We start from the raw sequence: 144,179 nt of genomic DNA, 5'->3' as shown, positions 1-144,179 counted from the left end.
AACAATTTGTCTTATGCCTTCAGGCTGCTATAACAAAATGCACTAAAATGAGTAGCTTTTAAACAGCAGAAATTTCTTTCTCACAGTTCTAGAACTTGCAAATCCAAGATTAGGGTTGCCAAGTCAGGGTGTATCGTCACGACCTTCTGGTTGGGGACCTCTTTTGATTGCAAACTACTGACTTCTCCCTGTGTCCTCACATGGTGGAAGGGTCAAATAAGCTTCCTCAGGCCTCAGTATAAGGGCACTAACCCATTTATGAGTGCCCTGTTCTCTGGACCTAATTACCTCCCAAAGGCACCAACTCCAACAAGTTTTCATCTTGGTGATTAGGATTTTAACATATAAATTTTGGAGAGAAATACAAGTGGGAAACACAATTCCACTTTTAAGATAGGTAGTTTTCAATTCTTTGTTTTCTACACATTTAAAGCGGGCATCAAGTCTATTGTCAGCTAACGGATCATTAAAAATAGATATAGATAAAATAAATGGTGTGATTTTTTGCTTACAACTCACAAGTTATTCAAGGAAATGAATGGCATTCTACATGTCCTTATTTATATGAATAAAATTACTAAGTTTTAATGTCTATAGAAACAGAAAAAAGAAGTAGAACTAAAGTTTATAATAAATGCTGTCTCAGCAACACATGAAATGTATTCAAGTATATATGTATTAATTGTAAGCAAGGCAATTAACCTTAGCTCATTAAGGCATTGCTTTTAAAAGTTTTTAAAATGATTAATAGCTATTTATCTAACTTTGAAGAACAATTACACTATCTTAATAAATCACTTAATTATAAAGGTCACGCCATCAAGAAGAAAGTTTCTAGTGGTTTGACTCACATGTCACTAGAACAAATAATAAAATTGACTTTGTTCAGAGAATTATGATTATTTGAATAATTTGAAGCATTTAATAGAAACTTGTGGTATGTGATTTTAAGAAAAGTATAATAAAAATAGAATTTTGGGAAACAATAAACTAGGTACATTAAAATTGCTCTAAAATTTTTGAGTTGTTTGAATCAGAATCCAATTAAAACTCACAAAAGCCATGTCTTATATTTGAATGATATACCTCATGTTTCATTTAATCTATAACAATATTCTTCTTTTTGTTTTCGGTAGAGTTCCTCATATCCTCCCTATGGTTGAATGCATCCTGTTTCAATTTTATGAATAATATATTTACCTGTACAATTGCCCACTTTATCTGAATATCCAGAAAGTATCTCAAAATTAATATGGCTAATAAAGAATTTATGATGTACTGGAACCCCAGTACTGTTTCTACCATTAACTGTTCTATCTCTGTTAATGGTACAATCCACATTTTTGTACAAGGAAAAAACTTTAGAATTATCATGAATGCTCATTGTCTTTATCCCCACTGTTTCAAACCTAGAAGATCTGTCATTTGTACCTCGAAAACATACCCCATCCTGTTCTCCACCTCTCCACTGGCAAAACTCAAATTTAACCAACAACTGTTTATGGCCTACGCTTGTTTATATCAACCTTCTTGTGCCATTATTTATTTCCGATAATATATATTATCCACAAAATACAGAGTTTTCTTATAGAAATTAAAATAAGATGATGTGTTTCCTATATTTAATACCTTCTGCTAGATTCTCATTTTCTTTAGAATTAATACCATCTTTAATGATTTCCCTTCTACTATCCTCTCTAAAAACATCTATCCACTCCACCATTTGACATTTTCTAACACATCCATTTCGTTTTCTCGTCTTTATTGTAAAGGTTGATCATAGATATACTCAGTTACATGAATGCCTGTCACTCTCAAACCACGAAATCATCCTCATGAGAGCTGAAGCCTTGACTCTCTTGTTAAAAATTGTACTTTAAGTTTCTTTAAAAGTAGTTAGCAGAAAATGAGAATTTGGTTAACAGCCTTTCTGAGATATGTCATATAATATAAAATTCACCTTTTTAAAGTGTACAACTTAGTTGATTATTGCATATTCAGAGTGAGGAACCGTTCCCATTATCTAAGTTTAGAATATTTTCATCACAACAAAAAGAAACCTGATACAAATTATCATCACTTTCCACTAATTTACCTTCTGTTTCTATGAATTTGTCCATTTCATGCACATGCAATAACCCAATATGTACCCCCTTTCATAATTTCAATGTTCATCCATATAATAGCATGTATCAACACTTCATTTTTTAATTGGTAAATAATAGTCCAGAATATAAATATACAACATTATGTTTATCCATTCACCAGCTGATGAAGTGACATTTCCAATTTTATGTTATTATGAATAATGCTGCTATGGAAGACTGTATACAAAATTTTCATAGACTGGTTTTAGTTCTCTTAGGCATATAAGTAGGAGTAAAATTGCTGAATCATACAACGACTAACATTTTGAGGAATTGCTGAATTGTTTGTGAAAGTGCCTGTGCCATTTTTACATTCTCAGCAGCAATGCAGGAGAGTTACAATTTCTCCACACCCTTACCATCCTTGCTAGACTAGTTTTTCTTTGTTTGATTGTTTGTTTTTTGTTGTTTGGTTGTTTTTATTTTTTCTTATTTATTTATTTTTTTGAGACAGAGTCTCACTCTATTGCCAAGGCTCAAGTGCAGTGGTGCTATCTCGGTTCACTGCAACCCTTGCACCCCTGCCTCATGAGTTCAAGCGATTCTCCTGCCTCAGCCTCCAGAGTAGGTGGGATTACAAATACTCACAACCATGCCCAGCTAATTTTTGTATTTTTAGTAGAGACAGCGTTTCACCATGTTTGCCAGACTGGTCTTTAACTCCTAGCTCAAGTTATCCGCCTATCTTGACCTCCCAAAGTGCTGGAATTACAGGCATGAGCCACAATGCATGGCCTTTGCCAGACTAATTTTTGTCCGTCTCTTTGATTACAGTCACTTTGATGGTTACTAAATAATATCTTATGGTGGTTTGGTTTGTATATTACTAATAACTAATGATGTTGAGCATTTTGTGTGTGCATATTGGCCATTACTATTTCTTCTTTGAAAAAAATAACAATTTAAATCATTTTTTAATTGAGCTGAAAGTATTATTAACATTTTTGAGTTTAAAGAGTTCTCTATATTTTGGACACCAGATCATTAGATAGATTATTTGCAAATATGTTTTTCATTCCGATCCTGTCTTTTCAAGTGATTATCTTTGAAGCACAAAAGTTTTTAATTTTTGTGAAATGTAATATGTGTACTATATATTTTTCTTTTGTCACTTGTGCTTTTAGTGCCACATCTAAAATCCCATTGCCTCATTCAAGGTCTAAACATTTACTTTTATGTTTTCTTCTAAAAGTTTTATAGCTTTAGCTCCTGCATTTATGTTTATGTTGCATTTTAAATTCATTTTTGTATATGGTATGAGAGAGGGGCCCAACTTCATCTTTTGCATTTGGAGATCCAATTATTTTAGCACATTTAGTTGAAAAAAAACTATTTTATTATCATTAAATTATTTTAGCACCATTATAAAAATTAATTAATCATAAAGGTAAGGAATTTATCTCTAGGCTTTCAATGATATTCTATTGATCTATAAGATCAACAGATTTGACATGTTTGATGACATTCTGTTGTGTTTATCTTTAAAACAATACCACCCAGTCTTGATTACTTTACTTTGTAGTAACTTTTAAAACTGGGATATGTGAGTTTTTAATTGTTTTTATTATGAATGTTTTGAGTATTTTGGATCTAGCACAGTGTCATATAAATTTTTAAATTGTTATGGTTATTTTTTAAAATAAAGCCAGCTAAAATTTTGATAGAGATCTTGTTCAGCCTGTAGATAAATTCTTGCAGCCATCTTATCAATGTTAAGTCTTCCAGTTCACAAACATGACATGTATTTCCAATTATTTACTTATTTTTTATATAAAAACATAAACATCTTTAAACAATATTCTTTAAGTGTTGTATTGCCCTTGTTAAGTGAACTCCTAATGATTTTATTCTTTATGATATTTTAAATGGAAATGCCTTCTTAATTTAATTTCCAAATTATTCCTTGCTGGTGTATAGAAATACATTTTATTTCTGTAATATGTTGTGTTTGTATCCTGCAAATTCTGAAATGATTTATTAATTATGTTGGTTATTCTTATTAAGATTCTACAGGAAAGTTGATATAATCTGAACAGAAGTAGTTTTACTTCTTCCAACCCAATCTAAATGTTTCTATTTATTTTTCTGGCCTAATTGTCCTGCCTATAATATCTAACAAAATGTTGATTTAAAAGGATGAGAGATGACATTCTCGGCCTCTTCCCATTCTGAGGAGGAAAGTGTTCAGTCTTTTGCCATAGGTTGTTAGCTGTACATTTTTCATAGGTGCTCTATTATAGGTTGAAGAATTCCCTTTCTATTTTTATTTGATTGAGTGTTTGGATAATTAAAGATTGTTGCATTTTGTCAAACGATATTTCTTCATCAATAAAATGATCACATTGTTTTGTCCTTTATGCTATTAATGTGATGTTTTACATTGATTTGTTTAAATTAAGTCAAACATGCATTAATAATACAAATCCCACTTGGTTATGGTGTATAATCCGTTTAAGAACAATTCAGTTTTCTAGGATTTTTCTAATGATTTACACTTACATTCATAAGGGACATTGATCTTTACTTGGCTTATCCTCTTTTTCAAATCTTGATCTTCCACATAATGCACACTGATATGGAAAATTCACTGGAATGTATTAATAATAAAGTTTATTTGGCAGGAAAAAAATGAGAAAATTTGAAGATAGTTTATGTGAGAACGTCCAGTCTGAGAGACAAAAATAAAAAATAATGATAAAAAGTGAACAGAGACTCAGAGACATGTTGTGTATTACCAAATATAGCAGGGGGACCTAAGTTATCAGAGTCCCAGGAGGAGCTGAAAGAAAGATGAAGAAAAAATTTCTGAAGAATAGCCAACACCTTCCCAAATTCGATGAAGAATATTGCACTCCACATCCAAGCAAGGGCTTCTTGAAAAGCCTCACACCAGCTCCTCCTCTTCCAGTGGCTAAGACATCCAGTGGCCTGGGACTAGATTGCTGAATTTCACAGTGATTGTGGATGCTTACTTTGGTTTAAAAAATGACTACAGAGCTGAAAAGAGGAGATGTTGGTAGGGGAAGTTAAAACACCATAAAACACTATTGTCACTGAAATTTATCCATTTTTATTGAGTAAATGTTCCTTGGATTGTCTCAAATCCTTCAGATTCAATGCTACTTCTATCAAACTGCCAGCATTGTTTTTCACAGAAACAGAAAAAAACTACTCTAAAATTCATATGGAGCTATAAAAGACCCCAAATGGCCACAGCAAATCTAAGCAAAAAGAACAAAGCTAGAGTCATCACACTAACTGAATTCACACAGTACTATAAGGTTATAGTATGTAAAACAGCATGGTACTAGTACAAAACAGACACAGAGACCAATTGAACAGAACTGAGAATCCAGAAGTGAGGCCGCATATCTAGGGCCATTTGATATTTGACAAATTTGACAAAAACAAACAATGGGGAAAGGACTGCACACTTAATTAATGGTACTGGAATGGCGGGATAGCCATATGCAGAAGGATAATACTGTACTCTTACCTTTCAATATATACCAAAGTTAACTCAAGATGGAATAAAGATTTAAATGTAAGACCTTAAACTATAAGAATCCTAGAAGAAAACCTAGGAAGCACCATTCTGGACATTGGTCTTGAGAAAGAATTTATGACTAAGTCTGCAAAAGCAACTGTAACACAACCAAAAATTGACAAGTAGGACCTAATTATGCTAAAGAGCTTCTACCCAGCAAAATAAACTATCAACAGAGTAAACAGACAACCTACAAATGGGATAAAATATTCACAAACCATGCATCCAGCAAGATCTAATATCCAGAATCTATAAGGAACTTAAACAATTGAAAATACAAAAAAAAAATAACCCAATTAAAAAATGAGCAAAGGACATGAACAGATGCTTCTCAAAAGAAGACATACAAGAGGCCAACAAACATATGACAAAAAGTCCCACATCACTAATCATCAGAGAAATGCAAATAAAAACCACAATGAGACAACATCTCATAGTCAGTATGGCCATCATTAAAAAGTCAAAAAAGAAAAAAATTCAACAGATGATTGTGAGGTTTGCAGGAAAAAAAAGGGAATGATTATACACTGTTGGTGGGAATGAACATTGGTACAACTGCTATGGAAAGCAGTTTGGAGAATTATGAAAGAGCTCAAAACAGAAGTACCATTTGACTTAATAATCTCATTGCTGGGTATACATCCAAAAGAAAACAAATCATTCCACCAAAAAAAAAAAATACAGCCACATGTACATCACAGCAGTATTCACAATAGCAAAGACATGGAATCAACCCAAGGTACCCATCAATGATAGACTAAATAAAGAAAATGTGGTACATATCCACAATGGAATACTATGCAGCAATAAAAAAGTACAAAATGATTTCCTTTGCAGAAGCATGGACACAGCTGGAGGCCATTACCATAAATGAATTAACACAGAAACAGAAAACCAAATACACATTTTCACTTATAAGTGGGAGCTAAACATCGGGTACTCATGGATATAAAGATGGCAACAATAGACACGCAACTACTAGAAGAGTGACTGAGGGAAGGGGACAAGGGTTGAAAAAGTATTGGGTACCATGTTCAGTACCTGCGTGAACATCACACAATATGCCCAGGAAATGAAACTGCACATGTATCCCCAAAATCTAAAATAAAAATCTGGAAAAGAGTTCTGAAAACGTTGACATTGACTTTTTTTTTTTTTGCCAGTGTTATTACTTTTGTGAAAGAGCAGGTTTTCAGATGTTATTATCCTACCCTTCTAAAGATGTTTCCCCTTACAATGATTACATTTTGTTCTTGTTTGTAAGGGTATGACTATTGGCCAGACACAGTGGCTCATGCCAGTACTCCCAGCACTTTGGGAGGCTGAGGCAGGATGACTGCTTGAGCCCAGGAGTTTGAGACTAGCTTGGGCAATATGGTAAGACCTTATCTCTCCTAAAAGTAAAAATTAAAAGAAAAAAAAAAAAAAGCTGGGCTTGGTGGTGTGTTCCTATAGTCTCAGCTACTCAGGGAGCTGACATGAGAGGATTCCTTGAGCTTAGGAGTTCGAGGCTGCGGTGAGCCAAGATTGCGCCACTGCACTCCAGCCGGGGTGGCTGAGTGAGACCCTACTTCAAAAAATAGAAATAAAAAGGCATAAATATTATTTGGTAGCAATATTTCACCTACATTAGTGAAAGACATTTAAGAAGTTTGTGTAGTTATTGCAGAAATATTAAAAATTTAATTAGAATAGTAATACCTTAAGTAAAAAATATTATCTCAAAAGTAAAATGATATTGCAATACACTTGTTTGCCTCCATACACACAGTGGCATACACATACTCCAATACATGTATTTATCTTTTGGAGACAAATTTACTCCACGTAATTTTTCCCTATTACAAAGTCAACTTATTTTTAAATCAAGTTGTTTTTCCAGAAAGTGATATGTGTTTTATTTCCAGGAAGTAAGAAAATAAATTTAAAATGGTTTAAAATCAGTGTAATTTCTTTTATATATTTTATTCAACTCTATATTTATTTGTTTTTTCTCATATTTCTTCCTCCAGTTTTCTACTTAGGTTTACAGAATGCTAACAGTTAATTCTACTCATATTGTTTTGAAAAACATGTATCTTCAACTAGATTTCTTGTAAGTGGGGCTGGACAATAAAAATTAGCTCCATGACTAGCACAAATGACACACCAGTATATTAAGAAAGATTTCAAATCTACGGCAATATTTAAAATGCATCTAATTAAGTTTCTTATTTTCCATCTCTAGTTTCTATCAGCTGTGTGCTTCAGTCCCTTACCCTAGGGAATGAACATAATATAGATGCAGGTTGATTGGTAGATATACATGAAATGTCTTATTTTTGTGGTGTCTAGAGTTTTTTAAATTAGATATATAGAAAAACTATCAATAGAAAGTGAAGAAAATAAAGATGCTTTGACCAAGAGGAGAAAGTTTGCAATAGTCTTTTTGATGCAAGCGATAGTACATTAGGGCTCTCCAGAGGAAAAAATATGTATATATAAACATACACACATGTATGTATATTTAGAAAGAGAAATTTTTTGTAAGGAACTGGCTCACGTGATTATGGAGGCTGACAAGGCCCAATATGTGCAGAATAAGTCAGCAGGCTGAAGACCCAGGAAAGTTGATGTTGATGGTATAGTTCCAGTCAGAAGGTAGGCAGGCTCAAGATCCCAGAAGAGCCAATGTTTCTATATTTCTGTTCCAAACTGGAGGCAGGAACAAAGCCTATGTCCCAGTTTGAAGGCCGTGAAGCAGAAGGAATTCTTACTCCAGGGAGACTCAGCCTTTTTGTTCTAGGCAGGCCTTCGATGGATTGGAAGAGGCCCACCTACATTAGGGAAAGCAACCTGCTTTACTCTGTCCACTAATTTAAATGTTAATCTCATACAAAAATGCCTTTGCAGAAACATCCAAAATAATGTTGGACCAAGCATCTATGTACCCTGTGACTCAGTCAAGATGAAATGGAAAATTAATCATCACAGATAGAAATTGTTTACTAAAATGTAGCAAGTTTTCTAGGCACTATAGTCCTATTTAATGGCAGCAGTCACAAATTTAAAGTGAGAATAATTGTCTTTCATCCAGCCACCCTCAACATTTATAGTTCAGACCGAAGGCAGAGATTGTGATTCAACCGAGTTGGGTTTTTCCTAGATAATATAATGGGAAGACTGGTATGTTTTTTTTTCTGTAAAAAGCCACATAGTAAATACTTTATGCCTATGGCCCATATTGTGTATGTGACAACTACTCACCTCTGCCATTGCTGCATGCAGCAACATAGGAAATAACTAAGCAAATGAGGAGTGTGGTTGTGCTCCAATAAAGCTTTATTTATAAAAACATGTGATTAGCTGATTTGGGTCCATAGGCTGTATTGCCAAAACTATGACATAATGGATGAGAAGAAAGGCTGTTGAATGGGTGCTTCCAAAGCTATGTTTGCCCTGGAAAATTTTGGAAACATCAATTTCAATACAATGCATGAATAAATTGTTGTATCTTTGATAATTGAATGTATTTTAACATAAAACTAGTTTATATTCAGTAATATTAAAGTGAAAGAATATTTCTGACAGAAAAGAACAACAATATAGACTTTCTCTATTAAGAGAGAATATTTTCCTCCCTGAGACTGATTGAAAATTTTTCAATGCTTATATGTGTACCAGGCAGAGTCCCCCAGAGAAGAGTAGGCTATATATACATATATGCATCTAAACACACATACAGTATCTATGTGCATGGCTTGGCTTTGCTTTTCCTTTCCATATTTCTTTCTTTCTTTCTTCTTTTTTTTTTTTTTTTTTTTTTTTTTTTTTTAAGACAAGGTCTGACTCTGTCACCCAGGCTGGAGTCTAGTGGTGACATCACCTATCACCGCATCTTTGACCTCCCCAGGCTCAGCTGATTGTCTCACCTCAGCCTCCTGAGTAGCTGGGACTAGAGGCACACACCACCACACCCAGCTCACTTTTGTGTATTTTTTGTAGAGACAGGGGTTTGCCATGTTGCTCAGGCTGGTCTGAAAAGCTCAAGCGACCTCGGCCTCCCAAAAGTGCTGGGATGACAGGCATAAGCCACTGTACCCAGCCTGCAGTTTCTACCTTCAGAAACAAAGCATCTACTTTTCCATCTAACTTTAAAACAAAGCTTCTAATACATATGAAACTGAATTGTAATATATTCCTAAACTATATATTAATACATCAACATTGTATTCAAGCGTTAACAAGAAGGTAAAGTTATTTGTATATAGAGACATCATCACAGTAATTGCTTTAAATAATTTTTGCTAAGAGTGAAAATGCAATTTCCTCTCGCCAATAATCCCAAACGATTCTCTGTAATATAATAAACATTGACTTTGTTTCTTTATTTAAAATTATAATTTTGCATAGCTTCAATAATAAGAATTAAAATCCTACAGCCTTGATTACTCTTTCTGATTTCTAGACAATCTGACTACTTCAAGAACATGAAGACAAATGATGTAGGAACAAAGCAAAATAATCAAGACAACTAATTTAAAATAGCAGGAGGTTGGAAAAATATTTGCTGAATCCAACCACATTTAATCTTTTGTAAAGACAAGCTGACAATTTCGATTTATACAGAAGTCTAAGACATAAAATAAGATTTACCTTTGGATGCTACATAATGATATTTACCACATAAATAAGATATATAGATGGTTATAAGAAGGAGAAGAAAAAAGAGGAGGGGGAGAAAGGTGAAGAGGCAGAGAAGGAAGGGGAAGAGAAAGAGAAGAAGAAAAGGAGGACAAGAGGAAAAGTGGAACGGGAGGGGACAAAAAAGAAAGGAGAAGGAGAGAGTGAAAAGCAGAGAAGGGAAAGAGCAATGTGAAAGAGGAGAAGCTACAACAGCAGCAGCAAGCAAAATGCAGCAGTAGTAATAGAAGAAGGAGAAACAGCAGAGGAGAGTGAGGATAAACAGGAAAATGAAGGGAGAGGAGGAAGATAAGAACGAGGAAAAAAAGCTGGAGCATTGTGAGTAACAGATTTGTAAATTTTCTCTATTATCTTACATGTAAATTAGATTCAGGAATAAAAGTCACTAACACTGCGTTTTCATAATCATATCAAAAATAGTGATAATTAGTTTTATGATAGATATAAATGTTAGATCTCTTTTACAAAGTAAAAAATGAGAACTTTGTGAAAAAAGCAACATAATTTTATAAATATCTAATCAATAAAATGGTTTATTCATCCATTTTTCAAAATTACATTGTATAGATTGTCAAATACAAGAAATCAATTACTTGCAAACAATAGTATACATATTTGTATGTATATCTGTATATAGATATCACATGGTTTGCAAATGTTTGTGTATATATTTACACACAAATTTAAAATATATGTATATTTAAATAAAATATCCATTTAAAAATAAAATATATGGATATAAAATATCTATATATCTATCATATATATGATCTATATTTTGTATCAGAGTTCTTCGAAATGAAGTGATTTCTTTAGTGCAACATTAACTTTCAATAATTTGAGGGATCTACAAAAATCTTTCTTACTTTGATTTTTAAATAATAGATATCTGAGTTGAAGGTAGTAAAAATAATATAAATCTGTCTTTTTCTTGGGAGAATTATTACAGTTTATAGTTCAGTATCCATGTTTGAATTAAGTTATTTGAGGAGCGTTTAATAAATAAACTCAACACATTAGCTAGAATGAGATAGGGAAGACACAAAGGAAAGTGCAGCCCTACTTGGCTAGTCACAACAAGATGGTCCCACCAACCTCAGGACTGAAGAGAGAGGGGCCCAGAAAAGAGACAGGTACAAAATATCCCAGGCGCCTTTAGAGACCAGCACATATTTTTTTTGCAACCGACATTCTGGTACATTGACTTTACTTTTGTAATTTCCAGTGTGAAATGAATACCAAAGTTTTTCTTTCTTGTTATATAGTATGTATTTTAAATTTAGCATACACATGCATACCTGCAAACTCCATATATATATGCACACACACACACACACACACACACACACACAAAACTCCTAAAGAATAGCAATGCTTCTCATAGAAATTAAAGCCTACATTCTTATTGCAAAAGAATACTAGTTTATAACAAATATAAAATATTTACTACTAACTGACTACTACTTTTACCTAAATAGAAAATAACATAATCAAGCTTGTGTACACATAACAAGGAAGTCATTATGTTTTTCTTTTTGATTAAAAGTGTCTGTCCAGTTTTTTTCATCTCTTGCCTTTCTAAAGGACCTTTTCTTTAGTGTATCTCAAAATGGCTTTTTCTGGTATATAGGAAAATAACTCTTAGAGAAACACAGGCCATTTGAATACTACATCTTAGATAATACAGTACTGAGCCAAAATTTGCATCCAAAGTCTAAGGGAGGGATGAGGTGGCATGCAGGTTGGTCTGCGTGTCACATGTTCCCCTTAGAGAATGTTTGCTCTTTTTATAGAGCTATGCTGTGGCTCCTGGAACCATCTATCTCCTAGGCTTCTTCTGGAAATGCTCACCCCACACACTAAACAATCTAGTTTTGAAGCTAACAACATCCTTGTATTTAGCAGGCTTAACTGTGCATTCTGAAATTATGATAGCACTTTATAAACACACCACACAGAACTACATGTGTAGAGCATACACACAAATAAACACATCAATGTACTCTTAGACCAACTATGTTCTCCCACAGAATGATAATTCATTTTCTAGAAGTGTGATTTCTGATTCCTCAATCACATTTTTATTTTTTAATTTTCATTTAATTTTAATTGACAAATAACAATTGTATATATTCATGTGGTACAATGAGATGTTTCAATATATGTGTATATTGTGTAATGATCAAATCAGACTGAGTGATCCATCACCTCAAATATTCATGATTCCTTTGTGTCGAGAACATTTAAAATATACATTTTAGCAATTTTGAAATATACATTATTATTAGTAATAGTCATTGTGTTGTATAATAGAACATCAGAATTTATTTTTATTACCAAAAGGAAACTTTGTACCTATTGACCAACATCACTCATTTCTGCATCTATCCCCTTCCCCAGCTCTTGGTAACCACCATCCTACTGAACACTTTCATAAGCTTGACTCTTTTCCATTCTACATGTAAGTGAGGTCGTATGTTATTTGTTTCTCTGTTCCTGATTTATTTCACTTAATATAATGTCCTCTAAGTTCATCCATGTTGTTACAAATGACATAATTTTCCTTATTTAAAGGGTAAATAGTATTTCATTGTGCATACATACCACAGTGTTAAAATCCATTCATTCATTCGTGAACACTTAGGCTGTTCCCATATCATGACTCTTGTGAATAATGCAGCAAAGAACATGGAGTGCAGCATCTCTTCGACACGTTGATTTCAATTTATTTGGGTGTATACCCAGAAGTGGGATTGCTGAATCATTTGATAATTCTAATTTTAGTGTTTTGAGGAACCTTCACACTGTTTCAAAATGGCTGTACTAATTTACAATACTGTTAACAGTGTATAAAAGTTCTCTTTTATCTATATCCTCAGCAATACTTAACTTTTATTTTTTGAAGACAGCCAATTTAGCAGGTTTGAGGTGATATTGCATTGTGATTTTAATTTACATGTCTCTGATGATTAGAGATGTTGAGCATTTTTAATATATCTGTTGGCCATTTATATGTCTTCTTTTGAGAAATGTCTATTCCCGTCTTTTGCCCATTTTTAAATAGGGTTACTTGCTTTCTTAATTAAGCAGTTTGATTTTCTTGGTTTCTTTCTGGATATTAGTCCCTTATCAGATATATATATTGCAAATATTTATCCTTTAATTTGTGTAATCCACAAATTCTTTTTATGTTTTTGTTTCCTTTGCTTTGAAGAAGCTTTTATGTTTGCTAAAACATAAAAACTTTTATATTGTTTAATATAAAAGTCAAATTAAGGCTTATGTAAAAGTATCAGAGCAAATTACAACTAATGTTAACTGAGTTTTTAATTCAGTAATGATAGTCTGTAATTTATATTCATAATGTTATCACAAGAAGTAATAATAATATTTTTTTTAATATATAAACATAATTTTAAAAAAATCTTAAATATTACCTCTATACGGGCTAAATTAAGTGTGTCCTACATTAAAAGAAAAAAATGTTTAAAGAGCAGTTGTCATTGAACACAATAGTGAATTTGGTAGTATTAGATATACAGAATACAATAAAAGTTGAAACAAGTTTTAATTTAAACTTAAAATAAGCTAAGATTTAGTTCTGCAAATTATGTCATTATAACATAATTTTGTTATTTTAAAACTTGTAGTCCTTTCAATTAAAAAATACCCTGTTAATAATCCAGATGTTTCACTTTAATTATACCAAGCAACTAAATATTTTGAAACATCTGTTTGGCTTTCCAATTTACAACACTCAATTTTGACTTTTAAATTTAAACATAGAATTTTCTAATGAGAAATATGGGGGATAAGCATGCATATTCATAAGCTTATAAGCTCATAGTTTCATGTATAAAGTCTCCTTAAAATCCTAACCCCCAAATAAATTAATAAGTGCCTGCAGTAGGCCTTTTAAAACTACATGTAATAACAGATTTTTTTCTCAGTCTAATATCCATCTGTATATATGTAGGTTGCATATATACCCACACGTATATACTTATATACCTGTATATATAGATTATTTATACATACCTACCTATATACACATAGGTGTATATATGTATGTATATATCTATGTATGTGTGTATATATGCATGTATGTATATATGTAGGTATGTATTTATATTATATTTATATTTAGATACATTCCTACATATATACATAGATTATATATAAATACATACCTACATATATACACACACATACATACCTGTATAGAAGATTAGAGAAAAAATGGCTGTCTACAGGACAAAGAAAACCAAAAGAACGGTGTCCTACAGTTAGTAACAATGAAATCTATCTCATATGTTTAAAAAATCCATTTTGCTTTGGGATGCTGAGGCGGGCGGATCACGAGGTCAGGAGATCCAGACCATCCTGGCTAACACGGTGAAACCCCGTCTCTACTAAAAATACAAAAAATTAGCCGGGTGTGATGGCGGGCGCCTGTAGCCCCAGCTACTCTGGAGGCTGAGGCAGGAGAATGCCGTGAACCTGGGAGGCGGAGCTTGCAGCGAGCGGAGATTGCGCCACTGCACTCCAACCTGGGCGACAGAGCAAAAGATCTAGAACTAGAAATTCCATTTGACCCAGCCATCCCATTACTGGGTATATACCCAAAGGACTATAAATCATGCTGCTATAAAGACACATGCACACGTATGTTTATTGCAGCATTATTCACAATAGCAAAGACTTGGAACCAACCCAAATGTCCAACAATGATAGACTGGATTAAGAAAATGTGGCACATATACACCATGGAATACTATGCAGCCATAAAAAATGATGAGTTCATGTCCTTTGTAGGGACATGGATGAAATTGGAAATCATCATTCTCAGTAAACTGTCACAAGAACAAAATACCAAACACTGCATATTCTCATTCATAGGTGGGAATTGAACAATGAGAACACATGAACACAGGAAGGGGAACATCACACTTCGGGGACTGTTGTGGGGTGGGGGGAGGGGGGAGGGATAGCATTGGGAGATATACCTAATGCTAGATGACCAGTTGGTGGGTGCAGTGCACCAGCATGGCACATGTATACATATGTAACTTACCTGCACGTTGTGCACATGTACCATAGAGCCTAAAGTATAATAATAATAATAATAATAATAATAATAATAAAAAGAAAAAAAAAACTCCGTCTCAAAAAAAAAAGAAAAAATCCATTTTGCTTTAAATGTCATTCTCAGATTGTTTCCAACATACCTGAAACCACCTGTTAATAAAGTTTAAATGTTAAAAGTTTAAAGTCTGACAAAAATTTGTATCGTTTTCTAGCACAGAGATACACGCTCAGGTCCCTAAAGAATGGACGTTGCTTTAGCTATGAGCAAATCAGGATGCAAGTTGTTAACCTGCAAAAAATTCCTAGTCATACTGAATGCTTCCTTTCCATGTTTTTTTTTTTTTTTTTTTTTGAGGGGGATAAAGCTGTTGTAATTATAAAATGATAACATTTCTTTACTTGTAAAACTTTGATTTTTTTCTAAATAAGTTAAATGAAATATTCTTATATTTCATTTACAACATAGCCTACATTGATAATAACACCATTATTTTAGTAATATAGAGAATTACCAATAATCACCTAAAATATGCAGCATTCATTTTGGAAATAAAAAAAGACCCTAATCGTTTTACAAATACATGAATTTTTAACTATGTAACTATGTTACACTTTCATGACATTGACAAATGTGTATTTTCAGCAAATTATAATTACTTGCAATATATGTATCCCTATCTGAAAAAAATCTGACTAATATTTTAAATTGAAATATTATCTAAATGAATACACAACTTTTAATTTTTTGTAAAAGAATAATTAATTAATTTATAGCCCTATTCAAAATAGAATTATGATACAACCGTGCTTTTTAGAAGTTTTCTGACATTTCAATGTTCTTTAAATAAACATGATTTCATTTTGTTTCTGTGTGAAATAATCTATCAGAAACTCAGTTGCTAATAAAATTACATATATGTATATATAATCACTATGCTCACATATGTAAACTGTATCTGGCAATCAAGAAATTTGTCAAATATACTCAAATATAGAACACAACTGTTAAAATATGCAATAACTAAGTCCCATTTCTTTGTTCATCAAACACCTAAAAGCAAATTTTTTTATTTTATTGTAATTTTAATTTTAAGAATTTTTATCTACTTTCTAAGCATTGCCTTTTATTAACAAGAACATTTTGAAAGGAGAACATCAAGTGATATAATAGTAAGATTTAACAGCTGCAAGTCTGACAGAAGAAACTAAGGGTTAAGAAAATTAAAAAAAAAAGAAAAATCTATATATTCCATTTTAGTGACAACACATTAAAAATGGACTTCATGGGAAAACTACAGAGTATATAATGAAGAGTTTATCAGCATTCTTCTGATAACTCATAGTTATCAATATTGTTCTCAGTCTAGCCAGTTTCAACCAATATTTTTGCATGTTTTTAGCATTTCTCATTTACTAGTAAAGATTAAAGGTTATGCTATGTTTTAATATATATATGATTGACTATAACTCTACTGACTAATTCAAGAATTTTGTGTCCGAATTAGGCAGATAAGAAGAAATACCAATGTGATTCCAAATCTTAAAGAAAAATAAATAAATATAGACCTAGACCTTATACCTTTCACAAAAACTAACACAAACATGATCATAGGCTTACATGTAACATGAAAACCTACAAAACTCCTAGAAGATAATATAGGAGAGAACCTAAATGACCTGTATATGATGATAACTTTTTAGATACAACGCCAAAAGCACAATATACAAAATAAATAATTGATGAGCCAGACTTCATTAAAATTAGATCCTTCTACTCTGCAAAAGACAATGTGAAGAGAATGGGAAGAGAAAGCACAGACTGGGAGAAAACATTTGCAAAACATACGTTGAATAAAGGACTATTATCCAAATATACAAAGAACCCTTAAAACTTAATAATAAAATAAAGACCCATTTAAAAATTGGACCAGGCCGGCACAAGCGTGTAATCCCAGAACTTTGGGAGGCCAAGGCGGATGAAATGCCCGAGCTACAGAGTTCGAGACCACCCTGGGCAACATGGTGAAACCCTGTCTCTACTAAAACACAAATAATTAGTTGGGTATGGTGGTGGGCACCTGTAATCCCAGCTACCTGGGAGGTCGAGGCAGGAGAATCCATTCAACCCAGAAGACGGAGGTTGCAGTGAGCTGAGATCATGCCACTGCACTCCAGCCTAGATGACAGAGGGAGACTCTGTCTCCATAAAATGAATTAAATAAATAAATAAATAAATAAATAAATAAATACAAACTGGGCCAAAGTCCTTAAGAGATAAACCACTGAAGAAAGTATACTGATGGTAAATAAACATAGAAAAATCGTTCCACATCATATGTCTTCAGGGAAATGAAAATTAAGAGAACAGTGAGAAGCTACTATGCAACTATTGGAATGGGCAGTAACCAGAACACTGACAACACCAAATGTTGAAGAGGGTGTAGAGTACCAGGAACTCTCATTCATCACTGGCTGGTGGCAGTGCATAATGGTACAGCCATTTTGGAAAACAATTAGCAGTTTCTTATAAAACCAAGCATACTCTTACCAATCGTGCTCCCGTATATTTACCCAAAAAATCGAACACTCATGTCCACACAAAAACCTGTGTACAGATACTCGTAGCAGCTGTATTCATAATTGCGAAAACTTGGAAACAACCAAGATGGCCTTTAGCAGGTGAATGGATAAGTAAACTATGGCACATCTAATCAAAGGAATATTATTCAGGACTTAAAAAAAAAGCTATCAAGACACAGAAAAGACATGGAATAAGCTTAAGTACATACTTCTAAGAGAAAAAAAGGCAACCTGAAAAGGCTACGTACTGTATAATTCCAACTATACAATATTTTGGAAAAGACCAAAGTACAAGACTATAAAAAGATCAGTGTTTGCTATGATTTGGGAGGGCATTAGGAGGGATGGACAGCCAGAGAATGGTGGACTTTTAGAGACATGAAAATACTTTTTATGACATTATACATGAATACATATTGTTATACATTTGTCCAAACCTATAGATTGTGTAATACCTAGAGTGAACTTTAAAATAAGCTATGGGTTTTGAGTGGTCATGATTTGACAATGTACATCCATCATTGTACAATGCAACATGTGTACCTCTCTGGCAGGAGATGTTGATTATGGGGGGACCTTGTGATCCTGTGAGTTAATACTTAATAAACTCAATATGTATATGTGTATATATATTTATATATGTATATATGTATACATATGTGTATATATGTGTATATATATACACATACACACATGCACACACACACATATATCTATTCCATTAGATCTGTTCTTCTAGAGGACCCTAATACACCTACCTCTTTTAACATTCTGTAGGGCCATAGTTTAACTTGTAAATCTCTGGCTGGTGAAGATGCAAATAATCTGTCCATGGAAACAGATAACCTCTAAGGTTTATCCTCTTGTAAAGCATTGAGACATATCCACTTTTGTATCTAACCTAAGAATATTAGCCTAAAACTTTTTGTAAAATGGCTGTCTGTATTTACATACTTGTTTCTTTTTGAAATATATTTATACAATTTCTCAAGAACTTCTTAAGTTGATCATAACATCTTATTTTGCCCTCATTAACAGAGTTAAATAAAATATCTGATGCATGCTTATTTTATATTTGAATAATAATTATATTAACCTTTTGAAAATTATAAGCTGATAAAAGAGGAGTCTTTACAATAGAATGATTAATATTCTTTCAGATATATACCCAGTAATAAGATCACTGGGCCAAATGATATCTCTGCCTTTAGGACTTTGAGGAATCGCCACACTCTTCCACAATTGTTGAACTAATTTAAACTCCCACCAACAGTTTATAAGCATTCCTTTTTCTCCACAACCTCACCAGCATCTGTTATTCTTGGGCTTTTTAAAAATAGCCATTTTGACTGGTGTGAGATGGTATCTCATTGTGGTTTTGATTTTTATTTCTTTAATGGTCAGTGATGTTGAGCTTTTCTTCATATGCTTGTTGGCCACACATATGTCTTCTTTGAAAAGCATCTGTTCATGTCCTTTGCCCACTTTTTAATAAGGTTGTTTAAAACAATTCTAATTTTTAACTTGTGATTGTAATAATGCATACTAAACAAGAGCCATCAGCCTTGTAGGAGAAGCCTACCTTCAATGAGAAATTCCTTTTCAATGTGATAACAGCTTTGAATAAGAAATGCACCACCGAGGCCGGGGGCAGTGGCTCACGCCTGTAATCCCAGTACTTTGAGAGGCTGAGGTGGGTGGATCACCTGAGGTCAGGAGTTTGAGATCAGCCTGGCCAAAATGGTGAAATCCCATCTCTACTAAAAATACAAAAATTAGCTGGGCGTGGTGGCGGGCGCCTGTAATCTCAGCTGCTTGGGAGGCTGAGGCAGGAGAATTGCTTGAACCTAGGAGGCAGAGGCTGCAGTGAGCCGAGATCGTGCCACTATACTTCAGCCTGTACTACAAAAGCAAGGATTCATCTAAAAAAAAAAAAAAAAAAAAGAAAAGAAAAGAAGAAAAGAAAAAGAAAGCACCACTAAGAAGGAGTTGTCCTTCAAAGAGCCTTTGGCCTACAGAAGAGTCCTACCAGCAAGGCCTAGCATTTTGGGAGGCCGAGGCAGGCGGATCATGAGGTCAGGAGATTGAGACCATCCTGGCTAACACGGTGAAACCCCGTCTCTACTAAAAATACAAAAAATTAGCCAGGCGTGGTGGCGGGCGCATGTAGTCTCAGCTACTCAGGAAGCTGGGGCAGCAGAATGGTGTGAACCCGGGGGGCAGAGCCCGCAGTGAGCCAAGATAGTGCCACCACACTCCAGCCTGGGCAACCTGGGCAACAGAGTGAGACTCCATCTCAAAGAAAAAAAAAAAAAAGAAGAGTCCTACCTGCAAGGGAGACACCTTTCTCAAAACATTCTTGATCCCCCAAGTTGGGATCAACCATATGTGTCTAGCACTGCCCCTGAATCAAGAACAGGCAAGTACAGCACTGCCACTATGTCCAGCATGGGAAAGTCCAGTACCACCAGCACGTTCAGTACATGTGAATGTGCTTCCAATAAACCTTACTCACTAAAGGTCAAGAGAATATTGAAGGAGATGACTCCACTGGAAGACATTGACAAGGACCATGGTGATCCATTTTTCAACTCAATATATACCAAGGGAAATCTTCAGTTACATGAATTAGAGAGAGGAAAAGTTTATACTTACAAAACACATAAACAGGCAGACTGACATCAACAGTGTCATGAGGGTCATTCTTGTGGACTGGTTGGGGAAGATGCAAATTTCTTTTGAGATGAACCAGGAGACATTGTCCTTGGCAGTGAAGCCAGTGTATCACTACTTCATGGAGGTAGTGTGCAAGAAGGATAGGTTACAACTCCTTGGTCCCACTGCCTTTTTGATGGCAGCAAAATTTGAAGAACCCTGCCTGTCTTGTGTGGATGACCTCCTGTACCTCTGTGATGGTATTTATCAGTGACATGAGATGCTTGCCATGGAAATCAGCATCCTGCAAATCCTCAAATTTGACATCAACTTTTCCATTGCCTACCATTTTTTGCTCAGATATGCTAGGTGTATCCATGCCAACATGAAGACATTGACCTTATCCCGCTTTATATGTGACACAGCTATGCAGGAATATACTGCATCCAGAGAGAGCTTCCAAGCTAGCTGCTGGCTCCTTCCTCCAGGCCCACTACATGAAGAAGCTCAGACACTGAGCTCCCACCCTTATATATTACAGTACCTCCAAGACCTCCTAGCTTCACCACTTGGTCAGGCACCTAAACAGCCTACTGACTTTTCATTCCTATGATAGGTTCAAGACTGTGTATTCCATGTATTCTCACCAGGTCTTCTTTGAGGTCGCCAAAATCCCCCCTTGGACATGTTGAAACTGGAGGAGATTTTGAACTGCTGATTATGAGGCTGAGGGGTTGGCACTCTAGCAACAGCCACAGGGCTAGGCAGGCTTATTAACAGGCTGTGTTTATTCTGTGCTTGAGTTTGTCTTTTGATCACTTTTCTTCATTTTTTTCTCTTTGTTTTTCTTTTCCCAAACTCACAATGTTGTGAATATTTAAGATTTTATGAAAGAAAAAAATTATTGTCATATTTGAATAGATATTTTTAAAAATTAATGATTGTTGTTTAAAAAAATATTGATATTGCTGGGCAATATAAACTAGTTTAACTATTCACTTTTATTTGTAAAATTACCATATTCTATATCAAAAATATTTTCATCTTAAATTTAAGTTACATATTCACTTAAAAATATGCAGTTTGGAACAAATTCACATGATTGTTTATTTATTACATGTATACATATGTAACTAACCTGCACGTTGTGCACATGTACCATAAAACTTAAAGTATAATAAAAAATAAATAAAAATTAAAATTAAAAAAAAGAAAAATAATGGACATTCAATATTATTTTGCCCAAGTTAAGAATATCAAGATGATATTGTGAGTTTTCCAGGATCATAGTTATTAAAATCTTAAGTAGTGTCATACTTAAATTGTTTGAATAATTTGATCTTAGGAAATTAAAATCACAAAGAAGTTTAAAACATATAATATACGTTTAAATAATATATATATATAACATTTGATTTATATGTATCATATATATATAAATTTATTTGACTTATCCAAGATAAAGGTACTGCATACTTGAAAAGTAACAGACTTTATTTGGAAATATGAATTCTAGAATAGTCACCATTAAAGGATATTTACTAAGGCATTGATAAATATGTAACAAATATATTCCTAATTCTAGGTGTTATTTAGCATGAGAATATTTGCTCTCTCTGCCCTGGGTTCCCTGCATCTAAACAGCCCTCAGGTGCAGTGAACATGTTCAGTGACTGTTGTGGAAATAACGAAGTTTGTGTTAATATCTAGTTGTCTCATAGAGATAATTAAGCATGAATTTTACATTTTCTTTTGGCACACCATATTTGGTTCATGCTTATAAAAGAAATGCCATCAGTAAATATACTTATAAAAATAAGTCCACTTATTCTATAGGAAGATAAAATTATTTAAAGTGAAATAATGTTTCTTGTGTACAAGTCTATTGTTAACTACACACTTTCAATATACTTTTATTTTTTAAATAGTTTTAAACATACTTTAAAAATCTTTACAAATGCATTTTACAACATAAAATGTATTTACTTTCTTTTTTAAATTGAAGAGTAAAGTCTTTTCTACAAAACAAGAACACAAGTGTCACTGAGTAACAAAGTAATGGAGAGTGATAAGTCAAACTTATTTCATATATTAAACTAAAAAAGATATATAAATACTAGCATTAACTTCAAAGATACTTATTGACATTTAAATATATTGTTATATAAATGATTCTGAATCTCTTCAGATATTAAAAAAGTTTTCAAGAAATATAATGGTGACATAATTAATTCAATAATGATATGTAGAAATATGTGTAGAATATAATGGGGCACAAATTAAAGTTGGAACCATTTTATATTGAAGTTAGAAATTTTTTAAATAAACATTAGTGGTTAGTTATTTGGTGTCTTAAGATATTAATATATTCACTCAAATATATAAATTACTTTTATTTTCACATATGATGTACATACTTGCTTTTGTCCTTTTTGCAGAAAACACATGCTAAACAATGGATTAATAGGTGCAGACTGACACAGAAATATTTCCAGGAACAGTACACAATAGAAAGTGTACTCATTCAGTGTTTAGGTAAACTAATCAATAAGGCAAGAAAACATTCCATCACTGTTTATCAAAACATTGAGTCAGAGACATAGAGAATTTAAGAGGAACAAATAGAGATGACTCATCAGTAATGAGAAACTGAAAGTTTTGATAAAATGTATTTTTCTCCAGATAAAAATAAACAGAAAACAATATCAACAATATTGGGCAAACAAAATGACAAAAAAAAAAAATCATCACAGAGCTGCAGGCATTTGGAAATGAATTATTATGAGAGGCAATATATTTTAAGGAAATCATTAGACATTTGTCCATAGTGGTTAAAATCATGGATTCTACTCATAGGGTCTAGTTTGAATTGACTGTAATTTTGCAGCGTAACCTTAGATAATTTACTAAATCTCTTTGTCCTATCTATGAAATATGGCATGTCATACCTTATAGGGCTGATGTGCAGATAAGATGCAGCCTTGCTCAGCATAATGGCTGGTAAATAATACTTTCTAAATAAACATTAGACATTATTTTTAGTGTTATCAAGAGAGTAGATGATTTATCTATAAAACAGGAGCTAAGAATCAAAGGAGACAAATAGCTAAGCTATTTTTTAAAAGATCCAGTGTAGAGGGAAATGAGTGAGATAAAAAACGACTTAAAATAAACTGTAAATGCAATAGCAAGGTTTAAATAGCTTTTAGCGTACTGAAGAGTAGAGTTGACACTAGAGATAATTGTATTTGTGATGTTTATCCAATACAGGAAAAAAAAAGGAGGGAGATAAAAATAATGAGAAATGCAAGCACTGTGTCTAGTAATGGAGAAGGGAAAATTAAGAGTGCTTAATGTGTCTAGGTCATACCTCACAGTGTTTATCTGTGCAATTCCAGTATATTTTTCTCCCCTTCAGCTCTCTGATAATGGCAATTTTTCCCTTTTCAAATGAACATCAAGGTAGAAAGTGGTTCAGGAATCTGAAGGCTCAAGTTCCCAGACTCCAGAGGAAGCTTTGCTGTCCTAGAGATGAAATGAGCTTCCATAAATATGACTCTGTGTGTGTGTGTGTGTGTGTGTGTGTGCATGTGTGTGTTGCTTTTTTTGTTGTTCCAAACAGCTTTAACACCCATGATACCAAAGAGTGAAGAATGCTTTGGGAGTACTGGATGTGTCTATTACCATTAATGTGACTGTTTCTGCTTCCATTTTTTTCCCTCTACTCATTTGAAAGATCTATCCATAGTAGAGTTACTGAAATTCTTGGTATCTCAGTTTCCAACACTAGAAAAATGGGTTGGAAGTTATTGTGCCTACCTGAAAGTAAAATTATAAAATTTAAATTATTTTAATGCAAATAAAGCACATGTAGAAAATAATATCAGTCATTATTATCATTCTTTTATCTATGGTCAAATTTGTCTTTAAAAATATTATATAAAATGATGCTTTTAACTAGCACATGGAAAAATGATTGCCATATATATAATAAAATTATAGATTTAGTATAATGACGATATAAGTATATGTTTGTATGGAACAGATGAAACAAACTGGCTTTTAATTTCAATTTATTACATACAATGTGTTACTTGGAATGTTGACTTACTAAATAACAATTATTTTCACACAGAAAATACGTCAATATTGATATCTATATTTGTATTTTCATATCTAGAAATTATATGTGTGTGTGTATGCATAGATCTACATATCTTGTAAGTGTAATAGGCTGCAATAGTGTGAGATGTAATGGACATATATTATTTTGGTGTGTAAATTTGTGAGAGTTTATTATTAAATAGGAAATAATATTGGTACACAGTTTATGCTAACCAATAGGAGTGGATATAATAATAATGGCTACTGAATTCTTTTCTGTTGCCAAGTTTATCCTGGTGGTAATTTTTAAACTGCTTTTAGTGGGGCACTGAGGCCTTCTTTAACCCACAGCAAAAGAAATATGTTAAATAGTACCCTAGAATCCTAGTGATTAACACCTAACTACAACGAGTAAAAGTTCATTTGGAATTCTACTTCCCTCAATTATCTTAGCCTTCTCAAACCCATACATGCTAAATTGTGATCATTCTTGTTCATAATGATAACTCCAAGGAACTCTAAGATTCCAGTATATTTCCAGGTTCTTTGAAGAAATAATATGTTTAACAGAGTTTAGCACTGAACTAATTTTATTATGCTCCAAGACTGTTCAAATGGCTAATCCTCATATTCTCTAGGAAATATAGTAATTAACCAAGATTTCTCATACCCCTTATAGCATTCTATGTAATTGAATTTACTGTATAGAGAATTAATTTGAACTCTGCGGAAAGTAAGACTCAATGTTCTTTTATTTTTGAAACATGCTTTGGGCAGTTTCACTTAACTTCTGTTCTGATTTTTTTTTCATTTATAAAGTTATAATACTGATATGCAAGTTGCTGTGTTAAGGTGTCTGACACACAACAGGAATCTATAAATGAGTTTCATTATTATAGTTGTTACACCTGCCACTCTACAATACCAGTTCATTTTGTAACATTTATTAATAGAGAAAAGGAAAACAAGATGAGATTGTTTTTTCAGCTAGTCTGTATTCAAATCCTGCTTTCACGTTTATTAATTGTGCTCCTGGGTCTCAAGTTTGCTTTTCTTCATAACTAAAATAAGGTTAGAGAAATGCTATGAACTATAAACGTGGCATATTTATATATGCTAGAAGTTGGTAGTTTATAACATTCAGTGTGCTTATTGATATAGCTTAAAACACTTAATACAAACTAGTCTTAAGTAATTGAACAATTTTTGAATGTGTATAATGAAAGTACATTATAAAGTTTAAGTTCTATATGTGATGTGAATATTAATAGCCTCAAAAGTAAACTCAGAAGTTTGTTGAACTAAAATGATGAAGTATGCATGTAAAGAAAGGATCCCCACTTCTTTTGTACAGACAATTTCATATCTATAATGAAAATCAGAAAGCATTATTTTTGTTGTGGTGGAAAAATAAAGTTTATTATCTGTTGAAATGCCATTTCTCCTCATTATATCTTAAACAACGTAATCACTTTATGAAAAGTTGCTTATATGCTCAACAATTAATATACTCACAGTTTTGAGGAAGATAGTCATATACTGGTTTGCAATTACAATTGTTGGATTTTAAGGAAAGAAAATGATTTTATTTTGTGAAGAGAGTCAAGAAAGCACAAAATGATAGTTTGTTTAGTTGAATATTCAATATGCAAAATGTTTCTGTTTTGAATATTGTTGACTTGTGGAAAAATAATAAATTATCCAGATGCAGATGTTACCACAATTGGAGAATTCACAATGAAAGATAGTGAAGATTAAGTCAAAGCATATGTTAAAAATAGTCAAATTGTTTTCTTCTTCTTCAAATATACCTTCTTACTCTTTAAAGGCCTATAATTGTGAATAGAATACTTATGGCTTTTTATAATTACTCTGTTACAATTTAGTGAAGGGAAAGTACAGTAAAAATGGGATAATATATGTATTTGTCTTCCAATAACAGGTAAAGGCATCGGTAAAATTCAATCATTCATCATTCTACATATTTGCTGGAAAAATAGCTTTTATCATTTAACTACACTTCAAGGTCAGTAAATGACATGTTCCACCACTCTGTGTACAATCGTTTATCCCCCTTAAAGCTAACAAGAGAGAAACCCAATTTCGACATGGGAAACAGGAAAAGAAAGAGAGGTTGACCTCTGCATTTAAAACAAATCTTTCATTATAAAAGGCACAATGGTCACAAAATGGAAGAGTATTAAGTGGATTTGTCATTACATCAAATCTAGAACACAAAAGCAATTAGCAACAGAACAGTAAAATATTTTCCTTTCAATAATGGCTCATTATTGCAAATCAGGTAACTATGTGATCAGTTTAATAGTGTAAGTTGAAATACTTGGGTTTAGTATTGCTCATTAAAGACAAAAATCAAGTATTTGAAGCCATAGCATACTATTTTTAGATCAACAATTACTGTTGTGGCATGTCATAGGTTAAAGATTAGAGAGGAAATCATGATAGTTCCAAAAAGGCATGCTATTGAATTAAAGATAGCAAAAAAAAAGAATCAAGACTGACACACAGTGAGTGGTCAATATCCATTAAGCAGTGAAACATTAAAATGAAGTAGGTAACTGCCTGTCTTAATCAATTCAGGCTACTGTAACAAATTATCATAGACTGGGGGGTGGGGGCTTATAACAACAAACATTAATTTCTCACAGCTCAGGAGACCGGGAAGTCCAAGATCATAGTAGCAGCAGATCCAGTGTCTGCGGAGGACCTGCTTCCTGGCTTGCAGAAGGCCGTCTTCCTTTTTGTAACCCCACCTGGTGGAGATCTGAGATACAGAGAAGGCAAGTGCTTGTGTCCGTTGTTACGAGGCAAGCGATTCCATGTATGAGAGATGTACCTGATTCTTCCCAAAGGCTCTACCTCCCAATACCATCACTATGAGAATTAGGATTTCAACATATAAATTTTGGAGGTATACAAACATTCAGTTCACAACATTGTCCTAATAAAGAACATAAGCTTTTCATTCATTTTACTTTCTTGGGGTTTTCTGTTTCTCTTTCTTCTCTTCCTTTTCTGATATGAGAAATATCAGAAGGAAATGAAATAGAAATCTAGATATTAACACTAACTGAACATCTGGAAGACTTGAGGAAAGCTGTTTGTTTGTTCTGCTTTGTGTTTATTAATGAATTGTTTTACCACTAGCAAAAATAACTCAAAAGCATTGGGTCCCCAAAATGGATGAATATTTAGAATAATCTAGGAAATAGTAAAAAAAAAAAAAAAAAAAAAAAACAAAAACAAAAAACAAAATAAAAACAGCATATGTGGAAGAATATATTGATGAAGATTTATTGGTAGAATTTGGCTAGGAATCCATCTGGGCCAGGCATTTTTTTTAAGTTGGTAGGTTTTTTCATGACTGATTCAGTTTTAGAACTTGCTATTGCTCTATACAAGTTTTCACATTCTTCCTGGTTCAATCTTGAGAGGTTGCATTTCCAAAAATTGATCTATTTCCTCTAGATTTTCTAAGTTTTGTGTATAGAGGTGTTCAGAATGCATCTACAAAAAACTGGTACCAATTCTCCTAAAAGGATTCCAAAAAATCTAAGAGGAGAAGCTTCTCTCTAATTCATTCTAGGAAGCCATCATCAGCCTGACACTAAAATCTGGCATAAACACAATGGAAACAAAACACACAGTCACGCATCAGGCCAATATCTCTGATGAACATACACACAAAAATCTTCAAAAAATATTAGCAAATATTAGCAAACAGAATCCAGCAGCACATTAAAGATTTAATTCACCACAACCAAGTAGACTTTATACCTAGGATATAAGGTTGGTTTGGCATATGCAAATCAATAAATGTGAGTCCCCTGCATAAAGATAATTAAAAACAAAAACCATATGATCATCTTAGCAGACACAGAAAGATCTTTTGTTAAAACCCAATATCTTTTTGTGATTAAAAACCCTCAACACACAAGGCATTGAAGGAACATACATCAAAATAATAAGAGCCATCTATGACAAACACACAGCCAACATCATACTGAACAGGCAAAAGCTGGCACCATTCCCTTTAAGAATGGGAACAAGACAAGGATTCCCACTCTCACCACTCCTATTCAACATAGTACTGGAAGTCCTAGCCAGAGCAATCAGGCAAGAGGCAGAAAAAAAATGTATTCAGATGAGAAAATAATTTGAATTTAAACAGGAAAATATAGCAAATTTTCACTCTTCACTAAAGACATGATGTTATATCTAGAAAACCCTAAAAACTCTGCCAAAGGCTACTAGAACTGATAAATGATTTTAATAAGGTTTCTGGTTACAAAATCAATATACAAAATCAGTAACATTTCTATACGCTGACAACATCTAGGCTCAGAGTCAAATTAAGAACACAATCTCATTTAAAATAGGCATAAAGAAAATGAAATTCCTAGGAATACAACTAACCAAGGACACAAAAGATCTCTGCAAGGAGAGCTACAAAACACTTCTGAAAGAAATCAGAGATGACACAAATAAGTGGAAAAACATCCCATGCTCATGGGCTGGAAGAATCAATATCATAAAAATGGCCATAATGCCCACAGCAATTTAGATTCAATACCATTTCTATCAAACCACCAACATCACTCTTCACAGAATTAGAAAAAAAGCTATTCCAAAATTCATGTAGAAACAAGAAAGAGCCTGAATAGACAAAGCAATCCTAAACAAAGTGAAATAAGCCAGAGGCAGCACATTACTCAACTTCAAACCATATTATAAGGCTCCAGTAACCCAAACAAGATGGTACTGGTACAAAAACAAATAGATTAATAAAACAAATAGAGAACCAGAAATAAAACCACATACCTACGACCATCTCATCTTCAACAAAGTTGACAAAGACTAACAATGGGAAAAAGACTCTCTAGTCAATAAATAGTGCTGGAACAGCTGGCTAACCATATATGGAAGAATGAAACTGGACCGTTAGCTTTCAGCATGTACACAAATTAACTGAAGATGGGTTAAAGATTTAGATGGAAGTTCTCAAACTATAAAATTCCTAGAAGAAAACTTAGTAAATACCCTACTTTACATTGGCCTTCCCAAAGAATAAATGTCTAAAGCCTCAAAAAAAATTGTAACAAAAATGCAAATGGATAAGTTGGACCTAACTAAATTAAAGAACATCCTCACAGAAAAGGGAACTATCAACAACGTAAACAATCTACAACAGGAAAAAAAAAAATTTGCAGACTATGTCTCTGACAAAGGTCTAATATTCAGAATCTATGAGAAACTTAAACAAAACAGCAAGCAAAACAAAAATTACCCCATTAAAAATGGGCAAAGAACATTATGATGGTTAATACTGACTGTCAACTTGACTGGATTGAAGGATGCAAAGTATTGACCCTAGGTGTGTCTGTGAGGGTGTTGCCAAAAGAGATTAACATTTGAGTCAGTGGGCTGGGAAGGGCAGATCCACCCTTAATCTGGAGGGCACAATCTAATCATCTGCCAGCAAATACAAAGCAGGCAGAAAAACACAAAAAGGAGAGACTGGCCTAGTCTCCCAGCCTACATCTTTCTCCCGTGCTGGATGCTTCCTGCCCTTGAACACTGGACTCCAAGTTCTTCAGTTTTGGGACCTGGACTGGCTTTCCTTGCTCCTTAGGTTTCAGACAGCCTATTGTGGGACCTTATGATCATTTAAATTAATACTTAACTCATAAATATATATACACACACCCAATTTATAATATTTCATAAACTCCCCTATATATACACACTTTATATATATATATACACACACATTTTATATGTATGTATATATGTAAAACATATATATACACACACATTTTATATGTATGTATATATGTAAAACATATATATACACACACACACACAGACACCCTGATTCATGGGCTATATGTACCCAATGGTATACATATATGGATATATATATATATTCCATTAGTTCTGTCCCTCTAGGGAACCCTGACTAATAAAAACATGAACTAACACTTCCCAGTGAAGCTGGAAACCATCATCCTCAGCAAACTAACACAGGAACAGAAAACCAAACACCGCATGTTCTCACTCATAAGTGGGTGTTGAAGAATGAAAACACGTGGGCACATGGAGGGGAACAACACATACCAGGGCCTGTTGAGGGGTAGGGGGCTAGGGGAGAGAACTTAGAGGCAGGTCAATAGATGCAGCAGCCCATGGTGCACGTATACCTGTGTAACAAACGTGCACCTTCTGCACATGTATCCTTTTTTTTTTCAGAAGAAATATAAACAAACAAAACAAAAACAAAAACAAAAATTCCTTTAAATCAATTTTTAAAGAAAAGACATAGAAGCAGCCAACAAACATGAAAAAATGCTCATCACTAATCATTAGAGAAATGCAAATCAAAACTGCAATGAGATACCATCTCACACCAGTAAGATGGTAATTATTAAAAAGTCAAAAAACAACTGATGCTGGTGAGAATGAAGAGAAAAGAGAATGGTTATACACTGTGGTGGGAATGCAAATTAGTACAGCCACTGTGGAAAGATGTTTGGTGATTTCTCAAAGAACTTAAAACAGAACTACCATTTGATCCAGCAATCTTATTACTGGGCATATATCCAAAAGAAAACCAATCATTCTGCAGAAGAACATGCAGTCATATGTTTATCACAGCTCTATTCACAATAGCAAAGACATGGAATCAACTAAGGTGTCCATCCATGGTGGGCTAGACAAAGAAAATGTTGCACATATGCATCGTGGAATACTATGCAGCCATCAAAAATGACAAAATCATGTCCCTTGCAGCAACATAGATGCAGCTGGAGGCCATTATACTAAGCAAATTAATGCAAGAACAGAAAACCAAATACCACATTTTCACTTATAAGTGGAAGCTAAGCATTGTATACATACGAACATAAAGATGGTACAGTAGACACCAGATACTACTAGAGAAGGCAGGAGGGGCGAAGGGCCATATTATCTATTGGATAATATGCCCACTACCTGGGTGACAGGATCAATTGTACTCCAAACCTAAGCATTATGCAATATACCAATGTAACAATTCTGCACATGTACCCTTGAATCTCAAATAAAAAAATAAAATTTCTTTTTAAACAAAGATTGATTGGATACTAATAATCTGAGGGAAAAAACTGGGGAAATTACTACTGCACCCCATATTCAGTTAAGGCAGATTCTCTGGGGAAGCCAAAGTTACTAATAAAATAAATTGTAGAATAGCAAACTATAGAATGCTGTCTTACAATATCAATGTTAGAAAACCTACAAGAAAGAGGGTTACAATCAGGATAGTGATTTATCAATGCAGAAATAAGAGCAGAAGACTGGAAATCAAGAATTGCAAGGAAATTAACTTAGCATAGATAGTCGTTCTTATAGTGTATAATACATATACCAAAGAGAGTGGATTGTGTGTTTTAATAGAACCCAAATTAAATTTAACAGTAAGATGCCAGTAATATATAAATTTTAGTCACAATGAAAATATAAAATTTTAATTTACAAGAGATAGCTAAGGGAGAGCTAAAGAAATTAAGAAAAATCCAGAGTGAAGACATTTTATTATTTAATGTTTCTCATATTTCTAAAATATTCTAAATTACCGGAGAGTATTAAATATTATTCTCCTTGGGAGAAGACAAGGCCTTTTTTTTTGTAAACTGGGGTACATTTACTGGTGCATTTGGAAAAAAAAATATATGCTCCCATGAATAACAGGCAGGGAATGACTTCAAATTGAGTTTTAATTCTCTCAAATGGATTTTAGACACTGAAAGAATCATGGTAAAGTAGAAAGCACTAAGCCTCTGCTTTTTAAATTTTTAATCACGTACATTAATTTCTAGTCTAATCTCTTCCACAGTAAATATTTATATTATCGTATGGTTTCTGCTCTAGTTAGAAAACTTGCCTCTAGATTGCAATATAAATATGTTGATTCGTGCTACTACGTTTGTAGCTGATGCTAGATAGCCTTATCAATTTTGTTGAACATTTAAAACTTTGAAGAATTGGGTTCACAAGAACATACCTAGACTTAGTGGAAAAATACAATCATTTCATCAAGTCTGACGACGCTCTACCACTAACTTTGGATGTCTTCACAAGATACATCTGTTGAATAAGGAAATAAAGCTCCACTCAGCCAGCTTTTAAGAGTGCTCTGTCCTGCAGAGAACCCAAAACAAATGGAGGTCGGGGGGATGCCTACCTCACACAGTATATGGGTAAAGGCAATGTCAACAGCTCTTTTTTAGAGTCAAGATTTTTCCTGAATTTCTCTGGGGTCAGCATAGAGTAACAGATTTGGGGAGTCTATGTTCATCAATATATTTACAAAACTGCATTGTTGAAACACAAATGATATGCAAGTGCTTTGACGTTGAGAAAAAACAGTTTCTAACCACATTATCACTTTCCTTAACAATGTCCATCTTACCTTCAAAGGAGGAATTGTGCCTGCTTTACTACGGTCTTTACTCACTTATCTTCATCACACTTACACACATACACAAAGAAATCTACATGCAGAAGGGAAGGTACTATTAAAAGCTAATAAGAAAATGAAGATAAAGATATACTATACAACTTGCCTAAATTGCCTCTATTTTTTGGTATAATGAAGATTAAACCAAAATCTTTAAGCTTTAACTTCTATCTCTCCCTCTAAAAGAGATATTTATATTACACACAAGCTGTAAGCATTTAGATTCTATTTATCATGACAATCTTTTTTGCAAATTTTAGTGAATCTTAAATTTCTTTACATACTACACTGATTGGATTGCAGTTTTGCTGACTTATGTTGCTCTACATTATCCAGAATAATTTGCTTAAGCTGCCTGTACACCCTAAATACCATTTAACTATATTCATAAACATGTATTGCCATTGTTAGAATAAAACCAAGGGCATAGCTAAACATATGCAATTACTTGCTTTTAAAGCTGGAGAAAAATATAGATGTTTAAAATTGAATATACTGTGATATAAGACACCGTAAATTCAGTTAAACAAATTTAATGAGTTTTCTTATGTTCGAAGGAGTATGTTGAATACAATAAAATAACATATCGAAGTCTTTGACCTCAAATAACTTATGATTAGTAAGAAATCTTATTGGAATATGTACCAGTCAGGTATTACTAGAATACAAAACAAATCAAAACAAAACACATTGGCTAGAGTTCAGGCAAACCTGATTGCTGTCTGCTGATTCTAGCTGGGCTTGCTCAAGGGTCTATGGGTTAATGGGCTGATGCATGTAGCTGTTCATTGACTGGTTCTGCACTGTAAGTTAGGCTTATCTGCTGAGCTTAGTTGCACCAGTTTGGTGATATGTATGCCTCCCCACCTAGTTGAAAACAGTGGACTAACACAGGTACATCCTTCTAATGGAGATGTCCTTAGAAGGACAAAAAAAACAAGCATATATATGTAAGTAATTGTTAAACATCTTGTGTTATGTCTGATAACAACCTATTAATCAAAAAAGACAAATGGAGTCAAATTGAGAAGATGTTATATTGTAGTTTTCACTACCTCATAACAAATTGGTCCCAATAATGGCATAAAACAACCAACATTTTATAATACATCATGGATTCTGAATATCTGAACTATAGGTCAGGCTGGCTGGATGATTCTTCTACTTTTCCTGGTGTTATCTGGGTGCACTGAGTGCAGCTCAGCTGGTGAGTTGCCTCGCCTTGAAGATCCATGTTGGCTGGATGAGACTGTCAGACATTAGCACTAAGATGGCAGCAAGTTTGTTCTCCGCTGGCACTATTAACCAGAATGCCTAGATATGGCCAGCTCTGCACCATATGTTTCCAGAGGCATCAGATTTCTACGTAGGAATTTCTTGCTCCAAAGAAAACATCCAGTGAGAATCAGTCAGAAGCTGCGTGCACTTTTCTGTCCTAGCCCTGGAAGTCATGATGTGTATAATCTGCCACATTCTATTGATTCTAAGATGGCTATTAGGCCAGACTTGATTCAATGAGAGAAGAAGTAGAATTCACCTCTTGACGAAAGGTGGCAAAATCATTTTGTACCAGTGCACGGAAGGTGAAACATGTTATTGTGGAAAGACAACTTTCAAAAATAAAATATGCCATATACAGCAAAGTCATATGGCAAAGGTCATGGATATAGAGAGGAATAAAGAGCAAGGACCACGAAGATAATCCACTAGAGAAATATATACTGATGGTTATGAAAATAATTTTAATATTTGTAAATAAAGCATAAAATAATATTAACAATTTATTTACCCTAATAAATATTTATGTATATATTTGTATATGGTGTCTTTTTGGTATTCTGTGACACTTAAGTTGACAGAATACTAAATTACCTATAAAAATACATTAAAAATTTAAAAATTGGGATAAACAACTGCAGTTTTTAAGATAAAGAATTAATAATATTTTTATATAAATATAAACATAAAAGAGCACTTAAAAATAGTGACCTTCCAGCAAAGGAAAATGTGATAAAACATCAATTCACAAGAGAAAAACTACAATGATTGCTTGGGGAAATTAATGAATTAATTAATGTCAATGGCATTAAGTATAGATAAAAATAAGAAGATATAATATTTCCCCAGTCAAATGACCAAATATAAAAATCTTAAAAATTATTCTGTGTAGTTTCAATAAGGGTGTACTTAAAGAAGAGCACTCTTGCTTTGATAGTGAGACCATACTTAGCAAAATGTAAAATATAAATGTGTACAGGGCATTGCCCACAATCTCACGTTTATAAATTTTATTCCAAAAGGATTTTATGAATGTATTCAAAGGTTTAGCTGTAGGGCTATCTATTGCAGCACTCTTAGTGAGGTAAATTCAGAAAAATATAAAAGACCAACAGTAGAAATATAATGAAATAATATAGAGATTTTTAAAATAATAAAACTATCAAAAGGTTAAAATTATTGTAAATATATTTATTTGTGAACATGGGGAGATGTTAATAATATATGATTAAGTTAAGTAACAAGTTTCAAGTCAATATGTATAAAAGTAGTTTAAATTACTAGTTGTTAAACAATATTCATCTCTACTCCTTACTCTATGCCTATAGCTAAATGACAGTTCTCTGATTCCTGCAGTTAGACAAGGTCACACCAAAAATTTTTGTTTGGAAAAAATAGTTGCAGTGATATGTGTTTTGACTGGTGCATAAAAATTTCATATCCACACAGGCACTCCTCCATGGACTTTTCCCCATCTAGGGGAAAAGTTACTGGAGAGTAACAACATGGGTGACCTTAAAATGAACATCCCTTGCCCTGAACAGTGACATAGGAAAGAAGGACACTTTTTGTCCTTTAAATCACTGTGTTTTGTAGGCTTTTTTGTTGTTGTTGTTGTTGTTCCCTCAGTTTATCTGAACTTCACTTTTCAATTAGGGTGACTTATTGCAAAATTGTGTTAGCATCCTATCGTTATTAAGAGAAATGTCTCTGGAACCACATTTCTGCATTCAAACCTTGACTCTGACCTTTACTCACAAGTGATCTTGGGCAAGTGATCCAGTCATTCCATTCCTCAGTTTCCACAACCTTAAAGTGTGCATTAAAAGTATATTCATTGTTAAGAAATATTTCAATAACTTGAAAATAATGCAAAAGGGTGGTTGAGTGACATTTCAAGTATCCGACTGGAGCCTTGACTTATTGATGAACTTCAGGATTATTAAATTCTCTAGAGGATGTACTTTGTTAACTATTTACTCTGTAAAGGTGTATTAAAATGTGTTCACTAGAAATGCAAGCTATTCAGTTAAAAAATAAACTTCAAATAATTTTAAGATTATTATTGCCTTGCAGTATACTAAATATCTTTGGATCTGACTATGTGATCTTAACGCCAACATTCTTTCTTCAATGCTCATACTTTTTCAAATTCTATTTGAATAAATTACTATCCTGGTGGTTTTCTCCTTAGTATATTAAATAAATCTCTATTCCTTGGAAAATATGAACTATGTGCATAACATGTACATATTAAAAGTGTTTAAAAGGTGCGTGACATGTAATAACTCAGAAGTGTTACATACATATTTATTTATTCAGATGATATTTTTGTGTGTTCTTACTATGTTCATGAATGAACAAGGAGGCCAATACAGTTGAAATACAGCCAGCAAATTTGACAGTATTAGGTTTTGAGATTGTTGAGGAAGAAGGGGATAATTTGTATGGACCCTTATAAATCATTTCAAGGAAGTTAGTGACACATAAAATCATTTGAAGTTTTATGAGCAGAAGATTGACTTGAATTATGCCTAAACTTGACCCATCTGGGAATTATATTTAGAAAAAATTTTAGGCAAACAATGATGTAATCTGTTTATATCAGGAAGGAGGCAAGAGACAATGGTGGTCTCAGAGGAGATGTAAAAAGCAATTGGTTTTTGTACATATAGCTAGAACAAACCATACTTGCAGATTGATGGATATTAGGGTCAGGGAGAAGAGTTAAAGCTCTTTGGAATTACTGACTGGAAGGGTAGAATTTCCCATAATAGAAGTGAAGACTGGGGTGTAGTTGGTTTTGGAAGATCTATCATGAGTTCGGTTTTGAACTTATATGCTTTGAAGCATGTATTAACATCCAAAAATATGTCATGCAGATAGTCAGACACAAGTTCAGTTCAGGTGGGAAAGATCAGAAATGGAGATGTAAAAATCAACATCTTCAACATACATAATTGTTTGAAGCCAAGAGATTTCAGGATATCGCAAGGATACGCAAACGCAAAGGAGAGAATAATATATGGAGTCATCATGTTCCCCATCTTGAAGATATGCGGAAAACAGATGGAACAAGAAAATGAAAGTGAAAAGGAGTGGTCTACAAGGTAGCGGAAACAGCAATGACAGCAATTAAAATAAGGGAGCCAAGAGAAGACTGTTTTCACAGGATAAGGTGATTATGTCAAATAGTGAAGATAGGTAGTACTAGAAGTGGCCTAATATTGAAACATAGTAAATAGCACATGCAAATCATTGGAGATTCAGGCAAAGGCACATTAAATGATTTGGAGGAGTAAAAGCCAGTTAGGAGTTGGTTTAAAATGGAATAGGAGATCTAGGGAAGAAGGTGATAAGAGCCACATGGCCTCCCATTGTCTTTCCATTTCTCCCCAAATTCTCACATAAAATTAAATTGAACAACCATGACCATGACAGCAAAACTGATAATTCACTGGCAACATCTCTTAAAATTTTAGGTGACAAAGTATCCCAACCAACTTCCTATATGTGAAGCGGTGATTGTTAAAACCCATCAATAACTACAGATACAGGTGATAGCAGTAACTTTGTGGAAGGAATACACACCAATGGACCCTAGAGTTGGCAAATCTATTGACAGGAAAGGATGCTGGGCCTATTGGAGGTGAGACAACTAAATCATAAGTGGTTTCACAAACAAAAACGTGAGTGTAAATGGATTGTAGAAGGTTGCAGAGAGATGAAGTTGCTTGCAGCCTGTGAAACTGCAAAGTTAATAAAATCTATATTGCTTCTGGACAAAATCATTTTTTCAGCCCTACATTGAGTTAAAACAGATAGAAATAGAATACAAATTACACAAGAATGGAACAATCAGGAGACAGAAGAAGTGCAGCTAAAAGTGTGGGAAGCCACAGAAGAGGTGACTGATCTAAGAGTATAATTGCCATCTTACATAACTTCACAATAGTAACTGAAGAGAGAGCTTTAGAAACATGAAACTCAACATAATTTTCTGGTCTGCTCCTCCTATGGGAAAATTATGTACTATAAATGTAAATAACAGAAAGTATTAGTTCAGATCAAAGGCTATGGCCTGAATGTTTGTGTCCCCACAGAATTCATACGTTAAAAACTAATCACCAATGTGATAATATGAGGAGGCAGGACCTTGGAAGGTTATTAGGACATGAGGGTGATTAGGTTTATAAATCTCGTGAATAGGATTAGTGCCCTTATACAAGAGGATGCAGAGAGTTGTCTTGTCCCTTTCACCATGTGAGGTTACAGTGAAAAGATGGCCAGCTATGAATCAGAAAGCAAGCTCTCACCAGACAGGGAATCTGTTGGTAACTTGGTAATAAACTTCTCAGCTTCCAGAAATGTGAGAAATACATTTCTGTTGTTTATAAGCTATCCATTTTATGGACTTTTTTCAGAAAAGCCTAAAGGGACCAAGACAATAATTAACAATTGTCATTGTAAAAAAGTTAAGAAAAAAATACCTATTAATAACAAGGAATTGCCAGAAAGACATTTGAACAAAAAAGCCTAAAAAACTCTAACAAATATTTCAAAACTACCTAAAAAAAATAAAGAAAAAGAAGAAAGCTTTGAAAAAAACAGCAGTAATCAGAATAAGATGATTGAAGAACAGGGAGAATTATAAAATAAAGTGACAAAACTCTAAAATAACTAAAACACAATAATAAAATCAGTTTGGATATAAAGACAAAAGTGAAAGGGATAAAAATTTAATAATCACAATCAACTATGATAAGAAAAATAGATGAAAAAGATAAATTTTTTTAAAGAAAGATAAGAGTAGACAAAGGACAACAGATAAAATAGAACAAAACAAATATTAAAAATTATAATTAAATAAAAATTTCCAAAAATTTAAAAATAAGTAAATCATATAAAACACAGGACAGTTGAAGAACTATTTCAGGATGAATAGAAGCAGGGGCAAGGCAATTAAATTTCATGCATGATCCTGTATTAAATTCTAGGCCAAAACAATCAACACTGTACCCCTACTTTGAGAGACAGAGAGAGAAAACAGAAAAGACAGAAAAAAAGAAAGAGAGATGAATCTGCATTTTGAAAGAACATATTACTTGTCAGCTGGGCAAATCAACCAAGAATGGCCAATACAATAATATATACTACAGACAAACTATTCTTAATGTTATATAAAAACTTAGGAAATCCTTAGCTCAGAATATCAGTAAAAACTAGAGCATACTGGTTTCTTCTTCCTAAAATATAGAAGGTTTTTTATTAAATACATGGTTTATGGAACTGAATAGTGAATAATAATTGGTATTTGTTATTCCACAGATGCTTGAAAAAGAACAAATTCTAAGAATGTAATTATTTCTGCTCTGCTACTTCAGCACAAGCTTCACAACCCAAATTACGTACCCAACTCCACCACGAAAAAAACATACAAAGACATCTTGGTCACTGTCTTTTATTTGGGGGCTTTGCTTCTTTTCACTGAATATATACTTTTCAAAAACACAATAAGATGACCTTAGGGGCTCCTCATTTTCCCCAAAGTGTTATAGGAGATGAGTCATCAGCTGTAAAATCTTAATAGTAAGGTATAATAAGGACGTGGAATTTTGTTTACTGCCTTGGTTCAACCTCTGGAAAAGATAATTTTAATCTAAAAAGAAATTACAAAGCTAAAAACTGAATAGATACTGGATTCCAGATTTCATCAACTGGATTTCATCAACCCTTCTTTCTAATACAAATCTGAGACATAGATGTTCCTAACATGATAAGGAAACCAAGTTTCTGCTTATTGCTTATTTGATCTGTTTTGCTTTGCTTTTCATTCCACTGGTAGTTTTGTTTTTTTTTTTTTCATAATAGAAATACACTGCTATATAGATATAGAGAGCTCATACAATTCCCCTTAAGGGTAACATTTTTACTGACATTTACAGAATATTACCTATTTTACTTCCAGTTGTAACTAAAATACTTATTCAATTATAAGCACTGTGTAGAAATAAACATTGGTTCTATGATTATCTATAGAGACAATTAATATTTTGTGTAAATAGTATATTGTATATTTGCCACTATAGCCCCTGACACCTGTCAATTCTGTACAGGTTATAAAAAATTAATGCCTGGTACTTGATAGGTTCATTAAACATGTCAGAGGCATGTGAAGATAGACTTCTCACAATATCAAAAATATTAAATGAATGCCAGATTTTCAAATGTCTGACACATATCCATGAAGTTTCATCACACACAAGCCATGTTTGGCTGACAGCCTGCTCTTAAAAGAGTTGGTAAAGAAGCATCTGTAGTGGGAATTCAAGACAACTGCTGCTTGAAATACTCTATTTAGAGAGTGACCTTTCAGTTGTTAAGATGATTACTCTAATTCCACAGTAGATATCACAAAGAGGCACTGAGCATAAATTTAGATATCACAGGGCTCAAGGGTGAAACTCAAAGTGAGAATCAGTAGAAGAGCCTAGACTAATACTGATAAGATAGCTAAAACACAAAAAGCAAATAACAAACTACTTACAGTAGCCTTAGTGAGAGATTTTTTTAAAAAAATACAAAACGAAACACTTAGAATGTCAGTTAAAAATGTAAAACAAAATTGGAATTTTTCAGTATTACAGAGTGGTACAAATCTACTTGGAGGAAGATAGGATGGAGAGGCAATTTTTAAATATGTAACAACATAATTGCCACAAGATTCTTGAATTCCTTTTTATATTCAGAAATTAATAGATCTATATTTCATGCAACAACAGTAATGCACATTACCATAGCTTTGAAGACCAAGATTAACTAGAATTCCGTAAGAGAATTAACACTTGAAGACTTGGAAATTTTACTTTCCAATTGTCTTAGTCCATTTAGCTGCGATAACAAAATACCATAGACTGAGTAGCTTATGAACAACAGAAATTTATTTCTCACAGTTCTGAAGGCTGGAAAGTCCATGAACAAAGAGCCCACAGATTTTATGTCCAGAGAGGGCGCTATCTTGGTTCAAGATGGCACCTCCTTGCCACCAGGAAAGCTGATGGTGTGTTATTCCGTCTCTAAAGGCTGGAGAATCCAAAGGGCCAATGGTGTAACTCTCTGTCCGAAGCTGAAGGTCTGAGAACTTGGAGGGGCCACTGATGCAAGTCCTAACATATGAAGGCCCAAGAACTTGGAGTTCTGATTTTAAAGGGCAAGAGAAGATGGATGTCCTAGTTCCAGAAGAGAAAGCAAATTCACCCTTCCTCTTTCATTTTGTTCTAAGTCCTCAATGGATCGGAAGATGCCCATCTACATAAGTGAGGGTGGAGCTTCTTTATTCAGTTTACTGATCCAAATGCTGATTTCTTCCCCAGAGACCCTCACAGGCACACCTAGACAGTTTTACCAGCTGTCTAGTTATCCTTAAATCCAGTCCTGTCAACACATAAAATTATTCATTACACCAATAATTGAAAGAGATCTTGTCAATAAATGCTTTCCTTTTTTTTACAAAGAAGAGTGGGTTAAGCAAACTTTTGAAGTCACTGTTATTTAAAATAGCTTGATAATTAAAATCTGAGCATTCCTCTCAAAATATCTTAAAATTGGGGCTTTCACTTTAATGCTGAAGATATGAAGAATGTTCATGTCTTCAAACAACTGTAGATCATGTTGAAATATACAGTTAAGGAAGTATTCATATTTTTCTAAAAGTCTTATATCAGTCGATGCCCACATAAGTAAATGTCAATAACGTTTCTTATTATTGTGGTTTTAAACAGTTTATTGTGTATCAGAATCTTTTGAAGTTCTTTTGTTAAATGTAGATCATTGGTTCTCACCTCCAATGTTCTGTAGATGTTTTCCTTTTTTCCTACATGAATTTGCATTTACCAGCACCCCAAGAGAATCATGAAAGTCATTAACCAGTCACAATTTAAAATATATTGGTATACAGGGATGATATTATAAACTAATTGAGGAGGTGGCTACACGCATAGCATACTTTTAGGTTCATAAGTTGATATACAAAAAAAGCTATGAATTATTTATATGCTAAAAGTCATCCTATGAAATGTATTTGTTTGTGAAAGTGTTTAAACTTTTCCAGAAGTTTTAAACTTTAAATAATACAAACATAGCATTATTTATAGTTTAAACATACTTTTCAAGGCCACCATAGAGAACTATTTGACAGCAAGGTAAGCATTTTTGAGTCAAAGGTAGCACTGAAAAGAGATATGGAAGGCCGGGCACAGTGGCTCACACCTGTAATCTCAGCAGTTTGGGAGACCAATGCAGATGGATCACTTGAGGTCAGGAGTTCAAGACCAGGCTGGCTAACATGGTGAAACCCCATCTCTACTAAAAATACAAAATTAGCCGTGCGTGGTGGCACATGCCTGTAATCCCAGCTACTCGGGAAGCTGAGGCAGAAGAATCGCTTGAACCTGGGAGGTGGAGGTTGCAGTGAGTTGAGATCGTGCCACTGTGCTCCAGCCTAGGTGACAGAGCAAGACTATGTCTCAAAGAAAAGTAATAAAGAGAGAGAGAGCAGTGAGACAGTCTTTGGAAATGAGAACCAATAATCTACTTTTAACAGAAGAACTGAAAATGAGTCCATGATTTTTAGACTCAGTTGAAGTTCCTCATTGCAAGGTGTGAGATGTGATGTCTCCAATTGCTTCCAAGGGAGCAGGTAATGCAATCTAGAAGTTTGCAAGTTGATTGGTATGAATTAAACATTGATTATTGGGCATAAGACAGATGGGAACAACAGGTAAACTTCCTTTCCGTCTCCTCTACTGTACAACTTCTCTAAAGATTTCCAGGGAGACGAAGCAACTAGCCATTCTTGCTATAGTTGTGTCCTGCTTGCTAATGCATGTTCTTAGTTTTCAATCCTGCCTTGTCTTATTCCATCGTATTTCAACAGAATTAAACATCTCTACTTAAGCGCACAACATATTATTGCCACAAGTTCTGCTTTCTTGAGAACCTTGGCTAAAACACTGCTTTGACTAGAGTTGTGACTGGCTTCCAGATGACTGAATCAGCCAATATGTAGTGCCATAGCAGAAAAACGGGGAGGAAGAATGAATACCGTGATCCCATTCTCCTCCTGTCTTTATCTCCTGGCCATGCCTTCTATAGAAAACAATCAGAAAACATGGGCAAGGGACTTCTCAAGTCACAGAGTAGGGTGGAGAATGGAGAAGCATAAATCCCAAGGGGCAAGTTGGAAACATTAAGCCAGAAGGTCTGGAGACAGCCCTGAAGCCATACTGTACCTTGGTTTTCTCATGCTTAAAACAGCAAAAAGTATTTGAATATTTATATGGCCTTGCATCAAAAAGTATTTACATCACAAGTTTGTTGTAAGAATTAAGAGTCATTGACTCAAGACAGAATCAATACAAAAGTGTCTGGCACATGATAGGTACTCACCAAATATTAGTCATTATTATCACAATTAATGGACATCTTAGATTTTGAAGAGGTGCCAGAAGCATTAGGATTATTTAAATTTATTTTCACTTCTTTAGAAAAATTATGTTTTTAGGGCAATAAAATTAAGCAGTTTACATTTTGGCTTCTATTTTTAATGTTTGTTCCTAAGTTCAAATGTTGAATTGTTCAAAATATTCAAACATTTTTTCAAAATACGTTTTACAGAATTTACCAACTTCTTCAAGATCTCCATATCAAGCATTTTGCCAACCACATTGTTATGTACTAATTGTTTTCCTTTATCCACAGTATTTTAATAATCAATGGTAACACAAGAAAAGCACAGTGAAATTGTTTTATATTGAGGTATTATAGACAGTTGTAGTTTGGAGTGCTCTAACAAATTTTCCTATCTAAATATTTATTCTGTAAAGTACATGGAATAAATATACTTGTAATTAATGGAAAATTATTTTAATACTTAAAGGAAGTAAAAAGTGTAATAATTCTTGGTGAAAAAGTTCATACACTGGGAAGCAATAAAAAGTAGAAAATATTTGTTCATAAAATATTAAATACTTATTAAAATGAAAACAAAGTAAATAACCATTAATATTTTAATAAAATAAATGGTTATTATTTTAACTAACTTTGATAAATAATTATTTATTAAACTAAGTTAACTATTAATTTATTAAACTAAGTTAATTATTTAATGATAAATATTTTGTTTAAAAATATATACATAACATCTATGGTTTTGTAGATCATAGGTGCTGATCTACAAAGCCTTATAACATGAATTGTATTTCCTGAATGTTCAATTTTTCATTATGTATCCTAAAAAGAAAAGCAGGATTAAAGAGGTCATTCAGGTAAAGGGAATAATATAGTTATGTTCACATAGAATTATTAGAGAAAATAATGTTTTTCAAGTGGATCAATGGAAGAATAATTGAGAAAGCTGTGGGCTCTCAGAGACTCCTGGAAATATTGATTGCCTTGTAACAGTATTTAGAAAATAGTCTTTTTCATTAATAATTTTTATGTAAGAAATTTTATTCTGAGGTAAATGTAATCCTCACTAAGCATTTCTATTTTCAATGAAGTTACTTTTATGTAATTTGTTATTTTTAGGAAAATTTTGAAATTTTATTTTATGTTTCTAAAGAACTAGGAATTAAAATACTGTAAGCATTTTTAAATGTTATGTTTTATTACCTACTCACAATTCATTCTCATAATACTAATACAAATAATAAGATTTTAAAAACCTCTCTTACCTCCACCCAACCTACTTTTGTAGGCTTAAGGAATTATTATTGTAATATATAACATTTTGGTAAATGACTTTCCACTCCTATTTTTCTATGAATTTTAAAAACCATAATGCATAAAGATGTGTGTTTTATTTATGTTTCTCCTAACAGTAAATATTTTCATTCATTCAATCAAATTCATCAGTATCTTGATACTTTTTAAAACTTGACAATAGATCTTGAAGTCATTTCATTATTAATTATGAATCCACATTAATGATTTTATCTCTGGAAAACGGAAATGCATTTTAATAGAAGAACAGTAACAAGGTTATTTTTAAATAACAAAAAATAGAACATTCTTAAATATTCCCAGGAATCACACCACTCTCTTCAACTTAGAACAATAGCCTTTTCCCTAGGTACTGAATGTGGCCTTCGTCAGTGATTTCAAATACATTATTGAGATAGAGCTTTCCTACATGGCACTACACATGCTGACACTAAATACATAAATATCATAAGCATTTCACATCAGATTATTTAGTAATCTTAGTTAATACTATATGATTAGATGAAGAACAGTGATGATTTACAGAACTCTAATAAGTAAGTTTTTTTTTAATGTGTTTTTCTTAATTTGTCTCTAGCTTAGAAGTTATCTATGGTTCTTGCCAACTACTTCCTTGAACTTGAAACTCCATTTTGTGAACTAGAAATTGAAATAATTTGATATAAAACATGTTGGCATAGTTTTTGTGTTTATGACAACATATACAATGCCTTTTATCTAAATTTAAAATATAACCAAGAAACACAGTATTTAAATATGATAGAGCTGGGTGTGGTGCCTTATGCCTGTAATCCCAGCATTTTGAGAGGCTGAGGCGGGAGTTCACGTGAGTCCTGGAGGTCGAGGCTGCAGTGAGCTGTCTTTGCACCATTGCACTCTACCCTGGGTAACAGAGTGAGATCCTGTCTCAAAGAAAACAAAGAAAAAAAAATGAACGGACTAAACAAATGATACTTAAACTATTTACACATGGCATTGACCATCCAGTTTTTTAACACTGTCATCTTATACAGTATCAAAATATTTTCTGAATTAGTCTTTTTAAAACGTCAAATCATATAAAAGAAGTGATCGAATAGGTTTTTTTATTATCTCCAAATTCATTATCATAGTAAATAAAATATGTTTAGTGCCTACTTAGTACCACGCTAGCTTCTACTTAGCACTGTCAGTACTGTTTTAAAACAAACACACACATACACACAACTGCATGCAAACACAAACATCTAAGAAAATGTAGAAAACGAAGTTAGAGTTGATAAAGCACTATGATGAAGGGCAAAACAAACAAAAATAACTGCCATATTTTATATTTGACATATTGTTAATTTTGGAGAAGTTAGTCTGGAAAGAATATTGAAAATATTATTTTAAAGAAAATTAAAAGCAATACTTCTGGCAAAAAATATGATACAATTTTATAAATGTTTTATCCTACAGTAATTCCTTTTGGACAATTAGTCTTGTATAGTATTTTTCTCTCCTATAATTATTGAGTTATATTAAGGGTGTATCTTTCATTCATTGCTGGAAATTTATTTTGTAGGTATAAAATGTGGTTTTTCTAACATACTGGCTTATGTATAGAATGACTGTCTTGCTTTGAAAGGCTTTATGTGAAAAGCATTTGAATCTTTGATAAAAGAAGTCAGTTTGGTGTAACAAAGAACTGAGATTGAGTTTGACAGGAAATGGAGGAAAAGGCACACCCTGAGAGGCTACTCATAGAAAATGGCAAACCAAATACAGCAAGCTAGATATCAATCTAAGGTGTAATTTATAAATCCATTCAGAAACAGGGACATGATTTGATGCCATGGGGGGAAAGTCTCAGAGTATTCAAGTAACAAACAAAATATTAGGTGGCAAGCACAAGAGGCAAACTGGAAACCGATAAAATTTCATGACAAATAAATGCATATGAAAATCAGCAGCCTGGTTCAACTCTCCTGGAAGGAGACCTAATGATATCTCCTGGGAGTTTCAAGATACCAGTCACGAATCAAAACTTGAGATCTACGGTATCAAAAAGATCAATTGGTAAAATAATAATGTTAAGTAAGTCGGTAATTGCAAAGAACCTAAGCAGAAGCCCCATCTGTAATTCAACTAAAGAAATGGTACATGTCCCAGATCTGGTTTACAATAATGGGGAAGCAAAGAGGAAACACAGTGGTCTGCCCTGTTTAGGATTAGGTTTGAAGAACTTGACTTAACATTAAAACCCATTAAAATTGTGAGCTAACTTGGGTAACTTCCAACCTTAGCTACATATTTCTCAGGATGTGGAGAATAATGTATCATAGGAGTTATGGTCAGTTCCAGAAGTTTTGCAAATACTCAAATGACCTCCTTGTCCCTAGAATCCTCTATTTCTTCCAGTCAACCACCTCCGTGTTTATTATCTTGCATATCCTAATAAACATAACACTTGTAATACTTTTAAATGAATGTGATAAAGTTTCTTCCATTGTAATCTTTCCTTTGCAGTAGCCCAGGGGAAAAATATCATTTGCATTAATTTACAATCCTTCCTCAAGATAATTCTAAATGAATGCTTTTTCATTTTTCCACCAAGCTGTTACGCAGTAATGAAAACTACAATCCAATTATGAAGACAAGTGTCCCTATATATCCATATTAGGTGGTGGGTGTTGCCTGCTCCAACATAACTTTTTCCTCATTAGTTCGTTCTTTCTCTGTTAACAGTTACTCTGAAATTCCAAGCTTCTTGTTTGTGGTAGTCATTATCATTGTTAGTAAAATATTTCTGGTTTTCCGCTGCTCTTGGCCCAGAATAGGATTGACTCCGGGGTGGAACTAGATAACCATTCTTGTCAGCAAAGTCTAAATAAAGTGTTCTTTCTGGGCCAGCAGGTTTTATTGGTGGTGTGAGACCATCCAGATATCTCTCTCTGTGCACAGGAATGAACAGCACTCCAGATGGTGCAGCTCCGTCAGCCTTGACGCCCAATTGTACACAATGAATGGACTTCCCACCTGGCTATATCCTATATGCTCAAACAAGAATGACCATATAGCACTAATGACACATATAACTGCTACTTACAGACAATGAGATTTGTGCTTTGTTTTTTATGGATGTATAAACTTACCCAGGCTGTCTGATCCACCCCCTTCTCACATTTAGTTTAATAAAAAAAAAATTAGAAGCCATCATCTAAGAAACCCATGCAATCCTTGTTTGTCTCTGAAGAATCCATGTATCTTCCATTCTGTGTGAATTTAATGTCACCTGTACTCCTGATTTTACTTACTCAATTCTCATGGCACCCTCATTTTATCATCGTCTATCTTATCTATGTAACCCATCCCTTCTATTATATTTAGATGACTAAAAGTTTGTTTCTGGAACTCTATTCTGTTTCATTGTTCTATTGGTTTATCTTTGCACCAATCCCACATTGTTTCAATTATTCTAGATTTTTGACAAGTCTTTCAATATAGTAGTATGGTTAAGTAAATTTTCAAGCTTAGGGTTCTTTTTCAAGATTTTTTTTGGCTATTTTTGGACCTGGGTATTTTCATATGTATCTTAGAACCAGTATGTTGATTTTGGCAAATATGATTATACTGGGTGTGGCCTATAGCTTAATTTAAAATAAGCATCTTTATATGATTGGATTTTCTAGTATATGAATGTAAGATACATTCTTATGTTTACTTCGCTCCCCTTTAATTTCTCTCATCAATGTTGTATAATTTTCAGGTACTGACCTTTCATTTTATTTTGGTTGTTTAAGGCTTTGGTGTTTTTTGTATAATTGTAAATTGTATTATTTAAATTTTTAATATTTAAATAATACATTATATAAATATAAAATTAAATATAAATAATATTTAAATATTTAATATTGTTTTCCAAATATAGCTTAATAATCTTTTTGTGATTTTGAATATAAAGGTTTGTTAAATATTATATGAGATTTATTTTGTCTTCTTTCTGTTTGTGTGTATGGTTTCTTGATGCTACTGTAATAGTAATTTTTTTAGATTTATGTTTCTGATAGCCACTGATATATAAAAATACAACTGGCCAGGCTCGGTGGCTCATGTCTGTCATATCAACACTTTTGGAGGCTGAGGCAAGATTGCTTGAACCTAGGAGTTTGAGACCAATGTGAGCAACAAGGTAAAATCCTGCATCTACCAAAAATAACAAATAAAAGAATAGCTGGGCTTGGTGGCACATGCCTGTAGTCTCAGCTACTCGGGAGGCTGAGGTAGGAGGATCACTTCAGACCAGGAGGTTAAGGCTGTGGTGAGCCATTATTGCACCACTGAACTCTAGCCTGGATGACAGAGCAAGGTCCTGTTTCAAAAAAAAAAAAAAAATTAAAAAACTTAAGAAAAGTAGCACAGGGTGTGATATTCCCCTTCGGGCATACCATAGACTCCATAAAAGTGGAGTGTCAGTGATGAGATAGCTGAGGAGCACTTTTCTGCTCTAGGTCTTTCTCAGAGTTGACAGCCTTTCATATCGCCTGTGATATGGGCCTAAGCAGCATTCTCAGGTGTAGATTATGGTGTCTCCAGAAGCCAAAAAAAACTAGCTAGTGTTTTTAGATGTTTTTATTTTGTTTTGTTTTTGCATGATGAGCAGTGCAAAACAAAACAAAAAGATAGCTACCACTGAACTTCTTAATGATGCTGCTGCCCTTTCATTAGCACATTCTTTTATGACAGTGATAAAGATATTTTCTGAGTCTTCCTTTGGAACATTGTCATGATATGTTTATACATTATTTATTCACTTTTCTGAATATTTTATTGTCTTCCTTCACCAACAGAAAATTTGTACATCAACCTCACTTAGCAGATGGGCATCAGTTTTTTCCATGCTTCTGGAACCATCTTGGTAGTAAGTTTGCAAAATCTCTTGGAGTCCTTACCAGGATTTTCAGTTCTATATTTTGGATGCTTCACCCCAATCAATAACATTTGCCTTTCCAATCTCATATTTTATCTGCCCTATCAAAATTAATTTTTGATATGGTTTGGATCTGTGTCCCCACCAAATCTCATATTGAATTGTAATTTCTAGTGTTGGAGGTGAGGCCTGGTGGGAGGTAATTGGGGTGAAGTTTTCATGAATGGTTTAGTACCATCCCCTCAGTGCTTTTATAGTTCTTGATTTCATTACCTTTAAATATCCACCCAGATGTGAGATTGCTAGATCATATATGATAGTGTTATTTTTTAATATTTTAAGAACATCTATACTAGTTTTCATAATGGCTGTATAAATTTATATCCTTGCCAATAGTGTAGAAGGGTCCCTTTACTCCATAGCCTCACCAACACTTGTTAACCTTTGAGTTAGAAGGTTAACCTTTGAGTAAGAAGCTACCTAACAGGTTTAAGGTATATCTCATTGGGGTTTTTTATTTGCATTTCCTTGATATTAGTGATATTGTGCTTTTTTAGACATTTATATGTCTTCTTTGGAAAAAAATGTATATTCAAGGCCATTGCCCTTTTTTTAAGTGGGTGATTTTTTTCTGATATTGAGTTGTATGCGTTCTTTATATATTTGGATATTAACACTTTATTAGCTAAATGGCTGGCAAATATATTCTCCCATTTCATAGGTTGCCTTTTCATGTTCTTGAATGTTTTCTTTTCTTGTCAGGAACTCTTTAGTTTGATGTAGTCCCACCTGTCTATTTTTGCTTTTGTTGCCTGTACTTTGGAGTCTTATTCAGAAAATAACTGCTAAGCCCAATGTCAGAAAACTTTCTCCCAAAGTTTCCTTCAAGGAGTTTTATGGTTTTGGGTCTTACATTTAATATTATTTTGAGTAAAATTTTGTGTGTATCATGTAAGACAAGCATCAAATTTCATTCCTTTCCACATAGATAGCCAGTTTATTCAACACCATTTATTGAAGACACGATCCTTTCCCCATTGTGTATTCTTGGTGCCATTGTTGGAAATTAGTTGGCTGTAAATGTGTGGGTTTATTTATGGGCTCTCTATTCTGGCCAATAGGTATATGTGTCTGTTTTTATTCCAATATCATGATCTTTTGATTACTACAGCTTTATAACATAATCTGAAATCAGGAAGTGTGATGCCTCCAAATTTGTCCATCTTCCTCAAGATTGCTGTGGCTATTCTAGTTTTGGGAGGTTCTATACAAATTTTAGAATTTTTTTTTCTGTGAAAAATACCTTTGCAATTTTAATAGGGATTACATTTTAACAGGGCTTGAATACGTAAATCAACTTGGGTAGTAGGACATTTTGGGTAGTACGACAACAGTCCACCAAAGTAGGACTTCCTCCTGGCTGCTCTCATAGGCTGGCATTGTTTGCAGCTTTTCCAGGTGCACAGCACAAGCTGTTGGTGGATCTACCATTCTGGATTCTGGAGGATGATGGACCTCTTCCCACAGCTCCACTAGGTAGTGCCCTGTGTTGGGGCTTCCACCCAGCATTTCCCTTTTGCACTGCCCTAGCAGAGATTCTCCATGAGTGCCCTGCCCCCGCAGCAAACTTCTGCCTGGACATCCAGGCATTTCCATACATCCTCTAAAATCTAGGTGGAAGTTCCCAAACCTCAATTCTTAACTACTGTGCACTCCCAGCCTCAACACCTCTTGGATGATGCCAAGGTCTGGGGCCTGCACCCTCTGAAGCAATGGCCCGAGATTTACCTTGGCCCATTTTGATCATGGCTAGAACAGCTAGGATGCAGGGTACCAAGTCCCTGGGCTGCATACAACACGGGGACCCTGGGCCCAACCCATTAAACCATTTTTCCTCCTAAGCCTTTAGGCCTGTGATGGGAGGGGCTTCCTCAAAGATCTCTAACATGCCCTGGAGAAATTTTGCCTATTGGTTTGGTATTTAACATTTGGCTTCTCATTACATATGCAGATTTCTGCAGCTGGCTTGAATTCCTCCTTAGAAAATGGGTTTTTCTTTTATATGGCATAATCAGGCTGCAAATCTTCCAAACTTTTATACTGTTTCCCTTTTTAAAGTGAATAGTTTTGACAACACCCAAGTCAACTCTTGAATGCTTTGCTGCTTAAAAATTTCTTCTGCCAGATACCCTAAATCATCTCTGTCAGGTTCAAAGTTCTACAAATCTCTAGGGAAGGGTCAAAATGCCACCAGTCTTTTTGCTAAAATATAGCAAGAGTCATCTTAACTCCAGTTCCCAAAAAGTTCCTCATCTCCATCTGAGACCACCTCAGCCTGGATTTCATTGTCCATATCATTATCAGCATTTTGGTCAAAGCCATTTAACAAGTTTCTAGGAGGTTCCAAACTTTTCCACATTTTTCTGTCTTCTTCTGAGCCCTCCAAACTGCTCCATCCTCTACCAGTTACCCAGTTCCAAAGTCACTTCCACATTTTTGGGTATCTTTACAGTAGCACCCCACTCCCTGTAACAATTTACTGTATTGGTCTGTCCTCATGCTGCTAATAAAGACATACCCAAGACTGAGTAATTTATAAAGAAAAAGAGGTTTAATGGACTCACAGTTCCACGTGGCTGAGGAAGCCTCACAATCATGGCAGAAGGTGAAAGGCACACCTTACATAGAGGCAGGCATGAGAGCCAAGCAAAAGGGGTTACTCCTTACAAAACCAGCAGATCTCATCAGACTTATTCTCTACCATGGGAATAATATGGGGAAACCTGTCCCCATGATTCAGTTATCTCCCAGTGTGTCCCTCTCACAAAATGTAGAAAATATGGGAGTTTAAATTCAATATGAGATTTGGGTGGGGACACAGCCAAACCACATAAGTTAGTATATATAAACACTACTTATTTTGCATATTTTTTATTCTGCAACTTTGCTGAATTTGCTTATCAGTTCTAATAGTTTTTTAATGTGATGTTTATAATGTTCTCTATATAAGATCATGTTGTCAGAACATGGACAATTTTGCTTCTTCCTTTCCTATTTGAATGCCTTTTATTTATTTCTCTTGCCTAATTTTTGTGCCTGTGATATTTAGTACTGTATTGAATAGAAGTGTTCAGAGAGGTTATCCTTGCCTTATTTCTCATCTTAGAGATAAAGCTTTCACCTTTTTACCATAGAGTATGATATTAGCTGTGGGCTTGTCATGTATAGCCTTTATTTTGTTGAGGAACATTCTTTCTATGCCTAATGTTTGAGAGGTTTTACCATGAAAGGATGTTAGATTTTGTCAAATAATTTTCCTGAATTGATAATGATGACCATATGCTTTTTGTTTTTCATTCTGTTAATTTGATGTATGATGTTTATAGATTTGTGTATGTTAAAATATCCTTGCATCCTATGGATATATCCCACTTTGTAGTGGTGAATGAACTTTTAAATATGCTGTTGAATTCAGTTTGCTACTATTTTGTTGAGGATTTTTGCATCTATGGTCATTAGGAAAATTGGTATCATTTTAGTTTTTTATTTATAGTGTCCTTGTATGACTTTTGTGTCAGGATAAAAAAGAAGAACTTTAAAATGATTGAAGTAATTTTATGACAACATTTTAAAAGGCTTTGAAAATAATTTTGTACTTGATTTGGAAAAAAATAAAAAATGCCGGAGTTGTTGGAAATATTTCATTAATCAATTATATTCAATGCAATATTTATGATATTATTTAACTCATATTTTGATTATTTGTATGTATTTCACCTTCATGCTGAAAAAGAAACTTTGGCATCCTTTGCATTCTTTACCTTTTTTCCAAAGTCTCTAAAGACTCATATTATTTCCCCACTTATTTGTGTGTATTATATGAACAGAACTATTTACTAAATTTGTTTTTCTGATACTGAATTGTAAAGAATAAAGAAAATATAGTGTAACTATTTTTAATATCACCATCCTACTGTATCAAAGATTTTAGAATAGTATAACCTGTTGTTTTTACTGTGGTTAGCCAGTCTATTACGACATTGCCAAATGGAATTTGGTGGTATTTATCTAAATGATACATATTTAACCTTGATTTCCACAGAGAAATCAAAAACATACATTGCATTAAATTTCTGAAATAATGAGACTTATTTTGTAGTCTTTTGACATTGAAATATTTATTCTATAAAAGTTTAATAATATGTTATAAGAGTGCATTCTCTCTCCCTCTCTCTCTCTCCCTCCCTCTAGTCATATCTTAACAGCAGTGATACATTCTAAGAAATGGATTGTTAGGTGATTTTGTCATTGTGAAAACACCACAGAATGATGATGGTATAGCCTAGCTGGTATAGTCCACTACACGCCTAAGGTATATGGTATGGACTATTGCTTCTAAGCTACAAACCTGTATAGCATGTTACTTTAATAAATTGTGAAACAATCGTAAGCATGTGTGAATCCAAGCATATCTAAATATTGAAAAGGTACAGTCAAATATGGTATGAAAGATAAAAAATAGTACATTTATATAGGAAACTTACCACTAATGGAGCTTGCAGTGCAGGCACTTGCTCTGGGTGTCAGTAAGAGGTTAGCGAATGTGAAGTCCTAGGAAATTATTGTAACTATTGTAGATTTATAAACACAGTACACTTAGGCTACAGTAAATTTTAGAAAAAATATATTTTTCTTAATAATAAATTAAACTTTACTTACTGTGAAATTTTACTTTATAAACTTTTCAATTTTATTTTAACTTCTTTTTTTTTTTTTTTGAGACAGAGTCTCACTCTATCCCCCAGGCTAGAGTGCAGTGGTGCATCTGGGGTCACTGTGACCTCTGCCACCTGGGGTCAAGTGATTCTCCTGCTTCAGCCTCCTCAGTAGCTGGGATTACAGGTGCCTGTCACTATGCCCAGCTAATTTTTTGTATGTTTAGTAGAGACAGGGTTACGCCATGTTGGCCAGGCTGGTCTCGAACTCCTGACCTCAGGTAATATGCCCGCCTCGGCCTCTCAAAGTGCTGAGATTACAGGCGTGTGCCACCATGCTCGGCCTATTTTAACCTTTTAACTGTTGCAATAACACAGTTTAAAACACAAACACATTTTACAACCGTACAAAAACATTTTTATATCCTTATTCTATAAGCTTTTTGTCTATTTTTAATTTTTTAAAGAGATTTTTACTTTGTAAACTTTTTGGTTAAAAGCTAAGACACAAACACACACATTAGCTTAAGCCTATATGGAATTAGAACTAGCAATATTGCTGCCTTCCCCTTCTCCCTCTTGTCCCACTGGAAGATCTTCAGGAGCAATAATACATATGGCACCTTCATCACCAATGACAATAATGCCTTGGCCAGGCACCTTGGTTCACGCCTGTGATACCAGCACTTTGGGAGGTGGAGGCGGGTGGATCATGAGGTCAGGAGATCAAGACCATCCTGGCTAACACAGTGAAATCCCGTCTCTACTAAAAATACAAAAAATTAGCCAGGCGTGGTGGCGGGTGCCTGTAGTCCCGGCTACTTGGGAGGCTGAGGCAGGAGAATGGCGTGAATCCAGGAGGCGGAGCTTGCAGTGAGCCGAGATAGCGCCACTGCACTCCAACCTGGGGAACAGAGTGAGACTCCGTCTCAAAAACAAACAAACAAACAAACAAACAAACAAAAACAATGTCTTCTTCTGGAATACCTCCTGAAGGACCTACCTGAGGCTGTTTTAGAGTTAACTTTTTTTTAATTTTGTAAGCGGAAGGAATACACTACAAAATAACTGTGAAAGTATGGTAATAACAAATACATAACCCAGTAATATCTTTGTTTATTATTATGATGAAGCATCATGTGCTATGCATAATTGTATTGTTAGACTTTTATGCCACTGGTGGTACAGTAGGTTTGCTTGCAACAGCGTCACCAGAAACACATCAGAAATGTGTTGTGCTATGATGTTATGACAGCTACGACATCACTAGGGGATATGGAATATTTTTTAGCTCCATTATAATCTTGTAAGACCACTGTCCCATTTATGTGGTCTTCCATTGACCAAAACATTGCTATGCAGTGCATGACCAAATATCTATGTATGTGTAGTATCTGGTAGTTTCTTACAAAGCAGTAGCACCATTATTTTTTCTAATACAAATTAACAATCATCCTAAAATGTAATGTAATACACAGTTCATATTCAAAAGTCTCAAAAAATATTTCCTAGCTATTTTGTTTTACAAACTGCAATCTAATCAAGCCTTTCTTGTTACAATTTTTGCTACGTTTTTAGTGTCAATTTTTGTCACTTACAACATTGAACAATATACCCAGCTGTTGTTGTCGATGTTTCAAAACATTGATTTTTGAAAAAAACTAAGTCACTTTTCATGTAGAAAGTTATAGGCCCTGGATTTGTTTGATTGCGTTCTTACGTTATTTCATGTGTTCTTCTGTCCCTGAAAAATCCAAGTTAAGTCTGGAGACTTGGCTACATTCCAGATACATTGACTGGTAAGAACTCTTCATAAGTGTAGATGTCTTCTTCATACTGTGTTGTGTCAGGAGGCACTAAATGTTCTTTTGTCTTACCCTTAGAGATGATTTTTTTTTGTATCACTTGGTTAATGACTACTAGGTCTACCCATTATAAATGTCTGTTATTCATTTTTAATTGCTAATTAATACATCAGGTCATAATTTGAAAACATAAAATGACTTATTCCTTAATACTTTTTCTACGTTAATTTTTAGCTTCATAGACGAGCCTCACCTTAATTTATGACTACACTGAGGGCTGTAAAATGACGATTTCTAAGTTTTCCTGCTGTATTTATTAGCAGCTACTACTCTGTAAATCATGTCACTATGGATTCACAAACTTCTTTATTTCAATGTGTTAATCACATCATTATTCTCTTGATGCTAAAAATATCCCAAATGTGTACTGTGAGAACCACTTTAAACTTGCCCCTGTGTGCTTTTGACATTACCGTTACTTTTTGTTTGTTTTGTTTATTTGTTTACATCCTGGAAGAATAAGAGATCCAGATTAATGTTGTACTTTTTCTGCTCAGACTTGGCATCAACCATTTCTCCAGAGGTATGTGATTCTTCTTAGTAGGTAATGACGTTTAAATGCAAATGAAGTTTAAACACATGATATTTAAAGACAACGGTATCTAAACACAATGATCTGGATGCTGGCTCTATAATTATTGCTGAAGTGGCATTGCTTTTAGGCCTAAAGGTATGATTTTTTGATAATGTACAATTCAAATTATAGGACTTTGTCCTAAATGAAAATAATTACTTTTATTTTATATTTGTCTGTACATTCTATAAGAACAATGAAAAGAGTGAGTCTTATTAACAATAATATATTACATATACATTCTATAATATAAATGTTTATTTTCATGTGAGGAAATACATATAAATTTGTATGTTTCTATATATAACAGTTTAAACATTGCAATATGAATGTCACTACTATAAATAAGCCTGTACTACAAATCAACTTATACTATAAATAATGTATAAGACATTTTTATATTTTAAAAATATTTTATAAAAAAGGAAAAAATATTATATGAAGAATATAAGTCAAAACACTAAGTTCCAAATTACTTGAAATATTTCTTTCCTCTATGTATTAGTCAGGGTTCTCTAGAGGGACAGAACAAACAGGGTAGATGGATATACAATGGGGAGTTTATTAAGGAGTATTTACTCACATGATCACAAGTTGATTTTCCGCAATAGGCTGTCTGCAAGCTGAGGAGCAAGGAAGCCAGTCCCAGTCCCAAAACCTCAAAAGTAGGGAAGTCAACGGTGCAGCCTTCTGTCTGTGGTAGAACACCTGAGAGTCCCTGGCAAACTACTGGTGTAAGTTGGAGAGTCCAAATGTTAAGTCCCAGAGTCCAAAACCTGAAGAACTCTGAGTCTGATGTTTGAGGGCAAGAAGCATCCAGAGCGGGAAAGATGAAGGCCGGAAGACTCAGCAAGATGGCTTCTCTCACTTTTTCTGCCTGCTTTATTCTAGCCACGCTGAGAGTTGATTAGATGGCGTCCACCCAAATTGAGGGTACGTCTGTCTTTCCCAGTCCACTGACTCAAATATTAATCTCCTTTGGCAATCTCACAGACACACCCAGGATCAATACTTTGCATCCTCAAGTCCAATCAAGTTGACACTTAATATTAACCCTCACACTCTATGTGTGTAGTTAGACCGTAGCTCCATCACTCATAGCATGCACAAATGTTGGAGAATAAGATAAGGAAATCTTCCAATGATGTTTACTTACTCAGTAAGAATGGCAGCTCTAGACTGGGTGCGGTAGCTAACACCTATAATGCCAGCACTCTCGAAGGCCGAGGCGGGGAGATGATCTGAGGTCAAGAGTTCGAGACCACCCTGGCCAACATGGCAAAACCCCATCTCTACTAAAAATACAAAAATTAGCTGGCGGACGCTTGTAACCCCAGCTACTTGGGAGGCTGAGGCAGGAGAATCTCTTAAACCAGGGGAGCGGAGGTTGCCGTGAGCTAAGATCATATCATTGCACTCCAGCCTGGGTGACAAGAATGAAATTCCGTTAAAAAAAATGAATAGCAGCTTTAATCAATCACATTATAACTACACATCATATTCAAAATAAAATTGTGCTATAGAATTAGAAATAAGGAAAATATGAGTCTTTGCTAGTTACATAATCTGCAGAGGATCAAGCATTGAGTGATAAACATGTGATTAGATCTCAACTGTTTTAATTCCAATCTTCTTTCTCCAAGTTACAGTTGTGGGCAAATATGATGCTGGCAAATTCAGAATGACAAGATGTTGATCTTCCCTTCTAACTTTCCCATGGAATAAAAAATTGATAACAAATTATAAATGACTCCCAATTTTACCCTTTTAATACAGGATTTAAAGAAGCACTAAACAAGCCAAGACAGTAATAAGAAATTATATAATGAAATAATTCTTCATAACTATAAAGCAGGATTGAGCTGTACAGTTATTTTCTATGCCCAAGAGGCATTGGCATCATCAATCTCCAATCAGGCACTTGGGGGCAGTAGTGTTCCTCTTATTCTGTGTTGTCTTGTGGTTTCTTTCAGCATTGCTGTCTTTTCAAGGTTTTTCTACATTGATAGCTCGATATTGTATATTACAATAAAGGATTTTTTAATGTCTTTTTCTGCTATAGATGATTTTTACATAATTATGGTGTAATGAAATAAGTCAACACATCATTTCAATAGTTTTACCAAAATAATTTTACTACAGTACAAATACAGGAATTTATTTTTTTCAAAGTAACCTAAAAGCAAACAGTAAAAATGTTCCATGCGTATCGGAGAAAAAAGAGAAAACTCCAGAAAATGTATAATAAAACATAAGGCATCCGATCATGAACTAAAGAAATTTAATTAGATAGCTATAAAAACATGAGATTGTTAGAACATACAATTTTAATTACATAACAAGGATAATGGTGCTAGTTAATACTTAGGAACAAGTCATTGAAATTCAGAAACTGTATTAATTTTAGTTCTGTTCGGCAAATACAGATTATGCACCTTCTCAATTTTAAATAATTTTAAGGTAATTTATAAAGTAATATATAAGTTATTTTAAAAGTATGGTATTTTATTTAATATTCTTGCAAATTATTAAGTACAAAAGTAGAATTATTAAGAATTATTTAATGTAAATTCTATCTAACATAACTTGTGTTTGGTATTTGTTCTTCTTGTTCTATTTCTATTTTGTTTTTTTATTTTTACTTCCCCTATTCACTTCTTGATAAATAAAAATAAGTTAACATTTGAGAGGAAAATAAATAAATCTATAATAAAACAATATAGTGGATCTCATTATATATATATATACATATGTATATCACCTGTAACACACCCCAACAGATAGAAACAATAATGTGTTTTGGCTACCTCAAAGGTACTGTCATTATATTTAAAATTGTATTCTTCTGCTTAATATATTGGCTTACAAATTGAGAAAACATACTTTTTCTGCTATTTTTTGTGATGTTGTTAGTAGTACTAGTAACCTTAGCATAAAAATATACATGTTATTATCATTAAAAATCAAAATGTTGAGTGGTTAAAGAAGTATAAATGACAAACCATTCTACAAAAGTCCCGAGCCTCATCTTGAGCTGGTATATGTCTAAAAACTCCAGCTTCACACTATTTTCAGGTACTTCCCGGATACAATTTATTCACTTTCTTTAGCTTTAGAAGACGAAAATCTCTTATGAAAGTACAGAGGAAATACATAATAGTAGTGGTTTCAATTGCTGCAAATGGATTGCATACAAGCAGATCAAACAATAGTTTAACAGCTATCCAGGTATCCAGAAGAGCAGCTCTACTCTACCTTTGTAAATGGAGAAAGGGCCCTTGTTGTGAAGTCAAAGAAAGCCTGGAAAACATCTCAGTAAAGATAAAATTGGTCATCCTATATATCTCACTGTCTGATTTTCCAAACACAGTTCAATTTTCCACGTACATTGCTTACTGAAATAGAAGAAATGTTAGCCTTTGTTTGATGATGGGCTTCTACAAAAATAATCTGTGCAACCGAAACAAACAAAATGAGGGCATTAACTATGAATCTCTAATTACCTTTCTAATCAGAGTACTGGTTCCTGAAATCGCTTGTCCTGGTAACACTGGAGAAATCAACACTGGACTCACACATGGACATCCATGGCAAATGAAAGACAGGAAATCAATGTTGTGTACAATACAATATTGTTAAGCACAGTTACCTGAATGTACAATAGAATACCAGACCTTGTTCATCAGATCTAACTGTAACTCTGTACCTGTTGACCAATCTCTTTGTCCCCCAATCCTCCCTACTGTCCTCACTCTCTGGTAACCACGATTACTTCTATGAGATCAGCTTTTTTACATCTCACCTATGAGTGAAATTTTGTGGTGTTTGTTTTTCTGTGCCTCACTTATTTCACTTAAAATAATGTCCTCCAGGCTCATCCATGTTACTGCAGATGAAAGAATTTCATTCGTTTTTATCTCTGAATAGTATTCTGTTGTGTATATACCACATTTTCTTTATCTAATAAACAGGTTGATTCCGTAACTTGGCTATCATAACCAGTGCTGCAACAAACATGGGAGTGAAAATTTCTCTTTGACATATTAATTGCATTTCTTTTGGATATCTACCCAATAGTAGGATTGTTGCTGGATTATTTGGTAGTTCTATTTGTAACTTTTCAGGAATATCCCTACTGTTTACTATAATGGCTATATTAATTTACATTCCCATCAAAAATGTGTAAGAGTTCCTCTTTCTCCACATCTACACCAACATTTGTTATTTTTTGTCTTTTGGTAATAGACATTATAATTGGGGTATGATTGTGGTTTTGATTTGTATTTCCTTGCTGATTAGCGACATTGAGCATTTTTTCGGAGACCTGTTGGTCATTTTTAGACATTTTTTGAGACATATTTTTGAGACATATTTGTTTATATCTCTTGCTTATTTTTTAATTGTTTTTGTTTTGCTCTTGAGGTGTTTGAGTTTTATTTTGAAAATAAAACCCCTATCAGAAGTATAGTTTGTAAATATTTTCGCCCATTCTTAAATTTTCTCTTCATCCTGTTTTTTCTTCTTCTTCTTCTTATTATTATTATACTTTAGGTTTTATGGTACATGTGCGGAAACTTGTTAGTTTGATGCAGTTTCATTTTCCTATTTTTGCTTTTGTTGTCTGTGCTTTTGACATGTCTAAATTCTTTTCCAGCACCAATATTATGAAGTGTTTTCTTTTTCTAATGTTTTATTGCTTTGGGTCTTACATTTAAGTATTTAATTGATTTTTAATTGATTTTCGTATATGGCAAGAAATGGAGGTCAAGCTTTATTCCTTTGCATACAGACATCCAGTTTTCCCAGCACTATTTAGTGAAGAGACCATACTTTCCCTAATGTATGTTCTTGATATCTTTGTCAAAAGTCAGTTGGGTATTATTGAGTGGATTTATTTCTGTGTTCTCTATTCTGTGTCATAGGTCTATGTGCCTATTTTTATGCCATTATTGTGCTGCTTTGTTCACCATAGCTTTGTAGTGTATTTTGAAGTCAGGCAGTGTGATGCTTTCAGGTTTTCTGTTTGTTTGCTTGACTCTCAAAATTGCTTTGGTTGTTCAGGGAATAGTATTCTGATTCTATAGAATTTTAAAATTGTGTTTTCATTTCTGTAAAAAATTACCGTTAATATTTAAATAGCAATTTTCATTGCATCTATAGATTGCTTTGGGTAGTATGGACATTTTAATAATGTTAATTCTTCCAATTAATGAACATGAGATATATTTCCATTAATTTATGTCCTCTTCAAATTTTTCATCAACAGTATATAGTTTTTGTTGTAGAGATCTTTTACCTCCTTGGTTAAATTTAAATCTAGGTAACTCATTTTATTTTGTAGCTATTGTAAACAGAATTGTTTTCTTGACTATTTTTTTTCAGATAGTTAGCTATTAGCATATAAAAATGCTACTAAATTTTGTATGTTGCTATTGTATCCTGCAACTTTATTGAATTAGTTTATTAGTTGTAACAGTTTTTTGGTAGAGTCCTTAGGGTTTTCTCTGTATAAAATCATGTTGTCTGCAAAGAGGTAAAATTTGACTTCCTCCTTTTTTAACTTAGATGCCTTTTATCTTTTTATCTTGCCTTATTTCTCTGGCTTGGACTTCCAATGCTGTGTTGAATAAAACTGCTGAAACTGGGCCTTGTTTCAGGTCTTATAGGAAAAGATTGCTGCTGTTCCCTGTTCAGTATACTGTTAACTGTGGATTTGTCATATGTGACTTTTAATATCTTGAGGTATGTTTCTTCTGTACTTAGTTTGTTGAGGGTTTTTTATGAATAAAGAATGTTAAATTTTATCAAATACTTTATGTCTATTAAAATGATCATTTCATTTTTATTCTTCATTTTGTTAATATGATGTATCACATTTATTGATTTGTGTATGTTGAACCATTTTTGCCCTCCTGGGATATATCCTACCTTATCACAGTGAATGAACTTTTTAATGTGCTATTAAATTTGATTTGTTAATATTTTGTTAAAGATTTTTTCATCTATGTTTATCAGAGAGATTAGCCTGTAGGCTTTTTGTTTTGTTTTGTTTTGTTCCTTCTCTGGTTTTATTATCACTATAACACTGATCTCCTGGAATAAATTTGGAAAAATTTCCTCCTCTTCAATTTTTTGGAAAAGTTTAGAAAGAATTAGCATTAGCTCCTCTTAAATATTTGGTAGAATTCAGTAGTGAAGCCTTTAGGTCCTGAGCTTTTCTTTGAGGGGAGACATTTTGTTACTAATTCAATCTCATTACTCATTATTGGTATGCTTAGATTTTATTTCTTCATGATTCAACTTTGGTAGGTTGTATGTGTCCATGAATTCATTTATTTCTTCTAGGTTTTCCAATTTGGTAAAGTATAGCTGTTCATAATAGTCTTTTATGATTTTCTGTATTTCTGTGGTATCAGTTGTAATATAATCTTTTTTATCTTTAATTTCATTTATGCGGGGCTTCTCATTGTTTAAAATTAGTCCAGATACAGCTTGTTAATTTTATTTACCTTTTTTAAAAGAAACAACCCGTATTACTCTTTGGTTTTTTTAATTCTCTATTTAATTTATTTTTGTTCTGATTTCTAGTTTTTTTCCCTTTCGCTAACTTTGGGTTTAGTTTGTTCCTATTTTTCTAGTTACTTGACGTGCAATGTTAGGTTTTTTTATTTGATACCTCTCCTTTTTCAATGAATGTATTTATTGCTATAAACTTTCCTAAAAGAATGGCTTTTGCTGTATCTCATAGGTTTTAGCATCCTGTGTTTTTATCTTTATTTCTCTTGTTTTTTTTTAAATTTTCCTTTCAATTTCTTCATTTACACATTAGTTGTTCAGCAGTCTGTATTTTAATTTTCATATATTTGTAACGTTTCTGAGGTTTATCCTGTTAATTTCTAGTATTAGACAATTGTGATCAGAAAAGAAACTATATCTTATTTTGATCTTAAATTTATTAAGACTTGTTTTGTAGCTTAACATATGATCTCTCCTAGAGGATGTTCTCTGTGCAGTTGAGAAAATTGTGTATTTTGTAGCTGTTGAATAGTATGTTCTGTCAATGCCTATTAGGTCCTTTCGGTCTGGAGTGTAATTTAAATCTATCTTTTATATTGTTGATTTCCTGTCTGGATGATGTGTCCATTGATGAAAGTGAGTTGTAGAAGTTTGCTACTCTTACTCTATTGCACTCTATCTCTCTTTTTAGATATATTAATGTTTGAGTTTTATATTTACGTGCTCTGATATTGGGGGCATATATAATTATAATTTTTATATTATCTTGCTAAATTGATTGCCTTATCATTATTTAATGACCTTCTCTGTCACTTTGTACAATTTTCATATTAAAGTCTATTTTGTCTCATGTTAATATAGCCATTCCTTCTCTTTTTGGTTACATTGCATGGAATATCTTTCTCCATCAACTTCATTTCAGTCTGTCTCCTTACAGGTAAAGTGAGTCTCTTATAGGCCGAATATAGTTGAGCTATGTTTTTAAATTTCATTCAGCCACACTATATATTTTATTGGATAATATAATCTATTTACACTCAAGGTAATTATTGCTAGGTAAAGTCTTACTATTGCCATTTTGTTAATTGTTTTCTACGTCATTTATTCTACTCTTACTACCTTCTTTTATGGTCAAATGACTTTCTCTAGGAGTATGTTTCATTCCTTGCTTTTTCATTTTGATTGTATCTATTATAGGTTTTTGCTTCATGTTTATAATGAGGCTTACATAATCATCTTATGGTTTTATTAAGGTTATATTAAGCAGATAACAACTTAATTTTGATCACACACACAAAATGAAAGAAAAACAAGAGAAAATAAATACTACTCATTACTTTGAGGCCTGAACTCTGACCTTCTGTTTTGTTCTTTCCCAAGTTCCTATCTAAGAGAACAGGGGAGTCATGTCCTACAAACCATACAATCTCTTAAAATATTTTTTTTATTAATCCAGTATAATGTGGGTTACTTTTTTTTTTTTTTGGCAGAGTCTCACTCTGTTACCCAGGCTGGAGTGCAGTGGTTCAATCTCAGCTCACTGCAACCTCTGTCTCCCGGGTTCAAGTGATTTTTCTGCCTCAGCCTCCTAAGTAGCTGGGACTACAGGAGTGCACCACCACGCCTGGCTAATTTTTGTATTTTTAGTAGAGACAGGGTTTCACCATATTGGCCAGGCTGATCTTGACCTCCTGACCTTGTGATCTGCCTGCCTCAGCCTCCCAAAGTGCTGGGATTTCAGGTGTGAGCCACCAAATCCGGCCTTGGCTTACTTTTTAACCTTTCTCAGGTAGAACAACATCACATGGCAGATAGCAGACCCCTTGATCTTAACTCAAGCATTTCTTTCTACTGACCTGGAGTCTTTAAACAATAGCTTAACTCTCTCAACTGACTGTCAACTAAAGAATTTTTAAAACCCACCTATGACTTGCAAGCCCTCACTTCAAGGTATCTCACCTTTACAGGCAAAACCAATGTATACTTTCCATATTTTCATTTATAACTTTACCTGTAATTCCTGTCTCCCTAAAATGCATAAAACCAAACTCTAACTAGACCACTTTGGGTGCACTTTCTCACTACCTCCTGAGACTCTGTAATGCCAGGCTTTAGTCACTCAATAAATATCTTAAAATATTTTGGGAGAATTTGGTTTGCCAACATCACTTCCTCCCCCTTGCAAATTTGAATACGTGATATAATAACTTACATTTGTTTATAGTGTATATTCCTTAATATATTATTGTAGTTTTATCTTTTAACCTTCATACTAAAGATATTAGTGATTTATACACTTACCATTATATTATTAGAGTATTCAGAATTTCACTGTGTACTTCCTTTTACTAGTGAGTTGTACACAGGCATACCTCATTTTATTGCACTTTGCTTTATTTTGCTTCACAGATATTGCATTTTTTTTGCAAATTGAAGATTTGTGGCAACACTGTTATAAGAAAGCCTATGGGCACTATTTTCTTAACAGCATGTGCTCACTTTGTGTCTTTTTGGTAAATTTGCAATATTTCAAACTTTTTCATTAGTGTTATATCTGTTCTGTTAATATGTGATCAGTGATCTTGGATGTCACTTTTATAATTGCTTTGGATCACTATGAATTTCACCTATCTGGAATAGTCAACTATTTCTGACTCCTCCACTGACCAGTTTTTCCCCATCTTTCTTCCAGTCATCAGGCCTCATTATTTCCTGAGATATGACAACCTTGAAATTAAGCCAATTAATAAGCCTACAATGACTTCTAAGTACTCAAGTGAAAAGAAGAGTTGCATGTCTTTTGCTTTAAAGCAAAAGCTAGAAATGAGTAAGCTTAGTGATGAAGATGTGTCAGAAGCCAAGATAGGCTGAGATAGGGCTTCTTCCACCAAAGTTGTTAGCCACGTTGTGAATGCACAGGAAAAATTCTTCTAAGCTTGGTGCAGTGGCATTATCATAGCCAATATTATTATCAAACACTCACAAGAAAATTTAAGTATATATATACATTTTTATGTCACATTCTGTCATAATGACTTCTAAATTACTTTATTATCATTTAATTTCAGAGCCCTGTACACTCTCAATTTCAATAGGGAAAATTCTTTTCTATGCTCACATAGAATTTGGTGGTTGACGTCACGTAATTGGGAAGAATGAAGTGAGGAGAATGACAACCATCCTGCCATAAACAGATAGAGATTATGATTACATCATGTTCTGATAAACATTTAAGCCTTGGATAACTAAAGGAAGAATATAGGCGTCAAATATAAGTTGAGAAAATTAAGTGAGGTGTTTGATGTTGATGTCATGACAATGAAGAGAGGAGAAAACCTGGATATACACACTAAGGGCTCACTAAGGGCTTAGAGCTAAAATTCTAATGCCCATGCAGGGGCAGGACACTAATAAAGTAGCTAAAACTTCAAAGTGTTAAATACAAAATAAGAAAAGGGACAAACCGTACTAAGACAGAGGAAAGATATAGATTGAATGAAAGTATAATACATCGTATGAAAATCAAAAATATATATTTTACAATTCAATTTACTATATCTGACTCGGCAAACTTAAACTTGAAAGCTCTGTGATGCCTTCAGTTACTTTAAAAATTTTCCCAATGATTTCAGTGATTTCCAGTTTTCTTGTCATTGTGAGGATAAGAATTAATGAATATTGTTTTATTTCCAAATATATAATCTGGCAAGGTATTTTGTTAGGTGCCATTGATCTGGGTATGTCTCATAAATGATTAAGTAGTTTAAATGATCGTTTCCAAGGATACATTCAATCTAAAGGTGGAGCTCTTATGTATTGGTTGTATAAGCATTTTGCATGTACTTTACACATATAAATGTGATGGCTAATGGAGTTGTACATGCAACTTACACATCAGCTTCTTATTTCCAGTGATATTTCAAGGAGTACACCATTAAATGTTCTTTTGAACTGCTCCCAATTACATCATCACTTAAATAAATGTCGGTAAGGACACATTTTGACTCATTTCAAGGGTCAAGACTTAATCCAAGGTAAGGCTGAGTACCACATATCTGAAATCACATCTTGTAACTTCAGCTTACAATATAAATATGATTTTTAATCCATAACTGGGTCCATACCACTAATTAAAAACATTATATATAGAAATTATATAACTCCAATGTTATTAACAATTAGCGCACATTTTATGTATGTTTAACTTTTTAGTACTCATTGAAGGTGGAATTACGTTGTACAATGTCAGCTTTATGTATCAATATGATTATGTTCAATTGTAAGAGGAAGGCGCATAATTAAAATTAGGTCTACGTAAAGGATTAATTGCTACTCCTATTGGAACAGATAGCATGATTACTTTTATAATGACTGATTTTATAAATTTACGATGGAGCTCTGTTTCTCTACTTTTTGGCTTTGCTATCCTGTACCTCGTTACTTTATTCTACAGAAATTTTATCTATGACTGCCGGTATTTCCAGATGTATATGATTCCACTTATACAATTTGCAGTATCTTAGAAATGAGATTTTCTCTTTGTCATCTTCAGAGTGTAGAGGAAGAGGCCTGATCATTCATGTTACTTTGCTCATATCCACACAGACCACAAAGACAAAGGCTTGAACCACAGTTTGAGTCTTGGCAGAACGCCTTGTAATCCTGCCACAAAAGGAGAAGGTGAAGATCTGTAAAGATTCCTTCAAGGCCTGTTACATGCACCTCTGTGTCTACCTGATGAGGCTGTCAGGAGAGAGTCTTCATTGCCTCTCAGCTTCCAAAAAAGTGTGGGGCTGTCTGTAACATACTCTTTGAAATAGAGCTGTGGAATATAAGACCACTTAGCTGCAGCGTAGAGTGGACTGTTCATCAATGGGATATCTTACCTACAACTCACATGACAGTTTTGGCCCCTTTTGTTTGTGTCATCTCTTTTAGTGTATGGGACAAGGATAATGAGGAGGTGGCACCTTAGGCTTATTCTTCTTTTCATTATCTAGGTAATCAATAAACTGCCTAATGTAAAAATGGCTGTCTCATTAAACCTTTACCAGTCAAATCAGTCAGGCCTTGGCCTTGCTTTGTTGTATGCGTTATTGACACAAAAATAAAATGTCCATGCAGGTTGTCATGGAAAGAGAGAGAGAGAAGAGAGAAAATTTTTTCATAATGTGGAGAAGAAATTCAAAAACTATGGAAGACAGAAATATTAAATTGCATCTGATATATAACTCAACAAAAGACACTTTTTAAGACTTTTAGAAAAATCTTAACACATTTTCTATGTATTCATTTTCTATGGCCACTGTAACAAATTACTAGAAATTTAATGGTTTAAAACAATACAAATTTATTATCTTCCAATTTTGGGTTGCTCTAGGGAAGAATCCATTTCCTTGCCTTTTCCAGCAACTAGAGGCTGCTCACATTTATTGGCTCATAGTTCTCTTCTCCCATTTTCAATACCAACAGGATTGCATCTCTCTGACCATTCTTCTGTCATCAAATCTGTCTCTCACTACAACTGAAAGATGTTCTCTGCTTTTAAGACTCATGTAATTAGATTGGGCTCACACAGATAACAATAATCCAGGATAATCTCCTTATCTCAAGGTCCTTAGTGTAATGACATCTTCAAAGACCCTTTTGCCATGTAAGGTAATACAGTCACAGTTTCTAAAGATTAGGATGTGGCCATCTTGCAGGATTGGGAGGGGGGTTATTCTGCCTATCACACTTTACTCTTGCCGTGAGAAATTGCTGAGAGAAGTGCTCAGCTGTTTTTTTGTTTTTGTTTTTGTTTTTAAATTGTGGTTGTGCTTACTAAATTTGCAATGCTAGTGGGAGAGGATAAAATTAAAATTGAGTCCGCAGTTCTAAAATGAATGGAAGAAAACTAGAGTTAGCACAAACAATTGCTAGCAGAAAAAAAAAAAAGAGAGAATCAAAGTATCATGGTCATTGTGAAAAGCAGAAGGACAGATGGACCATTCAGCACTCAAAGTGGTCTGACGTGTAGAACCCTGACTGAAAATGTATGGCTTTCATGAATGAAATCAACAAGCAGCTAAGCAACCAAACAACAGGGAACTAAGTAATGGGTAAAGGTAAGATTTCATAATTGAAAACATCTGTGTCACCACATGAACCGCAGTGCTCTAAGAATCATGGCCCTATCACGTCTCCAAACCTATGCAACAAATCTGAGCATTGTTACAAAACGCGCGGGTGAGCCTCCCAAGGAACTTTGCTATTGCATCAGATATACTTACAGGAAACAATGAGCTGACCCTTCCCCAAATGCCATTGCCACTCTCTGTCTAACCAAGTAATTAACTCCAAATTAATCCAAGTTTCAGCATATACCTTTAGTCCTCTAGAATGAATGCAGCCACACCAGGTGATAAATGGAGTCATCTCTGAAAGACCTCTTTGTTGTAATCCAGAGTTGCCCTAAATGAACCTGTGTATATTTACTCATTCCCTGAGGATGGCAGAATGTCAATTTTTTTTAATGTTATGATATGCACAGAAAAACGAGAATTCTTAAAGCTATAGGTAACAAGCCAGGGGTTGTGGCTTCCAAAGTCTCTTTGCTGGTGCTCCATGGGCTAAGAGGATCAACATACTGCAGGACATTATATCCCAGCCTTAGCAAACCATTGTGTATGGCAATCTAACTGGAAGATTCTGCTTCAGGAAGTAGCTGGAATTGATACACTCAGCAGCCCACAGAACACGACATAGGCAACTTTAAATCATGTTGTAAGAAACCCCATAGCAGAAATGTCTAAACACCTGTTCTCATACATCATACCTGTAACACACATCCACACCTTTTTAGATGAAATGTCACTAGCAGAGTTGATTCTCACTTAGTATTGGTCATACAGTGTTTTTTGTTGCCAGCATCCATTCTGATCTTTTAGCATCAATTTGACTGTTTAGCGTCCTTGCTTAACCCAATGTTGAATATTTTAAATATCACTCTAGCTGCAGTAAAAGATGTCTAATATGCAGATGTTTTGATTCCTTACATATGTCTTTTAATTCTTTATTTTGTTTAAATAAATATGTAAAATGAAAATTAAAAAATGACAAGGCTTGACAATGACACCACTGGTGTTAACCTTAATCAATTCCTGTCCTCCACTGGAGATGCAGTTTTGAACACATTCCCTTTTCTAGAGCATAGGAAGAGCACTTAGAATTTGGAATAATACTATTAATCTGGTAAAGTTATGTTTCTTGGTATCAGGGGTCTGCAAACTAAAACGGGGTAGTGAGGGCAAGCTGGCCTGCTATCCGTTTTTTTAAATGGCTTTATTAGAACTCAGCAATATCCATACATTTACATATTATCTATGGTGCCTTTTGCATTGTAATGGCAGACAAGTATTTTCAACAAAGTCTTCATGGATCACAAAAGTTCAAATGCTCTCTGTTCCTTTACAGAAAGAGTATGTTAATACAGTAACAAGGAGAGAAGCATGGGAAATGAAGAGTTCTTTAGACATAGGCAAGCATGAGTTAAGAAAGCATGAGACAGGCAAGCTGGCTGGCTTCCTATGTTGATGTGGCCTGGAGAAAAAAAGAACAAAAGCCCGGATACTCAGGCTGTAACTACAGCCAATCAACATCAAAGGCCCAAGAAGCTATTAAACATAAGTTTCTGCTTTAGGGGACTAGGGACTTGAAGCTAGGCTTAACTTTCAACTCATAGTGACCTTTTCCTTATTTTAATGCTAAAAATCACTCCCGGGGTGGAGATGTAAGATCCGAATGATACATGTTTTATATCAAGAAGCATGTTAAACCACCACACACGCACTAGAAAAATTCCACCTCTACATGCCTCACGTAAGAAGTAAGTTCCCCTTACTTCTTTTGTGTGTTTGTTCTTTTTTTGTTGTTTTTGTTTTTTTTTTTTTGAGACAGAGTCTCGCTCTGTCGCCCAGGCTGGAGTACAGCAATACGATCTTCGCTCACTGCAACCTCCTCCAGGTTCAAGCGTTTCTCCTGCCTCAGCCTCCTGAGTAGCTGGGATTGCAGGTGCCTGCCACCACGCCTGGCTAATTTTTGTATTTTTAGTGGAGACAGAGTTTTGCCATGTTGGCCAGGCTGGTCTTGAACTCCTGACCTCAGATGATCCACCCACCTCAGCCTCTCAAAATGCCCTTACTTTTCCTTACTTTAGAACCCCATGAAACAGGTGTCCCTAACCACGGGGCCACAGACCAGTACCAGGCACCAGTCCGTGGCTTGTTAGGAACCAGGACACACTGTTGATTAATCAAACATTTGAGAGACTGAGAGGCTATATGTTTTCAGCAATCTGTTATTTTGATTATTTTACTAATCAGCCTAACTACAAATATTGGATTACTCTGGCTTGGCGAATATTAGAGCAGATATTATGGAGAAATAGGAGTAAATTAACAATTACATAGAAGTTGTGGAGGGCCTAGAAGGAAATTAAAAACTTCCAATATCAATGAATTTCAAACAAATTTTTTTTCCATAAAGTAACACTGGAAAATTGTTGTTAAAACCATATAATTAATACAGATACTGTGTACTCACGCTAACTATTACTGACACATAACATCCCAACACTTTTCTATTACTCCACTCTGTTTGAGAGTATTTGCAAACCCAAATTTAGGTCTGCTGGATAGTCATGCACTGGAGTGAATTGAAACCGACTGTGAATGAATATCAGGCCAGAGGTATTTTGAAGAAAAATAATGGAATATTATTCCAGTTCAGTTATCAACAAAAAAATCCATTGATTTTGACTTATGCTTCAATAACTATAACATTTTATGTTACAGCATATATTTGATTTCACAAATTCAGTATCAATGGCTTTTACTACTGGCAATTGATCATGGATATCATGATATGAAATATTTCAGTTGTGCAAAATCAAACCAGTTTTCTGTTGAAGAAAGATAACTAAACTTGAGCATTGCCTTTTCATCTTAATACGGCACTGATGCCCTTGACTTGTCAACTATATTCATTTATTACAAAACTGTAGGATATTACATGAGAGTCATTAAATTCGCTAAGAAACAACAAAGTTTTGGTTTTAAGCATCTCAATTATTAAAAATTTCCAATAAACATGAGTAGAAAGCAATCAGAGTTCCATGTATGAACTGCCAAAATTTTAGGTATATTTCTATTTAAATATTGTAACATCTTGTTTCTTCTATTCTGGTGTCAAGTGTTTCCAGATACCCTCAAATCCATAAAAAGTCATTTTGGGACTGGCACAATGGCTCACGCCTGTAATCCCAGCACTTTTTGGGGCTGAGAAGTGCGGATCACCTGAGGTCAGGAGTTCAAGACCAGCCTAGCCAACATGGTGAAACCCCGCGTCTACTAAAAACACAAAATTAGCCAGTTGTGATGGCAGATGCCTGTAATCCCAGCTACTTGGGAGGCTGAGACAGGAGAATCATTTGAACCTGGGATGTGGAGGCTGCAGTGAACTGAGATTACACCACTGCACTCCAGCCTGGGCAACAGAGCAATACTCCATTTAAAATAAAAAATACAATAAAAGCCATTTTGCTTTACCAAACTTATCTCTGTTTACCCATATTCTTGTCTCAGTTTCCTGATGATTCAACCAAGCTTCCTTCTGGCAACTAGAAAATAAAGGAATTTGTGTTAGGAGCTTGAAAACATTCCTACTTTTGACAAATGTTCTTTAGGATTCAAGAATCAAAATTTTTGCCTTTAGCTTTTGACTGGTTTCTTATTTAAAAATGGGCTGATCATAGAACCACCAGAAATACAGATCACAGATTAGTTTTGCCTCCAAGGCCAAAATTCAATCCATTTTTTTTCTCCTCATCAGATTTCTCCTCTACATAACTGCTCCCAACATGTATCAACTCATCTTCCTCTCAGATATTATCTCAGTAGCCTTGTCATCAGGTAATGTTATGTAACGTACGATGTAATTGCTTAAAATTAACAAAACATCTTTAGCAAAGCTTTCATAATCTGCTCCAATCTAAATTTTCCAGCTTAAACTTTATGTTGTTCTCTTTGCCCTTTTTATCTGCCATTTTCTTTTTAGGCAATAAGACTCATCAAACCTTCAAAACATAATTCAAATTTCGCCCCTACTGAAGGGTATTCCGTGTTGATTGTTGGTTTCAACGCTGGGACCATCAGTAGTCAAGAATTCTCAGTGAACTCATCTCTGGGTAATAATCAAGATTTTCTGTTAAGGCCCTTTTATTATTCTGTGCTTGTTTTACTTCTAAACACACATAAACATACACAAAATAAAACAGTGGGAATTTTTAAGAAAAATTATCTCTCCTAACATGATAAGTAGATAAAGTTTACCGAGTATTTTTTTTCTTGACTTGGAAAACTTTGTAAACTTTGACCACTTTACAAAGAAATATACTGATATAAAGCTTATTTTCTGCTGTTTGTAAGTAATTCCAGTTCAGTTGGTAAATCCACATTAAAAATACTTCTCTGGAAGTAAAGGCCTCATAGTCAGTAATGTGCTGCCCGGATTCTTATTTAGATCTCTTTTTCTATAATGGTCTGAAATGTTTCTACTTTAAATCAAAGTTTTATAACTTTTTTGTCTCTGGTTTGAGTTGTAAATCTCAATTCTTCTCCTACATTTTACACTTGCCAATGTTGCTGAGGCCAGTATCTAAAGGAAGCTTTTCGTCATCATTTAAATGTGTTCACATGTGAGATCTAGAGATTCCCTGTCTCAGTTGAGTCTCACTAACTCATCAGAACTCAAGCCATGAAATGAAATTTAAATCTACAAAAAGATTTTCAAAAGCAAAATCAATATATCATTTATGTGTAACTTTTAGTTGAAAATTCAGAAAACAAGTATTTATTTTTCATAGCTTGGTTAGCATTAAAGGATGTACAATTTTTTAAAAAAAGTAACAGCTTAGAGCAATGCAAATTTATATCAACTGTTCTCATGGCCGAGTGGTTGAGCATAACCTAACTGGGTCCTCTGCTCAGGGTCACACTAGGCCTTTGTTCAGTGTGCTCTGTTCTTATCTGCAAGCTTATTCAGAGAATATTCTGCCTCCAGCATCATGTAGGTGGTTAGCAGCTTTCATTTGCTTGCAGCTCTGTGGCTGAGGGCCCTGACGTCTTACTGGTTATTGGCTGGAGACTACTCAGCTTCTAGAGGCTGACACACTTCATCTGAAGTTCTCTGAAGCTTTGAAGCATGGCAGCTCACGTTTTCAAAATGAGTAGGAGAATCTTCCTGTCTTTAGGAAGACCCTATCCCTCCTTAAAAGGTTTTATACTCCAGAGTAATATCCTGTTTATTATCCTGTGCATCAGTTGACATAAGTGAACTGATTTGGGATTTTCATTATGTCTGCAAAATCCTTTCAACTTTATCACATAAAGTAACCTTATCACTGGAAGGTCATTTCATTGTATTTGTAAGTCTTACCACACTCCAGGGGCAAGTATATATCCTGGGGGTCATCTTAGAATTCTGCCTAGAACAGATGATTTAAAATATTTAAACTAATTAACATTATTGAAATTTAATGGTATGAGACCTGTGTTTTACTAGCTTTGTAAAAGTATTCATGTAGACCTACAGGCAGGACACCAGACCTTTCTGAAACTCACTTTCCTAATTTCAGACATTAGGAATCTAGGTCAAATAAACACAAAGGTCACTACTGGTAACTTACATGCATAAGTTGACACTTATAAATACAATTTTAGTAACTTGGAACAAGCGATTCATTAGGTTCGTGCAAAAGTAATTGCGGTTTTTGCCATTGAAAAAGTCTCAATCTGAACTGAATTGATGAATATTAAGACATCAACAGTGGAGGAATTTTTTTCAAGAGTTGGAAATCATAGCAGTTGAACTTTTCTAATCTATAATTGACTTAGCATGCTATCAGGAATCGATTATGTCTACATAATGCTTAAAGTTTTCCCTATATTACAATGCTTTTACACCAGATTGCATGATTATTAGATTTGAGAACATTCGAAAAGCTAAGCTCTGTTTTCCTAGATGTTTCTAGGACATTTTATGTTTCTTAATTATTTTAGCTTCAATCATGCAGATATTACCTATATCTACATTTCTATAACTCTCTCTCTCTCTCTCATATGTATCTACATGTTATGTTGGAAGCACTTAAAACAATAAACCTATCAAATCCAAAGGAATGTTTTCAGCATTTGCAGCATTAATATATTTTACAGTTGAAACAATATATCTAAGGGGTGTTTGTGTGTGTGTTATGTGTGTGTTTAAGTGAAGTATAGCTGGTAACTTAATGAATGTTTTATCATACCAAAATAATAAAAACAACAGCAAATAAAAAGGAATTTTGAGTGACAGCTAGGCAAATCCAGCCTCTATCTATGCCTCTCACATGACTTCTGCCCCTGAGTCAAGGGAAGGGCCCTCTCATAACTCAGGGTCATTACTACAGCAATTATCCCTTTTCCTCCTGCAGTAGTTTTTCTAGTTCATTCTCATTAGCATACAAGCATCCTCTTATATTTCCCGTATTTAAAACATCATTTTCTACTTCCTTTTCTTCCACCAGCTGCACACTAGTTCTTAGCTTCTTTTTACAGCAAAATGCTTTGCATAACTATTCATTTCTCAGTTGTTAATTTTCTGCCTATTTTCCACTTAAGTCATTTCAGTCAAGTCTTCTCCACAGGTCTTCAAGTCATTCAATGCAATCAGCAATTTTCAATTCCCATATTACTTGATTTATCAATAGTTGATGGGGTAGATGGAAATTCTCCATCTTATATTTTCTTCCCTTTATTTCCAGGGCAACATGTGCTCTTGGTTTTCATTTTATCTGAATGGCTCTTCTTTCTCTGTCTTCTTTTCTGTTTTTCTCTTCTTTGACAAACACCTATATGCTGGCATACCAGAAAATCAAATATTGGGCCTCTTCACTGCTGAAAAAAAAATGTTAACCATTGTCCTTATGAACGTAAATGCCCTATATTATGATGATTATCAAATGTATTGCTTCCTCAGATCCTTCTAACTCCAATGGCCTATTGCATATAAACCGTGTCTGAATAGCACCTCATATTTAGCATTTCCAAAACTAACCCTATAATCTTTACTTTTACACGTGCATCTCCTTGTCTTTTCATTTGTCCTAGTCCGAATAACCTGGAAAGTGTATCCCAAGACAGATGCCTGCATGGAGATAGCTTATTTAGAAGGTGTGATCCCACAGTAGATGAGTGCAGAACAGGAGAATTGCAATGGATAAGCTAAGTTTTTGGTGGAAGCAGTACCTAGAGCAGTACTGGGAGAGGGAGCCTGCCATACTACTGGGTCCACGCAGAGCGTCCATTTTGCACCATGTTCTCATGGTGCAAGATTAAGGATTGGTTGCTCTCCATAGGTTAAATCATCCTCTTACTTGATTGTGGGATATCATCTCTGAGGCAAATGTGCTCTGATAGGTAATAACCTGTAACATAAAAATACACAAAAAAATGTATACTCACTTATGTGATCCTATTGAAATGCTTCTTCTCCAGTCTACCTTATCTTATATCATCCAGTCATAATCCTTCCAGGTTTGTCAACCCTAAGTTTCTGTGTCTATCCTTGTCACAGGCATTTTCTCATTCTACACAAATAGAATATTGCAGTCCATTGATCACAACATAAGTTTTATGTCACACCTTTAAGATTCTTTTTAAAGCAATGACATTTTAAAGTTAATCTCAATATATTGTTTATTAAACAGGATTACAGTTTTTCCTCCTCCTTTAGTTTGTCTTGCAGAACCCCTGTGAAGCTACAGGGTTTAGTAGAAGCAGAGATGTCAGGACAGCATAAATGTCAGATAAATGCCATGGAGGGTGGAATACTTGATCTGTCATTTAAGTGAGTCATATGACCTGGTTAGGTGTGACCTTGATAGTGTCACGTTATAAGGTGGATGGCTGCGGTGCTTTCCTGACCTTATGGCCCAATGGATTTGTTAATAAATTGCTTATGATGGGCAGCTTCAGGTGTCCTTTTGTCAAGCACTCTATTTTTATGAGTGTTGAGAAACAAACCAGGGAGTATTTTGGAAAAGGGAATTATTCCTCTGCCAAAATAAAAACATGACCTTTCTCACCCTAGCATTGTTCTGAAACTCTTCTATTGTATCATACCAGAGACTTTGAGATGCCATTCTGATTCAACAGAGATATACTTGGCGTAAATGGCTCAGCAATATCATCTGCCTGAGCAGTAGGGCAGATTACATCTAGTTGGTACTTGTAATATAGCACTTTTTGCTTTGAGACTCACTCAAAATTGACAGCCTTCCATCTGGAAAATATCATAGACAGTATTCCCAATGAGAAAATATGCTTATTCACCAGTGGTAAGCCAATTTGTTAATGAAGGGATGTATAAGGCACACAAGTCAAACTTTCTCTTAAAGGAAATGTTACAGAATGCTCCAAATCTTTCAAACTTTTATCAGTTCAACAGGGAGTTTATCTTTCATCTTTGACAAGCATGTGTCTTACTAAGAATCTCTTATACTTGTCACATTCTGTTTGCTAATTTCAACTAGCTTGATGGCATCATTACAGTAAGGAGTGTGGATATTGTGCAGAACTTCAAGATTTCAAGACCTATTTTATGTGGTGACAGAGAGCAGGAGAATTAATAGAGCCCTGTAGTATGATCGCAAATGTGAACTGCTGTCTTTTGCACATAAAACTGGACTATTTTTAATGTTCAGTATTGATGGGAATTTAAAAAATGCATTTCTCAGATCAATAAGCACATACTAAGTAGATTTGTTCCAGGAAGATACCACATCCAGAACCAGATGCCCAAGTAAAGCTATCATCTGGCTTGGTTGATGTCACTCCACCCTTATCTACCACAGTCCATTTTGTGTGTGCAAAGCCTTGACACATGAATGGAACACGATATTATAGGGTTGACCATCATGAAATTTTGATGTTTAAGACTCCTGTCTAATATGATTTCTGAGATCTTATTTTGAAAAGGAACTAAAATCACCACCTCTTAAAGATATTGATACTCTCATGTTCATTGACACATTACTCACAATAGCCAAGATATGAACACAACCTAGGTATCCATCAACGGGCAAATGAATAAAACAAACCTGTGAGATACAGTTATGTCTCTCAATATGTATATACACATATAGAATCTATCTCTACATAATTTTATATATAATCTCTATCTAATTCATGTATATAGAGAATATAATTCAGCCTTATAAAGGAGGACATCCTGCCATTTGCCACAACACTGATGGACCTAAAAGATGTTATGCTAAGTGAATAAGCCAGGCATAGAAAGAAAAATATTGTATCATCTCACCTATATGAGAAATCTAAAAAAAACCCTCAGATATATGAAAATAGAGAATAAAACATGGTAACCAGCATTGGGGTGAGGGAAGAGGAAATGGGGAGATGTAGCTTAAAGGATACAAATTAGTAAATATGTACGATCAACAAGTAGAAAGATCTCAAATGTAATAAGAGATTTGTAGCCAATAATAGATTTTTGCTAAATGAGTAGATTATAGCTGCTCTTGTCACAAGGGGAATAAAAATGGGTAACTGTGAGATGATGGATTTATTAATGTGTTTCTCTATAGTAATCTGCCAAGTCTAACCTGCAGACCATGACCAAGTGACAGATGAAAAAAAATGCACTCAGACACAGATATCCAGTGAAAGAGCAGGCGAGGGGACAGGGGCCGCCCACGAGTTGTAGCAGCCACGGCCCTGACAAACTGGCACTGAGGTCATTTATTTAGTACAGATTTAATGACAAAGGCTTTGAGTCAACACACTTGTGGGTAATTAACATGGTCACCTTCCTGGAGAAAGCAGTCCAAAGAGTGGATGATTAAAGGCCAGGTTCTGAGGCCTAAGTAAACTAACTTATTTAGATCAGTTTCTTGACATCCCCTTGTTACCTAACCTAAGCTCTTAGAGAATTCAGCTGCCTTCAGCCAAACTCTCTTCTGAAGCTATGCAAACCCCTGGTTTTCCAAGAAGGTTTGCATTCTTTTCCTGTAATTTCCCCTACCACCCTGACTGGTGTCCTACAGTAATCATTGTACTATAAGTGTGTGTGTGTGTGTGTGTGTGTGTGTACATGCATATATATATATCTCAATAATGTCCTATTGTATACCTTAAACATACACAATAAAATTTGTTAAAAAATAAAAGAAAGAGGAGAAAGAGAGAGGGAGGAGATTCCATTTTGGTTGTAGTGAAATGATTGTTGTTTCAACTGGGCTCATCCTACCGCAATAGTTACTGAGGTCTGGAACCCAATATGAGGGCTCTGAGGGCTATTAAGCATATCTGTGCCAGTTATTCACAGAGAAAATAACCCCAGAGAAAGTCCATGGGCCCACTCGACTCACTGCAAGATAAACTTGGCTTAAATGCTATTGCATACTTAGAATGTGTTCTTATTTTAGCTAGATACATCTGATGGCTTTTGGGGACATCTGATTATCAGTTCAGATTCTATTTAAAACAGTCTTTTAAAAAGTGAGCATTCTTTTTCTGCAGTTCATAGTTACCCTGGTAAGTGGCTGATGACTTCTCCAAGGAAGAATCACTAGATTTTTATTTTTAAATACACTTATGGTGGTATCACATTGTCCTACTCAAAGAACCAGTTCTTGCCTTCAACCACACACTCTGAATCTTTGACCAAAGATTTCACATCTTCCTTACTAGGTTTGGTCCTCTTATTACTGCTCCAACATTATGCTGAACTACTGTCTTCCCTGCTAAATTAGGACTGTCATTGCTCATTTCACTGGGACTCCAACCACATTTTTTCCTCATTCCAAGTAGCCACTATATTAGCTAATTGGCTCTTGAAAGTATCTACATGTAACACACTTACTTTATAACATTCTTATTATAAAAATATTTGTTTTGCTAAAATTTAAATATTGTCACGGATGTACAATACTGGATTTTGAATCTCAAGCAGGTATGAATTTGTTTTTGATTATATGACTTTGAGGAGAAAGATCAAATGCCAGCCATCTTCCCTGGCTAAACAACTGAATCTGTGAGCTTGTTGAAGATGAGACCAACACGTTTGTATAATTATATTGTCCATGAATAGCATAACAGATCTTTGGAATATATTTGTTTCATGATTCTATATGACATTTTTGAATTTCTGTCTTAGTTTTTATTTTTTTCTAGTCTACCTATTGACACAGAAGTGTTCTGATAACACTGAGAAATCTTTCTTTCTCTTTCACATGTTAGATTTGACTTGTCCTTTTCTCCTCTTTATTACAATCACTTTGATGAAAAAGTGTTGTGTCAACCTTTCCCGTTTGTTTCAAATGATTTTCTTGTGAAAACACAGTAGATATCACACACTTATAAGTGTGCAAATGCAGACAGCAATAACTTTCTATTAGTAAATATCTCCCCTATCCTAGTTAAGTACCTAGTCAAACCTCTCACAAGTCAGGTTGTCTGACCCTAAAATTATGCTTTTCTCTCAATATCATGTTGTCTTTTTGCCTGCATGCCATTAACACAGATTTTAAAAACCTGATGAATTATTTTCTTAAGCATTAGTTGTGATAGGAAAGATACTTGGGAGTATTCTAACGTGTGTTTTATAATAAACTAAAAGATCTAATACTTAACTCCTGTATTAGATCATTTTACATAAATTTATTTCGAAATCAATAATAACTAATCATACCTAGATGCATAAGCTCCAAGATATAGCATTTCTTTAAGACCATGAGAATGTCGGTATGATAGCACGTATCTTCAAAAACCTACTTTGGGACGGTAATGAAGAATGCTGTCTGTTACTTATTACCTACGTGACCTCAAATAAGTTAGTTGGTCTCTGTAAACCTTAGTTTCCTCAGTTATAAAATGAAACTAATGCTTTTAAGCTTGCTTGAATGTAGTTAAGATTAAATAAGATAAATTCGCTAATGTGCCTGGAACAGTAGACATTTAACAATTTTTATAAAACAAGATAAAAATATTTCATGCAGTGTTGAATTAAAATGAACAAACCTTGATTGCCTCTTACTTCTTTGAGTATATGTCCCTTTACATCAGGGTCAGGAATAAGTTACTAATAACTGAGTATCTCAAATTATGTAACCCCCATAATAAGATATGTAAACATGTGATATTTTGACAAATAATGCAGTGCAAAGCTTTGTCTCATTCTGATAAAAGTTACATCTAACAGGAAATGCAATTTTTGAAATAATTCATAGAAGAACACATAGTTTTAAAGACACAATCTCTGGCTTTGTCTCCATTGCTATGAAATGACTGGCAAATCTAAAAGTGTGTATTTTCCTCTGAGTTTCAAAAGGTTATCTTTCAGGTTGATTTTAGGCTCTGTAAAATGTTGATAACAGCCTGTCAGAATTGATGTGTTTACATTGATTTTCCATTGGGTAAGCCACATACATATTGTGTAAAGTGAGGGTCCTCAGAGTACCTTACTACGTTTTGAAACAAATTGCTGTTATTTTGTTCAAAATATTATTTTGAAAAAAAGAGCCATAAGACTGGCATCATCCGTACCCTGAATATATTTATACTTTTTAAAATTATTGTTTTAATCGGGTAATTTACAATGAGCATAAGGAAATGTTGGAAGTGAATCACGAAATATATTTAGTTTCTTTCACATCGTAGATATGCTGATTTTACAGTAGAAGGAATATTTTCTACAAAAATGAAGATATATGAAAGATTATATTACTTTTTAAAAATAAGTGAAAAATTTTTGAATTTAAAGTGCTCTTTAAAAATATATGCTTTCAATTCTGATGACAAAATATATTCTCATATATCTGGTATATACAGTTGTAGATTCACTGAGGATTTTCCTCAAAAATTGAGGAAGAGGGAGAGTTACCTACATCTCTATAGAAAAACAATAGCAACAACAAAAACTCTAAACCCTGGTCACAAGATGCAGTTGCCATTGTCTCACTATCAAGAAAACTGAGACATAATAGTAGTGGTACAAATGCCAACACTATTGAGAACAATAATTTGGAGTCTGTGAGAACAGGTTTCTCGGAGCACACAAAAAGACAAAGCTTTCATTCAAAAAGAGCTAAAGCTTCCATCTTATCCTATAGCCAGCATTTTCTTTGTGTGGGATAGAAGTACATAATGTTTTAGAATCATTAAAGCAATGGAAATGTAAAAATGTCCTTTCGGAGTTTCAGGAAAGTACTCTTACTGATATGAACAGTAAAATTACCTTATTCATTATAATTCAGTGACTACATATAGATCTCTCACATAAAATTCTTCTGGGTATATTAAACTGAAAACCACTTTGATAATATCACATGTCCATTTACATCAAGAAAAACTGTACTTACATATTTTTATTTTATTTTCCTTTATATCTATCTACCTCTTTAGTAATTTTCTCTCTTATAAATTGTCTCAAACTGGGGTTGAATATTTTGCCATCATCTTTTTCAATTCTCTAATACATCTATAAAACTGAGATTATCAACACCACAAGTATGATTTTGAAATAATTTCCAAACTGTTTCTATGGACTTTATAATAACCAACCTTTAGCACTTTTTTCCTAGGATAACAGATAACTCACATTTTTCTTTTTACCTATATTCCTAAAGCTGTCATTTATTTTAGTTATGTAAGCTGTTTGAGAATATCTTTTCTTGAATTCTGCCTATACCATTCTTTAAAGTACTAAGCTTAGCTTTCAGTACATTTTTGTTAAAGGTAATAAAAATAGTAAAACATTCAAGTGAATCTAGAAAAGATAAAATATTAACAGAAAATTTCGTAAGTGAAGCTTACTATTTGTTTGTTTGTTTGTTTGTTTGTTTTGAGATGGAATTTCACTCTTGTCGCCCGGGCTACAGTGTAATGGTGCGATCTCGGCTCACTGCAACCTCTGCCTCCTGGGTTCAAGCAATTCTCCTGCTTCAGCCTCCCAAGTATCTGGGATTACAGGTGCCCACTGCCACGCCTGGCTAATTTTTGTATTTTTAGTAGAAACGGGGTTTCACCATGTTGGCCAGGCTGGTCTTGAACTCCTGACCTCAGGTGATCCACCCCCCCGCCCCCCCTTCAGCCTCCCAAATGCTGGGATTACAGGTGTGTGCCACCACAGCCAGCCAAGGCTTACTATTTATATCTTTTTGTTAATACTTTTCTATAGTCTACATCTTATCTAGTACTATAAATGAAAATGTTTGAATGGTTAAGATTGCTTCATAATTAAAATATTACCATAAAATTTCCACACTTTTATTTAATCCTAATTCTTTAACAACTTATTTTACAAAGTGTATTTTAACCTAAATTCAAGAAAACTTCCAAAAATTTAGCTTATTTTTAATTAATAATTTTTGACAGTATTATACAGTATTCTAGATATTACTGGTGTTAAATTAAGCAAACAAAAAATAAACCTTTGACCTTCAAGAGTTCCGAGTAATGTCTGTCACAAATATATACTTTAAAACTAATAATATTTGCAGATAAAGGGAAAAACAAATTCAGACAATCAGAAAAAAGCAAAAAGTCAAAAGAACTAATAAGTGGCAACAGCTTTCTCTAAGCAAAATAAAACAGAGAGGGAAAACAAAAGCATGTTTACTTTAATTACACCACTATAGGTAATAACAGACATAATTATTAAACATCTAGTGTATCAGATATAGCTCTGAATACCTAGATTATTTCTTTAAATGCCAATATTAGACATTACATTAGGTGCTAAGCATAATACTAAACAAAACAGACGTCATTTCCAACTTGGTACTAATGACAAAATAATTGGCAATACACATAAACATGGGCACACAATCTATTCAAATAACCTGCAATATAAAATATTCAAGGTGCTCTCTGAGCGTGTAAGTGGGTTTCTAGTCTATGCACGAGGGGTCTGACAAGTCTGAAAGGTAAGTATCAGGCAAAGTGATGATATGCGGGTATCAGTGATGGACACAAGGAAAGATAAAGTTCCGAATGGAAGAAAACACAGACGATGTGGGAAGTCCTATGAAGGCTCTGAGATTTTACCCTATTTACAAGCTAACGAGTTAGTAGACAGGTTTCGTGACTGCTAACAAAAGGCACACAGTTACTGGTTCAGAGAAAAAAAGACATTATTATAGCACAGCTGGAAGCATGAATTTCGTGTTCATGTTCTTTCACCTTACCTCCGAAAGTCCACAGAGGAGGGGAGGCAGCTTACAATAGGTCCCAGGAATGTAGCACATGCAGTGCATTTGCGTGACAGCTGGGGGCCACCAAGCATAAGAAACTAGTCTTTTATAAAGGGCTACAAAGAATCTGCCCAATCTTTGCCTTCGAGAGAGACATTAACTTTATTATATTGAAGAGCAAACAGAACTGCCCTTTGCTTTGGAGGTAGACACTGTCACCTTCCAAGGCTGTTCATTATACCAGTAGTCTTGAAAAGTTAGTCTAACGGGAAATGTAATGAGTGCTTCTGTTTGCAAGATGTGCGGAAACAGGGAAACCAAGCTTTCTTACAATTTATATGATATCAGATATGTCTTTCCCCAGGAAGGGTGAAATAATTCATCCATGAGTGTATCTGAATATATCCCTCTGGGCTACAGCCCGGAGAATTGTACTTTCATGATTGCCCCAAATTCTTTCACTCTAAGGATCTGCTGAGATTTTGGATCCCTCCTGAGATAGATTTTTATAATTTACATTTTCCCTGGGAAATTGTCTCTTTCAATGAGATATTAAAATTCCTCGCATAAGATTTTGTAAAGTGTTTTTATGGTACTTTTAATTTCCTCTTTCAGGGAGTATTATTCCCCTTTCATTTCTAATTTTGAGTGTATGTACCTACTTTTATTTCTTAGGTTGTGAATAACTTTTTTATAGAGAACTTCTGCAGTTTTAGAGCAATTCTTATTTTTCTTGTTTTTCAAGCAGTATTTTCTAATTTTATTTTTATTATTTCATGATTTTGCTTGCTTTAATTGTGATTTAAATGTTTAATTTATTTAACCGTTAATCATCTTTTCTGTTTCTTTTATCAGTAAATGATCACACTGTGGTGTTTCATTTTGTTTTGTTTCCTAATTGGAGTTCACATTTTCTCAGATATTTTCTATTTGAGATAAAACCTCTTCAATTACTATTTACCTCTTCTGTGGCCATCCCAGTTCTTCTTGGTCTTTCACAATCACCCTTTATGAAAGAGTGGCCTACACTTAGGCTCCAATTCTCCTAACCTGTCTCTTAGTCTTCACATGTTTTGCCTTCGGACATTACTTCTGTCTATATTAGACCTTTACTCTCAGTGAAAATCTCTCCTCTCTATACTCTCTATCACTATTCTTGTTCAGACCATTTCTCTCCTTCTTCAGCTTCTGAATTTTGGATTCAATTAAGGCTCAACTCTGAAGTCTTTCGTTTTCTCAACAAGTTCCTCTTTCTAGACAACGTAATTCACTTCTGGGATTTAAATATGTTGAGAGCTCCAAGATTCCTATCTCTAGCCAGGGCCACTGGATTCCGAATATATATAATCAACCATCATATATGTTTGTTGATTGAATGTGCATGATAATGCACATCCACTTGATGTGTCAAGAAACATCAGACTCAACTTATTCAAAATGTATTATGATTTTTATTATTCTTAGAACCTCAAATGTACTCCCTCTTCTATGTTCTCTATCTTATAGTAACAACCAACCATCTAGGTAGTTCCCAACTTAGAAACTTAGAAGTTACTATTATTTTTACTTGTTTCAACTAGCATTCCCTATCTCTCACTATAGTCTGTCAATTGAATTTCTTGATTCCTGATTGAATTTAATTTCCTTACAATTTTTGTCAGTTTTCACCAAGATGTAGACATACTATATGCATCTAAACCATACTCTTCTAACTGGAATTACTGTAACTCTTTCCTTACCTTTCTACTTTCATCAAAATATGGGGCCATCTTTATTTCTCGTTTTAGCCATGTGATTACTTAAAAAGGTACAGCTGATCAATTATATTTCCTCAATGTGTATAAGCATTTTATGAGGAAAGAAATCATAAGTCTTTTCATCCAGGATTAAGCAAAGAAAGTTTATATTGCAAATTTTTCTACAGAGAAAATTAACAGCTCATTGGTTTCACCAGCAAATTCTACGAAAGATGTAAGAAAAAATAACATTAATTTTATAGCAATTCTTCCAGAGATTAGAAAACGAGGGAATACTTGTTGTCTCAAATTATAATTTCTCTTGAAATGAATGCTAACAGGCCAGTTTCACTCTTAAGCATTAATGCAAAATTCTTTTTTTTTTTTTTTTTTTTAGACAGTTTTGCCCTTTGTTCCTCAGGCTGGAGTACGGTGGCACGATCTTGACTCACTGCAACCTCCTTCTCCCAGGTTCAAGCAATTCTCCTGTCTCAGCCTCCCAAGTAGCTAGGATTACAGGCACCTGCCACCACGCCTAGCGAATTTTTGTATTTTTAGTAGAGACAGGGTTTCACCATGTTGGCCAGGCTGGTCTCAAACTCTTGACTTCAGATGATCCGCCCGCCTCCCAAAGTGCTGGGATTATAGGCATGAGCCACCACGCCAGGCCACAAAATTCTTAAATAGAATTTTCATAAAGTGAGTCACCAATATGTTTCATAAAACATCATCATCTAGATGCATGCATTTCAGGAATTCATATTGTTAATCAGTTAACTCGCATGATCATCTCAAGAGATTCACAAAGCATAACTAACAAATTTAAAACCTATTAATTATAGGTTTGTTTCAGCAATTTGGAAATATAAAGAAAATATTCTGATAACTTATGGCAGACATTGTATCTCAATTTAATAACTTATGGCAGACATTGTATCTCAATTTAAAATGATAAAATTGTTACATATGAGACAAGACAAAGATGCTGTCTATCATGATTTATGCTCATCACTGTACTGAAAATTCTACCTGGTTTAATAACGTTAAAAAAAGCTTTCATTTATGAATAAAAAAGAATATAATTTTTATGCACAATATTGAATACTTAGAAAATAGAAATAATTTTTATTGATTTTAATAAATGTTTTGCTATTTATTAATGATGCCAGGTAAAAAGTTCATCTGAAAAAAAGCCATGTTTGTGAATGTGTGTGTGCGTATATACAGAGAGAAACTGTGATTTATTTATATATATATACACATACCTGTATATATTACATAATACATAGTATGTGTATTCTATATAATACATTTATATAATTATTTTAACTGATTATGAAAAATTATAAGCCATGTAGATCCTCTGATTTCTTTATCAATTATAAGGGCTCCATCTTACCGTGGTCTCACTTTGAAATTATATCCAGTAATTTTTGTATGAACTGCTAAAAAAACACCCTATTTCTCCTAGACTTGAGTCAGGAGGGACTTCCTTAGCCCTCAAAATATCACAATATGTAAGTTTTCACCATCGTGGTAATAGCATAACAGCATCAAAATAATAGGTTGCTGCTAACTTGAAGAAAATTAATGTTAAGAGGGACTATGCCTAAAGCTAGGCCATGAGGAAAAGGTAGATGTTTATCATATAGACGGGATTAAAAGTTGTTAGTTAATAATAATTTAAGTAGAGTAGCAAGTCACATCTGTAAAAGTACTATTACCTATAAATTCTTATATGATTACATCTCATATGAATAGGCATTGTGCATATTATTAGCCCCTGTATTTTACAAAAGAGGAAATTAAAATCCTGGTATCCAAATATCCAGGTAACCTAAACTTCAAGTAGCAAGCTTGGCCAAGACCACCGCTTTCTTTAACCTGTTAACTCTGACAGTTAGTCCAAAAATCACAAAACAGTGAGTAAAGACGCGGCTGGATTCTGGGATTTCAAACAAAACTAAAATTGATAGGCACGATGTGACCTGTGAATTAATTTATTAAGAAAGGTATAGGGAGAGTCAGATTATGTAGGAAAATAGGCACAGGCACGTCCAGGAATATAGACAGATTTTGGATCAGAAGTTTAAGTTGAACATGAAAGATCCAAAATTTCTTTGAATATTTATAAAGCGAATCATCAAAGATAGATTTTTACACTTTGATATTTTGCCAAAGGCAAAAGAATAATGATATACAGAATATTTTAATATCAGCTTAAATAAATATAATATCTAAAAGCACTTTGAATTTATTTTTTTAAAAAGTAGAAACATTTCGAGAATATTAACATACAATAATGTAAGTGCACTTGTTAAAAACAATCACGTCTAGAATAATACTGCCTGGTCTAATCCTGCTCCATTTATTAATTTTTTTTAACAAAGAAGTATTTTATTATTTTGCTGCAAAGCTGTTGCTTCACTGTATAAAAATAGCACCAGCAAACGCAGTGTATTGCAAAATTAAGATAGTAGTGTTCCTCATCTGACACTGTACAAGCAACAAAACCTCTTCACTTCCAGTTATTTCCAATGGAAAGATCATTAAGCATTTCATCCCAAATCCAGGTATGGATACATGCAAGTTACAATACTATATAAGGCTTAAGAATAACAACGTTATCTTTGAATTATGTAATTTTTATAACTAGCTTTTACCATGGATAATTTAACGAATTCTGAACACTACAGCCTAGTCTAAAAATCATAGCATATTGTGAAAAAGATGCGTTATTATATTTATCTATAATCACTAGAAAATTAAGCGGCATTTTCTTTCATTAGCAATGTTAACAGTAGTTTTTTCCCCACCCCCCCGTCGGTAATGCTAAAAGTTGCTATTCTAAGTCTTCTGTCCACCACTGATTTAAGACAACTCTGCTGGGTTGCGTTATTTCATACTAGTTTATTTAGGAGTTCCATTTTCACTCCTCAATAGATTTTATGTATTTCTCATATGCTTCTTCACTCATAAGTTCATCTAGTTCCGAAGGGTTACTTTGGAAAGTGTGAAAGATGCTAGTGAACTCTATTCTCCTTTATCAGGAGAAGTAACTGAAATTAATGAAGCTCTTGCAGAAAATCCAGGACTTGTAAACAAATCTTGTTATGAAGATGGTTGGCTGATCAAGATGACACTGAGTAATCCATTTATTAACTTTATGACCTTAGGTTCCCATTTGAAAAATGTAGATAAGAATAGTCCTATTTTCTAGAATAGTGGTTGAAAACTAACAATTCAATAAATAAAAGCTCTAAAAACAATACTGGGAACATAGAACAAACATTTCCCAAGTATTAGCTGGATCTTCTCAATATAGAAAGAAATTGTGATGATTTTTTTCTTTTTTCTCTGGTGTTGGAAAGCTTAAAACTGTTTTGTAATCTAAGTAAAATTAAAGATATATTATTTAATCAAGTTGAATTCCAACGAATACAAGCAATACAATAATTAATGTATAAAAATAATCTATATTGCGTTAATAATAGAGTCAGGGCGACCAGAACAAGTCAGTGCTCGACCAGTTCAACGCCCGCCAGTTCATCTCTTGGCTCCAGGACCTGGATGACAAGTATGACCGCAGGAAGACCTGCCTCCTCAGGCCGCAGCAGCACGAGGCTGCGGCCCTGAACGCTGTGCAGAGGATGGAGTGGCAGCTGAAGGTGCAGGAGCTGGACCCCGCCGGGCACAAGTCCCTGTGCGTGAACGAGATGTCCTCCTTCTACGGGCCCGTGGTCGACGTCAACGACGTCCTCCTTCTACGTGCCCATGGTCGACGTCAACGACGACTTTGTGTTGTTGCCGGCGTGACACCTCGGGACGGCCGCAGGAAGCAGGCGAGGGACGCATGGCTGCCCAGAGCTGTTGCTAAGCCCCAGGGACAGAGGAGGGGGCGCCATGTCCACCCGGGCGCGGAGAGACCCCGAGAGAGAATGCGCTTGGCCACAGCGTCTCCATCCCTTCCAACTGGTCCAGACGTCAGGGAGGTGAAACACGTCTCTTCGCTACCAGCTGCCCGGCGGGGGCAAAGCCCCCAAAGCCTTACCGGCCCCGGCTGGACAAGGAGACCTTGCCGGGCGCAGGTATGGCAGCTTCTATCTGAAAACGGTGACCTTCGGGCCCTTTTCTCCAGCAACTGCAGAGGTATTTCAGGAGTTCGAGAATGGAGTGCATTTTTAAAAATTTTTGTTCCATTCTGATGAACTAAAGAAAATAAAATTAAGGTGTCCACCTCTCACAAACAGTGACCTCCAGGTCGGGGGGGGCAGGAGCGCCGTCCCAGCCGTGGTCCTGTTGCCACAGAGCTGCGGCGGCCTCAGACTGGGCTTAGGACCTGGCGCGGAGCAGGGCGTTGGCCGTGCCACCTGCCCAGGCAGAGGGACACAGAGCCAGGACTCCCCGTAGTGTTTTTAATGGAGTCAAATCTACGTGGTTTGTATATTTTCTCCTTTGATCTTGGGCATTTTGTTTCTCTTTCTGAGAACATAACTTGACTACAGAGCCAATAATCATATTAAAAAGTGCATCCGTAAGCGCTGTACAGTTTTATATACATTCGCAATGTACTTTTGCTGCCTTCTAGAAAATTTACTTTGCAACACATTACTGCATAGTTGTAAATAACTTATGCACTGTAACATCACTTTCAGTTATGTGTAAAGAAATAAACTAATTTTTAAAAATTACATTTTCTTCAATGTTTTAATTCTGAATGTTGCAATACACAATGTGGTTGTCTTTTATTCAGTGTTAGACATTGTGTGTGTGTGTGTGTGTGTGTGTGTGTGTGTGTTGCATTGAAAATGTCAAAACTAATGTGAAAATATTCTTAAGTCATATAATGCTTTTAATTTGGCTTTATTAGTTGAAGCTTTGATTTTGTACCATCCTAATAAAACAATGGTTAGATTCAAATAAAACTTCTCATCATATATCACCTTAATAGTAATAAGAACATCTAAGCATTACTTATAAGGACATATATATATATATGAAGACAGAAATATATCCATAAATTCTTAACATATTCAATTATTAGAACAGTAATATATGGTCAGTAATAATAACCTTGAGAACAAAAAGAAGCCCTAAAGAAATAAAAGGTTGTAATACTGCTATGTAAACCTTACCACTATTAAAATTTTATTTATTCTTCTTTTTAAAAATATGTAAAAATATGTGCAACATTTGTCTATCGACCTTACCCAAACCAAAATATTAATAGTGCTGATGTTAAGAAACTATGTTTGTATATGTGTTTGTGTGTGTGTGTGTGTGTGGACATATATTTGACTTAATTAAAATGGTTCAGACCTCTAGGAGGCCTTCTTAAAAGGTAAAGGGAGTCCTCTCCACTCCACCCGCCCCTTCATATATCCTACTTCCTGAAATGAGGCTCTAATCATTGGTTCTGTCAATCACATTGGACAATGAGAATGAAGGCCACATCTCGTCTCTTGGTCCTGGGACGGTTTGAACTATACATACAACATTTATAAAGTTTTATATGTGTATATTTTATATAATCTACATATATGTATTATATAGATGATAATTCTCTCTTTTCATCTCTCTCTATATCCTCTAATCCCAAATAAACAGTTCTGATATGTTGTTAGAAAGAGAAGAGTCCACCTAACCATAACAGAAAGTTTATTTTCCTAATGAAATAATTTTATATGATCCTAAATATGAATTCATGAGATCATCATTTTTAGGCTACATTTTTTCCAAAATGTTGTTAACTTGCCATTTAAGATATTTGTGTAATAATTTTAATTTCATTCAACTTCCAGTCTTAATCATTTTGACTTCAGCCATATAAATTGGTATAGCTCTCATCCATTAGCAAATTATGAAAATATAATTATCCCTGCACAGTAATCACTATTTTAATGTTATTTTTGCAGCTGTGCTAATATGCATTTATGGATTTTTGAGTTTGTTTGTTTTTTCTCCTATGGAGAAAGGCGCACAAGCTTGATAAGTTATAACAGGAAAGATGTCAGTTCTGTAAATATACGCACATACACAAGATTCAAAAGAGTATTGTTTCCTTGAGGACTTGTACCCAAAAAAGAATGCACTTCCTCAGTCAAATATGATTAAATCCATGACACATTATACAGCATTAGTTGATGTAACTTCCTCAAAATATAATGAAAATCTCCCTTCATATAAGAACTCTAAATGATACTCTATTTCATGGTTAAAGAAACTTCTAAGAATTTTAATACCTCTGAAAATAACAAATCCATTAAAGAACTTAACAGCACTTACAAGTTAATAACTATAATTCAAAAAATCAGACTTGATTAAGTGATAATAAACATCATTGATCATTCAATTCATTGTGGATTCTGAGATTTATTAAATTGTTTATATTGTTAACAGTTATTAACATTGTAAATAACACAAACCCAAGTGACTATTTTATCATTTAAATCCCCACAATAAACAAAATCATTCCTACTCAAATGCCAGGTTATTTTAATGGAGATAAAGTAATCTCTCAAAAACCTTAGTGGGCACATTTGTTTTCCAATGAGAATTATCATTATGTATTTTTAATTGTGATATATTTATCACTATCTCAATGATGTCATTATCCTATAATTTTGATTATAGATAAAACCTTTTGATTATCATACAGGACTCCATCAACTCCAACTTCCCGTTCAATTATTGAAAACAATCTTAAAACCATGTAGAAGCTAATTATAAGTCAGCATGAATAGCCAGAATTAATATAAATAATATCAATGGTTCATGTTCTCACAGCGTGATTCTGTTAAACACTTACTATAAATAACCACATAGTTTTTTTAAGTGTTAATGGGAAAATGTGCTTATAGAATGATTTCCTGTATTATAAAATTACAAGCACATCATTCCACCTTTCTGTACCATTCTGCTGCAACTGAATTAAAGCTCACTTTCTCCATCTATTGTTGCAACACTGAAGTTTATGGATGTCATGTGCATTTTGCTGTAACTCCAGAGAGTATCAGCTTAGCTAGAAAGAAGATAGCAATTACATAGGTACTTAGTATGGATTCAAGTTCATAAAAATTGTATTTTAGGAAGAAGAAACTGTAACAACTAAGATGATTTTATGATAATAACAAAATTAAAATTCTAAATTATACTTAAAAGAAGTAGCAGGATGCTGGGGAATAAAGATCACTGGCAGCCAAGAAATGTAAATTCATATACGAACCAGCTGTGTGATAAGGGGCAGGCCATTTTAATACTTGAATCTTCAGTTATCATTTTTCTGTACTATTGGAGAGTTGAGCTAAATTATGTCAATAGAGAAAACGGTGCAAATGAAAGCAATTTCCATATAAATTAACCAAAGAAATAAAACAGATAGAGAAAAATAGCAAGATAAAGTTACAAATCACAATAACTTCAAAGGTTGAGATTCCGCAAAGAGATTTTTTTTTTTTGCCAGATAATTTAGTGCCCTTGAAGCCTCAGTGAAATTCTAACATTGAACTTAAGGAAAAGAACACCTGAAAAAAAGATTTCTTTTGAAAACAAGGTTTGAAACTTATACTTAGTATGAAAGATATATAGTAATTTAACATTTATGTAATATATAGGTGCTTAAAATGCATTCATAGATTAGTATTTGTTTAGGCAAATAAACATTTACTTTAAGTGTTTTACTTCTTATCATTTTAAAAAGATAATTTCATCTCTCAATCACATTTCTATCTTGCTAATATCTGACTACTCTAGAGTTTACAGCTACTATAAAAGATTATGTTTGAATATGTAATATAATAAAACAATTTTTTTAAACTAGATTATTTTAATATAAGAATTGATGTAAAAATAGTTTCAACACTAAGAAGTATTTTATCTTAGTAAGAAAAGCAAGAAAGACATATTTCATTTACTAAACATATCCAGACTTAAATTAATATTTTTTTGTTAAATATTTTTAAATAGCCTACTGATAAATAATAATATGCATATCAAACAACATAATACAAAATAATAATTTGCAAAGATAAACGGATAGATCAGAAACCTAAATGAAGAAAATAGTAATTATATATATCAGTCGTTACATATAAGTAAGTTACAGCATATGTGAAAGATTAATATGCAGTTTAAATGAATAGAGAGCCAGGCATGGTGGCATGTTCCTGCAGTCCTAGCTTCTAGGAGACTAAGGCAGGAGGATCACTTGAGCCCAGGTGTTCAAGTCCGGACTGGGCAATATAGCAAGATCCCACATCTAAAAAAAAGACAGAAAGAAATTCTAGATTCATTCCTACCCCCAAAAGTTGTTTTAATGTTTAAGGAGATATATGAAAAACAATATTGACACAGGAAGTTTCAAAAGAAGTTAGAAAAATTATGGGAGCTAAATTATCAAAAAGAAAGTATCAAAATAAGAAAGTTGAATTAAATATCAAAATATGTATATGAAAAAATGAGTTTTTTAAAAAAATTCAAGGAGTAAGAACTAAGTATATACACACAGATATACATGTGCTACATATATATATATATACATACACATATATATACTTAGTAGAGTATACACAATATTCCATAAAAGCAATATTTAAATTTAATTTATAAATAATTTTACATCTTGGTATATTTATTTAATGCATTCCTGTTTTTAAAAAAATTATGTATAATATTACACAAGGCCATTTTGGATTCTGTTTCAAATCCTGATACACGTGTGCTTTAAGTATAATCAATTCTATCATTTGTTTGGTAATCTCTTGTTTCTTTCCTAATATTTTTTTCTAGAAATAGTTCTAGTAATACATAAGACATTATGGTTTGACTTTCAATTTTGACTTTGTCTATATTTAAAAAAATATTTTCTCTAAGACAGGGTCAGCAAACTATGGACCGCAGGCTAAATCCAGCCTTTTGCCTGCTTTTGTAAAATTTTATTGGAGCAGGACTTCTAATTTGTTTAAGTATTTTATTAAAAGGGTTAAGTAGTGACAACCAATTTCATATAGCCTGAAAAGGCTAAAATATTACTATTTGGTCCTCCAGAGAAGAAAAAAAAACTGTGTTACAATCTGTTTTAGGAGATTATGCCAATTTTGTTTTCCACCTTCAATTTCTCGTGTTATATTTTTAATTTCCAGGGCATGCTTTGTTTCCTGCTGTTTCTTTCAAAAGCAAGATTTTTCTTGCTTGATGGAAGCAAGTACTTCTAATGTCTCTAAAAAGAGTATTTCTTATATTGTTTAATCTGTTTAATTTTGCTTACATATATTCTGTATCTTCTGACTTATTTTATTCATTTCATTCTGACTTTAATGTCAGAACTTTTCTTCAAATGGAAACTTTATTGTTCAGTGCACTCATTAGTAAGAGTGAGGCATTAAGTTCTGATTAAAAACTGTTCCTGTGGTTGTGGATGTGCATGTGAATGTGAGTTGGAGGATTATTAACTAGCACACTTTAGCACAACTGTAATAAACCTTTTCTTTCGGGGGGATGAAGGTGAGTGGTATCCAACAATATGTCTTTGTGCTTATGTACATGTCAATTTCATTATGCCTTCTTTTTTCTGAGATAATTTATTTCTGCAAAAGGAGATTCCACCTACTGCATTCAGTCTGAATGGATCTGAAATTTAGGCTAGGGAAAATCAACCACTCTTCACATAGATCACAAAGCTGACCTTCATGCTATCCTCTCCTTCCATATCCACTGAGTCTTCATCCTTTGCTCTTCTTGAAGTTGATACGTAGTCACTCCATTAAAATATACATATATAAAAATATATACATATGTACATTAATACATAATATATAAATTCTGTTATGTTAAATTATATATTTATGTATATATAAATATATATTTGTGTATATATTTGCTTCATTAAAATATATAAATATATAATTACATATTTAAATATATTATATATTAAATATTTTTTTTAATGGAGTGACTATGTATCAACTTCAAAAAGAGCAAAGGATGAAGAGTCAGTGGATATGGAAGAAGAGGATATCATGAAGGTCGGCTTTGTGATCTGTTTGAAGAGTGGTTGACTTTTCCCTAGCCTAAATTTCAGATCCATTCAGCCTGAACATAGTAGATAGAATCTCCTTTTGCAGAAAGAAATTATGTCAGAAAAAAAGAAGACATAATGAAATTGACATGTACATCAACACAAAGACATATTGTTGGATACCACTCCCCTTCCTCCCCACAAAAAGAAAAGTTTTACTATAGTTGTTCTAAAGTGTGCTAGTTAATAATCCTCCAACTCATATTCACATGCACGTCCACAAGCACACAAACAGTTTTCAATCAGAACTTAATGCCTCATTTTTAGTACAAAAATACAGACTATAAACCTTCTGAATACTGTTTTTGTTTGGGAGAGTATATGGTAGAAAGAAGAGAGATTCTTGTGAAGATGACTATAGGAATAATTATTTTCTAAAAGAAAGCTTTATGAATGCCCTTGTTTTTGGCACTAGACTGTAGATAAATCTCCAAGACCTGAGACTTCCAAGGGCGATTGCTTCTGGCGGAGTCTTGGCTTGCTCCTGGATTGCTTGTGATTTGCCTGTGGCTTGGTTATGTGAGCACTTCTTTCTAGAGCACTTAGGCTGCCACTTGCTCCTCTATGTTCATTCAGGTCTGGCCCCACTGTCTGCTTTCCATTATCTAAAAATTTGTTGAACCACTTTATCTACTGCCATCGCCTCTCTGACTTCGTTGGAAAAACTTATTATTTTACTGCCATTTTAATTAGCTCTTTAGTTTAAGAGGTGGGGATAAAAGCATCAGTTTAAACCTCATATACTTCTTCTAAAAATAAAAACATCTATAATAGTTTGTATATTACTATATAAGTAAAACAAATTAAAATTAATAACAGCATGGAAAGCAGATTCTGGAAAGATAGGGGCCTGATTATATTTCCACTATTCAAACTTCTTTTTTTTTTTGAGATGGAGTCTCACTCTGTCGCCCAGGCTGGAGTGCAGTGGCGTGATCTCGGCTCACTGCAACCTCCGACTCCCCAGAACAAGCAATTCTCTTGCCTCAGCCTCCCGAGAAGCTGGGACTACAGGCGCCCACCAGCATGCCCGGCTAATTTTTTTTTTTTTGTATTTTTAGTAGAGACGGGGTTTCACCGTGTTAGCCAGAATAGTCTGGATCTCCTGACCTCGTGATCCGCCCACCTCGGCCTCCCAAAGTGCTGGGATTACAGGCGTGAGCCACCGCCCCCGGCCCAAACTTCTCAAACTCAAAGAACCACTGTATCTCCTCTGGACCAACCAGTAACTGTGGTCAGGAGGCAAAGAGGGTGCCTTGGACTTTCTGGGGTCTTAAAGATGAGAGATATTTTTTCCTGCGGGTAGCTACAAACCTAGAAAGAGAGTGATGATTAGAGGAACCTATGGATTCCAGAGCTGTTCTAGTTAGTATGGAGTTCTGACACTTTTTTTTTTTTTTTAGAGGGAGTCTTGCTCTGTCGCCTGAGCTGGAGTGCTGTGGCTTGATCTCGGCTCATAGCAACCTCTGCCTCCTGGCTTCAAGCAATTCTCCTGACTCAGCCTCCCAAGTAGCTGGGATTACAGGCACCCACCAAAATACCTGGCTAATTTTTGTATTTTTAGCACAGACGAGGTTTCACCATGTTGGCCAGGCTGGTCTCGAACTCCTGACCTCAAGTGATCCACCCACCTCCGGCCTTCCAAAGTGCTGGGATTACATGCGTCAGCCACAGTGCCCGGTGGAGTTCTGAGGCAGTTAAAGCTTTTGTAGCCTTTGCAACCCTTGTAAGGGAGTGGAACCCTCAGGGTAAATTTGATTAAAATAAGTGATATCTAGGAAAATATTTAAATATACCTCTGTGTGTGTGTGTGTGTATGTTACAAATGAATATAAGTCTTAAAAGAACCAAAGAGAAGAAATATATTATGGAAAGTGTATTATGGAAAGTGCATAATTGGCTGGGCACAGTGGCTTCTACCTGTAATTCCAACGATTTGGGAAGATGAAGCCAGATAGGATAACTTGAACCCAGGATTTTAAGACTACCCGGGGAAATAGAGTGAGCCTGAGTCTCTATCAAAAAAAAAAAAAAAAAAAAAAAATTGCCAAGCATGGTGGCAGTCACTTGTAGTCCCAGCTACTCAGGGGGCTGAGGTGGAAAGATCACTTAAGCCCTGAAGGTCGAGGCTGCAGTGAGCAGTGATCACACCACTACACTCCAGCCTGGGTGACAGAGTAAGACTCTGTCTCAAAAATTTAAAACACAGTGCATGATTATTATCTAATGCTCTGAAATTTAGAATATCTAGAATATCCATGGTTTAGCTGAGAAGAACTGTAAACTAACAATTATACTCCTAGATAAGGGATATAGTAAAAGGTGTTTAGACATCCAAGGATGTAGAAATCTTAATAATCTTAATATTCCATCAGCTTCCTATTGTTACTTATACTAAATGTGGTAACTGGGGTGCTGGGGCACTGTTTTCAGTCTTCCTTGTACAGTGTTAGCCCTCAGCCCTCCCAGAAGCCCCTGCTCTTGCTCTTGCTCTCTTCCCTCTTTTTTGGTAAGTTATTAAGGCTGATTGCTCAGTACTGGTCTCGTGATGGGACATCCGTGGTGCTATGTTTCTTCTGGTTCAACCTTCTGTTAGATTCCTACTGCTACTATAACAAATTATCGCAAAAGTAACAACTTAATACACGTTTGTTATTTTACAGTTCTCTATTTTCAAACCCCATACTTAGTCTCACCGAGACTAAAGTCACAGTGTCAGCAGGACCTAGTTCTTTTTGGAGCCCCTAGTGAGAGACAGGACTAGCCGGATTTCCTAGGCCGACTAAGAATCCCTAAGCCTAGCTGGGAAGGTGACCACATCCACCTTTAAACACAGGGCTTGCAACCTAGCTCACAACCAACCAATCAGGTAGTAAAGAGAGCTCACTAACATCCTAATTAGGCAAAAACAGGAGGTAAAGAAATAGCCAATCACCTATCATCTGAGAGCACAGAGGGAGGGACAATGATCAGGATGTAAACCCAGGCATTCCAGCAGGCAACTGGCAACCCCCTTTGGGTCCCCTCCTGTTATATGGGAGCTCTGTTTTCACTCTATTAAATATTGCAACTGCACACTGTCTGGTCCGTGTTTGTTCTAGTTCGAACTGAACTTTCGCTCGTTGTCCACCACTGCTGATTGCCGAGGTCTCCGATGCCGCTGCTGACTTCCACCCCTCGGTATCTGACAGGGGGTCCACGGCACTTGTGATCCAGCCAGGCGGCGCCCATTGCCACTCCCAATTGGGCAAGAGGCTCGCCATTGTTCCTGTGTGGGCTAAGTGCCTGGGTTTTGTCCTATAACAAACCCCAGGCACTTATAGAGCTATAACACTCACTGCGTGGCCCAAGATTCCATTCCTTGGAATCCGTGAGGCCCAAGAACCCCAGGTCAAAGAGGGTTGCTGCCATCTTTGAAGCCGCCCGCCACCCTCTTGGGAGCTCTAAGAACAAGGACCCCCAGGTAACACTGGGGCAGCGGTCTCCAACTTTTTTGGCACCCGGGACTGGTTTCTTGGAAGACAACCCCTCTATGGACTGCTGGGTGTGGGGATAAGGTTTCGCGATGATTCAAGCACATTGCATTTCTTGTGCACTTTATTTCTATTATTTTTAAATACTCACAGTAATGTTGAATAAGAGGGAGCCCTGAGGTTGTTTTCCTACAACTAAACGGTCCCATCTGGGGATGATGGGAGACAGTGACAGATGAGGTATTACTCTATTCTCATAAGGAGCTCAACCTAGATCCCTGGTACAGAGGAGTTCACAGTAGGGTTCGTGCTCCTATGAGAATCTAATGCATGGCTGATCTGACAAGAGGCGGAGCTAGGCTTTGCTCACTCACTTGCGGCTCACCTCCTGCTGTGCAATCAACCCCTTTACAGGCCACGGATTTGTATTTGTTCATGGCCGAGGGGTTAGGGACTGTTGCTCTAGGAGAAAATTCCTTTTCTAGCCTTTCCAGTTTCTGAAGGCCACCTATATTCCTTGGCTATAGCTCCTTCCACTATTTTCAAAAGCAGTAGCATAGCATTGACACATTCCCTTCACTGGCTCAGCTTCTATCATCACACGGCCTTCTCTGCCTTCAACCTCTTACCGCCCTCCTAGGGGGATTATTGTGATTACATTGGGCTCATGGGTAATCCAGAATAATCTGCCCATCTCAAGGAATTACATCTGCAAAGTTTCTCTTGCCAGTAAGGTGACATAGTCACAGTTTCTGAGAATCAGGATAAGGACATCTTTGGAGGGTGACCTCAATCTTAGGCAGGTCCTGTGAACTTGGGCCTTGTGGATGGTGTCTTCTCAGCATTTATATCCCTCTTCCTCTTGGCAGTCAAATTTTGCATGCTATCTATGGTGGTTTGGGGCAGAAAGGGATTTTCTTTTTTACCCTTACCCCAATGGTGCAAGTCTTCTCCTTTGAATTGGTGCAGAATACTGAGCTCATGATGTTGTCTCTTTCTCTCATTTTAAGCTTCTCCTGCAAGTAGTAGATCTTTGTCTGAGTCCTGAGAGGGAAAGAGGGTTTTTCCACACCTCCCACAGTAGCAAATATATTTTTGTTTCTACCTCTTTCCCTAAAGCAGTGTGTGTTTCACAAATGGAGAGGAGGGAGGGTTTGCTGCCCATTCCCTGACAGCTCAAATTTTTTGATTCATATGTAAGAAGAGTACAGGGCAACAGGTGGTGGTTTGCTGTTCTATAGTTGCCCCTCATCACCTCCAACATGGTACATCTCCAAGGCAAAGTTAGGGCTGAGAGAGTGGAATTCTCTTTGGTCCCCTATCTTGAGTCACATTTTTAAAACATTGGCCCTATTAACATGTTGAGCCAGATAAATATTTTATTGTGGGGTGCTGTCCTGAACATTTTAGCATATTTAACCCAATCCCTGATCTCTACCTACTAGATGCCAGGAGTACTTTTTATTGATTATCTATTCCTAGATAACCAATTACCACAAATATAGGGCCTTAAACACACACACACACACACACACACACACACACATACATATTTATTATATGACAGTTTCTGTAGGTGAGAAGTCTGGGCATGGATTGATTGAGTCCTCTGCTCATGGCTTATAAGACTACAGTCAAAGTGTTGGAGAGGCTAGGTTCTCATCTGGAGCTCAGGATCCTCTTTCAAGTTCACATAGTTATTGACAAAATGCAGTTCCTAGCAGTTATGGACCAGAGACCCTCAACTCTATAAACTGCTCATAATTCCTTGCCATGCAGCTCTCTCTGTGTGCTGTTCATATCATAGCAGCTTGCCTCTGGAAGGCAAGCAAGAAAGAGAGACACTCACCGCCTTGGTGATATGGTTTTGACTTGTGTCCCCACACAAAGATCATCTCAAATTGTAATCCCCACAATCCCTATGTATCTGGGGAGAGATCTGGTGAGGGGTAATTGGATCATGGGGGTAGTTTCCCTCATGCTGTTGAGTGAGTTCTCAGGAGATCTAACGGTTTTATAAGGAGCTCTTCACCACCTCACTCCACACACTTTTCTCTGCTGCTGCCATTTGAGAAGGTCTAAACTTGCTTCCCCTTCATCTTCTGTCATGATTGTAAATTTCCTGAGGCCTCCTCAGCTATGCGGCACTGTGAGTCAATTAAACCTCTTTCCTGTATACATTACCCAGTCTTGGTTATTTCTTTATAACAGTGTAAAAGTGGACTAATGCAGTAAATTGATACTACGGAGAGTAGGGCACTGCTATAAAGGTACTTGGAAATGTGGAAGATACTTTGCAACGGCGTGACAGGCAGAGGTTGGAACAATTTGAAAAACTCAGAAGAAAACAGGAAGATTTGGGAAAGTTTAAAACTTCCTTGAGACATGTTAATGGTTTTATGCAAAATGCTGATAGTGATATGGATGATGAAGGCCAGGTTGAAGTGGTCTCAGATGGAGATGAGGAGCTAATTTGGAACTGGAGCAAAGGTCACTCTTGCCATGACTTAGCAAAGAGATGGTGGCATTTTGCCCAGGCCCTAGAGATGTGTGAAACTTTGAACTTGATAGAGATGATTTAGAGTATCGGTGAAATAAATTTATAAGCAGCAAAGCCTTCAAAAATTGACCTGGGTGCTCTTAAAAGCATTCAGTTTTATGCATTCACAAAGAGATGGTTTAAAATTGGAACTTATGTTTAAAAGGGGAGCAGAGCATAAAAGTTTGGAAAATGTGCAGGCTGATGATGTGATAGAAAATAAAAACCAATTTTCTTGGGAGAAATTCAAGCCAGCTCTAGAAATTTGCATAAGTGACTGGGACTAGAATGTTAATCACCAAGACAATGGGGAAAGTGTCTCCAAGGCATGTCAGATACATTCATCCCAGCCCCTCCCATCATAGGCTCAGAGGCCTAGGAGAAAAAATGGATTTGTGGACATGGCCCAGGGTCCCCACTGCTCAGTGCCCTGCATCCCAGCCATTTCAGCTTCAGTTGTGGCTAAAAGGGGCCAAGATACAGCCTGAGCTTTGGCTTTAGAGGGTGAATGCCCCAAGATTTGGTGGTTTCCATGTGGTGTTGATCCTGCAAGTGCACAGAAGTCAAGAATTGAGGTTTGGGATCCTCTGCCTACATTTCAGAGGAGGTATGGAAATGTTTGGCAGCAGAAGTTTGCTTCAGGAGCAGAGCCCTCATGGGGAACCTCTGCTATGGCAGCATAGAGGGAAATGTGGAGTTGGAGCCCCCACACAGAGTTCCCACTGGAGCACTGCTTAATGGAACTGTGAAAAGAGGACCACCGTCCTCCAGACCCCAGAATACACCATGCACATAGAAAAGGCACAGACACTCAATGCCAGCCTTTGAAAGCAGCCGGGAGGGTAGCTGTACCCTGCAAAGCCACAGGAGCAAAGCTGCTCATGATCGTGTGAGCCTACCTCTTGCATCAGCATGAACTGGATGTGAGATATGGAATCAATGAAGATAATTTCAGAGTTTCAAGATTTAATAACTGCCCTGCTGGATTTTAGACTTGCATGGGGCCTGTAGTCATTTTGTTCTGGCCAATCTCTGCCAGATGGAACGAGTGTATTTACCCAATGTCTGTTCTTCAATTCCATCTTGGAAGGAAGTAACTTGTTTTTTATTTTACTAGTTCATAGCTGGAAGGGACTTGCCTTGTCTCAGATAAGACTTTGAACTGTGGACATTTGAGTTAATGCTGGAATGAGTTAAGACTTTGGGGGACTGTTGGGAAGGCACGATTTTGTTTTGAAATGTGAGGATGTGAGACTTGGGTCGGGTAAGGGGTGGAATGATATGGTTTGGATTTGTGTCCCCACTCAAATCTCTACTTGAATTGTAATCCAAATAATCCCTATGTGTCTGGGAAGAGAACTGGTAGGAGGTGATTGGATCATGGGGACAGTTTTCCCCATGCTTTTCTCATGATATTGCCTGAGTTTTCATGAGGTCTGATGGTTTTATAAGGGGTTCTTCCACTTTGCTTCACACGCTTCTGTCTGTTGCCGTCATGTCAGAAGATACAAGCTTGCTCCCCTTCACTTTCCACCACGATTGTAAGTTTCCTAAGGCCTCCCCAGTCATGCTGAACTGTAAGTCAATTAAACCTGTTTCCTTCATAAATTACCCAGTCTTGGTTATTTCTTAAAAGTAGTGTGAAATGGACTAATACACTTGGTTAATATGGAGACTTATGTAATGAAACATTGTCATGAAAGTGAAATCCCATTTCCCTTGCCACACTGTTTGCTAGAAACAAACACAGATCTCACTCTCACTCAAGGCAGAAAGGTGATAATACACAGGCGCAGATCAGTAGGGATGGTATTTCCTGTGGTGTTATGATATATATTGATTTTCATCTATGGTTTCTGGCTTATAACTACCAAAGCCCTTGTTCCAGTCTTTTGTTATAATGTTGGGTGTGTTAGCCTCAGAATGGGCCTCTGACCTTGTTCTGCCCTCCTGTGACCTTCTCCAACCCTCCTCTGACATTCATCTGCCCCAAGGCAAGACTTTAATGTTACCCTGCCTTTCTAATTGCTGGTCTTAAGACCCTCCATTGAGAATCTCCCACCCTATACTGTGGGGGAAGGAATGATGATGCCATGAAGCTTCCACAACAACCAAAGAAGGATTCAGAGAGCTTCTGCATAGCTGAACATGTGGAAGTTCCTGGTGGGTGGCATGCCTGGGGAGGGCATGGAAGCTTAACGCCTCTTCCCACATATATATCTCTTCATATGTATCCTTTATAATAAATTGGTAAACGTTAAGTGTTGCTGTAAGCCACTCCAGAAAATTAATTGAACCCAAAGAGGGGATGATGGGAACCCCAACATGAAGCCAGTTGGTCAGTAGTTTCAGAGGACTAGACTTGTGACTGGTGGGGTGGGAGGGCAGTTTTTGGGACTGAGCCTTCAACCTGTGGGATATGACACTATCTCTGGGTAGATAGTGTTGGAACTGAATTGGAGGATACCCATTTGGTGTCTACTGCATGGGGTGTGGAAAAGTAAAACACACATATGGTCACAGAAGTCTTCTATGTTGATGAATGTTGCAATGAGACAGTATAGGAAAATGCGGTTAAAGAGAATTTTTCCTACATACTCCTCATCCCTAGTTGTGAAAACTAAAAATGTATTCAGACATTGTGAATGGACCCTGAAGAGTAAAATTACCCTGGGTTGAGAACAATTGATCTAACTTAATACATTTGGTCATTTGGACTCTTAATTAAGCTGATTTATTTTTAATGGCTTTTCTTCTTCTTTTTATGGCAAAGATAAAGCAGCTTATATGTTCCATCTCTCCTCTGAGGGATTTGTCACTTGGAATTCAGTTTACTTGCTTTCCTGTGACCTCAGTTGGATGGTGGCTTCAATACCTATATATGATATTGTATATAATCTAGAGTTTATCATTCCTAATAAAGGACCAATATTCCCCTGTGACTTTCTGTATCCTATAGCAGTGGAAACTCCTAAAAATATGGCTTTCAGATATTTTATCTCATAAAGGTGAAAAATCAAGGCCAACTATTAATATGGACACTGGAAACATTCATTATTATACTGTTTCAACAGGTATTTGACAATAACTAATGTGATTATTGCACTAGGGAGTGGCAGGGGTTAAATATAAAAATGGTTTCTACTCTAAAGTGTCTCATGATCTGAAATTTTGTGATCTGTAATCAATGTCTAATATAGTATATAAAGAAAGATAACTCACATAATGAAGAAGGTTACTTTTCCCTGGCCTTTCTAGAAGACAGAATAATGAAAACTGAACTGATTTTTCTGTGCTCCCACTGATGAATATAATTTTGCTTACTTTATAATTTAGAAAAATTTACTTCAATTAAGGATACCCCTTTTTTCATGACCAAACATCTCAAGGATCAACTTGGGAAGGTTAGCTTTCAAGCTTACTTGGGTCTTGATAGGATTCAGTTCTCCATGTGCTCTCAGACTGTCACATCAACGTGTCACCAGATGTTATTGATAGGCCACATTCAGTTTCTTGACATACGTATCTCTTCAACATGGAAGCTTGTTTCATCAAAATATGTAGACTAAGAATCAACAGAAGCCATTTATATTAAACAATCAATATAGTTTTTAAAATGATGTTTGTTATTGGCTAAATTGTGTTTTCCAAAAATTCATATGCTGAAGCCCAAAGTTTTGTATTTGTAAACAGGGTCTATAAGCAGATAATAAGGTTAAGTGAGATTATAAGGGCCTCATCCATAGGACTTTGTCCTCATAAGAAGAGGAAGAGACACCAAGGAATGCTCTCTTTCCACACAAACATAGAAGATGTTGATATGGTTTGGGTTTGTGTCCCACCTAAATCTCCTGTTGAGTTGCAATCACCAAAGTGGAAGATGGGACCTGGTGGAAGGTGAGTGGATCAGGAGGGTGGTTTCTAAAGGTTTAGCACCATCCCCTATTACTGTCTCATGATAGAGTACTCGGAAGATCTGTTTGTTTAAAAGTGTACGAGACCTCTCCACTCTCTCTCTCTCTTGCTCCTGCTCCAGCCATGTGAAGTGCTGTCTCCCTCTTTGCCTTCCACCATGATTGTAAGTTTCCTGAGGGCTTCTTTAGGAAACTTTCTGACAGCATGCCTCCTGTTCAGCCTGCAAAACCATTAGCCAATTAAATATCTTTTGCTTTTATATTACCCAGTCTCAAGTATTTCTTCATAGTAGTGCAACAACGGACTAATACTGAGGCCATATCAAGACATAATCCGAAGGTAGCCATCTACAATGAAGGAAGGCAGCCCATTAGAAACCAACCAATGGCACCTTGATATTGGACCTAGCCTCTAGGAATGTGGGAAGATTTCTGTTGTTTAAGACACCTACTCTATGGCATTTTGTTATGGTAGCTCAAACAGACTAATGCAATGTTGAATGTGAATATCTAAAGTATTTGTACATAAAAGTGTTGCATTACAGTAATATTGTATAAGTCCATTTTCACACTGCTGATAAAGACATACCTGAGACTGGGCAATTTACAAAAGAAAGAGGTTTAGTAGACTTACAGTTCCATGTGGCTGGGGAAGCCTCACAATCATGGTGGAAGGTGTAAAGCACATCTCACATGGTAGCAGACGAGAGAAGAGAGCTTGTGCAGGGAAATTCCCCCTTTGGAAATCATCAGATCCCATGAGACTTATTCACTATCACTAGAGCAGCATGGTAAAACCTGCCCCCATGATTCAATTACCTCCCACCAGGTCTTTTTCACAACACACGGGAATTCAAGATGAGATTTAGGTGGGGAAACAGCTAGACCACATAAAATATCTATATGAATACTGGTATTTCTCAGCGTATTTTTTATTTCTTTGAAAAAGTGAAGACTTTTAATATTTTTCATGTTCATGAACATTTCCCATAATGTTGTTTTAGATGAAGGCCTAGATTTATCAATTTGCATATGTGTATCTCACAAAGTTTCCCAGATTTTTCTAGCCATTAGAAATGTCCATACATACTAGAAAACTTGTAACTTAAGAACACATTGAAACCACTCAGAAACAAAAAGATCAGAAAATGTGTTATGTTACTAATATTATCATGTAGAACAGAATAACTGAAATATACTAGGATGAATATTATGAAATTGACTTTCTTTTGGTCAAAAAAGTGTATTATTCAACCTAGCAGAATAAAAAAGGGTTATTTTTCAGTCATAATATTGATGTTACTTTTAAATCAGATTTGAATAGGTGAAATTTGAAGCTGAGTATGATATTGCAAATGTAAAAATCTCACAATTTTTCTACCTCAATCCATTATGTTTTTGAAGTATCAATGTGATATAATGTTTTAAATATGCCTTTTTTAGGCATATTCAAAAATTATTACTATTTTTCTTATACATTGCTTTGGAGTCAATGTCTGCAATCACAAATCTGGGGCAGTGTTAGTTACAGGAAAGGTGGAATAGAAACAAGCATGGGATTTGAATGTAGACACAGATGAATGAGAAAGTGGCATGATACAAATTAGCAGATCTCTGCTTCATTGTTTTAGAATACCTATCTTCTTATTTCATTGATCGTTATTCTTTTTTCATGATTCCTGTAATGCTTTTTGTGCCATTGGTTTACTTTTTCCTGTGTTATACTAACAAAAAAGTTACATCAAATATTCATTTTATTATCTGAGTAGCTACAACTTACAGTATTCGCTGTCAAGCGTGAGCATGATAGAATATTATTTTGTCCCTTTTTTTGTTTCTCTCTTTATCACTATCCTCTTTCTTTCCTTGGAGCTCAAACCATAAAGCCCATTTGTTAGTGTCTCTCCTAAGGCAACAACTTTCAGTTTCAAGCTGATGTTATTCGTGCCACTGCCTTTTTCCACCATAATATACTGAATTAGTTTCAAATTGGCTGAAAACCTCTTGTTGTCTGTTCCTATAATTGAACTTCCCAGAACCCATCAAAATTTTTTTATTCTTCCTAGTGAGAACTAACCCTTGGGATTTGTTCTCCTTGAGCCTTTACATTTATTTTGTAAAGGTTTTCCCCTACAGTGGTTTATACCTTGGTTGACCCAGATTTATGGTAGAGTTAACATTCTTGTCACTTTCCTTATGGTATTTGCTTCTTACTGTACTGAAAATCCAATAATAGAAAACTTATTTTTATTTAAATAAGTATTTACAGACTCTAGACAATGAGAAAATTGAAAATAAAATTATTCTTAACCCTGATTCACATTATTAATCCTAAATATCAACACAAAGTTTTTTTAATTTTTGGTTATAGTTGTTAGCATATCTATCTTCTGTATTTAAAAAGATAACATAATTTTACCTAACTATATAGATTTCTTGATACCCCTTTTATTAAATAAATTAAGATTTCTTCTTAGATTCTACTCTTAGATAAGATTTAACAACATCGTCTCTGGGCATTCTAAAATGACTTGTTAAAAATAACTGAATGCTATCCTGAGGAGGAAGGAGTGCATACTGCGTGACTGCTTTTGCCTCAATGTTGGTGAGTCTTGACAGACCACTGGACATGTTGAGCCCATATGAATCTATAAAATGACTAACCAGAAATCATGGATATTTTGTGAGATTCGTTCTTCCATCCAAGGATGAAAGACATTTGATCCTGGTGACTGTACCATACTGAACTTCTGCAACAATGTCTGATACCCAAGGATAATAAAATGAAATAAACAAATAAAACTCTTTAACCTGATGCCATGATTATAGAAGCTCAGTTTTTTCAGCTCCTGGACTCTCAGATAACACAGTACTCCCATGAATTTTGGCAGATTATTTTGGTATGAATACCTTAGTACTGACTTCGAGGTATACTTAATATAAAATAATACATCAAATAAAAACAACTTTTCACTTCCAGTGAGTGAAAAGATTTTTGCATTCACATTATGGCGAAAAATCTTACTACAGAGAGTGCTGGCAGAGCCTGAGACAAGCATTTGTCTAAGAAAGTAACAAATCAATGATATTTTGGCTTCAGGTTTGACCCCATTTAGCATAACCAATTTTCATCTTCTCTTAACCACTGTGAAAGATAAAAGAGTAAGAGAAAGGGAAGTTAAAAGTAGAGGCAGTCCTCTATAAGAAAATGAGTACTATATTGAATTCAATATGCAATCACAGGCTTTTGCTTATCAAGGGAGAAGACACTCAAGGGTTGCATGTATGCCAAGGTGAGAAATATCTCTTAGTCTGCCATTAACTAATGACTTAAAGAAAAACATAAGCTTAAGGCCTAAGATTATACATCTATCTCTGAATCATTCTCCATGTAAGGTATTTCTACTCCTATGAATTTGGAGTCAAAATATCTCCAGCAATATTCAAACTCCAAACATCATTGTATCAAAACATATCTATATCAATGTCTATATCTGGAGAACGTGGTTATAATCAGAGAGAAGGCCTGGATTCAGTGAAAGTGTCTTGTTGATTGTGTAGTAAGCTTTCTACATTGATGAGAATTCTGTCTCTTTTATAGCAATTGCAAGAGGCACAAACAATAAGTAGAACTTTCTCATCAAATATATTTCATAGTTGTAGTTTCCTTTCTGCCTGTTACTACATTGTTTCTTTCAAACAATAGGATGTTGCCATTGCCACAATACACAAGATCTACAAACTTCCAACTATAGCACATTTTATCCTTCTATTTTGATTGTTCTCAGAGTTGTTTTATGCTGTGTATAGCTGGGGTGGAGGGCTTTTTTTTAATAGGAAATTATAAAAACAACCTAGCTTCTATAGAGTAAAGTAATGTTTGCAGAATAGTGTTCGAATATTTTAGTTAAATTGAGTTTTTGGAAAAAAATAAAGTGTATGTGGGAAATGCATAAGCAAAATGTTTTACATTAAACAATTGATTTTTCAAATCCTGATTTTTAATCATTGTGGTTAGAAGTCCTGTATCATACCATTTTTAAATAGCACATTTAACCCAATGTAAGAAACAAATATTATCCGATTTTATTTATTCTAATCATCTCAAAATATTTGTTTAAAATGCTATTAAATTTAATTGCTCAACCTCAGTGGACAATAACAAATTTAAGAAAGGTTTAAACCCACAGTTGTTGCAAAGTAGGACAAAGACTCTTTCTGGAAGACAGGCAGTGCTGTCTGTTACTGTAACCCAGTCCAAAGCTCCTGCTGCTTACCACAAGACAGCCAGTAAGTCGAGACACAGGAGTTGGAGAAGGGAAAACAAATTTGTTTTAGAGAGCCAGCACACCAAGATGGTGATGCAGTAGTGTCCTAAATAACCATCTTAAGCTATTATGAATTTGGGGCTCCTTTTATGTTAGGGAAAGGGGGAAGAATGAAGGAGTGAAGCTCAAAAAGTGAATAGTGACCACAGACATCTGGGCAGCACTGAGGGAAAAATTCCTTTTCCTTGGCCAGGTCACAGTGCTCTTATAAGCTTGTAACATTGTCGTTAGTGTGTACAGCTTCCTTAGTTCTCAGGGTTTAGTTTTGGCAAGGGACTATTATCATCCTTGCTTTAAAGTTAAACTATCAACTAAATTATCCCTATAGCTAGCTTGGCTTAAGTGCAGAGATAAACAAAAGCAGTTAACCTAAAAGTTTTCATGGCAGGGTGGTGATGTTAGGAGCAAAATGGAATTAGCTGTGCTAGGCCTCCTTTTCACTGTCACATACCACTAAAGAGGCAATGTCATGAGGCTCCTGTTAATACCAGGTTAGCAGAAACATTTCAAGATCAGAGGACTAAGTGCAACACCCAAATGCGAGGTAGCATTTTTGAAATGTTCAGAACGATCTAAGAAGCAATGTATTGCTGCTAATTAGCAGAAACTTTGGGTGGCTAAGACGTTATGCTTTGGTTTACACAAAGTTTAGCCAAACGTATATTATTTTTATGAGAGTTTATGCTCTGCTGTGGCAAAAAAAAGATAAGTGATCATATTATCAAATAAAAGCCATGATGTTTTAATGAATAGATTGGTGCAAACACCCAAACAGACTGTTTTGTGAGAATAATGCAATATGAATCAGCAAACTTTTTGTTTGCCCAAGCTATGCAAAATTTATAGTGTCAGTCATTACGTCTTTGTGAATCTTAGGGTCACAGCACCATAAGGTTTCTAGATGTTGAAACTTATGTAATGTGTTAAAAAATAAAAAATATTGAGACCAGTTAAATTTAACTAAGTTTATTTGAACAAGAAAAAGGTTTCAAAACTGGGCAGCATTCCAGACCAAAGATGGTTGAAAATGATTCTCACCTACAACATGGTGAGTTGTATTTATAACAAGAAAAATAAGAAATGATGTACAAAGATTACTTAATCAGTGCAGTTTGGCACTTGCCTCATTTGGACATAGTTTGGCAGCCTTCAGCCTGATAGTAGCTGAAGGTTCAGCTACTATAATTGGCTGAATCTCAGTTGCTTGGTTTGCAGGTATACTGTCAGGTTAGATTACAATTTGCTTGCACAACAGGCTACATTGCATGTTGCTATTTATGGAGGCCACTTTGGTCAAATTTTATTATGCAAGTACAGGGACTACTTTGAGCCAAACTGAAATCAGTTCATCAATCTCCCACTTTTGGTCATCTTTTTCATAATTTGGATCATCTTGCCTATCCCCATGATGAGTTCTGGGGTGCAAGGCTTTTAACAGTGGAAGCTTCAAAATCTCAGGAGAACCAGGCTGACCAGGCCATTTGTGAGTCCATGGGTAACACTGAATTTACATCCTTTCAGATGCTAACTCTGCTTTTCTGAATTCATTGCATTGCACAGTTTATTAAATATCAGCATCAGGAAACTGACTTGGACAAATCTTATGAAGTTCATTTGAACTGTATATTCCAAACATTTCAGTGCTAGCTGACTTAGCATGAAAATCTGCCAAGACATTTTCTTGGTATTCAGTTAATTTTTATTCTGCCTGATGTTGTGGTTAGCAGTTTTAGAGACCCAAACAGTTTATTCAGTAGAGTTCTGGGAATTCTTACCTAGTCAAATGGTATGATCATATTTCCAAAATTTTCATCATCAGTATACTTTTGATATTAATGTTCAATTTCTTAGGAAAATTTATAAACCTCTAATCTTAGCCAGGGTGATCACATATAAAGTCGCTTTTACAAGACTCATCTTCCATAAACTTTCTACAACTTTCTTATCCATTCAGTTTTGTTCTATATTTCTCTTCCCATTGTGAAACAATCCAGTCATGCTACTTTAGGTTACAAATTTGTCTTCTTTTCAAAATATCCTTGCGCCTTAGCCTTTCCTTATCAAAGGCACATTTTACCTTTCCTGTGTACTTGCATACAGACTTTTTCTTTCTTATTATTTCTATTAATTTTAGTTACATACATTAATTACAATTCTTAACCTGTATCTATCTACCTTAATTTTCAGTGAATTCCAAGAAGCACACAATTGTGAAATGTCACACCAGAAATCCGTAGATTGGCAAATGTATCAATCATAATTTCTCAAGTATTTTTAATAACCCTCCAAATTATTTTTAGTCTATCTGTAATAAAATCTGTGGAGGAGGCAAAAATACCTTTATCTTCTTAGGTTTCATTGGCTAGGCTAAAGAACTAAATTGTTGTTTATATAAATTGACCTCAGTCTCAACTTTCCGTTCTTGGTGATAATAATGTTAAAAACCTTCTTTTTAGAAAAAAACATCTTCCACATGGAAATTTTATCTTACTTACATCTACTTACTTTGTTAACTCTTAATAATTATGCCTGAATTGCACTAAAAAAAGACAAAACATTAAACAGCCATCCTGCAAAATCATTCTTCTCACTAAGAAGTTTTGTAATATATAAGCTTATTTTACTAGCAAATCTAGGTAAGAAAATTCATGTACCTGCATTAGATAAGTGTATTAGACTATGTTCATGCTGCTGATAAAGACATACCTGAGACTGGGCAATTACAAAAGAAACAAGTTTAATGGACTCACAGTTCCACATGGATGGGGAGGCCTCACAATCATGGCAGAAGGCAAGGAGGAGCAATTAACGTCTTACATGGAAGGCGGCAGGCAAAGAGAGAGAAGCAAAAGCAGAAACCCCTTATAAAGCCATCAGATTTCATGAGACCTATTCACTACCACAAGAACTGCCTGAGGGAAGCCACCCCCATGATTCAATTATCTCCTATGAGGTCCCTCCCACAACATGTGGGAATTATGGAAGCAAAAGTCAAGATGATATTTGAATGGGGACACAGAGTCAAACCCTATCAATATGTTACAGTAGGTAGTCAGACAGACCTCAGCAGGGCAGGAGACCCCATCACCATCACAACTCACCAGGAATGTCAGGAGACAATCAGGTGATCGTCAAGTGGTTGTTACATGATTCCTCCAAAATAATAATTGGTCACAGCTAACACCACGGAGCAGTCCCCCAGTAGATAGGTAGAAAAAACCTAAAACTGTTGATCAACAACTTTCTCATAAGACCTCAGGAGTTGGGCAAATGGGATCAAGCATGTACATTAAGAGGCAAAATGGCAGAGTTTAACTGGTATGTGACCTTCTAGGGAGATTCAACTGGTAAAGAAAGAATATGTCAAGTGAGCATTCATACAACTCTAGTAAACACACTGTGCATGCGGCCCCTCCCAAGTGCTGGCGGGTCACTGAGCATGTGAAAACCCACCCCAAAGGAAGAGTCAGTGGAGAAGGAATGCAAGACCCCAGAAGCACGCCAACAGATAAAACCCCAAGCCAGGCCGGGCACAGTAGCTCATGCCTGTATTCTCAGCACTTTGCAAGGCCACGGCAGATGGATCCCTTGAGGTCAGGAGTTTGAGACATCCTGGCCAACATGGTAAAACCCCGTCTCTTCCAAAAATACAAAAATTAGCTGGCTGTGGTGTCATACGCCTGTAATCCCAGCTACTCGGGAGACTGAGACACGAGAATCACTTGAACCCAAGGAGGTGGAGGTTGCAGTGAGCTGAGATTGCACCACTGCACTCCAGCCTGGGTGACAGAGTGAGACCTTGTCTCAAATAATAATAGTAATAATAATAATAATTATATATATATATATATATTTTTTTTTTGAGGCAGAGTTTTGCTCTTGTTGCCCAAGCTGGACTGCAATGGCATCATCTCAGCTCACCACAACCTCTGCCTCCCAGGTTCAAGCAATTCTCCTGCCTCAGCCTCCCGAGTAGCTGGAATTACAGGCATGTGCTGGAATTACAGGCATGTCCGGCCAATTTTTGTATTTTTAGTAGAGATGGGGTTTCTCCATGTTGGTCAGGCTGGTCTCGAACTCCTGACCTCAGGTGATCCGCCCACCTTGGCCTCCCAAAGTGCTGGGATTAAAGGCTTGAGCCACCATGCCTGGCCAAAAAAAAATAATATGTTAAGAAACACAAGCCAAAAGGCCAAATTGCGCACTTGATCTCTGAAGTCGTCCACTTGGCCCTCTTCTGAGGGGACTTTACTTCCTTTCATTCCTGCTCTAAAGTTTTTAAATAAACTTTCACTCTTGCTCTAAAATTTGCCACATCTCTCCTTCTGCCTTGTGCCCTTAGGTGGAATTCTTTCTTCTGAGGAGGCAGGAATTGAGGTTGCTGCAAACCCATAAGGATTCATGGCCAGTAACATACTGTGGTGCCACATGACTCAGATACATTCCACTGTTAACAAATATAATGCTAAAAACTCTAAAGACATGTTTATCTTAATCAAAGCAACAATATTCTTATTTAACAAAGATTACTCAAGTCATGTGAAGTGGAAAAAACATTTAGGTCAGTGCTTAATTTTGTTGAGATAGTAGTTTATTTTTATAAACCAAATAAATTCACCTAAAATTTAGTTTGCCAATACCATTAAAAGACAGAAAAATAATCACATATATATTATAAATGAAGACAGATAGACAAATATATAGACAGAAACAGGTCTTATAGCTTTTATTGTATAATTTTAGCTGCATGCCAGGTACAATAATACAAGCTCACTAATCTTTAAAAACAAAATCTGGATCAACATTGTTTTCCTGGTCAATTGAATAATAGTTCCTTCCCAAATGGCTAAAGCTTTTTACTAATATTTGTGGAAAAGACTTTTAGATTTTTTATTGCATTAATTTTAAAATATCTTTTTTCTTCTTCTTTTTCTAAAGTTATCTCTCTAAATCTGATTTTAAAAGGAGAGTTTTCAGGTCCCAAAGAAGGCAAGGTAGAAAATTAACATCTAAAATACACAGATCTGAGTTATCAGGTTCAAATTCCATCGCTAGCCTAAGCCAAAAAACGAGACTGTATGTAAAGGCCCAGTTAAGACAGGACAACAAGGAAAAATACCTTAAAGGTCAAGTTTGTTATGTGGTTTGGATATTAACAGCATACCTTACTTAATTCTTTTTTCTGAGTTTTTGGCATAAAACCCATCAACAGAAGGTATTAACTAACAATTATTCAATGCAGTATCTTGTAAATCAAGACAAGGGGTCACTAATTGTGATACTATTATACATTCACACACCACAATGTAGTCTTCACCTGAATCCTGCAGAGGAAGCTGAGTAGCAGGGGTAAGTAAGTTGCAATCTTTTAGATAGATATTAGAAGACAAAGGAAAGTTTTCATAAGATGTTAGTCTACTTGCCAAAAGATACTGAGTTTGACTGGTTCAATCAGACTTTTCCACAACACGTGGATCATACGAGAAAAGTTCATTCTCTAAAACTAGCTCAGATGAGAACTCTACTAATTTGATTGTTGCTTCTACTGCTGTAAAACAATTAGGTTATGCCTTCACTACTGGGTCTAATTGCAGGCTATAAGTTAATATCGTTTCAGTACATGTAGGAAATATTCTTGTATTTTGTGTTCAGAGTGTTTCACAATATTTCCAAACAAGCTCTGCTATGTGAAACTTGCTCATCATTCCTTTGTCTACAAGACCATATATGGACCAATCAATTTTCTGCAGAATAACTTTAGGAATTGGAAATTGAATATAAAATGTTTTCAGCAGCTCTTACCAATAAAGAATTTTGGGGCATAGCAAAGATTATGATGAGAGAGGTGGCCGCAAGTGTTTGAAAAAGAGGTTTCGGTGACTGAAGGATTCCCATGGGAGAAGCAGAATCAAATGAAAGATAAAGGGGAAAAACATCAGAAAGGGCCTTTGGGGACTTCTTTTCATGGGAAAACATTGCTGGTATAAAAGTGGACAGTTGGCCAGGCCCAGTGCCTCAGACTTATTATCCCAGCACTTTGGGAGTCCAGAGCATGAGGTTCAGTTGAGTTCATGAGTTCAAGACCAGCCTGGGCAACACAGAGAGACCTCGTCTCTATAAAAAATAAAAATAAAAAAATTAGTTGGTGTAGTGGTGTGGGTCTGTGGTCCCAGCTACTCAACTAGGCTAAGGTGGGAGGATCCAGGATGCTGAGGTTGCAGAAAGCCATGATGGTGTCACTGCACTCCAGCCTCTGTAACAGAGAGAGACACTGTCTCCAAAAAAAAAAAAAAAAAGAAAACAACAACAAAAAAGAGGAATAATTTATTTTCCAATGGCCTGGCTGTTTGCAGTACAGGAAGACATCTTTGGGAACAGGGAGAGATTTCTTTAGGAGCTTTTGCTTTTGGTTTAAAATCTATACAAAGAGGTCCTCTTTGATCTTTTAGTTATTGTAGCTATAAAATGCTTGTTTGCTTTCTGTATCGAGGAAATTAAATAATTTTTTTTTAACTTTTATTTTAGGTTAAGTGGTACATGTGCACGTTTGTTATATATGTAAACTCATGTCGCAGGGGTTTGTTATACTGATTATTTCGTCACCTAGGTAGTAAGTCTAGCACCCACTAGTTATTTTTTCTGTTCCTCTCCATCTCACCATCACCCCTCAAGTAGGCCCCAGTGTCTGTTGTTCCCCTCTTTGTGTCCATGTGTTCTCATCATTTAATTCCCACTTATAAGAGAGAACATGAGATATTTAGTTTTCTGTTCTTGCATTCATTTGCCAAGGATAATGGCCTCCAGCTTCATTCATGTTCCTGCAAAGGACATAATCTCATCCTTTGTTATGGCTGCACGGTACTCCATAGTGTATATGTAACAACTTTCTCTATTCAGTCTAACATTGATGAGCATTTAGGTTGATTTCATGTCTTTGCTATGTCAATAGTTCTGCAATGAACATAACGTGTGCATGAACGACTTACAATCCTTTGGGTATATACCCAGTAATGGGGGTTGCTGGGTCAAATAGTAGTTCTGTATTTCTCTCTTTGAGGAATTGCCACACAGCTTTCCACAATGGTTGAACTAATTTACACTCCTACTGTGTATAAATGTTTTCTTTTCTCTGCAACCTCACCAGTATATGTTATTTTTTGACTTTTTAATAAAAGCCATTCTTACTGGTGTGAGATGGTAGGTCATTGTGGTTTTGATTTGTGTTTCTCTAATAATCAGTGATATTGAGCTTTTTTTCATAATATTTCCAAGCAAGCTCTGCTATTTGAGCCGATTTTATATCTTCTTTCGAAAAGTTTCTGTCATGTCCTTTGCCGACTTTTTAATGCAGTTGTTTGTTTTCTTCTTGTAAATTTGTTTATCTTCTTGTAAAATTGTTTATATTAGATCTTTGTCAGATGCATAGTTTGTAAATATTTTCTCCCATTCTGTCAGTTGTCTGTTTACTCTGTTTCTTTTGTTGTGCAACATATCTTACTTAGATCTCATTTGTCAATTTTTGCTTTTGTTGCAATTGCTTTTGGCATCTTCATCATGAAATTTTGGCCCATTACTATGTACAGAATGGTACTGCTTAGTTTGGCCTCCAGAGTTTTTATAATTTTAGGCTTTACATTCAAGTCTTTAATCCATCTTGAGTTGATTTTGTGTATGGTACAAGGAAGGGATTCAGTTTCAATCTTCTGCATATGGCTAGACAGTTATCCCAGTACCATTTATTGAATAGGGAGTCCTTTCTCCATTGCTTGTATTTGTCAGCTTTGTCGAAGATCAGATGGTTGTAGGTGTGTGGCCTTATCACGGGGCTTTCAATTCTATTTCATTGGTCTATGTATCTGGTTTTGTACCAGTACCATGCTCTTTTGGTTTCTGTAGCCCCATAGTATAGTTTGAAGTCAGGTAACAAGATGCCTCCAGTTTTGTTCTTTTTCCTTAGGATTGTCTTGGCTATTCAGTCACTTTTTTTGGTTCTATATGAATTTTAGCATATATTTTTTCTCTAGTTCGTGAAGTATGTCATTGGTAGTTTGATAGGAATAGCATTGAATCTGTAAATTGCTTTAGGCAGTAAGGCCATTTTTATGTTATTCATACTTCCTATCTATTAGCACACAGATTCATAAAGCGAGTTTTTAGAGACTTTCAAAGAGACTTAGACTCTCACAAAATAATAACGGGAGATATCAACACTCCACTGACAGCATTAGACAGATCATCAAGGCAGAACATTAACAAATATATTTAGGATCTGAACTCAACATTAGACCAAATCAAACTGATAGACTTCTACAGAACACTGGCCTCAAATCAGCAGATACAGATTCTCCTCATCATCATATGGCACATACTCTAAAGCTGACCATACAATTGGACATAAAACAATCTTTAGCAAATACAAAAGAACTGAAATCATACCAAACACACTCATGGACCACAGCACAATAAAAATAGAAATAAAGACTAAGAAAAAAGTCATGCAAAACCAGGCAACTACATGGAAATTAAACACCCAGCTCCTTAATGACTTTTGGGTAAATAATAAAATTAATGCAAAAATCTAGAAGTTCTTTGAAACTAATGAGAACAAATATACAACATACCAGGATCCTTGGGATACAGCTAAGGCAATATTAAGAGGGAAATTTATAGCACTAAAAGCTCACATCAAAAACTTAGCAAGATCTCAAATAACAACCTAACATCATAATTAAAAGAACTAGAGAAGCAAGAACAAATACACCCCAAAGCTAACAGAAGACAAGAAATAACCAAAATCAGAGCTGAACTGAAGGAGATCAAGACATGCAAACCCACTAAAAAACCCAGCAAATCAAGGAGATAGTTTTTGAAAAAATAGTATGACAGATAGGCCACTAGCTAGAATAACAAAGAAGAAAAGAGAGAAAATCCAAATAAACACAATCAGAAATGACAAAAGATATTACCACTAACCCCAGAGAAATATAAATAACCATCAGAGACTACTGAGAACACTTCTATCACTTCTATATGCACAAACTAGAAAACCTAGAAGACATAGACGAACTCCTAGACACATACACTCTCCCAAGACTGAACTAAGAAGAAATTGAAACCCTGAACAGACCAATAATAAGCTCCAACATTTAATGAGTAATAAATAGCATACAAACCAAAAAAAAAAGGCCTTGGCCAGATTTTGGCTTCAAGGCCAAATTCTATCAAATATACAGAGAAGATCTGGTACTGGCTGGGCACAGTGGCTCACCTGTAATCCTAGCACTTTGAGAGGCTGAGGTGGAAGGATCGCTTGAGGTCAGGAGTTTGAGACCAGCCTGGCCAACATGGTGAAACCCCTTCCCTACTAAAAATATAAAAATTAGCTAGGCATGGTAGCGGGCACCTGTAATCCCAGCTATTCTAGAGGCTGAGGCAGGATAGCTCTTGAACCTTGGAGGTGGAGTTTGCAGTGAGCTGAGATCCTGTCCATCTGGTACTATTCCTACTAAAACTATTCCAAAAATTAAGAAGGATGGACTCGACTCCTCCTTAACTCATTCTATGAGGCCAGTATCATCCTGATACCAAACCTTGGTAGAGATATAACGAAAACTTCAGGTCAATATCCTTGATGAACATCGACGCAAAAATCCTCAACAAAATATTGGCAAAATGAATCCAGCAGCACATCAAAAAAATCTTATTCACTATGATCAAGTAGGCTTTATTTCTGGAATACCAGGTTGGTTTAACATAAATCAATAAATGTGATTCATCACATAAACAGCACTAAAGACAACCACGTGATCATCTCAATAGATGCAGAAAAGGTTTTCAATGAGTTCAGCACCCCTTCACCTTAAAAACTCTCAATAAACTAGATGTTGAAGGAACATACCTCAGAATAAGAACCATCTGTGAAAAATCCATGGCCAACATCATACTGAATGGGCAAAAGCTGGAAGCATTTTCCTTGAAAACCAGCACAAGGCATGTATACTCTCTCTTACCACTCCTATTCAATATAGTATTGGAAGTCCTGGCCAGCGCCATCAGTCAAGATAAAGAAATATAGGGCATCCAAATAGGAAGAGAGGAAGTCAAACTATCCCTATCGGGAGATGACATAATCTTATATACAGAAAACCCCATAGTCTTGGCCCCAAAGCTCTTTAAGCTTATAAACAACTTCAGCAAACTCTTGGGACACACAATCAGTGTACAAAAATCACTAGCATTCCTATATCAAAAACAGTCAAGGCAAGAGACAAATCAGGAATGCAATCTTTTTATAATAGCCACAAAAAAATAAAATACCTAGGAATGCAGCTAACCAGGGAGGTGAAAGATCTCTATAGCCAGAATTACAAAACTCTGCTCAAAGAAATTAGAGATGACACAAACAAATAGAGGTAATTCTTGATTCATTTCATCTCTTCGATGTCTCTGCCTGTCAATTAAAAATTGAATCCCATTGTTCTTGTGATTTTTTTAATCCATCCCTTTCTAACATACCTCTTAAATAAGCAATTTTATACGAATTAAAACTTACCCACTGTGGCTACTGAAATTTTATATTAATGTTGGTAAGTTTCATTCATTTCTAAAAAGGCACAGGTCCTGGGCTTATTGATCTTACACATAAAATTGCCTGGAGTTCCAGGTGGAGGAGTTCTAGACTCCCTGGAGCCTGATAAAGCCATGATTCCCATTGTTCTCATAACTACTGAGCCCACTTCACGTCTTTCTGGTCCAATCAGACTGAGGCCTCCCCCTGAATTATCCAGTACTCTTTCTGCCACGACTTTAAAGGCTAAATACTCCCTCACAGCTCAAAATCCTAGGTTGAAAAGCCGAAAACATAAAAAATAATGAATCAAGGCCCTTATCTGGATCAAATCCAGTTAACTGTTGTATCCAACTTGATTCTAAACACAGTTGAGCTTTGGTCAGACCCACTAAGACATCCAATGCCTCTTAACTGAATCTAATTCAGTAAAGTATGAAAAAGAAAATAAAAAAGACAATGAGAAAAAAAGGATACAAGGATTTCCCAAATAACCTCAGAGACCTCAAAACACAAAATTAGTGGGGCTCAGAATCAGAGAGAGACCTTAGCCACTCCTGGAGAGATCATGGGGCTCAGTGGGCACTGGCAGGTACCTAAAGTGGTTGCTAGTTGCTCCTGAGAGTTGCTGAAATTTCTATTGTGGATGCAGTTCCCTACCTCAATCTGTTTCAGAAAAAAAAAAAGTTCAAATCCAAGACCACCTAAATTTTACAAAGTTCATTTGAGCAATAAAATGGTTCCAGAACTGGGCAGCATTTCAGACCAAAGATGGGTTAGAATGCCCCCACTGACAACATAGTGAGCTGTATTTAAAACAAGAAAAACAGAAAATGACATACAAAGATGACCTAATAGGTGCAATTCAGCCTTTGCCTTATTTGGGCATAATCTGGCAGCTTTCAGCCTGGGATTGGCTGATGTGTCAGCTACTGTGATTGGATGAGACTCAGTTTCTTGGTTACAATGGTACACTCAGGTTAGGTTATGACTTGCTGACCCATCAAGCTGTATTAGGAGGCCACTTTGGGTCAAATTTTATTACCCAGGTACAGAGGTGCTTTGAGACAAACATAATTCAGTATCTTAACACACGATATTGATTACTGTTACAGCTAATCTCCTAAAAATATGTAATACATTTTTCATTTTGTACACAGTCTAAATATATTCTTTATCCTTCTCACATAGAAAATGCCTAATTGGTAGTCAGCCCTCATATGACTATCATGCACCATTTTTAAAAATTTGCATTATTATTCCATATCATTGACCCTAAATTATTCCTGAGAGGTAAATATTAGTAACTCCATTTTACTACTCAGCAATTATTAAGATTATACTGTAATAAATATCAAAACTAGACTTAGAGTCAAATGAACTTCCTAGAAAACATGTTTCCAAACTTCAGTAGTTTCATTAATTTGCTTTCATAAACTTGTTCATATTCAAATACTAAATTAACACATTGTGGTAAAGGAAATAGCTTTGTTTTGCTCCCTCACTTATACTTCTTAATAATGCTATGTCTTAATTAGTGTTTGTAGCCTGTGAAAACAAATTGGTCAGCAGTATATTGAGTTATGTATCATTGAGCCTGTAAATCACATCTAGCAGTTGGACAATACCTTCTAATACAAATATGTGGTATTATTTTTATTGATAAAAGTTTAAAATTATAGAAATAAAATTCAGTCAAAATATAGAATAAAAGTTCTTTATAACCATACCATTTACAGTCAAGCTCATATTCTGATATATTTTCTTTATTTATTGTTATTATTGTTTTTTCCTGAGACAGAGTCTTGCTCTGTCACCCAGGTGGACTGCAATGGCACGATCTCGGCTCACTGCAAACTCCGCCTCCAGAGTTCAGATGACTCTCCTGCCTTATCCTCCTGAATAGCTGGGATAACAGGCACCTGCCACCAATCCCAGCTAATTTTTGTATTTTTAGTAGAGACGAGGTTTCTCCATGTTGGCCAGGCTGGTCTCGAACTCCTTATCTCAGGTGATCTGCCCACCTCAGCCTCTTAAAGTGCTAGGAGTACACGTTATGAGCCACCATGTCTGGCTGTTGTATTTTAATTATGAATAAATTGCTTTTGAATTTGCATTATTAGGGCTGCAGCTTATTTTTTTACCTCAATAATTATGGTGATGTGATTATAGATCTTTTAGACCCCTCATTAGAAAAGTATGCATTTTTAAAGGATAATTTTAGTTAAGTAAGAGAAGAAAACAATACCTGATTTTAAAGAGAAATAATATATCTCCCAGTCAGTATATTCTTTTTCTTGTGCATTCTTTTATTTCCACACAAACCGTAAGATGATTTTTAACTTGAAATTTTATATTGAGGGTCTTCCCAATTGTTAGCTTTTATCGTGGAGCCTATTGAACTTCTATGAATAGCTTACTCTTCTCAGTAATCATACTGTTTTGTTAGTGACTTCAAGTCTGAGTTTTTCTAACATTTTATAAAATCTTAGGAGAGTTTGACAATATAATTATTTGTACTATTACCATTACATTTACTTTCACATTAAAAAACTCTTAAGAGACATTTACAATTGAAGATTTAATTGATCTTGGATCTTTGCATTAAAATCTATGGCCTAATTTACTAAATTAAGTTTAATCTCAGTTATTAATTTCAGAGTCTTGCTCTGTCACCCAGGCTGGAGTGCAGTGGCATGATCATGGCTCACTGCAGCCTCTACCTCCCTGGACTCAAGCAGTCCTCCCACCTTAGTCTCCCATGTAGCTGGAACTACAGGAATGTGCTACCATGCCCAACTACTTTTTAAATTTTCTGTAGCAGTGGGTTCTTGCTTTGTTGCCTAGGCTGGCATTGAAATACGAGCCTCAGGGATCCTGCTGCCTCGGCCTCCCAGTGTGGGATTATAGGTGGGCCAGCAATCATTAATTTCTACATTACAAACTTTGATGACTCTTGTTTCTACTCAATACTGAATACTTCCCAGCCATTAACTCTTGAATAGCGTGTTTTTCTCATGCTTTCATTATTTTCTGTTGTTGTTTTTTAGATGCATGTCTACACTTTTGATTCTACCCTCCAGATCTCTTACCTTGTCTCTTTTTTTTTTTTCTTTTATTATTATTATTATTATTATTATTATACTTTAGGTTTTATGGTACATGTGCGCAATGTGCAGGTAAGTTACATATGTATACATGTGCCATGCTGGTGCGCTGCACCCACCAACTCGTCATCTAGCATTAGGTATATCTCCCAATGCTATCCCTCCCCCCTCCCCCCACCCCACAACAGTCCCCAGAGTGTGATGTTCCCCTTCCTGTGTCCATGTGTTCTCATTGTTCAATTCCCACCTATGAGTGAGAATATGCGGTGTTTGGTTTTTTGTTCTTGCGATAGTTTACTGAGAATGATGATTTCCAATTTCATCCATGTCCCTACGAAGGACGTGAACTCATCATTTTTTATGGCTGCATAGTATTCCATGGTGTATATGTGCCACATTTTCTTAATCCAGTCTATCATTGTTGGACATTTGGATTGGTTCCAAGTCTTTGCTATTGTGAATAATGCCACAATAAACATACGTGTGCATGTGTCTTTATAGCAGCATGATTTATAGTCCTTTGGGTATATACCCAGTAATGGGATGGCTGGGTCAAATGGAATGTCTAGTTCTAGATCCCTGAGGAATCGCCACACTGACTTCCACAAGGGTTGAACTAGTTTACAGTCCCACCAACAGTGTAAAAGTGTTCCTATTTCTCCACATCCTCTCCAGCACCTGTTGTTTCCTGACTTTTGAATGATTGCCATTCTAACTGGTGTGAGATGGTATCTCATTGTGGTTTTGATTTGCATTTCTCTGATGGCCAGTGATGGTGAGCATTTTTTCATATGGTTTTTGGCTGCATAAATGTCTTCTTTTGAGAAGTGTCTGTTCATGTCCTTCGCCCAATTTTTGATGGGGTTGTTTGTTTTTTTCTTGTAAATTTGTTGGAGTTCATTGTAGATTCTGGATATTGGCCCTTTGTCAGATGAGTAGGTTGTGAAAATTTTCTCCCATTTTGTAGGTTGCCTGTTCACTCTGATGGTAGTTTCCTTTGCTGTGCAGAAGCTCTTTAGTTTAATTAGATCCCATTTGTCAATTTTGGCTTTTGTTGCCATTGCTTTTGGTGTTTTAGACATGAAGTCCTTGCCCATGACTATGTCCTGAATGGTATTGCCTAGGTTTTCTTCTAGGGTTTTTATGGTTTTAGGTCTAACATTTAGGTCTTTAATCCATCTTGAATTGATTTTTGTATAAGATGTAAGGAAGGGATCCAGTTTCAGCTTTCTACAGATGGCTAGCCAGAATGCCAGGGATGTCTGTACTACATTATGTGTTATACTGGGAACAGGGTTGTCTTGGTGTGAAGGGGAGGGCAAGGAACGGCCAGGACTAGGGGACTAGGGGCATGAATTGTAGCAGGACCATGGCCATGCAACCTAAGACTTGCCCACAATGCACGCTGGCTCTGTAATTGAGTTCCTGCACTGAGATGTGATGGGAAGTGATGTGAACAACGTTTCTGCAAATGAGGGTAAGGGCTTCCTCCATCTTCCTTTCTCCTGCTCTTTTTATTTCTATTTATTATTATTATTATTTTTAGATTTCCATAGGTTATTTGGGAACAGGTTGTGTTTGGTTTCAAAACTAAGTTCTTCAGTTATGATTTGTGAGATTTTGGTGCACCCATGATCAGAGCAGTACACATTGCACCCTATTGGTAGTCTTTTATCCCTCACCCCTTTCCCACCCTTTCCCCCGAGTCCCCAGAGTCCACTGTGTCATTCTTATGCCTTTGCATTGATATTTCTCAACTATTTTTTAGTTCTTTACATAAATACCTGAACAATCGCTTTGGTTTTCATAAACTTTGGTTTTTAAAAGTGATGAATACAGTCATTAGTATGGTCTGTCATTTCTAATAATTAGAGCCATGTGACATATTTTCTTTAAACTTTCTGCCAGTAAACTTAGAACATACTGAAATGTACTTTTATAAACATAATATCCTTTACAGAAGATATATCATTGACATTGTTTTGCATTTATTTAAAAAAATTCAGATTTTCTGATCATTTCTAAATGTTCTTTATTCCTTTTATTCATCCTAGATTTTAAACAAGTTGTTAATATAGAATATATGCTAGAAATTTTCATAATTCCAGATTAACCCATATAATTTGGCATATGTAATATGTATAAAATTAAAAAAATTGAAAGCATAATACAAGAATTGAGGTTTATATGCAACATGACTATTAAAAGTCCCTGATGTATATACATACATTTCTTTACTTCACACAGATTGAATTTAGGAAGTAGATATTAATATTTCACTTTTTAATATATGAGAAAAATGAATCTGTGAAAGATAAAAAAGTGTACAACATTGAGAGCAAATAATTTACGAAGGCATTAATACAAATCAAATCTCCCGAAAAATTCAATTAACTGTCCTTTATATGACTGCCTAGTTTCTGCTTACAATGAATGCAATGCAACCAGACACATTATTCATCTTATATGTTCAAGTTAATTCAAGATTATATCTACTATCCCAGAATTCATGACTGGATGTTGGCTCTTCTGATTTATGATATGGGACTTGTTGGTTTTGAAATTGCTAACATTCGGAGTTTCATATTTTGAACTTTTAGTGAAAAATGAAATATCTACCAATCTTTCTGTCCATGGAAGCAGTTTTGTGGAAGAATGTTCAGTCACTCATCACTCACTCAACAAACATTTGTGAGTTCCTTGTAATCACCAAGTAGTATGCTTAATGGCTGGGAATATAAAGATAAGAGAGAGTCCTTGCATCAAGGAAAGTAATTTCTAGGGTCTACATAAATATGTATATAATTCATTACTAAACAATGCCAATAAACATGGCATGGTGATGGTAAAAAATAGGGCATGATGGGACCATAAGCGTTAGTATGCAAGGGTGCCTACAAATGTCAGAGAAGGTTCTATGAAATTGAAGTGAGATCAGCAGGAAAATATAAATGTGCCTTGTAAGGAAAAGAAGTGCAGGAATTTCAGTTGATACTACCACCATATACATGATACACTATGGAAGGACACTATATATTCTGAAAATTACACATACTTCATCTTTATTCACCAACAATTCTCAAAACACATTGTTTGAAGATAATATTTTGCAGCTGGTGGATACAATATCCTATCCACATACACATGTTTACAACAGCATATTCCTCCTCAGTTCATCAGGATGGCAATAGGCATTATATGAATACAGATATCCTTTGCAAAAGTTTGGATTGAACCGTTAAATAAATTCATTTAATAAAATCCTTTTTTAATAACATATCATGTAGCTTACTAGTCAGAAGTGTTTAGTGATAAGGTACATAGCATACTTAATCCCAGCTTTAATTTTACAGAAGAGTGGGGTCAGTGACACATGAACAACTACTGCCACCTTCTTATACTGGCAACGTTTTACCCTCATGCTCATTCACACCTGTATTCACACTCATTGGACATAACTGAGCTACCGCCCTCCTTCCCACACACAGATTCTCCATTCCCTCTCTCTCTCACATAAGCTAAACTTACATAAACACCCCAACGTCACGTGACTTTTTAAACTCCTCCTACCCACATATATGACAAATAATATGTATTTAATATTTGAAGTAAGCTTTTTAAAAAGTGGAATATATTCTATGAATTTACACTAATTTGATGACATTTGAATTTAGTAAATTTCATACCATGTCATTAAGACACACATATCAATTTTTAAAGTTTTATTTTCATATTTGCTTTTAGTCTGAAATACTGCCATAATGTTCACAAATAATTGATTTCAGTTCAAAGGTAACAATTATTTTCATTAGAGAATATTAATTGGACTTTAACCTTAATGTTTTCCCACAACAGAATTTTTATTCTCATCTGATTTCAATTTATGATTTATGAAGATTAAACATTTTTCCATTACTCCCTCCCCCCAAATAAAGCATTCTTGGTCAACAATAGCGGTAAGTAAAATGTAACTTTTGAATAGTATGTTTAGATTTTGACTAAGAACTAATAACGCACTCCATTTTACTCTGCTAGTATTTAAGTGGGTACGAAACTGTATAAATCTTTCTGTTTTATTTTCTACCATAAACAAGCATTTTATATAACTGAGAGTTTCTTCTGCAGTAGAATACAGTACATTATGAAATATTTTACAAGTTCATTAATGTTGAAAACAATAAATGTATTCATTTATAAAACTGAAATACTTCAGAATAATCATGACAAATTTTATCCTTAAATGTAAATAAAATTTGTTTACATTTTCTTCCTATAAAAATAATATATGTTTAGTATGGAGGAATTGTAAGCTAAAAACATGTAATATAAATACAATAAAAGTCATATTACCATATTCTAGGGATATTGATTATCATAATGTTGATGTTTGTGATTATTTTCCTTCCTCCATACACATACACACACGCACACACACTTTAAACATTGAATATTTACTATACACACATTGTATATAGTGTCATGTATCACAAAATATGTATGGTGAGCATTTCCTCAGGACTTTGGATATTTTTATAAAATACAGATTCTATATCCTTTTTTTTTTTTTTTTTTGGTCATTTCAAAGGTCTTTGAGTGACAGTAAAAATGCACATCTTTCTACTCTCCACAGAAAAGCTGAATTTTACTGGATTAAGTTTAGTTTCAGGATTAACACTGTGATATGCTAGAATGCAGAATACAGACGTGGCTCTTAAGTCCAAATACTAAGATAGAACAAATAGCTTGAGGATGTGTGGCAAGGAGGAGCACTTAAGGATTATAGGGAGGAAATCACAGGGAGGATCTTATCCTCATTTTAGCTTCTCTAGACAAAAATTTATCTTATAAATTAAACACCAAAATATGCTTAGGACTATATTTTCTAAATTAATTAAAGCCCATCATCCTTTCAATCTGTTGTATTTTCTATTTCTATATACAGGTGGACAATTCAGGTTAGAACTGCTCTTTGCAGCTGGAAAATTCAGATTTAAACAGGCAGACACAGAACAAGAAGTTAGGATTCTTCCTGGCTTAAAACATAATCTTCAACTTATCTTTTACCAAGTTTATCTACACTGGTTATTTGTTAATTTGTTTATTAATATAAAAAGAAGACGTTGCTAATCCTTGCATGTAATTCTTTTTATACGTTCATGTTTGTGAATATCGACGGAGAAAAATATCCAGCAGAAGTTCATCCCAAACTGCTAGTGATGACCAACTCTTAGACACTTTTTAGATAAATAAAAATAAATATTTGAACTATATTTAGATTTATATAAGTGAGATTGCTTCAATACATCCACAAAATAAGAAAAAATTATCAATTTTACATATTTATATTCATAACACAAAGAGGAAATGGTTGTATAAAATCCATTTGCAAATGCTAAATGTGTCCTTCTGGACACATTACCATGTTTCACCTTTATATAATAATTTTTAGAATTACACTGGATAATTAGTGCATGGCCATATCGTCTGTTAACCCAGAAAAATTTTCTCTAGTGATACTTAATATCACTTCAAATGAATTCCTATTGTTAAAAGTTGTCTTATGAGAATTTTAGAAAATATCCATAATACTATCTGATGCTACCAGGCATTCCCAGGTATATCCCTCATGGATTTTTACAATCTGACCATTCCTAATGTTTTCTTTTAGAATTGGCAACAGATTCCATTTATCTTTGTTGAGAATTTGAACTTCTCTATGGATTTGTTTTGCTGTTTTATAAAGCACTTCGATAAGGGCTTAAGTCAAATTAGCCTCTTTAGCATGAAGATTTGCTCAAGGTAAAAAAGTGTTTTTATTTAATAAAAATTGATGTGATATCATTGTATATGCAGGTGATTCTACAAGAGCTGAAGGTGCTTTGTTTAATTTATCATAGGAATCATATTTGCTGAGGCCAGGAGAAAATCCTTTGGCTCTTGGATGAAGAGATAGGCTATGATAAATAATGCATCTTTGACATGTGCTATGTTGAGTTAATGTTCATAAAGATGAACATAACCTGAATGTTCATCTACATAAAATAGAAGTTTATGATAACTAAAGAAGACCTATCCTAAAATATTATAGCTCCAAATGTGTCTATAATCATGGAGTCCTTGCTAATATCTATTCTGAAATCATATTTAATTATTGGATTATTTCTTGAGACATTCATTGTGTATGTATATTATTGTCAAGATCAATTCTAATTTGATTGTGGAGACAGAAAAAATCTAAACTTCTCTTAATAGCACATCTGAAAGACAGTTTAACTGGCAGTTCCATTTGTAAATTAAATCACCGTTAAACTTACAGGGGTTGTGTCACAGAGAATAAACGATTATTTTTCTAATAATGATCCCGATTGACTACAGTTTATGAAATAACATAGAATTGACAAACATTAGTACTTCACAAGTAGTTTTAGTACTTGTGATCTGATAATGATGCAGTATTGTTCAGCTATGACTGCGCCTTTGTCAATAACAAAGCTGTGGCTGGGCGCGTTGGTTTCTGCCTGTAATCCCAGCACTTTGGGAGGCCAAGGTGGGCGGATCATGAGGTCAGGAGTTTGAGATCAGCCTGACAAACATGGTGAAACCATGTCTCTACTAAAAATACAAAAAATAGCCAGGTGTGGTGGTGCACACCTGTAATATCAGCTACACAGGAGGCTGAGGCAGGAGAAGCACTCCAGCCTGGGCGACAGAGTGAGACTCTGTCTCAAGAAAAAAAAAAAAAGAAAGGAAGAAAACTGTATTTTGTGCATCTATATTTGTGGAAAATTTTCTCTGGCAATGTAGAGAGAGAAAATTGTTAAAGCCTGCATTTTCTCACAGAGTGACGTCATTCCGTGATTTTTTTTACATTTGTCCTTCTGTTTCTTAATCAATGTAGAGAACATTTAAGTTTTTCAATGAATTTTCTATTTGTAATCTTTGTAGGCATGGCATCCAGATTGAGAGGCGTACAATTCTTTAAAAATAGTAAGCAAATCAGTCTTGTTTTTCTTTCAGGAAAGGGTAATTTTATCTAAAGGATCTTAAGTTTTTTTCTGGTTTTCATACTTTTTTTTACCTTCTAGCACTCATTGTAAATATTTTGCCACTTGATGTAGATCTTCTCACTTAGCAATTAGCCATTCTAGTTCAATATTCTCACCAAGTCTCCTTTTCAGATAACATCTCATTTACAAAAAATAGAACAATGTTACTTTTACTTTGGATGTTGGGTCTACCTCTGAACATTGTTTGAAACATTTTTGGATTCTGTTTTTTAACGTCTCCTATTAACTAGTCTTTTCCCCACAAACTTAATGAAAAGACTCCTGAAATAGTATGTGTAGTTAATTTACTACATTTTTTTGCCTTTTCTCAAGGCCAAGAACTATATTTTTAAAACCCTTAACAACAACAACAAAATCAATAAGGCAGCTCAACAAAATAATTCAGCACAAGATCGCTATTGAAATCAATTTACCTGGCAGTGAGAACAACTAAATTTGGGCCAAAGTGATGAACTATCATGCTTGTATGTTCAAAATTCCCATGTGATGCTTCCAAGTAATAGTCTTCAAAACAATTAAGATGGATGCTCCAATTATGGAAGGAAGTGGTTACTATCCAATATCAGAAAGAAGACGTAAGTTTATTAATTGTCAAAGAGAGAAGCTCTGCATTGTAGGACGCTGTCTATCTGAACAAGCACATTGTTGGTCACATATATGATTATAAGAAGTGTGGATTTCAAGTAGTAGCACTGATTGACTGGCATTCTGTATCACAACTACTTATGGAAAGTTGTCATAGATTATGTTGGATTTAAATCCAGTGTCAGTGACCAGAGCGGCTATGGGTTAAGAACATGTTGTCTTTTCCTTTCTAAGAACAGTAAAAATATCTATGGATTCTAAGTTGGTAGAGTGAATCAGAGATAACACTTGGTCAATTTCAGATAAATAATTATTTTTATTATTGGCATGCATAATGATTTATCTCTTTATATAAGTTAAATCTGCCATAGCTAAAGTGACTAAATCTTCCATTTCTTTACACAAGTCTTCAGTATAAATGACCAGAGACTTCTCACAGATGGTCCAGTAAAAAGTTGACTGATACTGTATAAAATAACTAAGGATAAATGCTCATATACATAGGTGTATTGCATTTTTGTGTGTACTCATGTTTCGAATAGTATATAAAGCCACTGTGATTAACATTATGTGATATCCGGCCAGAAACTGTCTTGATTACCTTTGCCCAGGAATTTGTGGAACACCTACTTTAGTCGTATTATATAACTAAGAAGAGGCCATGAAAATTATCCCTATTCAGTCCATCCCTATCTAAGAAACCTAAGCTGGTAAGACCCTACTACCAAAACACACCTGCCCATTTGCTCTCCATCTCAGTAACATGTGCCATCACTTCTATGGATACTCGGGCCAAAAAATATTGACAAAACAAATCCTCCATTTCCTCATATTCCAAAATATATGTAAATCATGATGGCTCTGCTTTCAAATTATATTCATAACTTCTATCACTGCTGCCTTCCCTGACCTGGGTATTGGCAGTTTCCTGTTTCTCACTCCCTACATATTTTCCATCCCTCATTCTTTTCTCATTCAGCAACTAGAGTGATATATTTTTTTTTAACACAAATCTGCTTTTGACACTCTGATCCAAACCCAGAGTGGTTTCCTGGCTATTCCACTTATAACATTTAAAGGGTTGAGTGTGGCGGCTCACACCTGTAATCCAAGCACTTTGGAGGACCGAGGAAGGCGGATCATTTAAGGTCAGGAGTCTGAGACCCAGCCTGGCCAACATGACGAAACCTCTTCTCTACTAAAACTACAAAAATTACCCAGGTATGGTGGCGGGATCCTGAAATCCCAGCTACTCAGGAGAGTGAGGTGAGAGAATCGCTTCAATCTAGAAGGAGGGGAAGGAGGAGGCAGAGGTTGCGGTGAGCAGAGATCACTCTGCGCTGCACTCCAGCCTGGGCGACAGAGCCAGACTACCTTAAAAAAAAAAAAAAGATTTTACTGCATCTGGTAACTTCTTCATCTTCATCTTCTACTACTCCCTCACACTCTGATCCCTTCCACATCTTGTACACACCATGTAAACCATCAACACAAGTCCTACTCTTACTGTTTTCTCTGGGATAACCATCTACATACCTATATGGATTTCTCTTTTGTTGTATTTACGTCTTTTAAAAAACTCTCCAGCCTGAAATAATCATCCTAACCACACTGTATTCCTTCATCTTGCTTTCTTTTTCAATACCTATCATACATATTTTGTATCTGTCTGTTTAATTATCACTTCTGCGCCTCGTTGAAAGAAGAATTCTCTTTTTTCCTTTTTCTTCATTGCTGCATTGCTAGCACCAGTAAAAACGTTTGTCATGCAGTACTTTTTTTTATTTTACATTTTTTTATTAGTTTTTTTTAGAAACAGGGTTTCACTCTGTTGCCCAGGCTGGAGTGTATTGATGAGATCATAGCTCATTGTAACTTCTAACTCCTGGGCTCCAGAGATCTTCCCACCTCAGCTTCCTGAGTATACTGAGTATAGGCTAATTATTTGTTGTTTGTTTGTTTTTTTAGATAGGAAGTCTTGCTATGTTGATGAGGCTGGTCTCAAACTCCTGCTTAAAGTGCCCCTTCCACTTCAGCCTCCCAAAGTGCTGACATTATGGGCATGAGCCACTGTGCCTGGTCAGTGTGTTTATTCACTTCAATCATGCATCACAGGAGCTAAAAGTTACTAATCACAGAATAGCTTGTTCTAAGACTTCTAGTGTGAGACTGAGGTTGAAGTCAGATATGTGGTGTCCCTTCTTTCTGCCACAGGCCCCATTAAACAAAACTCTAGCTCTCTATTTCAAATGGCTGCTGCTGAACGTGTCAATCAAGTTGTCTTGATGAGCCAGAAAGGACCTTCTCGAACTGATGTAAAATCACTTCTGAAACACTCTCTTATAGAGATTTTCTTTTCAGCCTTCCTTTAGTAATGTTCTTCCTTCTTTAGTAAAAGCAAACTAACAAAATGCAGTCTGAAATTATTGAAAGATTCTCCTAATGAAGGCTTTTCTAAACTCAGTGGTAATGCAGAGCACCGATAACGCTGACTACTGGTGATCAGGGCGACCAGTGCTCCTTCAACTATGACAGCATGCTCAGACACCCAGTAAAAACTTACTTATTATTCCTCAGCAAAGAAACTACATGTGAATGAAAAACAAATAAAGATAACAACAGAAACACTTGGCATTTTTTAGTTTTTATTAATTATAATTTATTTATTGAATTTATTTCTAGAATTTATTTTGAGTTTAATTATAATTAAACATAATTTAGTTCATATTATTCCTATATCTTTACTCTTGAAATATTTTTGGGAAACATCAATTGCTTAGGTTATTTTGTTAATGAAGCAAGACAAGAATCCTGTGTGGATTTAAAATGTGTCTTATAGAGTTATTCTTTTCAGAGACATAATAACAGAATATGATTTTTGATTTGTAGAAATTTCATCCTGCACTCCCAGATTATTAATGCTGTTCACTCACTGATATGTAATTGTGATTTCCATTCACACTATTATCAATATAAATATCTATTATCCTGAAACTTAGACTAGCCTCACAATCAAATGATTTTGAAACTCAAAATAAGGAAGTGAATAAAAATTCAGTTGACTCCAATATATAGGATAACAATATAATTATTTCACTTTTGTCTCATGATACAATTCTAACTATATATGGCCATTTCTTTTTTTTTTTTTTTAAATAAATGCCTAAACTGTGTAGGCACTCTCTAATTTGAAAAATAAATAAGCAAAATACATTATATGAAGTCATTCATGTCTTGAAGTGTAGACTGCATGGAGAATGTGTGTGTGTAAAAAATTAGATGAAATTAATCTCCAATTAGATAAACATGACTAATGTAAAGATTATTATTCAGCATAAATTACAAGCAGTAGTTGTGATAGGGACAGGAGGCAGAGAAATTCTCAACAGAAAAGGGCGAGTCTCTGACAAAGCCCCACCCTCAAGCCAAAAAGCCTGAGACAGTGGCCCACAGTGAGAACATAAATGTCACCTTTTCCTAAACCAACCTTGGAGACAGCACAAACAGGGCATTGAGAGAGCCGATTTTTTGTGCATCTCTTCACAGCTCCTTTTTCGGTGATGTCATGTTAATAGCTTGAGATTAGCCATGATGACATCATTTACACCTTGAAAATCAGCAAATATTAGAAATCACAGCTTGATGTATATTCGTGTGTGTTTGGGGGCAGGAGAAGATTAACAGTGATAAATTAACAAAATAATTGAATAAATGTCTGAATGAATTTGTTTATTGCAAAATGCTTATTATTAAGCTGGTTTATTTTCAAAGCCTTTGGACTTTAATAGAGTTCACAGAGGACAGATGGCATTGGAAATAATTTGTTGTGAATAACATATTTCATGAATTGCAAATGGCGTCTGTTCTGATGATGAAAAGCAATCTAAACTTCATACTTCTGTATATATAATAACTTGGTGTATTCACAATCCCAAAGATTCATGAGTAAATAAAACACATAAGCCATTTATTCTTTAGTATTCTTAGAGCAAAAATGAATTTTCCATGTCTGAAAATCCATTCTTAGTTCATGGAATGCTCATTTTGCATCTCAGAAATGTACTTTTTATGAAGTCTAGGATAACAATAAACTATTTGCAAGGTGACTTTTATTATTTAGTGGTTTGTATTTTAAAATGTGACATAAAACTTATGCAATATATATTATTTTACAGCTTTTTTGAGACAGAAAGAATTTCTTATCCTGAAAAAACAAACCTACCTAGCAACATTTTAAAGTTTTCAATAATAATATATTAGAGGATTTTTGAAATCCTACTGCAGGAAACTGTTATTAAAGTTCTTAATGTTATTTCTTATTACAATCAGTACCAACATAATTAATCTCCTTTTAGGGTGAATATTCCTAGCACTTACTAGCTGTAATGTTATAACACCATTTTTAAAACATGAGAGGAAATTATACATTATGACATCCTAATATAATACGAAGAACAAAAGCTTACATTTTCAGATGCATGTGAGTATGTGAAATAGAGTTTTAAAATGTTTTGATAAAATGTCTTTTCAGATTCTATCAGAGATAAAGAAAAGATTGACAGCTTTCCAATTGCAACTGGAATTTCCACAGTCCTTCATTGTAATAATGCATCATTGAATAATTGTGAAGAGTGTGAACTTTGGCTCTGCCACTTACCGCATCTGAGATCCTGAGGGAGTTATTTAAGCTCTCAGTTCCACATTTTCTTCAACAATTACATGAGAAAAGTAATGGTATAAACTGCATAGGTTTTCATGATGATTAAATTAGAACATATTTTATATATATATATATTTATATTTATATAACAATGGCTGGCACCCTAATTAGTAGGCACTGAAAAATTGCTAGCTTTTTTTTCTTTCCACTTTTCATTTACTTCCTCACTTACTCATTCTGTTGACACACATTCCAAAAGGACTTCTATGTAATGATCCTTGTCATGAAAAGTGATATTGATTGGGTGAAATGTAATAAAGCCTTAGAAGTATTTTAATTGTTTGAAGAAATTGAGAAATTCTACTGAGTATTAAGCAGTAAAGTTGTATTTATACATGTTATTAATTGTTATCAATTGCTAGTAGTTTTCTATTCAGCTCTTTATACTTTGTATCTGCTCAGTCGTTTCTTTCTGTTTCGAAGCAGTTACCAGCTGCAATTTGTTACTGGCTCCTCCTGTCTCATATTAATAGGTTTATAAGTCAATACTCCAGTAAGAGATACTGCTGCAATTTAAATTAGTAATGATAAAATATTATGTAAGAAGGATGACTGCAGGGAAGTTGATACAAATATGCCTCGTTGTTTTTCCCCAAGAAGCAGTTTATAAATAAAATGTGACTTGTTTATGTTTTGGTTCATTGTCATTTTATTTTCTCTAGATAAAATTTGCAGGAGTAAATGTTAAATAACAACTCCAACTTTCAAATGAGGAATGGCTTACTTATCTTTGAAGCATTTAAGGACTGGATAAAATCAGCAGCTTTGCATCACTTTAAATTGCTCATAATTTCAATTTCATTTTCTGATTCACTCTTATAGAGAATATTGTTTGATGGAGACACCGAACTGAAAAATGGAACAAAGGAGAACAGAACAGGAAGTCGGTTAGAATCGTGAAGGTAGAATTGATGAGGGTAATCAGTTTACTGAAAATTATCTAAAGAAACAAATTTCACCCTCCATTAGCTTTAGTAAACACAGACAGAGGTGTGATACAGGATGCTGACTTCTTTCTCTTTTGGCTGCAATACAACATTCTAGGAGCATTGTGTGTTACTTTACAGTGCTTTCATGCATTGGCAAATTTTACCTGCTAACTTTTGAAAGGAGTTCAAAAGCAGGAGACTCAGAATATAAATTTATATTAATAAACATGATTAGTAGGATCAGAAAAAAAATAATTGAGAGAGTCAAATATGATTGCTTCTGCTCTTCCAAGCCATCCTGTTGTTAAGAGAAATTTATTATGATTAAATTAAAAGCATGAACAAACACATTTGACTAATTCTGTGTTGCTTAATAATTTAGCTGTAAGGTACTAAATCCATTTGAGTTTGAATATTTGAAGATTAATGTATGCACAGGAAATTAGTGGACATTTTACTTGGTTAATATTTTATTATCTGAATATTCATAAGTTTAAAGTCACTGCAGCATTTGAGGTTACACAGAATAATTGACATACAAATATTACTTCTCACATGTTTAAGGTAACATAAAAAGTCTTTCAATAAATAAAAGTCTTTCAATAAAGAACAAAAAGTCTTTTAATAAAGAACAAAAAGTCTTTCAATAAATAAAAGTCTTTCAAAAAAGTATTTCAATAAAAGTCTTTCAATAAATAAAATAAATAAAATAAAAAGTCCAAGAATAATATTTAAATGATAAGAATAAACATTTTCTTTTTGTAAGAAGCAATAAATTTTCACTGGTACATAAGTCGATTAACTCAAACAAAATTCCATTTATTCCCATCAAATATATATTTTACAGTAACTAAAAATTCATTATTAAATTAATCAAGGCTTGCAAATGAAGTGTCAGTTTGCACTTTGGATGCCTATGCCCAGATCATGGAGAATATTGAGGCTATTTGGTAAACAAAGTTTCTGGTGAATTAAGAAAAGAAAATTGGAAATATATAACTATAATCCTTAGATAAGTATATATTAATTTTCTTCTGAAAATACAAATTGTAGAATATAGATTATAATTGATTTTTGTAAACTCTAAGGCAAGAAACATTGACTATGCATGTATAACCCCAAAACAATACCTGTTCAAACAAAAGGAACACATTTCATGTGATTTTCAATAAGAAGATATATTTTACAAGGTTTATGACAATACTTTTTCAATATCAGATAAATATTTCTTTACCTGAAAGAAAGCATCTGGAAATCAAGAGTTACATTTCTTGTTGTAGTTAACTGAGTTTTTCTTTAAGATATTTTGAGTTTTGAGGTTTCTTGTGTGAATATTTTGCATTTATTTACCCTCCTATATAAATGCATCAACTCCTACTGACAACTAAGAAATATGTTACTTTTTCATAGATTTTTCATTGAAATGATGATATATTTATTTCTATTAGTGCAGTCATTTCAAATGCCTAAAACATTATTCCAATGTTTTCCATTTTAAAGGAAACTGATTTAGAAAAGAAACTGTTTAACAACAGTTTTATTGTTTTTTGTTTGTTTTGGCGTTTAGCCTTTGAACTTATCAATTCAGAATATGAGTCCTATCATAGTGCTGTTAAAATTTAAAAGTAGAAAATCCCTGTTTTGTAGGTTGTAATGGAGGAGGGGAACATAAAATTTCGTTAAAATTATACTTTTACCCATGACAAAGCCCCACAAGTTAAATAAATGTTAAGTAGATTTGACTTCGACTGAATTTATATCACCTCCGTATAGCAAATCTTGATCTGGTTTAAAACTGTATTGGAAAATAAATACATTTAATAAAATACAGAAAATCAAATATATTCTTTCTTAATTTTCTGGTCAAAACTAATAATAGTTCTTCATTTTGGAAAAGCAGAAACTATTGACCTATTTCATATAAAAGGAAAACTAGTTCTCTGTCTCACTTTGTGACCCAGGCTGGAGTGCAACGGTATAACCATAATTCACTGCAGCCTCAAATCATAGGCTCAAATGATCCTCCCAGTTCAGCCTTCCAAGTAGCTGGAACTACAGGCATGTGCCACCATCCACCATGCCTGGCTAATTTTTTTTTTTTTTTTTTTTTTTTTTTTTTTTTTTTGTAGTGATGGAGTCTCACTATGTTGATCAGAGTTGGGAAACTAGTTTTTAAAAGTTAGAAATTATAGGCTAGTTAATTATATGAGAAAATATTTATATATTTTTGATTTTTGTTCATTAACTCAGCAGGCACAATTATTGTCATGTCATCAAGACATCAAGAATGCAATTACTATTGCATAACAACATTGTAGAATAATAAAAGATAAAAGAAAACTATCTGGTAATTAACAATGAGAGCAACAATAATGAAATTAAGTTTTACTTTTCTTCTAATTATAAGAAGATAACATTCAAGTAAGTAGGAAATTGGGCTTTGTGTCAGTATGCTTGTAGCAATGAATATAAATTAGAAATTTATCCATCACTATCCATTATTTCATTTATGGGTTAATTTTAACAAAAAATAGAACTAAAGCATTTTTTTAAAACAAATAAATTAACTGTATAGATGAAATATCATACTCATTAACTTCTCTTTAAATATGGAAAAGTAAAAATATCCTAAGACGTTCAGAAAATTTTGACACATTATTTCTAAATAATCCCAGGCTCTATTACTTAAGTGTTATCATGTTACAACTAGTTTACTTTCCTAACTGGGTAGATGTAAGGTTTATCTTCCTGTCAATTATTAAAAAGAACCCCCCTCAATTTAGTTAAGTTTTAAGAAAATAATTCTAGCTATATTAGAAACTGGCTTTTAAGCTTTCTGTTGTGTGAATTAAATTTTTAAAGAGATATAATGACAGCAATAATGTTACTTAAGTAAAACATAAAGCACTTCTTTTCTTGATATTTTAATGTGACTCTTTTTTTAAATTGGCGAACTGTTCAGAATGAAATTCTAATTTTTATTACTTGTTCCTCAGCTCAAATTTATTTGCGTTACATTTATTTTGGTATGCTTTATAAGACCTAGGGAATTGAAAATATTTTTATTAATGCAGTAAAGAATCTGTGTTTCATCGTTGATGTGTTTTGAAGACCTAGAAGACTTGTATTTGAGTTCTGAGCCTTGAAGTTTTACAGCTTTATGATTTTGTAAAAAGTTACTTTCTGTAAGTATTTACCTGATTTAAAATAAATATACTATCACTCTTACAGAATTTATATTGAGAAATAAAAATAACCTATGTAAGTGCTTTTTGTAACTTGTAAACATTCCATGTAAACATTATTTATAGGCACTGAAAGGTATCGTTCCTCATAAAAATGAAGTTCTATCGAAGATATTTTAATAGGTATGTTTCTTATGGAAGCTTTTAAAGTACATTAGAAAATATTGTACTAAAATTAGAGCCAAAAAGACACATAATATATTGCTTAATTAATTTAATATTTGTTTTATATACATAACATCTTGAAGCTGTTACAAATAATTAATACTTTTACAAATAAAAAGAGATAAGCTATGAATTACAAGTGACATAAAGGTCATTATGATTGTGATGGTTAGTTCATTTTATGGCGGTTTTATAAGGACTATATTTAAAACTAAATAAGATGTCTTCATGTTAAGTGTGATTATGGAAGCTTAGTGGAGTTCTTTAATTTCACCTAAGTTCTTGGAAGTCTGCCTTCTGGCTTCCTCATTGTAAATTGAGGATGACTATAATGATTTGGTATCCTAAAATGTAATGGTGAGAACCAAATTAGATATTGGGTTCATATGCAAACTTTGTACCAATGTAAGGAATCATGATCTTCATTATCTCCATTTTAAATAATCAGAAGTAACATTTGGAGGCCTAGTGAGTGTTTGAGATACTCACCGTTAGGCTGATTTTGGAAGATTTATTTTCAGTTTTCATGATATAATAGCTCTTGCCATTTGTGTATGTGTATGTGATTTCAAAGTTCTGGGCTGGCGCAGTGACTCATGCCTGTAATCCTGGCACTTTGGCTTCCCAAAGTGGCAGGGTCGCCTGAGTTGAGAAGTTCGAAACCAGCCTGGGTGATATAGCAAGACCTTATCTCTACTAAAAATTTTAAAAAATATAAAAATTAGCCAGCTTTGGTTGTGTTTACTTGAAGTCTCAGCTACTCAGGAGACTGAAGTGGGGGTATGCTTGAGCTAAGGAGATCGAGGCGGCAGTGAGCTATGAAAGCACCACTGCACTCCAGCCTGGGCAACAGAGCAAGATTCTGTCTCAAAATAATAATAATAATCATCATCATCATAAAAAGCAAAATAAAAGTTCTGTTTTTAGCTTCATTAACCATTTCACATACTTTTCTTGAATTGCTATTTTCTATTTTTCAGCTTCTTGAATTAAATACTTACCTCATGAAATTTTTATATCTTATGACAAAATATTTTATTCTGTTTATTTTGTCTCATTTTTGCTTTGGCTATATCTTATGTATTTTAATAGATTGAAATTCAAATGTTGTAAATTTATGATTATTTTTCTCTAATCCCAGCACTTTGAAATTCATTGCACTGCATATGTACAAACACACCCTCATAGGCATATGCAGTAAATGTGGAGAAAGTTTGATGAAAATATGCATAGAAAATGAGTACAATGCATTCTATTCACTTCTATTGTATTTACTTTTTAAACATATGCTCATAATATTAGAATAATTATGGTTTAAAAAATAACCATTGTTTTGAAAAATATTTTTGAAATATGTAAATATGTGTTTATCTTAAAAAAATAAGTATTTTTTTCATATGTGCATGGAACTATTACAGAGATACATTAAATTGCAGTATATCAAATAGTCATTTGTAGGTACACACTCAATACCTATGTTTAGGGCTTAGACCACACTATTTTTTAAGTGATTTGACTTGGTGAGAATTTAGAAACTATCACTTTCATTAACTAGACAATATTTTAAATAAAAAATTAATTCTTAAAACCAAATCAATCTTAGACATTTGCTTACACCTTCCCCACCCCATCAATAATCTTTCCTTTCGCATACCTACTGAAAGCGAAATGCATGGTAATCAGGTTCATTAGGCTGTGTAATTAATTTGCGCACTCATTTTCTACATTTAAAACTGTCATTCTTTTTCACCTAATGTTTTATTTAAAGTGCTGTCAGTCATATTTTAATAGACTTGTATTCTACTTTATAGTTGAAAATATAACTGATAATGTATGAATAAAAGAATGATGAATGAAGGGAAAATATCTTTATTTTAAAACTTTATGATGGTAAACTAAACTGGTAAAAATAAATTTACAAATAGCTTTATAGCACTTTCAGTGTAACTCTAAGCCTTAAAAAGGGAACTTTGTATTTCAACTCCTTTACACCTTATTTATTTATTTATTTATTTTTGAGACGGAGTCTCGCTCTGTCCCCAGGCTGGAGTGCAGTGGTGCAATCTCGGCTCACTGCAACATCTGACTCCCGGGTTCAAGGGATACTCCTGCCTCAGCCTCCCAAGTAGCTGGGACAATAGGTGCATGCCACCACGCCCAGCTAATTTGTTTACTGTATTTTAGTAGAGATGGGGTTTCACCATGTTTGCCAGGATGGTCTCGATCTCCTGACTTCGTGATCTGCCTGCCTCGGCCTCTCAAAGTGCTGGGATTACAGACATGAGCCATCACGCCTGGTCTCGTTATTTATTTATATGTTTATTGCAAAATAATGATTTTAAAATGGCAATTTTGATATAATTTCACATACTCATAAAACAGAGTGCCTGAATTATCTATTGTTGGGTATCCCAAAATTTAAAACAAGTATTTAATTTTCTCACAAATTTGTGGGTCAGATATTTTGGCTGTGCTGTGCTCAGCTGGGAAGTTCTTC

Source organism: Pongo pygmaeus, chromosome 4, assembly GCF_028885625.2.
Source record: "Pongo pygmaeus isolate AG05252 chromosome 4, NHGRI_mPonPyg2-v2.0_pri, whole genome shotgun sequence".
Classification (NCBI taxonomy): Eukaryota; Metazoa; Chordata; class Mammalia; order Primates; family Hominidae; genus Pongo; species Pongo pygmaeus.
Note: the sequence above shows the minus strand (reverse complement) of the source record.